Source organism: Callorhinchus milii, unplaced genomic scaffold (assembly GCF_018977255.1).
Source record: "Callorhinchus milii isolate IMCB2004 unplaced genomic scaffold, IMCB_Cmil_1.0 Scaffold3, whole genome shotgun sequence".
NCBI lineage: Eukaryota > Metazoa > Chordata > Chondrichthyes > Chimaeriformes > Callorhinchidae > Callorhinchus > Callorhinchus milii.
In genome coordinates this window covers 15,775,573-15,919,751 of record NW_024704744.1, presented here as the reverse complement: position 1 = coordinate 15,919,751, position 144,179 = coordinate 15,775,573, and the positions used below count along the sequence as shown (strand labels likewise).

The 144,179-nt window shown below is 40.9% G+C and overlaps 4 protein-coding genes across 6 annotated transcripts; 2 read left to right on the top strand and 2 right to left on the bottom strand.

Moving 5' to 3' along the window:
• Positions 1-41,099: 41,099 nt before the first annotated feature.
• kcnf1a (potassium voltage-gated channel, subfamily F, member 1a) lies at positions 41,100-43,214 on the bottom strand. The gene has a single exon (XM_007897110.2). It carries the CDS (start codon positions 42,911-42,913, stop codon positions 41,420-41,422), a length of 1,494 nt encoding a protein of 497 aa, XP_007895301.2. The 5' UTR covers positions 42,914-43,214; the 3' UTR covers positions 41,100-41,419.
• Positions 43,215-47,317: 4,103 nt separating this feature from the next.
• On the top strand, positions 47,318-64,277 carry LOC103180964 (protein disulfide-isomerase A6). The gene is made up of 13 exons (XM_007897112.2): positions 47,318-47,345; positions 48,336-48,474; positions 49,251-49,308; positions 49,497-49,623; positions 49,747-49,838; positions 54,507-54,628; positions 55,474-55,588; positions 58,918-59,055; positions 60,056-60,143; positions 60,250-60,322; positions 62,008-62,166; positions 63,122-63,215; positions 63,840-64,277. Exons 1-13 carry the CDS (start codon positions 47,318-47,320, stop codon positions 63,897-63,899), a joined length of 1,293 nt encoding a protein of 430 aa, XP_007895303.1. The 3' UTR covers positions 63,900-64,277.
• A 1,371-nt stretch (positions 64,278-65,648) lies between these two features.
• Positions 65,649-102,459, bottom strand: atp6v1c2 (ATPase H+ transporting V1 subunit C2). Of its 3 annotated transcripts, none has more exons than XM_007897086.1 (13): positions 102,146-102,249; positions 100,794-100,940; positions 100,373-100,440; positions 96,543-96,628; positions 91,308-91,402; positions 87,125-87,216; positions 85,661-85,759; positions 85,489-85,557; positions 79,921-80,013; positions 77,351-77,444; positions 72,790-72,887; positions 67,623-67,752; positions 65,649-66,024 (listed from the first exon to the last, which is right to left on the bottom strand). In XM_007897086.1, the coding sequence occupies exons 2-13, from the start codon at positions 100,920-100,922 to the stop codon at positions 65,929-65,931; spliced, it is 1,149 nt and encodes a 382-aa protein (XP_007895277.1). In that variant the 5' UTR covers positions 100,923-100,940; positions 102,146-102,249; the 3' UTR covers positions 65,649-65,928.
• A 193-nt stretch (positions 102,460-102,652) lies between these two features.
• On the top strand, positions 102,653-140,202 carry nol10 (nucleolar protein 10). Its single transcript, XM_007897090.2, has 21 exons — positions 102,653-102,974; positions 106,971-107,016; positions 107,700-107,798; positions 109,107-109,184; positions 109,794-109,831; positions 109,946-110,082; positions 111,762-111,827; positions 114,420-114,480; positions 115,393-115,478; positions 117,347-117,425; positions 118,877-119,026; positions 121,585-121,651; positions 124,506-124,558; positions 128,711-128,837; positions 129,249-129,328; positions 129,928-130,026; positions 131,204-131,293; positions 135,013-135,186; positions 135,988-136,217; positions 138,854-138,956; positions 139,771-140,202. The coding sequence occupies exons 1-21, from the start codon at positions 102,909-102,911 to the stop codon at positions 139,888-139,890; spliced, it is 2,049 nt and encodes a 682-aa protein (XP_007895281.1). The 5' UTR covers positions 102,653-102,908; the 3' UTR covers positions 139,891-140,202.
• Positions 140,203-144,179: the final 3,977 nt, after the last annotated feature.

Here is a 144,179-nt window from a genome sequence, read left to right as displayed (position 1 = left end):
GCCTTGAGATGGACTTGAAATAGGTGAGAGAAGGGGCAATGTGAAGGGAACTTCATCACAGAGTCCCTCCCCCTTCAAAACCTGCCTGAAAACTTTTCTCCTTGACCAGGCTTTCAGTCACCTTTCCCCTATCACTTACCCCCAGATTTGCTCCTGGTCAGTTGTATGAAGTACTTTGAGACATCCTCTTGTTGTGAAAGGAGCTACATAAATGTCAATTATTGTTGTCGTTCATGATGTGCCAATTATATCTCATCCCATTTTAACGCCCACTGTGCTGCTAAATGCACCTGTCAGTGTAATAATAATAATAATCCTTTTATTTACCTTTCACGTCAGGAGAACGTCACAAAATGCTTCATAGGATATACTGTAAAGTGATGTTATGTGTGTTTTGTGGGCAAGCACAGCAGCCAATTTGTGCACAGCAGTGTCCCACAAACAGCTATGAAGTAAATGACCAATTTTATTTCAGGTTTTGTTGGTCAGAATACTGGGCAAAACTCCTTTCTGTTTTTGAATAGTGCAAAAGGTGCAAAGTATGTGCAGTACAAAGTCTAAAGTAGCTGAAGCTGAACCTATTCCCTCTTGTTATATAAAAAACCTTCATACTTTGGCTCCAGATACCCAGATCTACACCGTCTTCAACTGCAGTGCTGTCAAATGGTTAATTCATCGTGATGTCAGAAGCAAACAAAGTGAATGTTAAAATAAATGCTTTGGTAAGTTCTAAACTCCTTGCACAATAGATTTTTAAAAGCTACACTGTTAACTTAATTTTAGCTCTGTTTACTAAACTCACAATCTGGCACTTATTGATCTCCATGAGGCTGCAAATTATTTTGAAGTTGTAGAGAGACAGAGAGACATCTTCCAATAAAAATGTAATTAACTTTGAAAAGAGATATTACTCTATTGAAACTCTACTTTTCAACTTCCAAATGATTAACCATTCTTTTATATGGTTTGAATTAGCTGTAATTATTCCTAGCAAAATGTCCTTGTGACAAATGAGGGACAGCACGAATCTAAAGACTCATTGATTTAATTCCACTCTACTTGCTGTGACACATTGATTTTGTGGTTTATTACAAATAGGTTAAGGAATCTTTGGCAAAGGAATGTCGGAATCGAGTTAGTCCTCTGTGGCAATCTCGGTAGGCTGGTACCTGAGCCAGGAGGGTCTGCAATATTCCAGGGCACTTCTAATGACAGCACAGCTAGCCTTGCTCATCAACAGAACTTGGAAGGGCAGGCCAGTCACTGAGGGTAGACTACGAATTATCCCACTCAGCTCCTGTTAACTCTGCAAGCCAAACCCCTAATGGGTAGGGTGGTCCTAGTTGGACAAGCAGTGGGAAAGCTTGCCAGACAACGATATGAATGGCAAGCTATGCAATTTTAGCTGGTTAGACACACTCAATGCACACTCTGGATCCCCAAACCTTGGCTCTTGGCAACCTGCGCCTAATACTTTCCGTAATTAGGTAAGCAGGATGCATCCCTCCAGAGAGAGAGTACAGATTCCATTCCAACAATCTATCTCTGTAATTCATAGACCTGAAATGTGAACTCATTTTTCTCTCTCCATGGATGCTGCCTGACATGCTGCGTGTTCCCAGCGACTTCTGTGTTTATACCAGTTTCCAGCATCTGCACTACTTTGCCTTTTATCCCTGAGATTTGCTTGTGTAGGTGGAATGCACGGAATTCTCAGTTTGGTTTGGATACCATGGTGATGGGTTTCTGCATGTATCAGACATCCGGCTGACCCCCCCTACACCCCAAATAATTAAGGAAGCTTTCTTTATGTGCTTCCGCAAGACTGCGTGCAGAGGGATGCAAAATGTGAATTATGAGTGTGCACAGGAATACATGATTACGCTTGATCCCAGGTCCATCTTGATGTTCTGTCCAGTTCCCTGTTAGACACCAATGTTTAACAGGGAAGTGAGTTGCAATTTCCTGCAACTAAATAGGGACATGGCAGAACCCATCGTCCTTGTCTCCTGCTAACATCCTCTCGCTTCTGACTCTGTCCTCTAAACCTCTCCGGCCTCTCTCTCATCAAACGAGTGCACAATCTTGGCACCCGGTCTGGAGCAACCGTCACTGTTGATAATTATCACATCACATGTCCCATTTTCCACCCCAAGTTGGTGACCCAGGAAACAACACTTTGAGCAAAGATGAGTCACTCAGTATCCTTATGACAACAACAACAAGATTTCATTTAGAGAGCGCCTTTCACGTCGGGAGGATGTCACAAGGCGCTGGACAGTTAGGTCGGGACCCGAGCAAGGGGGAAAATGGTCAGGGTGAGGTGAGGGGAGGGAAGCGAGGGAGCGAGGAGGGGTAGAGAGTCGAGAGGGGAGCTGAAGGCACGGTCGAAGAGAAAGGTCTTGAGACCAGCCTTGAAGGAGGAAAGGGAGGAGGCGGCGAAGGCACTGGGAGATGGAGTTCCAGAGCCTAGGGGCTGAGAGGCTGAAGGCCCGGCCACCGATGGTAAGGCGGTTAGGGCAGGGGATGTGGAGCAGACCGGAGCCAGAGGAATGGAGGGTACAAGCAGGTAAGTAGGGGGATAGTAGGTCGGAGAGGTAGGAGGGAGCAAGTCCGTGAATGGCCTTGTAGGTGAGGATTAGGATAATAATAATAATAATCCTTGCATTTGATATAGCGCTTTTCACGTCAGGAGGACGTCCCAAAGCGCTTCACAGAACACACTGTAAAGTGAATTGACTGTATATTTGTGGGCGAACGCGGCAGCCAATTGCGCACAGCAATGTCCCACAAACAGTCGTAGATTGAAAATGACCAATTTATTATTGTTTTTGGTTTTGGAGGGATTATTATTAGGCTCTGTGTGGAGTAAGGAAACTTGCCCAAGGTTTCGCCCTGACCTGCCTGGAATTGAACTCAGGTCTCTAGCTTGCAAAGCGAGTGCTCAACCACTGAGCTACAGGATCTTGAATTCGACCACCTATCAAGAGCAACCTGTAGATTCAGTATCTCTGCATAATGACTGAAGCATGGTCTCGGTACAAATAACCTCTTTCACCTTCTGTATTGCCTATTTATCACTTTTATCCTGCTCATGAATGTCGGCTCGAGGCCCTGTTTCAGTTGAGCAATATATTATCCGGACTAGTTTTTATTTATCCAACAGTCATGAAATGATGCTTTGTGCCAATAAAATAAGTGAAAAAGCCTTTGTAAAGCATAATCCATTGGCATAGGTCCCAGAGTACTGTTAAAGAACATAAGTCAGGCCAAAACAGATAATGTAGCTTCAAAAATAAAGAAGATTTATTTAAAAATACAAGCATCACTTTGTTGTTTAGGCTTTCAACATTGTTCCCAAACAGTTTCAGGGACATTGGAATAAAGGATAAAACCTTAGCAACTTAGCATTCCTTCAACATCAATAAAATTTCAATAAAATTGTTAAATTTAGTAATTTAGAAATGTATTTATTAAATTATGAAATGCAATAATCCACCAAAAAATATGATAATGCATTCTCACTTTTCTTTTCCATTTGTAATTGATTCTTCTATGCTCTTTGCTATGTGATAGCATCTTCTGAAACGTGTTTATCCTTTCATTCCTGAGACCCCAAATGGCTCAGAATGCTACAATTCAAACCGTGTTTTAAACTTTAAAATTGGAAAGTTTGGAAAACTGTCTTAAATCACTCTCATTTTGCAATCTGGTTTTCTTCAACTCTTTTTAGGCATTGAAATTCCCTGTGAAGAATTTCGAGACATTCCAATGTTATAAATGCTGCTGAAATACATGGAAACTAGCTTCCAAAATAAGACTGAATATAAGACTGTTTTCCAAAAATGAACACTACTTTAAATTTCAAGAAAATGCTAAGACCTTATTTAGGCCTCAGATTTATTTTTCTCGTCCCTTGTCTCCTCTGCTTCACCATCGCCGGCCATTCTTCCAGTCACTACGCTCCAAAACTTTGGAACTCCCTGTCACAAACTTTCTGCCTTGACCCTCTTTGCCCATCTTCAGATGGCATCTGAAGCTCTTCCTCTTCGACTATGCTTACAGTAATCTCCTCTTTCTCCCCAGTTTGGTATGAAGCTCCCCCATTGATAAGCTCTCCAAGAAGCTACCCAGATGAAAGGCGCTACATAACTTGTTTTTAGGTATTGTTTCCAATTTTAACAATGCACAATCTCTTTCTTGCCTTGCACTTCTAGCTTGTCTTCTATCTATTGACAAATCCCCTCACACATTGTGTTTTTATTATTTGTAATTCAACTTATCTGATGCACTTGTGGCAGGATTAGTTCTGAGGCATATCATGCGATCAATCGTTTAGTGGAGTCCTGTAGCTCAGTGGTTAGAGCGCTCGCCTTGCAAGCAAAACACCTGGGTTGAATTCCGGGCAGGGCGAAACCTTGGGCAAGTTTCCTTACTCCACACGCCTAATAATAATCCCTCCAAAACAAAAGAAACAATAATAAATTGATCATTTTCAATCCACGACTGTTTGTGGGTCGTTGATGAGCGCAATTGGCTGCCGCGTTTCACCCACAAATATACAGTCAACATCACTTAACAGCATATTCTGTGAAGCGCTTTGAGACATCTGGAAGACGTGAAAAGCGCTATATCAAATGCAAGGATTATTATTATAGTTTCTAAGTTGGTCTCTACCTGCTTGCAACAATTTTTAGTTACCACTTTATAATGATGGAAGCACGAGCATCGGAAAGTGTCGTACATAGTACAAGTAATTGTCTAAAATGTGAGCCAATTAAAGATCTATTTTGATCAGTTTTTTGTTCATGAAAACTCTGCAATTAGAAGAAATTCCACTGGAACGAATTTTCAATCAAGCATTAAACCATTTTCTTTTTGCAACTTTCAGGAGCGTGGTTAGAAGCCCCACAAGCAATTCTGTGAAAATAAACTTCATAAAGTCAGTGTGTTTTATAATGATTAGATTTACAAATGTTAGACTGCGTAATGTACAGTACATTTAACTGTGGGAGTTGTATTATCAAGATCCATTTGCAACTTTACAAACTTTGGGTTTACACTACATCTTTCCAGATTCCTTCAGGCATGTTTAACAGGAATTACAAATTAACCACATTGGAATCATTAGTTGCTGGAGGATGGGAGCTCTGCGGGAAACATGCTTCTGCATTTATTTTTTCATAGACGGTTCTCATCTCGATGTAAACAGCATGAATTTTCTGATAGAACACTCCTCACGTGGATAAATGTGGCTTTTTATAGAAGATGTTAATTTCACTGTATGACTAAGCTCATTAAATGCTGTAATATTTGACTGAAAGATAAGCATGCTGGCAAGTGTCTATGAATATGCTTTTCTTATTCATTGAGTAAGTGCACATAACCCCTGGACACCTTGCGTCAACAGCCACAGAAACTGCTTTAATACATCAGATGGTATGGTAAATATCAGATTTCCAACATCTCATTCAGTTCTTTAAAGGGCTATTCGTGGTTAACATTATTGAGTTACAGTATACGCCAGAATCAAACATATTAAAACCATGTTGTATTTTTAAAGAGAACATTAGCTAAAACATTGATGAATATCTTGCTTGTTTTCAAGTGTTTGCTAATGATTCAGTTAAAGCAGCATTTTACTGACCACATGAGTGTCAGTTAAATATTAAGCATCAAGCAGTTATCGGATCGTTTTGCCTATGTTTCTGTTTGTGCTTGCAAGGGGCAGGGAAGGAAGGAAAGGATATTTAAGAGGCAAATTCAAATAGTTCCTCATAGTAATAATAATCCTGCATTTGATAAAGCGCCTTATCACGTCTTCGAGACATCTCAAACCACTTCACAGAATATACTGTAAAATTAGCTGACTCTATTTTGTGAGCGAAAATATAGTTATGCATGGTCGTGGAAGAGTGATCCGGAGTGAACCCTGATTAGTTGAGATGCAATGTACATTGTACATTTCACATGTTGAGGTACAGATCAGCCATGATCTAATTAAATGGCAGAACAGGCTCGAAGGGCTGAACGGCCTCCTCCTGTTCCTATGTTCCTAACCTTTGCTATATTTTCCCTTCCCTAAACCAAAGCCTCTACAGCCAGTTTGTAGAGGTCGTGGTGTTATTCTGGTAAACTTACATTACGTTTAAGCACTGCAGTGGATTTCCAGTCTGATAAATCTTCAAGATATACACCATTTATACAGTGCAGCCTAAAAAATGAATGTATGAAGAGGAGTCAGATACCTGCCTTGGGGACAGGAATGGTGAGAGCCTCAGGCACTTGATCATCTTAAAGATCCTGTTTTCAATTCTCACACAAAACACTATGGAGTTTAATTTGAGATTTTTTTTAACACAGTTCCTTAATAAGAAATCAGAGTCATGCAAGAAGGGACTCCTTCGATAACAGAAGTACGTCACCGCTACCCATGGGAACTTTGCTCCAACAGGATCTATTTCTGGATACAATGAGTCACTGAATATTCTAGCGGGATTCCTTATTGTGAATTAGCTATCCCCCCCACCTCCTGCATAGGTTCACTGCTGTGTTTGACAGTAAGAACTGCACACTAGCTGTACCTGTTGCAGCTATGCTTGCAAACAAAGGATCCAATACGGAATATAGATTTCAGTGATACCACTCACAAACCATTTAATATGCCATAAACACTGTGTGTACACCTTAAGCAAAACTGCCATACATGTGTGATGAGCTTGTTTAGGTCATAGCTCATCCATGATAGGAGATTCTCCCCCCCCAAAATATGCCAATGACACTCAACCATGCAAGACCTTTCCGATGAAGTATAAATCATGTCTCTAAGTCAATCAGTTATTGAGTTCTTAATGGACCCACAGATACACAGACATTACGTCTTTATTAGTGTTGATGACTGTAGGTCACCATACACTGATGGGAACTCCTTTAGGTACATTTATATTTAAGTGAAATAAAGAACCTTAATCCACGTATTTCTGTTCTTTAACCTAATTTCCTGCTCTGTGTCCATTATATTTGTCAACTGCAGGGACATTTTCCTTGAAAATTACTGTATAAACACAAGTTGATCCTAACATTGTTTAAGCTTTAGACAAACACACATTTTTATTTTCTGCCATGACAAATTTTTTTGGATGATCTAAAAAGACACCATTTGAACACAAGAACGAAAGAGCATAAAAAGATAATTTGATTTCATAATGCACTGAAAAGAGATGTTTCTATGCTCCTCAGACCCTGAACAATTGATATATTTAATATACTATACATTCATGGAAGATTTACAAAGAATGTACAGCACGGAAACAGACCATTGGGCTCAACAAGTCTGTGCCGATGTTTATACTCCACCCTCACCTTCCTTCACGCCCAACTGTGCTTCACCATCTATTTCCAGCAGAGCACAATTATGTGGAGAGACTAGAGAGGATGGGATTATTTAGAGAGAACACAGTTCAAAGATAATTGGTAAAAGAACCAAAGGGGAGACGAGGAGAAATTTTGGTCAGATTAAACCAAACTGCAAGGGCTTTGTTTAAATTTCTCTTCTGATTTTATTAAATCATATTTAATATGATTGCCAAGAAATCCAGATTGTTACATTCTGGGTTTTTTTCACCACCAGGTGGATATCAGTAATTCTTCCTGCCGCACATTCAAAGTCACACAGCATTGCCTTAATTGGATTTTAGCTAAAAAATTGGCAAACAATTAAAACAGATATTTTTATTCTGGAACTTTAATTATCTCACCATTTATTATCTTCTTATAGTTGAAGATGCACAGTGGGGAAGAGCTGGAGAGCTACCAACAAAGATGTATAAATAAAGCAGTGACTATTCTGTTAGCTAGTGCTATGTGTGCTGCTATATTCAACATTATTCAAGTGTCAGAATTCAGTCTCGACTGCCATAGCGCCTGCCTGACCTACCTACAGTGATCCATTTTAATAATAATAATAATAATCCTTGCATTTGATATAGCGCTTTTCACGTCGGTAGGACATCCCAAAGCGCTTCACAGAAGACACTGTAAAGTGAATTGACTGTATATTTCTGGGCGAACGCGGCAGCCAATTGCGCACAGCAATGTCCCACAAACAGTCATGGGTTGAAAATGACCAATTTATTATTGGTTTTGGTTTTGGAGGGATTATTATTAGGCTCTGTGTGGAGTAAGGAAACTTGCCCAAGGTTTCGCCCTCTGCCTGGAATTGAACTCAGGTCTCTCACTTGCAAAGCGAGTGCTCTAACCACTGAGCTACAGGACTCCACATCGATCTCAGTAGTGTTTGTCTGAAGCTTGCTGAGTAGTCCGTTCTTTTGTATGGATTGAAATGTCTCGTCTGTGCTTTCAATACATAGTATATAAATTCAATGTGTGGTGTCGGATTTAATGTTTAGTGTTTGGATTCAATGTATAATTTGGATATTTTGATTCCGTGTATGGTCTTTGAATTCCATGCATGGTCAATTCATTCTTGGTGTTGTATTCACAACTGAACTATGATGGGACAAACAAAATAGCTTGAACATTTGGTGGAGGGCATATGAAAGTTTAACTTAACTTGCCAGTATGTGTAACATCAATGCTAAGAAAACATGCTCAGGAAGCATGAGTATTGTCCTGCTCAGCAAACTGCGGTGAAACTCAGCTTTCTCTCATTCTTTATGCCCAAGTTTACCTTTTGAAATACAGGAGGGATGTGCTCTCAGCCCTTGTTTAAATCATGATGAGAGCAGTGAGCATTACAAGAAATGTTGGTACTTATCTGAGATGGACATGTTCATAACGGAACATAAGATCTGCTGCAACAGAAAAAGCATCAGCATGAAATATCAGCTTTATATGACACTTCTCAAGCCTAAGGAATTCTCAATTAAACAATTTTAGCATTTGAAAGGACCCAAAAAATTGAAATTACCATTATTTAACACTTGGTAGTGAATTAGATAATGAGTCACACAATTTCAGACTCAGAGTGAGAGGTACAATTAGCACAGTGATATTCAGTTCACAAGTGTTGCATTTTACATAGAATTACATAAAACTTTCCAGCACAGAACCAGGCCATTCATCCCAACTAGTCTGTGTTGATGTTTGTACGGCATATGAGTTTCCAGACTTCCAAATCCCCTCCCCCTTCTCCCTCACGTATGTCTCAAATCCCCTCTCAATTGTCTCGTCTCTAGAGAAAAGCTCTAACCTGTCCAATCTTTTGTAACAGTTGTATCCACTCATCCCTGTAATAACTTTGTAAATCCACGCTACACTTTCTCCAATGCTACAATATCCTTCTTGTTCTCTGGCAACCAGAATTGTACACAATACTCAAAAGAAAACTGAGGTTTTATATAAATTTTAGATTTCCATAACCTTGCAAATCCTACCTGATATGCACCTTTGTAACTCAATAAATGCTGAATGCTGACAGTTACTGGAGAAACTTGTTCGATTAATGGCTGTATTTCTCTGAAGACAACAACAAAATTACATTTGTATAGCGCCTTTCACTTCGGGAAGAGCGTATCTGTTTTAGAATTTTATTTTTCTTGCTGAACTTAGGACGGGACAAATTTGCCCAGGGACACAATACTTCATCTGGGGACTGTGCCTGGAAATCAGGGACATAATGGTCACCCTAATGGTAGCAGAGGCATTCTTCAGAGGCTTAGGCTTGTCCTTTGTGCATTAAAGTCCCTGTAGATATTAATTTATTTAGCCCTTTTTTTTATAAGAATCAAATAAAGTAGAAATGCTCATGTGTAACAATCTCTAAAGAAAACCTGCAATGAGTGGTTCGGGTTCCAAAGCCACTTTGGGACTGATGCCATGACTGCTTTCTCACTGTGAGGTAGTTAATAATATCCTGAAATCTTATCACAAATACCAACTGACAAATTCATGTCTTCACAGACTGGAAGTGAAAATCCCAAAACATTTAAAGCATTTCTTTCCAATTTAAGGCCAATAGTTACAATATAAACCATGGTCATTTCAAACAAACTGGTGTTCCAACAACAATTTGCTCTTATTTAGTACATTTCACACAGGAAGAGTATCTCAAAGCACTTAACAAGTATGATTGAGAGCAGCAAAAAGGGAGAATTAAGCAGGCTGACAAAATATATAATCAAAGAACTGTGTTTTTATGAAGGTTTGGAAAACAGGGACAAGAAGGAACAAGGCACAGTGATTTCGGAAGAGAGCTCCAGAGGGCAATATTTGAATTATGCCAAAACATTAGCGTGTATAGGTTTAGTGTTACCACTTTGCTTTTATATTCTATGCCCCTATTTATAAGATCTATTTCGTTTAACAACTTTCTCAGCTTGCCCTGCCATTTTCAAATTTGAGGACCTACATGTGGAGGAGAAATTGTAGGGTTATGGGGAGAGTGTGGGGGAGTGGGATTCATTTGGACAGCTCTTTCAAAGAGCCCTCACAGGCATGATGGACCGAATGGCCTCTTTCTGTGCTGTATAATTCTATGATTCTATGATGTGTATGGCCACCAGCCTTCGATAAGGATCTCATAGAGAATTATATTGAACCATTATCATTGTGTCTTGTTACTTTGGAGCTAAGTTTTGCCAGACAATATAATGAAATCATTATTCACCCTCTACCATAATAAAAATAATACTGGCTCAGATTTGCTTTTTGGGCAGGTGAGTGTCTGACACATATGGAAACCCTTCAACATGCCGAGTCCTGCAGCTCAGTGGTTAGAGCACTCGCTTTGCAAGTGAGAGACCTGAGTTCAATTCCAGGCAGAGGGCGAAACCTTGGGCAAGTTTCCTTACTCCACACGCCTAACATAATCCCTCAAAAAAAAACAATAATAAATTGGTCATTTTCAATCCATGACTGTTTGTGGGACATTGCTGTGCGCAATTGACTGCCGCGTTCGCCCACAAATATACAGTCAATTCACTTTACAGTATATTCTGTGAAGCGCTTTGGGACGTCTAGAAGACGTGAAAAGCGCTATATCAAATGCAAGGATTATTATTATTATTAAGAAACAGATGCATCCCACCTTCATATGAAACTTCCAGAGATATGTATCGGAATTTTTGGGGGGTTTATTGAACTTCCAGAGAGATAGATTGTTGGAATGGATTGTGCACTTAGGGATGCAGCCTGCTTACCTAATTCCAGAAAGCATTAGGCATAGGTTTGCAAGAGCCAAGACTTGGGGATCCCAGAGTGTGCGTTGGGGTACTGCTGGAGTCTAACCAGCTAAAATTGTCTCATAAAAAGTGTTAACATCTCATTTTAGAAGTTCTTAGAACTCTCCTTACTTCTCAGGCTGAATATGATTGAGATTCTATTGATCTAATATCCTTTTATTTTTATTGACTGGTGATGATGAAGCTTCACTCATAATGGAAGCCATTTTGTCCATTTGGAAAGTGGTAATTCTGGAAAAATCTTCTGGAAAATCTAATTTGTTTGTTAGTGCTGTTTGTTATTTCTTTCTATTGTCCAAAATGGGAAATGTTGAGAAAATACAACTAAAAATAATCAGCGTTTTCACATGTTTATTTTCTTTAAATGTGAAAGCTACTTCTTCTCTTTTAAGCGCTCTGAGACTCCACCTGCATGAAGGGTGCTTTATAAATGTGAGTTGCTGTTGTTGATTTGCATTCTGTCTCCTGATTATCCTTAAGACACAATGTGTCTGATTCCTCAGGTGAATGTTAAAGATTCCACTCACTATTTAAAAAGACAAAGGAGTTTCTCATGGTATCTTGTCCAACAAACGTACAGGTAATCTGTCATTCACTTCATGACTGTTTGTATGCAAAACGATTGACGCATTTGGCTACAAATACAAAACGTCTTTACACGTGAGTTGAACTTCCTTAAACCAAAACAGTTGATAATTTAATCCATTAATAAAAGAGACTAAGCCAGAGGAAATGCTTAACTCCTGAAGAATACACGCTTGCTGACTGCCTTCCTTCACTTACTCATCCATTTTGATTGAACAAATATATTGCTGCACCATCAATCACATATTGAGACTCTTCATATTTTATGATGAAATCATGTTTCCATATCTTCAAATGATTAACCCTGGATATTTAGAACAGTTTACTTTCAACTGGTGAAATATTCAGTTCTACAACTTAGAGACAGACTATTAATTTCATGTCGTGGCAATATGATACAGTAGCTTACCAGAGCAAACAAGAAATGTAATGTATAATTTCACTTAAAAGCTACTTATTTTTCAAGACAGTAACCTTTGGTTTTTCATTCCAAGTGGAGAAAGCACCAAAGTTTGCAGCTAATGATAAGAAATTTATGACATATGAAACATTCTTTTTGTACAGCAAAGTGCAATATAGATTGACTCACTGATAGAATACCAAATATGAGCTCTAACATAGATGGAACGTATATTGGTGCATTAATGTGTCGTTTGGAATATAAATTATATGCTAAGTAACACTTACAGCAATTCAATGTAAACAGTCACCAAGTAGTCCTAACTCTGTCAGAATTTCATAATTAGATGTTAAGACCACTGATGAAGCAATGTTATATTTAATGTATCAAACCAAGAAGTAATTGAAACCTTTGCAGGAAGAAAAGATTATTATGGACAATTGTTATTGTAAATGTACCAACATATTGTGAAATAAAGAATAGGAAGAGAATCAGGGCAGGCAGCTGCAAACATTACAACTTCCCTATGAACATTGCTGTCATAAAGGTCTTGACAATATTTTGCCAACGTCTCTTCCAATTACTGAAATGTATTTCAAGTATGAAGAAGCCTTCCTATAATCTGTAACTCCTTTTTGCTCAATAATAATTAAGGTATTCTGAAACGATGACTTGGGGCCATATAATTAATACTCCCTGCCAGGACTTGTTAGATTAACAGCACAAACGGTTTAACTCAAGTTTAGTTACAAACGGGATCAATTGAAATCAAATGACCTTTGCACATAGGACTTACCATGACAGGAAAGGCTGTTTTGTGACAGGTCGTAAGTTATGAAATCAGAGAAACGCCTGCAGGGAAACAAATTATGGGGGAGGATTAAGGGATTCAAGCAGTATGAGCATCAAAGCATCCAACAGGCTGACAGAATTTCATTTAACCAAAATTTTAACTTCAAGGAGATCTTTCAGAGCAGGTGCTCGGTGAATTATTTGCCTTGTCTTTTTTTTAAAAAATTATCCCAGTTTTCTGTTAATTATATGATTCAAGGCAAAGATGTTAGGGTCAGCAAACCTAAGATGTTCTCACATTTTAATGGCAACTGGTATATTTCGACTGCTTAAATAATGTATGTTGGCTCCAAGTTGATGTGATTTTGGCTGACAGAAACAGGCTCCTACTTTCAGACAGCACTAAAAAAAAGATTGGTATATTGCTTTCTCATCTTGAAACATCTCATAGCACTTCACAAATGATAACTGCCAAGTGTGGTGACTATTTTTTTGTAGGCAGCAACAGAATTCCTTCAGAGAGGAATGTAATGACCATGTCTTGAGCCAGAAATGGAAAGAGAGTGGAGTCTAGTTTACAGCGTTTGCAAATCAGAAATCGCTACACAAATTGAGACATTTGTTTTCCAGCTGAATTTTGTGCAATTTGCTGACAAGTTTGTTTAAAAGTCGCAAAAACAAATGCCAGCAAAGGCTGATGCTTTGTTCAGATGTTTGTTAGATTTTCGAGGTTTTTCTTGGAAAAGAAGTAGTGTGAAACCAAAACGGTGCCTGTAAAGTCACAATCCTCTCCAACATTTTGCTTTTGGACAGTTCTCAGCTGAAAAAAATACCCAAAGAACCTGACAAAAGATTTGAAAGCTATCCCAACATAAAAACATCATTTGTGTTTGGCTGATAAGTGCTTTTGTGTTCTGACTCTTTTAAAATTTATGAAAGTGAGTTGTTTCAGCAAGTTAACTATTACCATTCTTTGTATTTCATTTAACAAACCTATGTCAGTGGGTAGCAAGGGTGAGAAATAAATGCAGATTTTGTAACTGACAACAACAACAATAACAAATTGACATTTATATAGGGGGTTTCAAGTCAGGAGGATGCGCTAAGTGAGGTATAACTAAAGGGTGGGAAGCAGAGTACAGTTGTTATGGGGAGAGCTAAGATAAGATAAGGGAAGCCTCGGGGCTTTGTGCTTGGATGCCTTCTGGTTTCTTGTCCACATTAAGAAGTTGTATTCAAAGACTCAGTGCAAGGTAGTTGCATTTGCGGACAACACCAAGTTGGGGGAAATACAGAATCAGAGAAGGAAAGGTCTTACAAAGAGAGGATGATATAAAATGATCTGGGATGATGACTGGCAAATAAAGTTCAGTACAGAAAAATGCAAGGTACTGCATAGAGGAAGTAAAATTAGAGTACACAACTTGAGTTTGACAGAGGTTATAGCCAAATATTTAATAAGGAAATGTCACTGGCTTAAAACAGCTGAATACGTCCATTTCACAGACATACATATACACACACATCATAGACTAAGAGGTACTGTCTTGTTGGATTACTCATTTTCTATGAGTATATTGGCACTGAATACTTGCTTATCACTCATGAAGAATGTATTGTTTAGCTAGAACAGAGTGACAAACGTTTTTTTTGCAGAAATTTGTATTTGTCTGTGCAGCATAAAGGGTTGAGCTTTAATAATGAACATAATAAAACAATCTGTTACCATCATTGCAATGGATGTGAACTTTCCATTTACAATTAAAACACACCATGAAAGCCTTTAAAACTCGATTATATCAAACATCTCTATCATTAGTGACCCTGGAAACATGATATTTCTATTTCCATTGGCAAGGTCAGATCTGGTCATAAGGAAGCATTGGGATTATTCTCATCCATCATTTCAGACAAAATTTTTTTTTCAAGTTTACTGACTGCTTGAAATGTAACATTTTCTATGTGGTTGCCTGATAAATGATTCATCTCCATATCCCTCTGAGGGCAAAGATTTTTTTTGTGCCTCTGAAATAAATAATTTTTTATCATATTAGTTTTCTAAAACATGTTTTTGATTATTGAGGACTGGAGTGTTAACAGAATGACAGAAACAGAGAGGAGAGCAAGCGGAGGACAACAAATAGTGGGGCATGGTGCAACTTGTTTCAAAAAAGGTTTAAAATCAATTCTTCTTCTTCTGCTCTTGGACAGAACATTGAAATAGGATTGAAATGGAAACTTTGTGTTTTCTGTCCCGCATTACATCGGTCAGGTATGCAATTATGATTTTCACAATAGCAGAACCCTGCTAATTCTGATCATTCTTACAAACACTACTCATTTACTTCTGTGTCCTTCAAGCCAAAAATGGAATCAAGGATCAAATAAATCTGCCTGTTTAGGAGAATGTTAAAGATCCCATGGCGCTGTTCAAAAAGAGAAGGGAGTTTCTCCTGGTGTCCTGGTCGACAAACCCCACTAAATAAAAAAATGTTTGGTCAGTCACTCCATGGCTGTTTGTGGGGCATTGCAACTGGCTGCTGCATTTCTCCAACACAATATACAAAATACCCAGTCAATCCACTTTACATCGTATATCTTGTGAAGCGCTTTAAGACGTCGCAACAATGTGAAAAGGCACTATATCAAATGCAAGGACTATTATTATTATTTTAAATTGATTGAATGGTTTATGATTTCCATAATCCTTTAGATTAAATTACAGGACAAATCTATACCAACCTATGCACCTGGAGTCAGATAATAAGCATCCAGAATAACTTTATATCTTTAAATATTAATAGAACCAGATTAATGTCTAAAATTATTAGGAAGTTCTTCAAAACGAAACAGTATAGTCCTGATCTTGACAATACTAAACGCAATCACCTACAAACATCTGTTCACCATCTTCATTTAAATCAAACTGTTGTCAGAAAATGGACAAGCAATCAGAGGAGGGAGGTAACCGTAAGCACTATCAAAAAAGGTCTTAAGGCAAGATTTGAAAGTGAGGAGGGAGGGGACAAGGCGGAGGGATTGAGGGAGAGAGCTCCAGAGTTTTAGGGCATAGTGGCTGAAAGCACGACGGCTGATGGTGGAGCGGAGGGGACGATGGATAGACAGGAGGCCGGAGCCAGCCAAGCGGAGGCAGTGAGTGGGGGAGTAAGGGGTTGAGCAAGTCAGATAGGTAGGGAGGTGCACGGGTATGAAGGGATTTATAAACAAGTGACGAGGATCTTGAAATCAATCCATTCAGTAATTGGGAGCTAGTGGAGCCTGGCAAGAACTGGTGTGATGCTACGTTCCTACAAGAATAACTGTTGGACTGAAAATTAATATTTCCCTTTTATTGCCTGGTCTTTGCCCTCCAATGGTGGGCAGGTTCTCAACCTTCTTGCCCAATAATTCTAAATATGTATTGGCTATGGAATGGTTCAGTTGATATCAAAGTGATTGTCTTCAGCGCTTTGAGACGTAATCCTGACGTGAAAGGCGCTATACAAATGTAATCTTGTTGTCGTTGTTGTTGTTCACAGTGCCATTTGTTTTATTCATATTTTGATATTATTAATAATATAATTATGAATAATGATCCTAATAATAATCTTCGCATTTGATAGAGCATCTTTTAAGTCTGGAGGATATCTCAAACCGCTTCCCTGGATTTACTGTACAGTGTAGTGACTGTGTATTTTGCAGGTGTTCAGTTTCCAAATGTCTGATCATCTTCATTAAATAAAAATAAATATTTCAGAAAGACTATGTCTTCACATTTAGTTGAAAAAGGATTTAGTCGATGGAAACACGGATATAAAGCTGTGCCATGGCAGTATCTATTTCTGGGTGGGAAAAATGAATGGAGGGAGTATGTTTTGTGGTAGGAGGATCATACTCTCACTCTTTTTTTTAATATATTCATTTTAAACTCCAAAACATCAGTAAACATTTTCCAGATTATTGTACCACTGGTAACATAAGTCCTTTTGCTGATTTCTTGCCATTACAATTGTATCTTTATGGGGACGTAACAGTATTTATTGGTCTCTACCTCATCTATTTGGTTCATTACAAAGAAAAATTGCTTGGTTACATCCATGAGTCACCAGCCCAGCACAATACCAAACAGCCCCAACTATGTCTGTGTAACCACAAGGCAACCTTTGCACTTGCTCTGGAACCCCATCCCAGAGTCCCTCCAATTTGCACCTTCCCTCCCCATCTCAAGATGTAACTCTTTGACCAGTCTTTTCGGTCATCTCTCCCCTGCCCCAACTTGGGTGTCCAGACGACAGTGTCAAACATTTTGAGACATCTTCCCATCGTGAAAGGCACTATATAAATGTAATTTGTATTGTATGGCAAAACAACATAGTATTACAGTTACACCCTGAAGTTCCATTGGATACATAAAAAAAACTTTATAGAATATACACTAAGTTGAAAATCTATTTTTCAGCAGGAGTTGCAAGAATTTGAAGTTCTGTTCATCAGTTTCATTTTTAGATACAAATCTTATCAAAGTTGCAGCAAGAAAAAAAAGAGGAACAAAAATAATATTTCCTTCTATCACCTGCTGCGATCTGTCAAATTGTGGCATCATATCAAATCACATCACTCAGAACTGCACACTAAAGCTGTTCATACTTTGCTTGCAGGCCCACATGATATGTGTTGTCAAGCAGGATTCTTAATTCACAGTAACTGAAGCTAGACTTTACACCACTGAAATGCTTGAATCAAAGCCAAGTGTCTGGCAATGGAGCTTGCATAGTGGCATATGCCCCTTTTGATTAAGGTTAAATTCATGAATAATATGGAACTAATGGGGAAAAGTTTCAATGAGTGTTACATGATTCACCATTAGCTATGTCAGACGTTAAATATCTTATCCCCATGAGTGTCTAGAGTTCCAAGCAAAACAAACAGCCACACATGACTGAAAATACTTGCACAAATCATTGCATAATTTCAGGTTAAGGAGCTGCCATTAAATGTTTTTTTTTTACAATTCAAAGGACCCATACAGTCTATTCTGTGAAGCGCTTTGAGACGTTGAAAAGACGTGAAAAGCACTATATCAAATGCAAGGATTATTATTATTATTATTATGTTATGGCATGTGTCAAGTTAATAATGAACATATCACTCCTGGGGAGGGAAGTGATAACCACTAACTTCTTTTAAACACATTTTCTGTCAATGTGATAATTAACTCTAGTGACTATATCATCTCTCTAATTTGTTATCTCATTTAGCTGTAATATTACAAAATTTATGTTTGACCATTAGGCATCCAACTAACATTGCAAGCAATAAGTAACTGCTCTATAATTACAATTTCAAGTAATCTTGTAACGTTATACAGCATATATAAAAATACTTCATGAAGCACTGATTAGAGCACTCACCTCGCAAGTGAGAGGACCTGGGTTCGATTCCTGTGGCAAAACCCTAAGCAAGTTTCCTCACTCCACAAACCTCTGTTTACCTAGCAGTAAGTAAGAACCAAAAAAAATGTGGTTACTCAATCCACAACTGTTTGTGAGTCACTGCTGTGTGCAATTGGCTGCCACGTTTCGCTCACAAAATATACATCCAATCCACTTTACTATATTCTGTGAAGTACTTTGAGACATCACAGCGAAGTGCTAAGGAGCTATATCAATGCAAGGATTATTATTTTTATAAAGTAAAATATTGAAGTAAACCATTTCTCAATTTATTTAAGAAATACTTTAAGCACTGTCAGCAGGTGCACCCTTCTCCAGGCAAGTTCCTCCCAGGGTCAAGAAACCTCCAAGTTCTATCACATCCATGGGAAGATTCCATTTATAGAGCGCCTTTCACTTCTGGAGGACGTCCCAAGGCATTTTACAGTTGGGTCAGGACCCGAGCAGGGGGGAAATGGTCAGGGTGAGGTGAGGGAAGGGAGGGAGCGAGGAGGGGGTAGAGACTCGAGAGGGGAGCTGAAGGCACGGTCAAAGAGAAAGGTCTTGAGACTGGCCTTGAAGGAGGAAAGGGAGGAGGCAAGGCAAAGGCACTGGGGGATAGAGTTCAAGAGCCTCGGGGCTGAGAGGCTGAAGGCCCGGCCACCGATGGTAGGGTGGTTGGGGCGGGGGATAATAATAATAATAATCCTTGCATTTGATATAGTGCTTTTCACGTCGGGAGGACGTCCCAAAGCGCTTCACAGAGCACACTGTAAATTGAATTGACTGTATATTTGTGGGCGAACGCGGCAGCCAATTGCGCACAGCAATGTCCCACAAACAGTCGGAGATTGAAAATGACCAATTTTTATTATTGTTTTTGGTTTTTGGAGGGATTATTATTAGGCGTATGGAGTAAGGAAACTTGCCCAAGGTTTCGCCCTGACCTGCCTGGAATTGGACTCAGGTCTCTCGCTTGCAAAGCGAGTGCTCTAACCACTGAGCTACAGGACTCCACAAGAGATCTGTGGAGCAGACCGGAGCCAGAGGAACGGAGGGTACGGGCAGGTAGGTAGGGGGATAGTAGGTCAGAGAGGTAGGAGGGAGCAAGGCCGTGAATGGCCTTGTAGGTGAGGATGAGGATCTTGAATTCGATCCTCTGGGAGATGGGGAGCCAGTGGAGGCGAGCAACTATGCCTTACATCACCTTTCCTCTCTCCCTGGTTTGCCGTCAAACTCTACCACTGTTAAGTGCTTCAAGACACTACCCGCGTAAAGGCCTCTACAGAAATGCAAGTTGTTGTTGCTGCAGAGCTGGCCCTATCAAGTTGGTCAGTTTCGTTACTTTAGCCTACAGAAGGCAAAGGTGCCTTATACAGTTTTCCTCCTCCATGTATTTGAATGTTTGCCTTCACCTGTACTATCGATTTTGGGGGTCGCAGCCCAATAGGGCACTGGGGGTGCCTCATGTGATGCATGTCTTCGCCATTTCTCCACTTCAATCTATGTCTTCCAGCAACATCTCCTCACAAGATCTGCAGTCTCCTCCTCCTCATGCTCCAACACCACACCAAAACTCTTATGGAAGACATCTGTGCGGTTTAAAGTTAAATGATATGGGGGAAAACTGAGTGGGACAACCTATACTGAGTGATAATGACAATGCAAACAGTCTGATACAATAAATGTAAAGTAACTTATCACATATCATCAGTAGGCTTATTATCAGCTTTACAAATAATACCTTTCAATCAACCTTTTACTTTCTCCATCACCAACACAATGTATGATATATACAGTTCCAAATAGTTACATATGGGCTTGACGTTTCAGGGACAAAATGCGATAATTTCTGATTTACAAGACTTACTGCCACAAATACTCGGACTCTTTACATGGGCTGGGCACAAATATCATATCACAAGAATTTTCTGTGTAACATTAATACAGTTTTCCCCACAATTCCCGAATTACAACAGACATTAGTAAGTCATTTTGCCCTTCCCCTAACTGTATGTCTAAAGAGTGAGTGGAGAGCAGTCAGGAGTGGAAAGGTGACACTTCCTTGCCCTTGCCCAGGGTCCTAACTTAAGGCATCTTGTAGAAATCTTTCAAAGCATTCAGTGGACTTACCAACTGAGCTACAGATAATATATGAATTGTTATCTGAATTGTTACAGATGAAAATGTTACGTCTAGCCATCTGAATAATCACAATTTGAAAAGACAAGAGAATTTGTCTCAGTTTCCTGCCCAACAACCACTCAAATAAAAATGGTTTGTGGAAAAGTGCTGTGTCCAATTTGGCTGCTGCACTTGCCCACGACATACACATCGTCACATCGCTAGAGATAATATTTGTTACCAACAACATCAACAACAACTTGCATTTATATAGCGCCCTTCACATCAGGTAGCGTCCCAGGGTGCTTGACAGTGGTGGAGTCTGACCCCAAGCCAGGGGGAGAGGAAGAGGTGAAGTGACTGTAAACACAATCAAAAAGGAAGTTCTTTAGGCAGGATTTGAATGTGGGGAGGGAGGGGATAAGTAGGAGGGATTGAGGGAGAGGTCCAGAGTATCGGGGCAGAGTGGCTGAATACACGGTCCCCGATGATGGAGCAGAGGGGACAAGGAACAAACAGGAGGCTGGAGCCAGCTGAGCAGAGGCAGCAGGTGGTGGAGTGGGAGCTAAGTAGATCGGATAGGTAGGGAGGTGCAAAGGCATGAAGGGATTTGATAACGAGTGAGAGGATCGTAAAATCGATTTGTTCGGTAATTGGGAGCAGTGGAGCCTAGCAAGGACTGGTGTGATGGGGATACGAGGTTTAGTGCGGGTGAGTATCTGGCTACAGAGTTTTGAATTAGTTGAATTTTGTGTACAATGGAGCTGGGGAGATCAGCAAAGGAGGCCATTGGAATAGTCTAGCTGGGAAGTGACAAAGGCGTGGACGAGGTTTTTCGCTGCTGTGGGTGTGAGGTATGGACAGAGGTGGGCAACATAATGGAGGCGGTCAGGGACAGAATGTGGGGTAGAAAGGAAGCTGGGGTTCAAACCTGATGCCTAGATTGTGCATAGGTTCGGAAAGTCTGAGGGAGACCCCAGGGAGGTTGAGGAGTTCGGACCCGTAGGACAGCTCGGGTCCGTAACTCTGTCTGTTCAGCGCCTTGGGATGTCCTCCCGATGTGAAAGGCGTTTTACAAATGTAATTTTGTTGTTGTTGTTGTTGCCATGGCTTAGCTTCGTCTGTGTTCTTTATTTTGTTCCCCCCGCCGCTTGGCTATGTGCGTGGTCTGTGACAGGATGCCACAGCACCACGGTCAGCCGGTGCAGACATCAGGTGTAACGACAGTAGGTGTTTATGAGCTCCTTCTTGAAGCGCACAGACATTGTTATTTTATTAGTATTGGGGAAGATAGATACAGATAGATTATTATAGCTGGAGCTCTGTTTCATAATACTCCAGCCACTCTAACCGTTGTGAGAGTAACACAGAATACCACTGAGCAGTGAAATGCCATAAGACCATTGTTTTCATTCTTACACAATGTAGACAGAGTTCCTGCAGGAGACCCATTTTACATTTTACTCATTGTTCAAGTACCATTTGCACTGCCATTTTTCCATTGAGTGCTTTCAACCCGAGAGCATTCATTTTGGATAACTGACATTTTTTTAAACCAAATAAGCTTAAGGGCAAATAATAAACCTGTAGTTCCGTCTGTTACATAGAGATGTACATTCCAAAAGGAATTAATTACAGACAAGGCATACATAGCTAGTGACACATTACATCAATTCATTAATTCCCCCTTGTGATGTCTATTCACAGAATATCTCAAATATATGTATACCACAAAACAGATTCTGCATTGTGTTTGATATGATGGGTGTCAGCACACACTATCCTGGAATAAATGCTAGTAAATGCCATCTATTCTTCTGTCTTTATTGAGCCTTCAAGGATGTATTTAGCATATCTCAGAAGCCATACCGAAAAAATTAATTTGCTGCATAATGCTGGAAAATGAAATGGATATCTTTCATTTTTAACGAGCTTTGATAGTTTTATCTGCAGAACCTTTTTGGCATTCTTGATACGATGTAGCTTGAAAGCAGCAGCAGACATCTATCTAATTAATCTAATTTACATTGTGAGGTAAGGAAGCGTTGTGACCTGATTTTTTATAAAAAATGAAAAGCACAGAAAAAATTGGAAAACCTGATGAATACCGATATTGATTAAAATCAGAAACTGGCAAATCTAATTCTTCTCAACGCAGCAATATAATTTAGACAATAAATCTGGTATAGAAAGTAATAAATTCATAAGAGCATAAGAGAGGTTTAGATTCAACGGCCTAAAAAGAAAGCCTTTTTAGGCCATTGAATCTTATCCTTCCAGAAAACCTACCCTACGTCCTCCCATGACAACATCAATCTCTTTCTAATTACATCCAGCATCTTGGGGTCATTTACCCTGGTAACCTGTTCTGTCAATAATTGCCTACTGAGTAGAGAAATACTTCCTGGTCTCTGTCCTGAGATTGCACTTTGCAACATTGAATCTGTGCCCTCTTGTTCTGCTGCCTTGGCATAATGTATTATGGAAATTCATCACATTCTTTTATCCATTTGACATTTGGATATTACACCCTGATATTAAGTACAAAGGATCACTACATTTAGTAATCAGAAAATGTTAAACTATAAATTTAGTGAATCTTGTAACGCAAAAAGCATCTTTAAAGACTTTTGCATCTATTTTTTGTACAGAAACTAGAAAACTGTATTCTGGAATTCAATTATTTATTTTGTCGTTTACTAAACTCAAAGATGATATTAATGTTCATTTACTAGGAAATTGTCCGTCACCAGTCCCTTCCCCGTAAAAAAAATGTTTGTGGTGATGGGTTTCTGCACGTGTGAGACACCCAACTGACTAAAAATGTTGCAGGATGTGTTTGTGAGTAGGTTTCTAATCTACTAGAAAGTCACTGGAAATCTGGAAGTTTTCATTGCCATTATTTAACTCAGGTTGCAGCTTCTGGGTTTTTCATATACTTCAACATATTTTCAGTACACTTGGCAATCATCTACTCTAAATACAGTATCTTGCATTGAAAGAAGCAATCTAACCTTGATGTGTGTAATTAAAAATAAGAATTTTATAGTCAATATCATTTGTGTTAAAATGTATTCCAGTCAAAAATGTTTTCAGTTTCAAGATTTTAAATTACCTGTTCATCTTTCATTAATTGCAATCAAATTCCATAAAGTTCTGTAGCTCAGTGGTTAGAGCACTCGCCTCACAAGCGAGAAACCTGGGTTCGATTCCCGGCAGGGCAAAACCTTGGGCAAATTTCCTTACTCCACACGCCTGATAATAATCCCTCAAGAAAAAAACCAAAAATAAATTGGTCACTTCAATCCACAACTGTTTGTGGGTCACTGCTGTGCGCAATTGGCTGCCGTGTTTCACCCACAAATATACAGTCAATTCACTTTACAGTATATTCTATGAAGCGCTTTGAAATGTCTAAAGGAAATTAAAAGCACTATATCAAATGCAAGGATTATTATTATTTACTAATATAAATGTTATTAGTCATTGATAAATAGCAGTACTATAATAATTCCATTGTACAGGTTGTCAGAATGAAATTAATTCCTTTTACTTAAAACTGAAGAGACAAAAATCACTAATTATTATTATCTGCAGCTCGTGTACTCTCACACACCAGGCGCCATGACCCCATCACTCCCACCCTCGCCCGACTCCACTGGCTCCCCATCCCCCAGAGGATCGAATTCAAGATCCTCGTCCTCACCTTTAAGGCCATCCATGGCCTTGCACCCTCCTACCTCTCTGACCTGCTGACTCCCTACCAGCCTGGCTGCTCCCCCCGTTCAGCGAGCTCCGGCCTGCTCCATGTCTCCCGTCCGACCCGCCGTACCATCTGTGGCCGGGCTTTCAGCCTCTCTGCCCCCACACTCTGGAACTCCATCCCACGGTCCCTTCGCCTCACTTCCTCCCTCGCCTCCTTCAAGGCCGGTCTCAAGACTCTTCTCTTCGACTGTGCCTTTGGTCTCCCTCCCACCTCTCCGCCTTCCTTCACTCCTACACCACACCTCCCCCATGCTCGAGCCCCGACATCTGACTGTTCAGCGCTTTGGGACGTCCTCCCGACGTAAATGTAATTTTGTTGTTGTTGTTGTTGTATCAATACAAATTTAATTTTAATTATAAAATTATAAAATTATAGAATTATAATTTGTAATTATGATTACAAATTAAAAACACATAAAAATCATGTGTTTATGTTGTGAAAAGTCACAATAAAATCAGCACCTAATGCAACTTGATTAGGGGATAAATGCAGCTATCATCATCGCTTAACAATGCTAATTGCTTAGTATTAATTATGTGGCCAATATGATTTTGGAAAACATTTTGAAGATTCCTATACAGAATTGTGGTGGATTACTGAGTTGCTTTAATTTTGTGCTTTCAGTTTATAATAATAATAATAATTCTTGAATGTAATACTGTGCCTTATCACGTTTTCGAAACGTCTCAAAGCGCTTCACAGAATATACTGTAAAATTAATTGACTGTATATTTTGTGGACGAAACACAGCAGCCAAATGAGTACAGCAGTGTCTCACAAACAATCGAGGATTGAAGTGACCAATTTATTTTTATTTATTATCCCCAAAAAAGCAATCCGCCAATCAACTAATAACCGAGCTCCTACTTACTACTAGATAAATGGAGGCATGAGGAGTAAGGAAACTTCCTCAACATTTTGCCTTACCAGGAATCAAGCCCAGCTCTCTTGTTTGCGAAGCGAGTGCTCTAACCACTCAGCTACAGGACTGATGATGCCCTATTATAATAATAGGATATCATCAGCATCCTAAATATCTTTCTCAAACAGGCAGCAACAGGCTGTTATAAAAACGCTCGCATATTAGCTGCCACAGCATAATCATTTCCATTATTTTACTAATCTTATTGATAGTTAATTTACATTTACATCCCTCCAGGGCCTCGTGTATATGCCACAGCCTGCAACCCTACTGTCTCTACAACCCATTCTCATAGCTCAGCTAACAATGGTCTGTTTCACTGCCCTGTCTGCCGCTTGGTGGATGAGTTTTCAGCCATTCTGCCCCTGCTCTCAGGAACTCTATCCTGGAAACCCAACGACTCACCTCCCTACTTTTAGCCTGCCTTAAGACTTCCCTCTTTGACCATGCTTTCCGTCATCTTTCCCCATCTTCTTCACTCCTCCACCCTCCCAATTTTTAAAATCAGCATATGACCGACATTTGATTAATATCTGCGAATGCTAGAAAGGCTGAAGTAAATGTGGAGTATTCCTAATGCTAAAATGGTTTAGATATTAGTAGAGCAGAAAGGAGATATTTTGACTAGGCTCCCCTAATGGCATATAAGATACAACAACAGCAACAACAACAAAATTACATTTGTAAAGCGCCTTTCACTTCAGGAGGACGTCTCAGAGCGTTGGACAGACAGAGTTATGCACCTGAGATGAGAGTCTTGGTGGGGGAGGGTGGAGGGCAGGGGGGGGGAAGCAGGGAGATCAAAAGCACAGTCGAAGAGGAGGGTCTCGAGGTGGGTCTTGAAGGTGGCAATGGAGGGGGCGAGACAGAGGGACTGTGAGATGGAGTTCCAGAGGGTGAGAGCAGAGTGGTGTAAGGCTCACCCGGCAATTGTGGGGCGAGCAATGCGGGGGACGTGAAGCAGGCTGGAGTACGCTAAGCGGATGGCGCGAACAGGATGGTAGGGGTTAGGAGGTCGGAGAGGTAGGGGGAGCAAGACTGTGGAGTGCTTTGAAGGTGAGGAGCAGGATCTTGAACTGTATCCTCTGTGTGATGGGTGGCCTACATGGTACAGATAAGTGGCCTACGTGGTACAGCGACACAAAAATTACGGCAGAGGATATCCTAAGGGAAAAGTATAGAAAATAAATTGCCCTCAGCCTGGGATGAGGAATCTAATCTCAGCCAAATCAGTAGTTGGGTTTGCTAAAGTTGGCCTCAACATACCTGATTGAATATGGGGAAAATCAGTCAAAGTTTCTTCACCTGACCCCTGCTGGAGACTGTAAGTACTTGGATTTTAGGTGAAGATTCCATCAAGCTTAATTGCGATGCCTTAAAATCAAAGAGTCTGCTTTATGGGTTCAGGCTTGAAGAATGGCTGTTGGGTATAAGAAGACTGATTGAAAATTTTCCAGCATGAACCACTAACCTCAAGATAAGAGAGGAGAACAATGTTGAAAAAATAGACATTTTAGCTTCATGACCCAAGCCATTTAACAAGCTCCACTGGTATGTAAGTGGTGAAGCACGATTTTGAGCTACGTTCTCCAATCTAATGTTTCGAGTCATGCCCCAGCCAACTACAAGGGCATTCTAAACTGAATTACTGAACCTTTGATGGCTTCAGATTATGATCTTTCAGGATCTTTTCACTGATCTATTTCATTTAAGAAATGTGAGAAAATATTTATTTAAATTGTTACAATTTGGATAACGTATTGCCTTTATTCCCAATTCTGTGCCTCCTTGATATCCTAAGGAAAAAGTATGGAAAATAAATTTACCCCCAATAGATAAAAAAATGTACCCTGTGTTTGTTAATATTTGTAATCTAAAAGTTACTTCACTGTCTGAAAGCTTGCAAACAAAATGTTGGTACTTCGTCTCACTTCAACTAGGAAAACATTGGACATTGATTTTGTTGCATTCTTTAACATTAACATTGAAATGTGCTCATGCTAATTTTCTGCCTCCATTAACATTTTACTCATTGTAGATTCATAAGAATATAGTGATTGCAACATGCCACAATGGCTTTTTAAAGATCCCAACCAAAGAATAGTCATAAAATTGATTGTGGGAATATTGTTCCGTGAAAATTGGCTGCCATGTTCATCTACAAATTATATAGTCACTACACGCTACAATAAAATTCTACTAAGTGCTTTGAGACATTTCAACGACATGAAAAGGCATTATTTAAAATCCAATGATAATTAGAAAATATTTTAAGGTTTAGAAGGTAAAATTATATCGTACTACCTTCAGAGTGACGAGTGTAAAGTATCGAATGTTGCTGTGATTCAGGAAGACGCTGGCGTAAAGCTTTGCAAATATCATAGAAATTACTGGGAACTTGCAGTTCCAACAATCATCTGTGATTTTACCTTCAAATGTTGCTATGGCAATAATAGTTGTAATTGTTTTAAGCCTTTACCAACCTCATGCTGCTTTGCCATCCTCATAATGTTTTTAAAGTCTCTGTTCCTTTTATGCAACACTTATGGTTTAAGTTGAGATTGATTTCTGACAAGCAGTGTAAAGATCAACAAATGTCTTGAAAATTATTCTTAATGCATTTTAGCTTAAATTGAGCATGGCTCATTTCATCTGTGTTCAATCTGATTAATGACTAAATCCAGTTTCTGTACAGAATTATTTCATTATTTTTAAACTGGATTTGGCCATCAGTTGATATCAGATGCAGTAGATATATAATTTTAAATGAGACCTGTACAAGAACAGGTGACACGGGAAAACATTTACAAACTGTGACTGAGATCAAAACGGGTGGTCAACTCCAACTGCAAGGAGATCCGGGACTTCCTTGTGACCAAAATCAAGGGGATTCATTCAGGCGCCATTGCCTTTCCAATTGCTACCCCCTACTCATCTCTCCCTCACACTCCGGCCCCTACCCATCCTTCCCTTCACACCTTCAAACCTGTCTCCTCCTCTTCTCTCACCACCATCATAATCCATATGAAACCCACCACATGCTCCCTTAACCCCATCCCTACCCTCCTCTTTACCTCCCAGCTCCATCTCCTTGCCACTCTATTTACATACATCATAAACCTCTCCTTGTCCACTGGCATCATTCCCACCCCCTTAAAGACATCCATCATTACATCTATCCTCAAAAAACTTTCCCTGGACCCATCCATGCTCTCAAATTACTGCCTCATCTCCAACCTTGTTTTCCTTTCCAACGAGTTGGTTCTTCCCAGCTTCACTCCTTCCACTCCTGCCACTCCCTCTACGAACCCTTCCAATGCTACCCAAAGGCAGAAACAGCCTTGGTCAAAGTGACAAATTACATTTTGTCAATCTGCGACCAGGGCTCTCTCTGTCTCTTCATCCTCCTTGACCTCTCTGCTGCCTTTCACACTGTTGATGACTCTGTCCTCCTCCACCACTTCTCCTCTCACCTCAATCTTCATGGTTCTGTCTTTGACTGGCTCAGACCCTAACTTTCACACTGCCTCCATTTTATCTCCACAAATGACTTCTCCTCCAGCTCCTGCACCGTCTTGTGTGGCGTTCCTCATGGCTCTGTCCTTGGTCACCTCCTCTTCAATATTTATATGCTCCCTCTTGGTGACATCATCCGCAGACATGGGGTCAAATTCCACATGTACGTAGATGACACCCAACTCTATCTCTCTGCTTCCATCCTTGACTCCAGGACCACTGCTGTGCTGACTGAATGTCTGATAGATATCAAGTCTTGGATGAGAGCTAACTTTCTCCAGTTGAATGTCAACAAGACTGAGGCTTTCCTGATTGGCTCCTGTCAGCGCCTCCACGCCTCAGGCACTGTCAGCATCACCATCCATGGTTGCACACTCCACCTCACCGAGCCAAAAATCCGTAACCTTGGTATCTTGTTGGACCCTCAATTGTCCTTTCTACCCCACATCCGTGCCATATCCCACTCTGCCTTCCACCACCTCTACAACATTGCCCAGCTCCACCATTGCCTTAGCTCTGAGGCCTCCGAAACCCTCATACACTCATTCATCACATCTACACTCGACTATGCCAACTCCCTGCTTGTCAGCCTTCTCAACTCTTCCTTCCACAAGCTGCAAATCATCCAGAACTCTGGAGCTCGTGTCTTCTCCCATACCAGGCTCTGTGACCCCCATCATCCCCACCCTCGCCCCGCTCACTGGCTCCCCATCCCCCAGAGGATAGAGTTCAAAATCTGCATCCTTGCCTTCAAGGCCTGCCAAGGTCTTGCTCCTTCCTACCTCTGTGTCCTGCGAACCCCATATTAACCTGTCCACTCCCTCTGCTCAGCAGGCTCTGGCGAGCTCCATTTCCACCACCTGGTCCACCCCACTATCGGCGCTAGGGCCTTCAACGTCTCTGCTCCATCCTTTGGAACTCCATCCCACATTTCCTTTGCCTTTCTCCCTCCCTTGCCTCCTTCAAAGCATGTCTCAAGACCCTCATATTCGACCGCACATTCAGTCACCTTTCTACCCCTATGCTCCCTGTACTCCACACCACCACCCCCAACCACTTGCTCAGATCAAAATTCCTAACTGTCCAGCATCTTGGGACATCCTCCCAAAGAGAAAGGCGCTTTACAAATGTAATTTGTTATTGTTGTTGTCATAGTTAATTCAGCTATGTAACAAAATGAATTGTTGATTTGAAATGAACAATGCCAATTACATTGCCAGAAAATATTAACAGACATGATGGACTATATTCACAGCCACTTCAATTGAAAGCTATTTTCTTTTTTCTTGTGGACAATAATAGTAATAATTTTACTATTTGTTTGTACAAATTCAGTTGCGAAATGCAGCACATTTTGAAATCTCTGTACAAAACTAAAATGGTAAAACTTGAAAAATCAGTTTTTCAGTACAGATCCTTCATGAGCATGTATCAGTACAAAAGATTAATAGTGTATATAATCTCTACTAATAAAGACCAAATGTTTATGTGTGTGTGTCTGCCAATAAGGCAATAACTGATTGACGTTGAGACATGATTTATACCTCATCAGAAAGGTCTTGCATGGGGTAGCGTCATGAGATACATCTACACTAATTCTCAAGAGATACATCTATACCAATAAAGATGAAATTTCTGACTGTGTGTATGTCAGTCCTCCCACAAGTGTCCTCCGGCAGAGGCCTCCCACTGAGTCCTCACAACAGGAGGCCTCCCGCTGAGTCTTCCCACTGAGTCCTCCCAACAGGAGTCCTCCCAAAAGGATATGTGTTGTAAATATGTGAACAACTAAAGAGTTCAACAGCAGATTTTCTTAATCTTAAGGGATAAGAAGTGAAGATCAAGCTTCAAGGACAAATGTAAATGAAACTGGTTTAAAGCGTAGCTGCAATGGGTACAGCTAGTATAATATATAACGTATTGACATAGCTCATCACAAACCAATGACATCACTGTGCAAGCACGCAGAAAACCAGTTGCCGGCTCTCTTGTTGTCCTAATCCATTGAAATCTGGAGAACGATGATGGAATTTGAAGTGTAATGCAATTTAAAGCATGATGTAAATTTTCAGGTAACCAAATGTCAGGGTCCACAGTACAATTGCGTTATAAATGAACCTGTGTTATAGCAAGGTGTGTTAGAAGAGGTTTGCCCTGTATTCTGTTTGCACTTATGTTTATCTGCTAGCCTAAAGTCAAGATGACAAGTGTGTAGCTTTGACCCGCCCTTTCAGTAGGCTTTCTTGATGGCACTAGCAACTCAACAATCATTCATTCGTCTCCAGTTCAATTTTCTTTCTGCAGTAATTCATTCATGCAAGTCATTCACTTCATGGCTTTTTATGGGACATTGCTGTGCATGAACTGCCTGCTAGTTTGCCCAAAAAACACCCCATCAATCCACTTTACAGTACATCGTTAAGCACTTTGAAAAGTTCTCTCGACCTGAAAATTGCTTCACCAAATGTATTATTACCCGAAACTTGCATCTACTCTCTTCCATGGACACTAGTGCTTAGCACCAAGGCACAATCTCCCATTTCTAATATTTGTATTATACATAAAGATATTTGTCGAGTTCAGTTGCTCTGCCATAAATATCATGTGATCACCATGCCAGAAATGTGAACATATTTTTGTTAAATATTCCTCCAATGCATATCCCACTCATTCAATGTAAAAATCTTCAAATGGGTTCCTGAGGATTTAAAGCAGTATTAACTAATTTTACACCAGATTCCAATGGCTAATAGAGTTGAACTCAGAAGTCAATGCATTGCAACCACCATTAGCTTCCATTAAACCAGGGGAGCCATCAAACAGATCAATCGATGTGAGATGAACTCTCATCGAGCTAGTTTGATCCCACTTAAAATAGAAAGAAAAATCAATCATGGTTCAGCAAATCAACATCTACATTTGCTCATCATTATTTCTTTTTCTGCAGTTATATTTCAGTTGTCCTTAATTTTTGCAGGATAGGTAAAATTGGGTAACAGCACTATCATAAATGTATCCACATTGTAGGTACAACAGTGTGATATTAGAACACAGTGGTTCTAACAGAATGATAATCACAGACTGACCCTGACCGAAAGTTAGTATTTGGAAGCTGGATAAGGTGATGTACATACACTGATGTACTTTACCATTGCTTGGCAGTTTGTACGTTGTTGTTAGTTAAATATATACACCAGCAGTAAGTGAACTAAACTGGGCCTCAGGACACATGGGTTAAAGAGAAAACAGTCAGTCGTAGTTCCTACTCAGAATCACTATCAACTGGAGGTTTGCATTTGTAAATATTGAGGGAGTTGATGACTGGGCTCAACAAATTATTTCCTTTTGTAATTAAATACTGTTTGCTTTCGATGGCAAGACTGACCCAATTATGAATGGTCAATTGGGATAAGTTCTAAAAGGTAATTGGAACCATTATTCCAGTAAGGAATCAACACCTTGTAAAAAGAGGATGTGAGCGAGTGATGGGAAGCAATAGCAAGAAGAAATATTATCGATGCTTTCCTCTCATAATGTTGCTTATATAATAATTGAAATGGACATTCATCACTTTATATTATATTAGTAAATTATAATAAAAGCACACATTAGAGAGGGATGCAACTGTGACATCCACATGAAGGAAATAATTTATGTACTGTAAATGGTCCACCCACAACAGTTAAAAGGATATTTGAAATATTACAATTGGATAAAAGAGTGATGTATGTGACACGATATTCCAGAAACTGAAACAAATCTACACTCTGGTGAACAAACAATATACTGAAGGCTTCGAACCTTCCTGTACAATAGGACTGAAAAACTAGCAATATTAAGATCAAGGGGAATGAATGTGAACAAGTCATTTGTATTGTCATAGAATACAATTCAAATTTATATGGTGCCTTTCACATCTCAAAACACTTGACAAAGCTGGGTGTGCACTCGAACTGCCGATGGGAATCAAGGCGGGTGGGGAGGGGAAAGATGACCGAAAGCATGGTCAAAGAGATATGTTTTTACTGTATATTAAATAACAATACGTGGTTTGATAAACAATGTAACATTCATTAGAATCAATTGAGTCATGATGAGATATTGCAAAATGTGGAATATTGGAGCCATCCTCTCTGCTGACAATTCAAAAATATATATTTTCTTAATTTTAGCACGTCGGTGCTTGACACTGCTTTTTTTTCAACTGCACATCACAGATTGTTTATGTACATTTGACAGTTCTGTGGGGCAGGAGCAAAATGTCTTGAGGCAAGTGGGACCTAGCTGGACTGGTGGTGATTATGTCCTTTAGCCTATGCTGTTTGAACTACATGGCAGGATGGTTTTACCTGAAGGGAGTAGAAACAGTAAATGCTCATAAACATGATAGAAATCACCCTTTTTCCTTCCAGTGAAGTTAGAGCCATTTTTTTCTAACTAGATAAAGAGTCATTATTTTCCCTGCCCTTCTCTAACTTAACACCCGCCAAAGCTGCTAACTGGATTAGTCTTTTACTGTGCTAATAAAATACCATCAATCACACGAAAAACCTTCCAAACAACCAAATCTAGCAAATTAATTTAATAAATGATTTTGTTATTGTCTCTTTAACAAATGTAATTTTAAAACAACTTGAAACAATTTTTGGCAGGATGTATATACAGTATGTATAGTATAGATTTTCACTTGAATTGTACTAAAGTATCAATCACAGATCTCTCACTTGTCACGCCTGATATTCATGCACTTTACTTTATGATGCTCTAAAACAGGCGTTCCCTAACTTTCTGGACACAAAACCCCATACGTTAGGCATCCTGACTGAGGAATCCCACACAATAAATCCATAAAAATCCACTGTCAGCCTCGTTGGTATATGGCATCTCATCATTGATGGTGCTGAGGAGCGATTCTTGGGAACGCGCCTTTCTCATCCCATCCTCAGAGTGTGTGGTTTCCAACTGTTTGTCCACAATGCTGCTGTCCACTCGTTGCCTTTGCACTTCCTGCACACCCGTTTTTTTCCTGGTAACTTGTCACTACCACTTAATTCATCATGCTGTTAATATCCCAGTTGTATTTAATTATGTATTTATATATCGTATTTGTCTACCTCCAGATAACTCGTCACTGAGCCCTTTTCCCTTTGAGTGTCGAATTATCAGGAATTTACTGTACTTATTCATCAGAACCCCCTTCCTGCTTAAATGCAGCAAAACGACCCAAAGAATGACTTGGTCTTTGGAAACCATATCAACCATGACATCTTCCAAAAGGCATTCAACTGACCTTTGGAACTGATTTTCAATCAATTGAATGACAATCCATTGGAAGATAGAAGAATTAAAAATAATAATGTTTTCAGCTTTAAGCATTAAAAAGTGGGGAAAACTTGAATAGTTATAATATATCACCTTTATTAAAATATTGCAATCCATAAACTAAAAATATAAAAAATACAGAGTTGGTCCAGGATGAAAGGTATCTGAATATGGCAGCAACCTAAGGGATAAATGCCTATGTAATATTCCAAATATAAATATAGTATTCTGTAGACATGGGGCATTAACAATCTGCTGTTTAATCATATTTGTCTATGCCTATAAATGTTTTCTTCTTCATATACAATTATTTGTAGCTTCATAATAGTACTTTGTGTTCACTTAAGTGGGTTCACATTGGAAGATGCAGGTCTAGACTGCAAGGCTTTCAAAAGATCCGGGTGTTTTTATTGTACAACTGCCAAGTTGGATCCACAGTGATTTGAGCCTCAAGACTTTCCAATCATACTCTATACTTCACTGCTAGATGGCATATACACCTCTAGGGTTAGGCTAACGAACATGGGGTTTGGACTGTTCATTGTTCAGTCACATGAAAAACACATTAATGGAACAAGAACCATTGTCAACATCTGTGACAAACTACTCTATGAAGGACGTTCCTGATTGTTTTCTTGAACACAAAAGTTACAATTACTGGTTGGCAATCTTCCTGTTGCTCATCTAGCTAGGACCACCATATCCATTTGTGCTCTGGCTTGCAGGGTTAACAGGAGCTGATTGGAAAGAATCTCTATCCTTATTGACTTGCCTGCCCTCCAAGTCCCGCTGAACAAGCCAGACTGGCCCACCATCAACAATGCCTTGGAGTGCCTCCAGGGAAGAATCTAAAGAATCTAAACTTTTGCTGACCATTACCATCTCCTCGTGCTGCCTCTACCCCTGATGAAGCACATGTTTGATGGCGGTTATATTGAAATGGGCAGCGAGAGAACACATGTCCTGTTGCGCCTCTAAAACCCTGTGGACGCTGGCTCAACCATTGCAGTTATGCTGCTACTTGGCTCAGGAATCAGACAACTGAGACTACCATAGAGGATTGACTTGATTCTGATATTCCATTGCCAGGCATGTATGTCATCTTGGAGCCAACTCAATCTGCATACCTCTCAGTCTCCAGAGGTTAGGCTTGTGTGTATAGGTGGACAATGGAAGCATGAAACAAGTGTTCTGTTGCTCCACCCTAACTCTAATTACTGACAATTACAGATATAAAGAAACTGCTGGTAATTACTCTAAAGGAATACATTTATCACTTGGATAATGTAATCCTCAGTCTTTTATGAAGATAATGTTTAATCTAGGTTTTAAAAATTCAGTGCACCCGTGTTTACTTCACACTATGACGCAGAAATCTTCTTGGAAAATATTGTTTTGTTCTTTCAAAAATGATAAGGATTTAACATTCACAATTAATGTATAATTCTGACTGACAAGTTGGACAAAAACATCAAGACAATGTCAATTGTACCCAACAGCTATTCTGAATAAATCCATGTATACAAATACAGTATACTGGAACCTAGATTATATGAATTCCAATTATCCAGCTTCTCAGTAAAACATATTGATTTGATCTACTTTTGCAGCCTTAGGCTGATTGATTCAGTAGAAGGTTGAGGGGAATATGCATTGTTGGAGGTGTTGTCATTCTGATGAGATGTTTGCACATAGACAAACCTAATGTCATTACAATACATAAACAATTGCGTCAAGAGGTCCAGGCATACGTGGATTTCATTTGACTCCGGCAACCTCTGGAGGTCCAAACACAATATAAAAGCTTTAAAATACTCGATAACAGGGCTTATGGACTCTGAAACTTCAGAGAAAGCAACAACAACAAAAAAAGGCATTTATATAGCACCTTTCACATCAGGAGGACGTCCCAAGACACTGGATAATGAAGGGTTTGCACCTGAGCTGGGGGTTGGAATCAAGAGGGGTGGAGGGCAAAGAGGGGGGCAGGGGTTGGATCACCAAAGGCCCGGCCAAAGAGGAGAGTCTTGAAATAGGCCTTGAAGGAGGCAAGTTGGGGTGGGCAGGGTGAGGAACTCCAGGATGGAGTTCCAGAGGGTGTGGCGAAAAAGGCTGAAAATCTTTCTTTTTTTCTTTCACAGCTTGTTCGTAGCAAGCAAAGCACTCCAGGGAGCATTTTAAAATAGTCTTTTTCACACATTGATAAGTAAGGCGTCCCTAATAATAATAATAATCCTTGCATTTGATATAGCGCTTTTCACCACCACCACCAACAACAAGATTCCATTTATAGAGCGCCTTTCATGTCAGGAGGACGTCCAAGGGTGCTGTACAGTTGGGTCAGGACCCGAGCATTGGGGGGAAATGGTCAGGGTGAGGGGAGGGAAGGGAGGGAGCGAGGAGGGGGTAGAGAGTCGAGAGGGGAGCTGAAGGCACGGTCAAAGAGAAAGGTCTTGAGACCGGCCTTGAAGGAGGAAAGGGAGGAGGCGGCGAAGGCACTGGGGGATAGAGTTCCAGAGCCTCGGGGCTGAGAGGCTGAAGGCCCGGCCACCGATGGTAGGGCGGTTGGGGCGGGGGATGTGGAGCAGACCGGAGCCAGAGGAACGGAGGGTACGGGCAGGTAGGTAGGGGGATAGTAGGTCGGAGAGGTAGGAGGGAGCAAGGCCGTGAATGGCCTTGTAGGTGAGGATGAGGATCTTGAAATTGATCCTCTGGGGGATGGGGAGCCAGTGGAGGCGAGCGAGGGTGGGAGTGATGTGGTCCCGAAGCCTGGTGCGGGACAGTACACGAGCTGCAGAGTTCTGAATGACCTGCAGCTTGTGGAGGGAGGTGGCGGGAAGGCCGGCGAGGAGAGAGTTCCCATAGTCCAGCCTTGAGGTGATAAAGGCGTGGACCAGAGTTTCAGCAGCGTGAGGGGTGAGGTAGTGCCGTAGTCTGGCGATGTTCCGGAGGTGATGGAAGGCGGTGCCAGTTGTGGCGCGGATATGAGGGAGAAAGGACAGCTCAGGGTCGAACAGAACCCGAGGTTCCTGACTGGCTTTGAGAGGTGGAGAGTGCAGCCTTGGATGCTGATGCTGTCAGCGCCTGAGGTGCGGAGGCGCTGACGTGAGCCAATCAGGAGGGCCTCAGTTTTTCGCACGTTGAGCTGAAGAAAGTTGTCTCTCGTCCAGGACTCGATGTCGGACAGGCAGCTGTCAGGACATCGGTGGTCGTGGAGTTGAGGGTAGAGGAGGAAAGGTAGAGTTGGGTGTCATCCGCATACATGTGGAAGTTAACCCCATGTCTGCGGATGATGTCACCAAGGGGGAGCATATAGAGGGTGAAGAGGAGGGGACCGAGGACAGAGCCTTGAGGGACACCGCACGAGACAGTGCGGGGGCTGGAGGAAAAACCATTCGTGGAAACAAAGTGAAGACGGTGGGAGAGGTACGACCTAAACCACTCAAGGACAGGGCCTTGAAGGTTGAGGTGGGAGGACAAGCGGTGGAGGAGGATAGCGTGGTCGACCGTATCGAATGCTGCCGATAGGTCGAGGAGGACGAGGAGGCAGAGGGAGCCCTGGTCACAGATGGTCAGGATGTCATTGGTGACCTTGACCAGGGCAGTTTCTGTGCTATGGGCAGCACGGAAACCCGACTGAAGGGGTTCGAATAATGAATGGGTGGAGAGGAAAGAGCGCAGCTGGGAGGCGACAACTCGTTCCAGGACCTTGGACAGGAAGGGGAGGTTGGAGATGGGCCGGTAGCTTGATAGCTGCGACGCATCAAGGGAGGGTTTTTTCAAGGTGGGAGTGATGGTGGCAGTTTTTAAGGGAATGGGAACAGAGCCAGAGGAGAGGGACAGGTTGACGATGTCTGTGATATGTGGGGCAAGGAGGTGGAGCTGGGAGATAAGGAGTGGAGTGGGGATGGGGTCAAGGGAGCAGGTGGTGGGTTTCAGGGATAGGATGAGTTTGGTGACAGAGGGTGGGGAAACGGGTACAAAAGTGTGTAGGGGAGGATGGGTAGGAGTCGGAGTGTGGGAGGGAGGGGGTGGGGGGTTGGTGGATGTTGGAGGGGAAGTGACCGCGGAGCGAATTCCCTTGATTTTGGATTCAAGGAAATCCAGCATCTCCTCGCAGTGAAGGTTGGAGGAGATGACCTGCGCGGGTGGCGGGGGGACGGAGGAGTCGGGATGTGGTAGAAAACAGTAGCCTGGGGTTGTTCTTCGCCTCCAGGATTATCCTGGAGTAGAAGGACGATTTGGCCGAGGCTAGAGTGGAGCGGTAGATTTTGAGGAGGTCCAGCCAGATTTGTCGGTGGACCGTTAGGCCAGATTTGACGCAGGTGCGTTCAGCGGCCCGCACCTGGCTCTTCAGTGAGCGGAGGTGGGTGGTGAACCAGGGGGAGGAGCGAGAGTAGGAGACAGTACGGGAGGTGATGGGGCAAGAGTATCGAGTGTGGAGGAGAGGGTGTTGTGGAGGAGGGTGAGAGCAGAAGAGGGGTCAGTGAGGGTTGAAGGCCAGAGGGAGAGGAGTTCAGAGGACTCCAAGGCAGCGGTTAGGGATTGTGGGGGTAACTTCTTCCAGGGCGGTAGAAGATGGTGGTGGGTCTGGTGGAGGTGGGGAGGGGGGTGGAGGTGGTGAAGGAGATGAAGTGGTGGTCGGAGACGGCCTTGTCGGTGATAGTGACATCCGAGACACTGAGGCCCCGGGTGATCACCAAGTCGAGTGGGTGGCCGTGACTGTGAGTGGGGGAGTTGATGTGGAGGGAGAGGTTGAGCGAGGAGAGCAGGGAAGAGAAATCTGAGGAGATGGAGCAGGAGGGGGTGAAGTGCAGGTTAAAGTCGCCCAGGATAGTGAGGCGATCAGAGCAGAGGCAGAGAGATGTAAGAAGTGTCGAAATATCGGAGATAAAGGTGGTAGAGGAGGAGGATTTGGAGCGAGAGGAAGGAGGGGTGGGAGAGGGTGAGGTGCTCAAAAGAGGGGAAAGAGCCAGAGGAGTAGGGGGATAGGGCAAGTGGTGTCCTTGAGATAAGGGCTACACCACCGCCACGGCGGTTGGGGCAAGGGATGTGGTGGGAGGTGTAGCCGGGTGGTGTGGCCTCCGTGAGGGGGAAGGTGTCGCCTGGGGTGAGCCAGGTTTCCGTTAAGGTCATGTCAACGCTCTCATCAAGGATGAGATCGTTGATGACCAGGGCCTTGTTACAGAGGGAGCGGACGTTTTGTTGTCCGATGTGGAGGGAGCGGTTGACAGAAGGGTGTGTGGGGAGGGAGGGGGTCCAGGTTGTGAGGCAGGGGTGGGGGAAATGGGGATGAGGGAGGAGAGGTTGGCTCCCCGGGTCTGTGTCCGGGGTGGCTGGCGAGTGTGGTGGGGAATGGGGCAGTCGGTGTGGCTGCTGCTGGACAGCCAACGCCGAGTGCCACGGTGAGCCCGGCGGAGGATTCCCAGGCTGGAGCAGAGGGAGGTTGTAGGAGGGTCAAGTGGGGATAGAAGGCGAGAGGGACGGAGAGGACAGAGCGGGAGAGATGCAGAGGGGGGAGGGTTTGGGGGTAGAGGAGGGAGGAGGGAGGGAGAGGGTGAGGGGGCTCGGGTCATAGCGGCAGCCATAGTGCGCGCGCGGGGACCGGGAGCGAGCGGTCAGGTGGATGGAAACATTATCCCACAGGCTGGGGCTGGGGCAGCCAACCCAACAGGACCATGGTGGGCCCTGATGTGAGCCCTGGGGGTGGGGGGGGCGCAGAGGTATTTTTGTGGGTTTTTTTTGCGAGCACACTTCTGAAAACTAAACTATGACGTCAGCGGTTCCCCCACTCCGCCCCCACCCGTTCCCTCCTCAGCCCCACAGCCCTGTGCTGCACTCCCTGCCGCCGCGACCTTAAATACCTGGGTAGGAAGGCCCAGGCTCCTCCCCGCGCTGTCCTGCCGCCGCTCCCCGTCTTCTCGACGTCTCAAAACGCTTCACAGAATACACTGTAAAGTGAATTGACTGTATATTTATGGGCGAACGCGGCAGCCAATTGCGCACAGCAGTGTCCCACAAACAGTCATGGATTGAAATGACCAATTTATTAATGTTTTTTTTTCTTGAGGGATTATTATTAAGTGTGTGGAGTAAGGAAACTTGCCCAAGATTTCGCCCTCTGCCTGGAATTGAACTCAGGTCTCTCACTTGCAAAGCGAGTGCTCTAACCACTGAGCTACAGGACTCCACGTCTCTACTTTATCTTTTAACCTTAATCAAGGAAATTGCAGGCTAGCAGTTTGTGTTAACTCGTTAAAACCCACCTTTCTAATTTATTTTATTGTACTTTACCCATTCACACCAATTAACAAAACAACATTTAACCCATTCATGCGTCATATGAAATCAATGATTTCTAGGATTTCTAAGCAATTAAAAAGAAAGAAGAAACAAAGTGCCCTATGATTGGGGCCATTTACCACATTTTTAAAAAAGAATGTTCTATATTGTCACCAGTAATATAAAGGGCGATTGTCAATTTTAACTAAAATTTAAAGTAAACAGACCTAACGTTGCTCTTATGGTAAGTACTGTCAGTGATATACGTTCAATTGGCATATGCATTATTTACACTAAATTATTTAGCACCATAGATATTATGCAAACAATATTCCATATATTAATGCAACCACTGTTCTTGAGATAGTTATATTGTGCTCACATATTAAAATGATAGTTTCTCCATTATTATTGATTGTGTTTCGATGGGAAAAAAATGTTTCGGAATCGTGTGTTCCGACAGAAATATATTTTTTACTTTCGTCATAGAAATTAAACCAATATAAATGGAATTTGTAGTTTTCCTTGTAATCCCCACCACTAAAATAGTGAACCTCCAAATACTTCAAACTACTGTTTAGATTGTTTTTCATTTGGGCAGTTCTGGTGCAGCCTTTCATGGTTGAGAGTCCCTCTCTGGGGGGGAAGGGGGGGTATTGTATTGTAACATGTGTACAGTACCTAAAACCTTCAATTCATTGAACTATCGTTCAATTAATCAACGTGCAGTGTATAAAGAAAAACTCCCAACAAGACATTTCCGAGCACTTCTGCTTTAATTGTCGGCATACACATAAGTTTTCTCTGTCCCGAAAAGCTCGAAAAGGGAAATCGAGTGGTGTCCCAAACGGTGAGTGAAGATTTACTGTCGCCACACGATATGTGCATTCATTCATATGTGTTGTTTTTACTATGTTTTTAGTATGAAGCATGCAGAGGGTCACCGTCCAGTTGCACCGGTCAGTACATGTTGAGAAATAAGACGAGCCGATTAACGTTCCTGCGGTGCATGTACAACAGGAGCTGAATTGCACGTATCCCCGGTGTGGAAATGCCAGAACCGCATTGCAATCGGATCTACTCGCAGCTCTGGGGTCTGTCACGATGCAGTCGGTCCTCTGGCAGCAGCGGAGTCCGGGCGTTGCAATGTGCGCCGTGTGAGGAGGCACCGGTGAGCGTCGGCGGCGTATCGCCGGTATCACCGTCGGGTTTGGCGATCGGGACGGAGCCCCCGACGTGGCCGCTGCACTCGGCGTTCAGCGCCATCAGCTCGAGCTCGTGTTTGGCCGCCGTCTCCAACACCCGCTGCTTGTTGTAGTACCTGACAAAGTTGTTGATGATGGGGTGGATGGGCAGCGCGATGGCGATGATGCCGCACAGAAAGCTGACGGCCGCGTTGAGCTTCCCCAGAGGGGTCTTCGGGTAGACGTCGCCGTAGCCCACGGTGGTCATGGTGATGATCGCCCACCAGAAGGACTGGGGGATGCTCTTGAAGAGCGTTTCGGGATGGCTCTGCTCCACGGTGAAGCCGACGGCCGAGAAGGCGAAAATACCGATGGCCAAGTACATCAGCAGGAGCCCCAACTCCTTGACGCTCCGCTTCAGGGCGTAGGTGAGGGTCTGCAGACCGCTGGAGTGCCGCGCCAGCTTGAACACCCTCGCTATCCGCATGACCCTGAGCGCCTGGGTGGCCTGCTGGACCGTGGTCAGCTCCAGCACCGAGGCCCCCACGGCGCTCAGCCCCAGGCCCAGGTAGAAGGGGAAGATGGCGAGCAGGTCGACGACGTTCATGAAGGCCGAGGCGAACCGGAGTTTGTTCGGGGCCGAGAGGAGCCGCAGGGCGTACTCCGCCGTGAACCAGCCGATGCAGGCGGTCTCGATGGAGCCCAGGGCCGGGTGCTCCACCGGGGCCCCGTCCCCGTCCCTCGCCTGCAGGTCGGGGACGGTGCTCAGGCACATCACCGCCGAGGAGAGCAGGACGAGCAGGAAGGACAGGACGGCGACGGCTCGGGCCGGGCACGAGGAGTCGGGCTCCTCCATCAGGTGCCACACGAACCGCTGGGCCCTGCCCCAGCGGCGCCCGGCGCCGTCCCCTCTGCCGTCCAGCAGGAGCCGCACGCGCCCGGCGATCTCCTCCAGCTCGTCCCGCTTCTCGCTCAGCAGACACCGGCAGCACTCGTCCAGGGCGTCCGCGTCGATCCTCCAGAAGTCCAGCTCGTCCCGGAAGCACACGGGGCACAGCCCCCGCTTCACGTGGATCCGCCCGCAGCGGTACGCCTCCATCAGGCACCTGAAGCAGTCGGGGTCGCGGTCGAAGTAGAACTCGCCCGCGGCCGCGTCGTAGTCGTCGCACAGGGAGGGGGCGGCCCCGGCCTCGGCCCCGCGGCCGCCGCGGCTCAGCAGCTCGGCCAGGCGGCTCCGCGGGAAGCGGCTCAGCAGCTCTCCGCACAGCACGTGGCGCACTCCGCCGACGTTCACCACCACCACCGCCGCCGCCGCCGCCTCCTCCTCTGGCGCCTCCCGGGCCCCCGGGACCCCGCGGTCCGGGTCGACGGGTCGTCCCCCCCTCATTGCCGGTGGCCGCTCGCTCTCGTTTTTTTTCGCACCGAATCAGCCGTTAAAGGGCACGACGCGTCCGGGACTGACTCCTTTTTTTTTTGGGGCGAACGTCCCAACTGCATCCACTTTCCGCGATGCCCTCGTTGTTAAGCGACGTACACACATATATATATGTGTGTGTATTGCAAACGTTAATAGCGCCGCATCGATCTTGGAAGGTGCTGTCAGATGTCTTTTTTGTTGGGACGGGGGACGGGGACAGGTTTGTTAAGTGAGAATCCAGAGGGAGAGGGGGAGAGGGAGAGGGGAGAGGAGGGAGAGGGGAGAGGGGGAGAGGGAGAGGGAGGGGGAGAGGGGGGTTTGGGATGAAAACTCACCAAATCCGCGGAGCGCCTGAAGTTGCAGTCAACTCTACTTTGCAAAGAGTGAGTGACGCCGAGTGCTGTCTGTGCACGAAAAAGAAAAGCGCGGCTCACGCTTCCCGCAACCGATTTGCGCGAAGCGTCCCTCACGGGGACCGGACGCTCGCGGCACCAGAACTTCCTCAGAAAAACCCGGCAATTTATAGAGAGCCGCCGCTTCTCTCCCTCCCCCTCTCCCTCCCCCTCCCTCTCCCTCTCTCTCTGTCTCCCCCTTGGAGTCGGTTCGATGCAACCGGAGTAGAGCAGCAGCGATCACCCGTGGCTGCACAGGCAAAGTGCACAGTCCCCCCGGAGAGCGCCAGCAAGTTGGGGGTCATGGAGGTGATATCTATCATCTGTTGGATGTACCCACACACGTCCCACACACACACACACACACACACAGGTTCTTCTTCACTTGCACAAGAGAGTATGCAAAAAAAACAGCCATACCAATCCGAAACTGGCAACACTCTCTGCTGGTGAAAAACTGCACAGCCATCTGTCCAATAAATAGGAGAGACAACCAGAAACTCTGGTACCCCCCCAAAAAAAAAATACCTTTTATAGTTCTCAAGGCCAAGTCATGAATTCTTGCTTACTGGTTTATTGCTATAAAGGGCAGTCTATAAATATTGCTGTTTTATGTATTTCGACCTACAGTAATATAATTCAAAATGCATCTTATTGAAGAGTACCGTCCACGATCGATTAAAATAACTATGGATAACCACGTTTTCTTATTATCTGTATAATATTTTGCAAGACGAGGGACAGCACTTTTGTCTCTTTGGCACTCGTGACCGTGGATATCAGAAGAAAAGAGTTGGTAAACAGCAAATGTGATGTAAAGTGTTCAAAATGTTGCCCACCAGCACATGCACACACCACATCGACACATCTTATACAGACATATTTCTAACACTTAATTGTGGGATATTTGAAAGTCTTCAAGAATACACGAGTTGATTGATTTAAACCTGAGGTTCTTTTGAAAACAGAATTTCTGGTGTTTATTGGAGAGGCTTAGATAAAAACTCTTCTTGATCTACATGCATTTGACATTTTTTTGATAAAGCGCTGTATCATGTCGTCGAGACGTCTCAAAGCGCTTCACAAAATATACTGTAAAGTGGATTGACTGTGTTTTGTGGCCGAAAAGCGGCAGCAGTGCCCACAAACATATGTTCAATGTAATTGATTTATACCTTGGTCAAGCATATTTTACTTAATTTGTGTTTTTAGCAAATTACAATTGGAGGGTGTTCAAATATATACCGCCCAGCAGATTCATCTCTAGTTAAAATGCAACGACTTCAGTCTGTCAGTTTCACTAACCATTGTCACATTTCAATTCAATTTAACATAGGTTAGCTTGCACCAGACTTGCAGCCAAATATTTCTGGATTTGAATCATTGTGTTCCATCAGTCCTTCATGCTCTTAGGCAAATAATATGTCTAAACATAACTCACTTGAGGAGGCAAACAAATCTTCCTGAAATTGAACTTGTTTTAAGAAGACAAGGGGCAGGTCCGCAATAATCCGAGACATTTGTTGATCAGCCTCTCTGATTCATGTAAAATTTACTGGTATAGCCATATGCCTTCAACCCTGCCAGCCAAACTCCTAAGAGTTATTGCAGTCTGAACTGGACGTGAACTGTGAAGCTTACCAATGCGTCACAATAAATAGTTACAAAAAGTCATAATAAGTTATGGGGAACATGCCTCACATAATTTGTACGTAAAGTTTTTGTAGTCTCATTCTATGTGTTGTAAACTAAGACGAATATCTAAAAAAATTATGGATTTCTGAATATTAGATATAACCCATGAACTCTTTGAAAGTTGACTTTGCCAAAATTGAATTGTTGTATGAAACATCACTTTATTAAATAAGGCTTAATTACATTTTGAATGGGTGCATTTTTTATATATAATACTATGCTCCCACTTAATCAGTCTCATTAAGATTTTTTTCAGTAAACACATCAGTAAATAATAATCATCCTTGCATTTGATAGAGAACCCGATCACATCACTGAAATTCTCAAAGGGCTTCACAGGATTTACTGTAACATGTTGGGACTATGTATTGGTGGGAGAACGTCAGTTGAATACTGGGGACCCAGGGATGGCGTAGCTGGTGCTAGTGGCGGCTTTTGGTCTGCAGGTAGATTATGAGGGCTGAACACCTCTAGACTTAGCTACCCGCCACCTAGATATTTTTTAAAAATTGGGAGCCATTTTCACGGGGGCGCTCGGACAGCAGGGACCCATGGACACCTGTGATTTTGTAGAGTTTGCCAGATGTTGGTTGCGTAGAATTTGGGAGAAGTCAGCGAATGTTCACACACATTACTCTTATTTTTCGGTATGAAGGGCTCTTCTTGGGATAGATAATTGGGACCACAATAATCATCCTACTGAAGTTATGTAAGTTTACAGGCGCAATTCCGGCTTGACTTTGCGGCAATGCTTCCTTTGGATTGGCATGAAGACTGGACTCAGAACTGACCCATAATCTGAAGCAACAAATTAGCTTTTAATTGTGATAAATAGTGGTATCTAACCTTTCTTTGAACCAGCAGGCATCCCCATCAATTCTGTCAATTAATCCTAATTCCACAGACCTGTAAAGTGACCATCAGTACCGGGATGAAGTAATGATAATAATAATAATAATCCTTGCATTTGATATAGCGCTTTTCACGTCGGGAGGACGTCCCAAAGCGCTTCACAGAACACACTGTAAAGTGAATTGACTGAATATTTGTGGGCGAACGCGGCAGCCAATTGCGCACAGCAATGTCCCACAAGCAGTCGTAGATTGAAAATGACCAATTTATTATTGTTTTTGGTTTTGGAGGGATTATTATTAGGCTCTGTGTGGAGTAAGGAAGCTTGCCCAAGGTTTCCCCTGCCTGGAATACAGCCATTAATCCAACAAGCTTCTCCAGAAGCATCAGGAATTGCAGTGAGTTCAGTGTTTTTACGCATATGTCCCCGGGTTTGTTTTTCAAAATAGGGTCGTGAGTTTTATGTCACTTCATGTCAGTTAAGTGCTCGAAGACTCCGCCCCGCCTGAAGGGTGTTATATAAATGCACGTTGTTGTAGTTGTCATTTCTCCTTCCAGTTTATATATGGTTGAGTGTCCTGGCTTGCGCCGGCGATTGGACCGGTTTGCCCTTGCGCCGGGGTTTGCCCGAAGTTAAAACGCAGTTTGTCGCCAAATCTCAAGTCAAATACGACGACGACAACTTGCACTTACGCAACGCCCTCCACCCAGGGTGGCGTCTCAGAGCGCAAAGAGGGGAGAGGTGGGTGGGGGGCAAGTTGGAGGGATTGAGGGAGAGCGTCCCAGAGTTTTGGGCTGTAGTGGCCCGAAAGCATGACCTCCGATGGCGGGGCGGAGGGTGCGAGGGACGGGCGGGGGGCCGGTGCCAGTCGAGGGGAGGCGCCGGGCGTTAGATCGGGGAGTGAGAGCCCAACACACCAGCCCAAAAGTGGCAGAGTAGCCAACTTTGGGTTTAGTGCTTTTGAAACGACGTAAGAAAAGGTCTCCAAAACAAAAGAAAAACAAACACCAAAAAAACACGGGTTGTGATTTTTTTTTAAAAAAAAATTTTTTTTTTTTTTTAAAAATTAATCTCAATCAATTGAAATGATTATAAAATTAAATTTGGGAATTTTAAATTGAAGGTAAAAAATTTTTAAAAAATCAGGCGCCCGCCCGCCCGCCCGCCCGAAAGCCGTTTCACGCGCGCAATGCAACAGAAACCCGCCCGATTGGGCGTGAACCCCACCCCCCCCAACCCGCCCGCCGCGCCCTCGCGCCGCCCTGGTCCGTTATTCTCTCGCTGTTTGTCCGGCGCTCATCGCGCGCTCGGACCGTTGCTCCCGCACTGCGCGTGCGCCAACCGCGGTTCGGGCTGATGATTAAAACGTGAATTTTGCCCAATCAGCGGCCGAGCGCGTGGAGGCGGGAGGAGGAGGGGGCGGGGCCTGAGAGCATGAGAGCTGCCGCCGCCGCCGCCGTAGGTGAGTGAGCGTCGCCTCAGCCTTTCGTCCGACCGACACAGTACGCGCTCTGCTCTCCGTTGAATATTTCTTGATCTGTTCCCTAAATGAGCTGCCGCCGCAGGTAATTGTCTCGCCCACAAACTCTTCCGGTCGAGACGCTTTCCAGTATATTCTGTGAGGCGCTCCGAGACGTCTCGAAGACGTGCTGAGGCGCTGCATCAAATGCAAGGATTGCTATTATTATTAATTATTATTATTATTATATTCGATCAAGAAAACACCGAAGACACACCGTGGCTCGAACGCGGACGTGTCCAGACTCGTGCCAAGGTTGCGGGGGGTGGGGGGTGGCGCTTCTTGACGGCCACCGCTGCTTCAGTCTGACCACGAACAGGGCTCGTACGGTCGTCTCTTTTTAAAGCTCATTTTTTTTTTCATTTAAATTCTTGCCTTCTCTGTGCCACCAGCGCCGGCTGAGCCTTTAGATTTTCCCGCTCGCCTCTGGATTCGCCCGCAAAATGCATCACGAATTCACTGCAGTACGTTCTGTTTTGACGTCTGACAGACGTGATAAGGCGCCATATCAAATGCAAGGATTATTTATTATTATTATTACACAATTTCCTCCGTCTCACTGCTGCAGCTCAACTATCACGTCTTTAAAGTGCCACCTTAAAACCTACCTTTATGATCACCTCCTTTTCCCCCAAACTATCTTCGTAAAGCACTCCTTAATGTGAAGGGCACTGTGTAGATAAATGTAAGGTGTTATCTGCGTAACTGAATTAACAGTAACCATTCCATAATTAGATGATAAACAGTTAACGGTCCATAAATAGATGATTCACACCTTGAAGAAGTTATTGTTTGAATTCAAATAGTTGACAGGGATAGCCAATTCTTGATTTCTGGTTTGCTCAAAAAAGAGATTTGCTGTAAGACTCGCAACCACATTTTAAATCTTAAATGTTTCAGTGCTTGATAACTATCTTTTGATTTGTGTTGAAGGTGCTGTAGCCTGCACATTCGTTTTGACTGTGAATGCATTGTATTCAGCAAGCGATGTAATAAAATTAACTTCAATAAATTTCAACGTTGAAGTGATTCAGAGTGACAACATGTGGCTGGTACTGTTCTACATTCCTTGGTAAGTTAAAGATCGTTGTATTAGTTCTGCAACTCAGTGGTTAGAGCACTTGCCTCGCAAGCGAGAGAACTGAGTTCGATTCCTAGCATAACAAAATGTGAGGCAAGTTTCCTTACTCCACACGCCTCTGTTTACCTCGCAGTAAGTAGAAACAAAAACAGAAGTCATTGGGAACACTCAGCAGGTCAGGCAGCATCTATGGAGAAAGGAAAGTGAGTCAACGTTTCGGGTCCACGACCCTTCGTCGGAACAGAACTGTTCAGAACTGCCTGATCTGCTGAGTGTTCCCAGCGACTTCTGTTTTTGTTTCAGATTTCCAGCATCTGCAGTATTTTGCAGTAAGTGGGAACCCAGTTGTTAGTCGATTGGCGGATCGCTTTTCCGGGGGTAATAATCCCTTCAAAAAAAAATAATAATAATAATAAACTGGTCAACCAATCCACAACTGTTTGTGGAGCGCAAATGGATGCACTTTACAGTATATTCTGTGAAGCGCTTTGAGATGTCTCGAAGACAAATGTTAAAGCGCTATATCAAATGCAAGGATTATTATTATTATTATAGTCCTTGTATTTTACTTTTGGCCATCCTTCACCCTCCCATCCTCTTCAGTAACTCCCATTCCCAGCTAGAAGTGTAAGACACATTGAGATGTCTTCCCGATGTAAAATATGCTACATAAATATATATTGCATTGGAATTAATTATCAGCAATTAAATACAAATGCCAAATGCAGTGTTTTGGTGCCTGTTAACTGGATATATGCATCTTATAGGAATGAACATTGTCAGCGCATGGTTCAGGAGTGGAAGAAAACAGCAACTGCTTTAAAAGTAAGTTAACTGCCATGTCAAGAAGTTTATAACAATTATTATGTTTTAATTCTCTTTACATAAATTGGAATACAGATCAACAAGAGATGAGAAAGTGCAATAAATTCTACTAAACATAAGAAATGCTTTATATTTACTTGTCATTATTAAATTCTTTTGGTGCTACAGCTGTATCCTTCTCTACACAGGGTATTGTTAAAGTTGGTACAATTGATGTGGATAAATATGGATCAATGAGATGCCAGTATGGAATTGAAAAAATTCCTGTCATCAAGATCTTTGCAGCAAACAAGAACATGCCAGAAGAATATAACGGTAAATTATTTTCTCATAATGCTTGAATTTTCATTCTTTTTCGTGTCTGCAGACATAAATTTGGTTCACTTTACATATAATAGCATAGTTTAAAATGACTAGTATACCCTTTGGTTTAATTAGGTAGAAAGACAAGTGAAGCCATTACAAGTGGAATCCTTAAATCCATACAGTTCTTAGTCAAGAAGAGACTGAAATGTGGATCCAGAAAAAAGGTAAAACCTTTCTTGAATTTACGTATTATCTTCAGAATGTGTTCACTTATTCCAGAATACTTTAATAATAATAATCCTTGCATCTGATATAGCGCTTTTCACGTCTTCTTGACGTCTCAAAGGGCTTCACAGAATATACTGTAAAGTGAATTAACTGTATATTTATGGGCGAAATGCGGCAGCCAATTGCGCACAGCGATGTCCCACAAACAGCCGTGGATTGAAATGACCAATTTATTAATGTTTTTTTTTCTTGAGGGATTATTATTAGGCGTGTGGAGTAAGGAAACTTGCCCAAGGTTTTGCCCTGCCAGGAATCAAACCCAAGTCTCATTTGCAAAGCGAGTGCTCTAACCACTGAGCTACAGGACTCCACATTGTGAACATTAATATAATAATAATAATAATTATTGACTGAATTAACATCGACTGAATCTTTCAATCTAATAAATAATAAGATGAAATTTAAACCATCATTTGTTGAAATTTTCAAATTCACTTCATATTGCTAAATAAATTACTTTTATCAGTACTCTGAAATAGTGTTCTTTAGCAATACATCACTGGTTACAGGAGAACTCCATTATAATGCGGTAATTGGGGTTCATAAAATCTCAACCAGACTTATGATGGGGGGGTGATCGCTGTCACCAATCACTTGATTTGTGACATTACTGAACATGCAAGCAGAAGGGTGTCTGGTTTCCTGTGCCCTAGCTAGCTTGTTGCATGCTTAAAAAAACGTCAACTTCCAGGTTGTCAGATCAACAGTGACTTCACTTCCTGCCCACTGCACATAGCATGTACATTGCACAGGAAGTGACGTTGGCAGTAATTTGATGATCTGCAAGTTTACCTTATTTTTGTGCATCCCAAACCAAATGTGGGTTGATAAAATAATCTATGCTAATAAAATGACAATGTCTGTCTGTCAGTGTGCACTTCAAGAAGGATCTCAATAACTGATTGATGGAGAGATATGATTTATACCTCACTGGAAAGGTCTGGTAACTGGGAGTGACATGGGTATATTTGTTTTCAGGTATCTCCTATCGTTCATGAGGTATTACCTAAATTGTATTACAGTTTTGCATTTTTCACTGCAATTACATCTGGTGGCCACTGAGTCAAAGTGGCACTGTGGCATCGTGCAGTTACACCTTGTGGCCACGCCGGCTGACCATGGCACTGTAGCATCTCGTGTCACAGAGCTCGCACGTAGCCAAGCAGCGTCGGCGGGAACAAAATAAAGAATACAGACAAAGCTAAGCCACGGCAACAACAAAAAAAAATTTTTAAAGCCCCTTTCATGTCAAGAGGACGTCCCAGTGATTATAAATTATACATTTATATTTATCATTGTAAAGATGCCGAAGCGAAAATCAAACCTTTTAAGAATAAGTCTGTCTGTCTGTGTGTCTCTACAGGCTTCAGATAATCCAGAACTCTGCAGCCCGTGTCCTCCCACACCAAACTCCGTGACCCCATCTCCCCCACTCTCGCCTGACTCCACTGGTTCCCTATCCTTCAGAGGATCCAGTTCAGTATCCTGGTCCTCACATACAAAGCCCTCCATGGCCTCACCCCACCCTATCTCTGCAACCTCCTAACCACCTACCAACCCGCCTGTTTCCTCCGCTCAGCCGGCTCTGGCCTGCTCCACGTCCCTGGACCCACCCGCCCCACCATTGGCGGGAGAGCCTTCAGCCACTCTGCCCTCAGCCTCTGGAATTCCATCCCCCAGTCACTCCGCCTCGCCCCCTCCTTAGCCTCCTTCAAGTCCCGCCTCAAGACCCTCGTCTTCAACCATGCTATCGGCCACCCCCCCTTCCCCTTCCCTCCCTTCTCCCCCCCAACCCCAGCTCGGGTGTGAAATGCTGTACTCTGTCAGCGCCTTGGGACGTCCTCCCGACGTGAAAGGCACTATACAAATGTAATCTTGTTGTTGTCAATCTACATTCCATATTGGATCCTTTGGTTGCAAGCGTAGCTGCAACGGTACAGCTAGTTGTATTATAAGTAAACCAGCATTATAAGAGAACACCTCATTCACTAGGTTCTACTGTATTACCTTATTTAACAATATGAAGTGAATTTGAATTAAGTATTGATTATTTCATTTCTACTTTGATTTTGCTACTGTATTTGAAAAAAATGCTACATGTTGGATGTACAAATTGAAGGGGTTGCCCCCCTATGATATTATACATAAAATTAGAATAGCAAAAATATACAAAGCCTATTCAGATCTCACATTTCATAAGATTGACGTAACACACATTACGTTTGCAATCTATAAGTGTAAGGGATCCCATTTGAGAAGCATATTTTGGGTTTTTTGATAAGTGAACTGAAGGTTGCTTGAGGTTGTTTTTTCTGGGAAAATGAAATTAATAAGTTAGTATAGCACGTTTCACCTCAGGAGGATGTCCCAAAGCACTTCAGAGGATATATTGGAGTGACTAGGTATATTTTGTAGGTGAATGCAGCAGCCAATTTGCACATAGCAATGTCCTACAAACAGACATGGAGTAAATGACCTTTTTTGGGAGTGCGGTGGAGGAATGTTGGCTCGGTTGTTTGTCATTTTACCACTGATCAATTCACATATTCACAATCTTAACACATCTATGCAAACATTCGCTAGTGGTGAGTGTTTCATTGTTGATGCTTTAATCCAAATTTACTGCCTTTTTTGTTATGGTGGTTAAAATAATACCATTAGAAACAAATCAACATTTTCATTTTTGAACTGACTATCTGGGGCATTTTTTAAAAATTCATTCTGGAAGCAACCATTACAACTCTTAAGTTGATTGCGATAAAATTGCTTCTCCTCAAAAGCTGGAATTATTGAAAAAATTGTTTCAATGATGAAATGTTCTCACTTGAAATTAATGAATTCCATTCGAAAGGTGTCTCTTTTCCACCAAAAGTTAATTCAACTCTTGACTATACAGGGTGTTGAAGACCCGGTATACAATATGGCACATGTCAGTTCGGGATTCTAGCAGTTAACTTTAAAGTAACGGTAAAGTCATACAGAGAATCAAGAGACTTTTTCCCAGTGAAGATTTGGAGATGGCTGGGGGAAACTTTGCTTGGTCTATTTTGGAATTCCGCATGTGATAACATACAAGTTTTTCTTTTATCATCAGACAAAATATATATTCTGTGTCTGAAAGCCCAGAAGTAAAGAGAATCAATTTCAGATATCAAGGTGGTTTGCTGACTATTTTATGATCAAATCCAATGTGCTCATTAGCCAGATGCATTTTTCAAACTTGTTTTTCTGCCTATCAACGATGGCCTTCATCTTTTGGCTATATGATCCAACAAAACTATAAATTGGTTGTTGTCATCTAGAATCATTCAGACATGTCAGCACCTCAACACAACTCAAAGATGTTTGCAAATATAATGGCAGCAACTGCAAAGATTTTCAAGTGGATCTTGTCTGAATTCTTGTGGAACTGCCGAGACGTAGTGAAATTACAGAATCTCCTTGATCATATTATTCACGATTTATAGCATGATTTCTACTTTGCCAGTGCCTGTGCACTTCCCTTACTCTGAAGTGCCAATACATGTGCTGGTTGCTCATAGTTGCAATAGCAATTTTAGTCCATTATGATAGGTTTCCAAGTCTTGGGGGCAAAATGCTACTAGGTGTGTGCCAGTTAAAGCTTCCCCACCCAGATGACAAGTTATGGCATATCCATATGATTGAAGAGAGTTGCAGGCCCACAGGCTCCTGTACCATTGGTGAAATGAAAGTGGCTACTGTAGCTTGGCTAATGTGAATGGGAAACTAAATAAGGAACTACATGCCCTGTTATTTTCGCCCTCTGATTGGCTCTGTCCCCAGCTACTTTTTGAACGCTCTCTTGAGTAACCAACACTACATGGAAAATGGTTGTATATTGCATCAGTGCATAAAAAAGTCTACATGCACCTCCTGCTCCAAACCTACAGCTAGTGGGATTTCACACAGATAATGTACATGTTTCACTTTTTCAAAATAACAATTCTAGTCTACTGATTCAATAGTGTAATTATCAGGATTGGTGAGTTGGGGATAACCAAGAAGATTTTGAAGTACCACCGTTCATGCATTTATGCCATAGTCAAAAAAAAAATCACTCAATCCACGACTGTTTGGTGGACACTACTGTGCGCAATTGTCTGCCGTGTTTCACCCATAAAATATAGTCAGTACACTTTACAGTATATTTTGTGAAGCACTTTGAGACGTCTCAATAGCATGATAAGGCACTATATCAAATGCAAGGATTATTATATTGTTGCTAATGTACTTCTTGCTGGTCTCCCCAGTTGCACCATTCTAAAGAACCAATGAATCCAATGCTCCGCTGCCTGCATCCTCACCAACAACAAATTCTGTACACTCATCAACCCAGTCCTCACCAGGCTGCCTTGGGACCCAATGGATCAACTTTAAGGTCACCTCCCCCTCCCCATTCTCCCTTGCTTAGTGCCGCAACCCATCCACTGAAAAGTACTCTTGAGACATTAAGGGAACTATATAAATACAAGTTTTTGTTGTAATAAAACTTATCAGACACTGCCCTGCGTGAAGGATGTTATATAAATGCAAGTTGTTGTTATCATTTGTATTTAACATTTTTAACTACCCTTATGATACAGTGTACAGGATCAGTCAACGATATGTTTGCATTGAACGATAATAACTTCGATGAGCATGTGGAATGCAGTGATGAAATATGGATGGTGGAGTTCTATGCACCCTGGTGTGAACACTGTAAAAGGTGAATGATAACAACCTTCCCAGTACTGTAGTCTTTCAAAAGTACTCGAGTCACATTGGAAGCTTGCCTAGTGATGTGGCAACGTGAATCAGTGCCTTACCGACTATTGATTGCCTGGAAATCTGACCTTCAAAGCTGTCTTTCTGAAATTTATACTTAACTTTAAACTTTTTTCTAACTTGCTTTCATCTCTAAAATGGAGGATTTGTTTGGTCAGCTGGGTGGTTGATACATGAGGAAACCCATCACCATGCTGAGGCGCTTCACAGAATATACTGTAAAGTGAATTGACAGTATTTTGTGGGCAAAATGCGGCAGCCAATTGTGCACAGCTATGATAGGTTTCCACAGGTGTTAGGCACCTGATTGACCAAAACAAAATTTCTAATTTGCTTTATCTCCAAAGTAGACAAGGGGAAGACGATAAGGAACAAGTTTTCAAGTTTAATCTTTAGTAAGATAAACAATACTATAAAAATTTACACTTATATACCACCTTTCACTCTGGGAGGGCATACCAAGGAGTTTAAGTTTACCAAGGAGTTTACCAAACTGGGATTGGGAGCCAAGGGGTGTAGGGAGGAGAAAGATGACTGAAGATCCATTTAAAGAGATAGGTGTTGAGACAGACCATGAAAGAGTTGAGGGCGCAAGTCAGAGACTCCAGGATGGAGTTCCAGAGAGTGGGTGCATGTAGGCTGACAACCCAAACACCGTGGTTGGGCAGTAAAAGGTTTACAGTGAAAGCTTTGTGTTTTTTAAGATAAGTACAATATTTTGTATCGTGCAATGGTGTGTTTTAGAATTGCTGATTATTAACATGAATGATTTATTCCTTTCTGCAGTCAAGAGCCAGAGTGGGAGAATGCAGTCAGTGAAGTAAAAAGGCGAACTAAGGGGAAGGTAAATCTTGCATCTGTGGATATTACAGAAAATAATGGGTTAGCCAGTCAATATGGGGTAAGTTCTTAGTGTTCTTAATTTGGCATAGATGAAAATAAGATCTGTTTTCTAATTTATTTTAATTTTCTATTGAAGTCATTGTTCTGCGAACTGGTTGTGAACTGTTCATCTATATGCAGAAGGCTACACAGAACTTATAAGCTAGTTAGCTGCAGTCCCAACTGATATCAGATAACTCGGTGGAGACTAGAAATTGCACTTTTGATCTCTTAAGGTTTAGGGATATATCAGGCAGTTCTTTGACTCCCTTTGTCCACATCCACTCCACTGCCCATGTCTGCGGTCACCCACTCGACCTGGTGATCACTAGGGGCCTCACCGTCTCAGACCTCACCATCATCAACAAAGCGATCTCAGACCATCACTTCATCTCCCTTAACTCCTCAATCCCTTTCCCCACCGCCACCCAACCCACCTCCATCTCCTACCACCCCTGGAAAAAATTGTCCCCATTCTCGGCTGCCCTGGAGTCATCTGAACTCCTTCTCCTCTGGGCATTCCCCCGCAAAGACCTATCCTCCTCGGTCACTCTTCTCCACAGCTCCCTCTCCTCCATAGCTCCCTCTCCTCCATTCTGGATTCTCTTGTTCCACTCTCCTCCCGAACAGTCTTCTATTCACATAAGTCACCATTGTACACCAGCCACCTCTGCTCGCTTAAAGCACAGGTGCATACAGCTGAGCGCACCTGGCTTAAATCAAACTTAATGGCAGATTTGGCTGGACCATATCAAATCCTACCGCTCCAGCCTCGCCTCTGCTAAATCATTGTTTTACTCCAAGACAATCTCGGAGACTAAGGACAACCCCAGCCTCCTCTCTTCCATCACGAACCGGCTCCTCTGCCCACCCTCTCATGCCTCGCCCAGCTCAATTCAAATGCCAACTCAAGGACATCCTCGAATCCAAAGTCGAGGGAATCCGCTCAGCTGCCTCTGCATCTGCTACCCCATCCCCATCTCCTCGTCCCACCCCGGCCGCTACCCATCCCTCCCTCCACACCTTTGAACCTGTCTCCCCTTCCTCTTTCAACACCACCATAACCTGAATGAAATCAACCACCTGCTCCCTCGACCCCATCCCTACCCCTTTTCTTACATCCCAGCTCCACCTTTTTGCCCCCCCTACTCACTGACATCATAAATCTCTCCCTGTCCTCTGGTACTATTCCCACCCCATTAAAAACCACCATCATGGCTTCTCCTCTCGCCCCCACACAGTCTCGTGTGGTGTTCCTCAGGGCTATGTCCTTGGTCCCCTCCTCTTCAATATCTATATGCTCCCTCTTGGTACATCATCCGCAGACATGGGATCAACTTCCACGTGTATGCGGATGACACCCAACTCTACCTCTCTCTACCCACCCTTGACTCCAGGACCACTGCTGTGCTGACAGAATGTCTGTCAGACATCAAGTCCTGGATGAGAGCTAATTTTCTTCAGTTGAACGCCAACAAGTCCGAGGCTCTCCTGATTGGCTCCTGTCAGCGCCTCCTCATCTCAGGCGCTGACAGCATCACCATCCGTGGTTGCACACCCCACCTTACTAAGCCAGTCCCGAACCTTGGTGTCTTGTTTGACCCTCAACTATCCTTTCTACCCCACATCTGTGTCATGACCCACTCTGCCTTCCACCACCTCTGCAACATCGCCCGGCTCCGCCACTGTCTCACACCACAGGCCGCCGAAACCTTCATACACGCCTTCATTACATCGAGGCTCGACTATGCAAATTCACTGCTTGTCGGCCTCCCCAACTCCTCCCTCCACAGGCTGCAGATCATCCAGAACTCTGCAGCCCATGTCCTCTCCTGCACCAGGCTCCGCGACCCTATCACCCCCATCCTCGCCCAACTCCACTGGCTTCCCATCACACAAAGGATACAGTTCAAGATCCTGGTCTTCACTTTCAAAGCCCTCCATGGTCCTGCTCCCCCCTACCTCTGCAACCTCCTAACCCCCTACCATCTTGCTTGCTCCCTCCGCTCAGCGGGCTCCAGCCTGCTTCAAGTCCCCCACCTCGCTCATCCCACTCCCGGCAGATGGGTGTTCTGCCACTCTGCCCCCACCCTCTGGAACTCCATCCCACAGTACCTCCGCCTCGGCCCCTCCCTTGCCACCTTCAAGACCCATCTCAAGACCCTCCTCTTTGACCGTACTTTCAATCTCCCTGCTTCCCCCACTGCCCTCCACCCTCCCCGACCCCAACCCCCAGCTCGGGTCCGTAACTCTGTTTGTCCAGAGCCTTGGGACATACTCCCGATGTGAAAGGTGCTATGCAAATGTGATTTTGTTGTTGTTGTTGTTGTGGTGGTGGTGGAACTCAACGCAGACCGTTTATGTAGGTATATCTAGGTATATCCAAGACCTAGGTATATCATTTATCAAATAAAGATTAGCTAATTTGGTCATAGCATATATATGCTCTAATCTTAAAAGCAGAAGTGCCAAGCAAAACCCAAAGTTTACTCAACTAATGAAGCGGACACTTTCTTGTTCATCAGATAGGAAGAACCTCTTGAAGCTGTCCTCAAAGTATTAACCTGGGGCAATGTGCATGTTATTATAAATATTAATGTCCCTATAAGGTAAGCGTTTTGATACTTCTGTGTTTGAGAAAAGCTTAGAATTATATTTTCCCATTATAAGCTCACACCGAAAAGATCAGTAAAGTTACAGCTTGTGAAAACTACGATATGCTCTGCAGCTGGTGAATTAATCAATGATGATAGAATCATCCATTTACTCTTTAAGTACCAGCTTCCATTATAAACTGGCATTTGTTTTAAACCAAGAAGGGGTTGGAGCTTTCTTATTGTTTCATGTGAATATTTCAGCATGTCATTTATTAGCAATTTCAATGCTACCTCCTCCAAATATCAAGCCATTACATTCAGAACAAATCATTTTATAAACAGTTGTTGGGAAAACTCACTTTTCCAGGCATAGAATGAATTTAAAGGACAATTGTGTTGCTAGGATTCTTTTCCTCCTGCATAAGTTGATTGGTAAAATCTTCTAGAATCTACATGAAGGTTAAACTATTTTTTCAATTTTTCTACAAATAATGTAACATTTTGCAGTAGTTAGTCAGTAAATTCTAATACTTATTTTTCTAACATTTAAAATGTACCCCCGTCCCCTGACGTGAAAGGCGCTCTATAAATGGAATTTTGCTGTTGTTGTTGTCCCCAAAGTCCTCACCACCCCATCCCAACTTTTGTTGTGTTCTTACTCTCATGTCTGGAATATTAAGAAATATTAATATCAAATCATTATTTTCATGTAATTCCGTAGTGCTGATATAATAATAATATTGATTCCCAGATTCAAGAAGTACCAATTATTAAGATATTCCAAAAGGATCAAGAACCTGTAGATTATGACAGTGAAAAATCTACATCGGACATAATTTCAAAAGCACTTGATCTTTATGCAAATATGGCACCACCTAAGTTGATAGAGGTAAGAAAAGGCTATGGCTTTACTATCTAAAACAAGTCTTCTAATTAAGTCTTTTTTGAGAGCTATTAATTGTAAATCTATATATTTTTGTTTCAATGATCAAAGACAATGGTCTATTTGCATTTAACTAAAGGAGAGTAACCAGAAATCTTCACAAATTTCTCCAAAATATGTTCTGAGTCAACAGTTTGCTGGGGATCTCGGCTGAGTTTCAATGGAGTTTCTAAAGAGGGAAGCAAAACCATGTTTGAGCTAATATTTGGATGCTATGATAACAGTTAAAGTTATCTTGTCTATGCTGTCAGCTTACTTGAAGCTCTTTGCCATGAAAGTCCAGTTACCCTGAAATAAATCTGTCACTTAACTGTACATGCAGACTAATGCCCATGCACACTGAGATATTCCCCTGGGGTTCTGCTCTGCATTTTTTAATGAAGTTGGCTGGATTGCTGGGTTGAATGTTCAAACGCTCCAGAGATAACCTGTAGAATGGAACATAGTATACATCAACAGCTTGGACAGCACTTTTCACAGAGGAAGAATGTTTCGAAGCTCTTCACACAGCTGACTAGGAACCTGAACTGGGAAGGGGAGCTGGAGAGGAGTGGAAAAGTTATTGAAATGCAAGTCATTGCTGCTGCTGCTATAGTAGTTGTTATAGGAACATAAAAATTTGTAAGGCGAAAGAAGACCAAGGTCCATCTAGTTTGCCTTCCACCATCCTGTCAGTCGCTTCACATGTCGTGTCATAATTTCCACAAGAACAACATGTCGCTTGACATGGTCAAAGAGATAGGTCTAAAGGGAGGGAGAGAGGGGGAAAAAGGTCAAGAAGGGAAAAAAGGTCGAAAAACTAGGCAGGTTGGTGCAGTTGATATCCATTAAAGGTAGTTTCAGTCTAATGCACTTTCGTTTCCTAAAAATTCTTATGTATTTCAGGAAATTCTACCAATATAAAATTGACCAGTACTTTTATGTATTTTTTTCACAATTTATTTAGCAAATCCTCAATGAAAATATCTTTAAAGCAACTTGTGAAGATCAACTATTATGTATTATTTCAGTGTTACCTGACATTCTTGACACAGGTATGTAATCTATATAAATTGTTGTAGTTATGAAATTAATATATTATCTGGATTGGATTTTAATTAATTTACATAATTTTTTTCAACACACATTTTGTGATGCCAGGGGCTAGTGGTAGAAATCGTTATTTAAACTTAATGATGAAAATGGCGGACAAGTACAAGAAGAACCAATGGGGGTGAGTGACATCCAACAGGATTTTGTCAATAAGGGAGTAAAATTAGTTTATAGTGACAATTAATACAGTGAATATCAATACAGTATAATGTTTGGGGTGGGCTAATCTCTAAATTCATTTATTGAATGTAATTGTTTATAATATTTTGGGATAACTTTTTTCTTAATATACCATTTTCTGCTGTTGTTCCTCACTGTACATGAATTCCTGGTTAGAATTATAACACTGTAGTACAGCTGAATGGCCCTCAACAATGTATTAATAGGCTCAAGTAATACCTACTCTGATTTTCTACTGTTCATGCCATTTATCAGCCCATTCAGCACAGTATCTAGGCTTCAACCAATAGGGGGCTCTTGTATTGTTATTTAAGGGCATGTTAATGGAGAATGTGTTGGGAGTGCGACTTGGAAATGAGGGATAAGAATGACATATGGTAGAAAGAATTAGAGAAATCGACATTGGAAAGTTAGTGTTTTACATCAGGATTAAAAAGGCTTGTAAATAATCCAGACTTTTTATCATTAATTCAGTTTTCTTGGATCTTGACTAGTCGGTTCTCATTGGGATGATTTCCACTTTAGTTTGCATAGTTCCTTGCGTTATCCCTCAATTGGACTAGATTTGTACCTTGGAGTGTTTTCCTTGTGCCTTGTTTCTTCAGGGCCTGTCAATGTTCATTATCAGTTGACAGATTACGTAACTTTCAGTATCAGAATTTCTAGTCATTTGTTTCTATTTAATAATGGGTTTCAAGAGTCTTCAAACTGTATTTCCTCTCACCACAAAACTGCTACAGTGGAGTGTTTCCTGTGTACATTTCTCTGGGAAGAATCTGCTGTGGATGAGTTATCTGTATCTCTGCCGAGCTACCTGTAATCTGTTTAGCTCCTTAAAATCACTGTTGAGCTTTAGAATTTATGTTGCTTGACCTTTTCAAATCTGTATCTTGAACCAAACTCCCCATTAATGTATCTATTGGACTTTACTATATTAGTACTCCACATGGACAAAAGTCTCAGGTGGTCAGAGTGAAACTCCAATTAGATTATATCCTTTTTGATTGACAGCTGTCTTGACAGCTTTTTCTTCTTGATTGATTTGTGCATTTAATTTTGGGGATATGACATTTCTAACTTGGAACTTATTATTATTAAAATGAACCCTCTTATACAGTTTGAATTGAGTTTTTAATAACCACCAATTTGAATGGAATTTTTCCTACAACTTTATGCTGCCTTGAAATAATGCAATGCAAGGATATGGAAATCAGTAAACTTCAGTTACCAAACAATGACATATCCAGCCATGTTTTCTAGTCTTCCCTAGATGCTGCATTTTTTTTAAATGTTGGAATAATGTTCATCCAAAAAGCCTATCCAGATGTATTATTGTGTTATTAATTGACATTTGTTATTTTTGGTAAGATGTTCTCTCCTGTTTTTTTACATCAGTGATCTTTCAGATCTCCTTAATTCTCCCTCCCCCAAATGCAGCATTTGGAATCCACTCCATTGATAATATCTCTCGCCTGGTCTGCTGAAATTATTAAATTAAATTATTACTGAAGTATGTTGAGTGCTCATATGGCTATTTAATGTAGAATGATGGTAGCATTAAAAGAGAAATGTTTTTCTTACTTTTGTATGACTGTACTATTACAAACTTGCTTTCTTTTGCTTTAGCTGGCTGTGGACAGAACCTGGAGCTCAGCCTGAGCTAGAACAATCTTTAGGAATTGGAGGCTTTGGGTACCCTGCCATGGCAGCTATGAATGCCAAAAAAACAAAATATGTACTTCTGAAAGATTCATTCAGTGACCAGGGAATTGATAATTTTCTTAGGTAAAATCTAGACGTATGTTTACAAGTATAAGAATTGTTTTAAACACCAGAGTGACTTCTTTATTATTTAGCCATTGTAGTAGTTTATAAAGACATCCATGGCTGGTTGACATGCTTTTCTATTTGCCAACAAACATTACAATACAATACACTAGAATACACATGAGAGCACCTTTCACATTACCAAGATGACCTCAGCCATAAAAAGAAGATTTTCCCAGCTGCTGGCTACATCTTGTTCTAAGACCCTCCTAATCTACATGCTCCAAATAGTTTCAGGGAATGTAAAGGGTAATTCAGCTTTAGTTCTTCCTTGGAAACCACATCAAGCTGTTTTTATAAATTCTGGGTTTCATAGAGGTGCCGTGCAAGTATTAGATAAAAGATAATTTTGACACGATTCAAGCTCAAACAGGTGATCTCCGAAAAGTTTTCCAGTATCATCCAGATAAACTGCTTTGACCTGCTTGTAAGGCCTCACAAACAACATGTGCTACGTAAACAAAGCCAGACTAATAATTCTTTTAAAACAAAGATAAACTAATCCAATACGATGAACAATAGCAAAGTAGTACGGTAAATATTTCACGTGCATGGAACATTGTGAGTTGATGCAGAGTTGAGACGCGTTATGCAAATGCAAGTTCAGAGTCCACATTTTAATCTTGCGGGACAGAAAAAAATTCTAAATAATCTCTGGTTACAAGTTTAGAAATTAATCTTTATATTTTATTTTGTTTTTAATTGCTTTTCCTGGGGGTAATAATCCCTTAAATATATATATTTTTAAAAATTAGCCACTCAATCCACGATTGTTTGTTGGGCACTGCTGTGCGCAATTGTCTGCCGCATTTCACCCACAAAAATATAGTCAATTCACTGAAGCACTTTGTGATGTCTCAAAGATGCAATAAGACACCATATCAAATGAAGGATTATTATTATTAATCTTTAGGAAACTTGCCATCGGACGCATTATTGCGACACCAATCAATGGAATTTTTCCCAAAATGAATACAGTGGAACTATGGGATGGTAAAGATGGAGAAGTAAGTAATTTCCCCTCAATTATAACTAAGTAAATAATTGTAGAATGGAATATTACTGGCATTGTTTGCAAGAGCTGTACTTTTATATTTTTGATGTAGTTAGAATAGTATATTCAAAAACCTACTATCATGAAGGATTTGTATTCTAAGATTTTAATTATACACATTATTTTCTTTGATTCAAACATTGCTGTCATTTTGATGACGAACAATACATTGAGAAAATACAATGAATGGCATCAGTTTGAAAAAAAATGAAGTAATTACCTTTTGGAGTAGCACAGCTTAGTTAGCTTCATACCCCCTCCCATCCCTACCATCAGTGGGTGAGCTTTCAGCCACTTTGCCCTTGCCCTCTGGCACTCTTCCGCAATCCATCTCTCCTTTTCCCTCTCTGCTTTGAAATCCCATCTAAAAACACATTTATTTGACTGTGCTTTTGACCACCTCCCCATTATATTCTATTCACTCCTCCTCCCATCTCCAGTTCACGCTCAGTCTTTCAACAGCACTTTGAGATATATTCTCCCTATGTGAAAGGGGCTATTTCTGCCAAGCAAGTTGTGTTGAATGCTAGTTCTAAAATTCTGAAGTTCTAAAATTCTGCTATTTTTGCCTTTAAAGTTGCCTGTAAAGGATGACCTCAGTGACGTAGATATGGATGACGCAGAACCAGATGACTGAAACACAATCTCTGTCCAAAGAGTTCAGCTATTGGGGGTATGAATACTAAAGTACACCTTGAACCTCTTTCATATCCACCATTTTCTTCCGGAGACTTTTTTTAAAAAAAGAGAGATGGATACATTTACAAATGGAGACTTATTAAAATGTATAATGCTTTGATAAAACACTGATAGGTATCATACGTGATATGACAGATTTTGTTGACCTTTCCCACAAAATAACAGCTACCTAACCATGATACTGTATGAAAAATGACATTAACATCTGAATTTTGTTATCAGTTCAGATCTTTTGTAATGTGCAGCAATTGTGCCCATATAAAAAGCAATAATATTAACAAAAGTTGTATTCTATACTGAAGTATTGTTGTAGCTGTAAGCATAGTTACGTGGAGTTGTTCAGTTTCAAGATGTGATAGCAATTTTGAAATGTTGCTCTCGATGTAAACTAGTCCTTTTGAAGTACATATATCTATTTGTAATGATGGAATACAAACTGTTTATTAATAAAGTATTTTATATGTGTATTGAGATACTCCATTCATTCATGAACATACTTCTACATAAAATGTGGTGGAATCAATGAGGACAAAAACATGTAATTTTCTTAACTCTACTGGACTAATTGTAAGTGGAAAGGAGGAAGCAGAGCCACTGCTATTGCTCTGAAATAAGACATTGAACAAAAAAATCCATTCAATCAATCAAGCACAGCTAATCCTCAGACATATACAATCAAACTAATCTCTATTAGTTTATTCTTTCTGATTCCCAAGCAAAAGCTCCAGAATACCCATCGTCCACACCTCTCCTATTCACATTGATCCTGATATCCTCCCCAAACCTCTCCCCCACCATAAAAGACATAACAGAAACTGCTGCTGACCATTCAATCCCAGGCTCTACATAACACTATAACCTTCACACTTATTCTGAACCAGATATTTATCCTGCTACAACAACTTGCATTTATATAGCAACCTTCACACGGGCAGCGTCTTGGAGCACTTAAAAGCGGTGTAGCTTGACACCGAGCTGGAAAGGGAGGAGAGGTGTCTGAAAGCACCGTCGAAGAGGAAAGTATTGAGTTATGATTTGAAAATGGGCAGAGGCCAAAATGGATTGAAGCAAGTAGCTTCATAGTATCTGAAAACATGGCCGCCAACTATGGAGAGGACAAGCGACTGCAGAAGCCCTGAGGCAGCTGAGCATAGTCGGCAGGTAGAGTAGTAGGGAGTGAGCAGGATGGAGATGTGGGGAGTTGCCAGGGCACAAAGAGATTTTAAAGTGAGTGAGGATCTTAAAATCTATCCATTCTGCAACAGGGAGTCAGTGAAGAGTGCAGCCTGGCAAGAACTGGGGTAATGGAGGTGCGGAGACTTGTATGGGTAAGGTCATGGGGGACAAGAGTTTTGAATCATTTTGACTTTGTTATTCATGGAGCTGGGAAGACCGGCAAGGAATGCAGTGTAAAAATCGAAGCGAAAGATGACGAAAGTATGAATGAGAGTTTCAACAGCGTTTGAAGATAAGGGCGAAGGCAAGCAATGTGTTGAACCAGTCCTGGTCAGGGTCCGGATGTGGGGTAGGAAGGATAACTGGGGATCAAACCTGACGCAGGGTAGTGTACAACACATTTTCTACACATTTCATAATCCATTATTTATTTTCCATCCCCATAAAATAGCTCACATTTTTCCCTAACTAAGCAAAACTTCATAGATATCAGAAATGACTAAGGACAGCATTAGCACAAGAGAAATACTTTATTTGTAATCCAATAAAATGTTTTATTATTTTAGTCTGGTATCAACAGATTTTTTAAATAAAAAATGGTTCTTTAAGAAAGGCTTTTAACTAGTACCATATTTCTAAAATACAGTATATAAATTCAGAAAAAACATTAAAATATTAGTTTGCTCCTAAAATTCACTGAATGACCCAAGGTCCCATTTACTTTCTAATATTACGAACATTGCATGAAAGTAACAAAGTGACAGCGATTCTTTAATATTTTAAGACAAGCTTTACTTAAAATCAAATAAGTTGATGTCAATCTTGAAGTAGACATAAGCATAGTAATCTTGTTGGCTAACATTCAGTCCAGGGATATCCATGTTGGCCTGCAGGAGATAGGAGATGTCATTGGTGCTTTATTAATTGCCCTAAACTTTTCAATAGAAATAATTGATTATAATAGATGAATTTTTCCTATAATACTTCTAATATACACTCTACTGCAACTAAAATATTGAATTATGTGGTGCCTGAGCACAAACATTCAAAATCAGTCATACCTTACATATTATGTAATATTGCACACTGCAATTTGTCAGGCAATTGTTGGTTCAATAAGAATAAGAATCCTTGCATTTGATAGGGCGCATTTCACACTGGGAGGATGTCTCAAAGCACTTCACAGGAATCATTGTAAAGTGTAGTGATTGTGTCTGTTTGGCTCAGTTAGAAGAACCTTCACACCTGAGTCAGAAGCCTATGGGTTCAAGCCCCACCGTGGGACTTTGAACTCAGACAGTCCATGCTGACACTGATGCAATGCTGGGGGTGCGGCTGCAACGTTGGAGATCCAATTCCTCTTGCCAGCAACCTGCCAGCAGATATCACTTCATTTTCTAAGGTGTTCTCCTACCATCTATTGGTTGTAACCCAGTACTACAGGAAGATTTTTGATTTCCAAAAGCAGAACCAAATTCAGGGAAGCATTGCAGAACCGAACCAGGTTATTCTTAGAGAATAGATACGAGAAGAAAGATTTTGATTTCTTTTAAGATGCTGAAAATATTGTATCGTATTGGGCAGTATTTAGTTAATGCAGCGTTCATCAAGTGGCTGGCCTCCATGTCAATCAGGAGATGAAAAGTCAAGATCACACAAGCAGGTACTCAGAGAGGTACAATGTTGGGCACAGCGATACAGGTACAGATGTTGTTACACATATTAGGATATCTTCCACCTAGATTTCAGGGCCTGAGATAAGGTGGAGTTTCACTTTGGGTTTGGATATTATGTGCGGTTTTGGTTTCAATCTTACTTCTTCGAATTGCAAGCACGCTAACTAATAATAATAATAATAATCCTTGCATTTGATATAGCGCTTTTCACGTCTTCCAGACGTCTCAAAGCGCTTCACAGAACACACTGTAAAGTGAATTGACTGTATATTTGTGGGCGAACGCGGCAGCCAATTGCGCACAGCAATGTCCCACAAACAGTCGTGGATTGAAAATGACCAATTTATTATTGTTTAGTTTTGGAGGGATTATTATTAGGTGTGTGGAGTAAGGAGGTGTGTGCCCAAGGTTTCGCCCTGACCTGCCTGGAATTGAACCCAGGTGTCTCGCTTGCAAGGCGTGTGCTCTAACCACTGAGCTACAGGACACTACTCTATGGGGCTCCTATGCAGTGAAATCTACATTAAAATTTTAAACAGGACTTTTTATTTATTTTCTTTCATTCTTTTAAAATGTTGTTTGAACTTAAAGTGAGGAACTCAATTTCTATGAACTTATTGTGTGGGGGTCCTTAGTCAGGATGGCTATTGTCACGGGGGCCTTGAACCCAGAAACTTTGGAACCCTGCTGAAGAGGTGGTGTCACAGTAACTGAAAGGGTAAGCGACATACATCTTATTGCTGGAAGAACTCACAATTTGAATTAAAATATCATAAAATGGACCCCAATTGATCATTTCACGCACTTACATCAACAGTGCTTGCTGCAGCAACTTCATCCAAGTGTTTGAAGAGTGCATTGAGCACATCCCGCAGTCGTTTGATGGTTCTCTTGCTTGGCTGCAACAGCATAGCCTGGAAGTTTACAGGGAGCCCATATCTGGAAAATGTTGCAAATTCATATATAATGGATTCATCAGTAATATCAGCAGGTAACAAATAAAACAAGCAAGGTGTTTAAATGTTTGCTTATGCCCCAAACCTGAACAGCTTGAGAATGTTATATAATAATAACCTTGATCGAATTCTAGCTTTTACCTCAATTTCAGCCATTTAAATAAAAAAACAAAATTCAACATTTGTATTCAAAATGCTTTCTCCAGGACCATTCAGTAATGGTTCAGAGGCAGGATGATGTGGAATCAAGAGATTGACATTTAACCTTAATTTATAGTCCTAAGATTGAAAAGGGTGTATGATCAGCTAGTTTGCGGCATTTTTTGTTTCAGTACATAGATATTCTCTGTTTTAAAAGCAAAGGAAATACAACAATAATTAGCCTTGCACTCGGTATAGTTTCTTGTCACGTCGCCAAAATCACATCCCAAAGCGCTTCACAGGATTTTACTATAGAGCGCAGTGACTGTGTATTTTGTGGGCGCATACAGCAAGCCAATTTGTGCACATCAGTGTCCCACAAACAGCCAAAAGTAAATGACTAATTTTGGGGATTGGCTCCTGATGGAAATGAACAACAGAATCACATTTTCCATGTTGTACGTCAAATTCAGTACTCTGATGGTTAAATAATCTCTACCGTTATAATGTGAGTGTAACAAAGAAATAATGCTTGCCAAGACATTGTTTATTTATTAAAGGTTATGAAAGATTACTCTTTATGCACCAAACGATGTAGTAACAAGATCAGAACTACTTGACACACTGCATATTCTAGAGAGCAATAAATAAAAGTACAAAGAACACTTAATGAAAGGGAAAAGCTTAGCGTGAGGTCTCCTATCAATTATGAATTGGGTGTGAATTTCATTCTGGTTCCTTTTTATTGAACATTTGGTACACTCTGTGGTTAAATGCATTTTGTGATGTGATAATTGATCTACAAGGAAATCGTTTTCTGCTCTGTGTGAAGCACTTTGAGGTGCCCTCCTGATGGGAAAGGTGCTGTATTAATGTAATTTTTTGTTGTTTTGTTGAAGTAATGTATACAGGGTGAATCAGAAGTGCTTACTCAATTACTAATTACATTTTTTTAAGACAACGTTCATATAGAGGAGCTGTCTTTCATCGCCTTCGTGAAAGTTTTTGTCACTGAGTTGATATGTGTAAACATCTACATGCAATTTCAACATCTCATACAGACCTATGACGAAGGACTTTTAATTCATCCTGTATAACAGCTCCCAGCTCAATCGCACCGTAAATTATAGGAATGACTCCTGTACAAAGATCTCAGGTAAGTAGAGCAATCATATGAATTCAAGTGTGTATCTTCTGTATCCATAGTCTTTGGCTCTCATAATTGATCTGAGTCATTTGCTGGCTTTTCTGAAATCACTTACCCTCCGAAAGATTGTCATAAGGAATAAGAAGGGCCTAGTTTCAAATCCTTACTCTGCAGATAGTTACCTGATTGTAGCAGGTATAGCAACAACAGCACCAAGATACATTTGTATAGTGCCTTTCACGTCAGGAGGACATCCCAAGGGTCTGTACAGCATTTCAGACCCGAGCCGGGGTTGGGGGGGAGAAGGGAGGGGAGGGGAAGGGGGGTGGCCGATGGCATGGTCAAAGAAGAGCGTCTTGAGGCGGGATTTGAAGGAGGCTAAGGAGGGGGCAAGGCGGAGTGACTGGGGGATGGAATTCCAGCCAGTCAGGAAACTAGGTGTCTTGTTCGACCCTCAACTGTCTTTTCTTCCCCACATCCAAGCCATGACCTGCTCTGCCTTCCCTCACTTCCGTAACATCGCCCGTCTCCACCACAACCTCATTCCTCAGGCCGCTGAAACTCTTGTTCATGGCTTCATCACCTCCAGGCTTGAATATGCAAACGCCCTGCTTGTCGACCTTCCCAACTCCTCCCTCCATAGGCTGCAGATAATCCAGAACTCTGCTGCCCGTGACCTCTCCCGCACCAAACTCCATGGCCCCATCTCCCCCACTCTCGCCCGACTCCATTGGCTCCCTATCCTTCAGAGGATCCAGTTCAAGATCCTGGTCCTCACCTACAAAGCCCTACATGGCCTCGACCCACCCTACCTCTGCTACCTCCTAGCCCCCTACCAACCCGCCCGTTCCCTCCGCTCAGCAGGCTCCGGCCTGCTCTACGTCCAATGACCCACGTCCCAGGACTACGTCCCAGGATTTATGCTCCTTATCACAATCCAATGTCACTCCTAAGCATATGGATGTCAGTTGAGGACAACAGCAACTTGCATTTATACAGCAGCCCTCACACAGGGTAGCATCCCAGAGCTCTTGACAGTGCCAGAGCACAATACCTAACTGGGGGGAGCGGGGAGGTGACCGTAGGCACGGTTGAAGAGGAAGGTCTTTAGGTGGAACCTGAAAATGGGGAAGGACAGAGTGAGGTGGAGGGATAGAAGAAGAGGGGTCCAGAGTTTCGGGGCGTGATTGCTGAAAGCATAACATGACCGGTCTTGGCTGTGATCTTCCCTTCCCCGTCCCATTCTATAATCTCACATATAAAACATTGCCACTTGGATAAAAACTGCAAAAATTCTAGCATCTGCAAACATACAATACGATCCAGATCACAGATTTCAGGAGAGAAACTGGAGGAATGTGGGGATGGGGTTGAGAAAAATGCTCAAAACTATTTTTTAATAAAAGAGAACTGGGACAACTTTGTTTGACCTGTGTTACCACTCCTTGCTACACCTTCTGGCAGATTCTCAGAATACAGCAATGTCACCTTCATTTTCCTTGCCAATATCATTTGGCACAGACCTTCACGGGAGGGGAATTTCCATTATATTTCACTAACTCTTGGGCAATTTGGTAATGCCTTCAGCTTCCACTATCCATTGCTGATATTACGTTATGCATTACTGAGACAATGCTGTGAAGAAATTGTTTATTCCCCACCATCCAAAATACCTTTTATGTGCTTCACATAAAAGCAGACTTTGATAAGAAAGAGCCTTATGTTGAAATACTTCAAAGCACCATACAGGCAGTTACTTAACAAGTGTAATGATTGTATTAGTTGGCCACCACAGCAGTCATTTGCACTAGCAAAGTCTTACAAACAACCATGAGATGAATGACAGTTAATCTGTAGCATCGTTGGCCAGGATGAGAGAAAATCCATTCTCTTTTCAAATAATGACATGGAATTCTTAATCTCTACTGTACAGGCAAATGGACCCTCGGTTTAATATCGAATTCAAAAGAATGTACATCCAACAATAGAGTGCACAATAATAATTTATAATCTTTGCATTTGCATGAAGACATTTCAGGATTTACAGTAGTGACTGTGTATTTGCAGGTGAACCACAAAGGCCATTTGCTCACATCAATGTCGCACAACCAGCCAAGAAGTGAATGACCAGTTTTATGTGGGGGATTGTTGACCAGGATGCCAGGAGAAACTCCCTTCTCTTTTTGAGCAGTCCTGTGGGATCTTTAATGTCTGCCTCAACAGAAGACACTACTCCCCATTACTGCACTAATTACTATACACTATTACTGGGGTGTCAAACTAGACGATAAATTCAACTCCCAATGTAGGTTTAACCCATAACAATCTGATTCAAAGTTACCAACTGAGCCAAATTAACAAACAACCCATATCGACTATGTAAGATCCAAATAGAAGATATACACTTGAATTCATACGGTTGCTGTATTTACCTCAGCAGTTTGACAAAGTAATTCCAGTTATTCCATGAACAATACAGATTGTGCTGCTCTCAGATTTTGGCTCCTGTACGATAAGCAAATTATTTTCAGAATCTATGTGCAGACATCAGCTCTCAATTGTAAAAAAAACTAGTTAATACTGCTTCCTTTTGGTTATGAAAGTAATTCTGGGGTCTAATTTGTAGTATTTCATCTACAGATACACAGTCACTAAAGTAAATCATGTGAAGCACTTTGATGGCATGATAAAATGCCATATCAAATTCAAGGATTATAATTGTTATTGTTTAACAGGATTCCTTAGTGAGAAATCCAAGTCATCAACTGTCACATTAACTGGAGGGAACTCCACTCTGACATGATCTATTTCCAGAGTAGAGTTTTCAAGAGTCAACAGGAATTTTAACAGGACTTTTTTGTTAAATACTGCAAATTAGACACAACATATGGATAACTCTTCAATAATTCAACAGAATCATAAAAAGAAGACAGGCTGGATTAGAAATCAAATCAAATGACTTCCCTCCATTTCCCTCAGTTTTTATTTTGGTCAAGCTTTCATTTGCTTTTTCTTGTTTTAAATGTTTTGGATAATTTATTAAATATAAGTAATGGCTGCAGATTTGATGGAACTATTGAGTTAGCATATGTAATAATAATCTTTGCATTTAATATAGCGTCTTATCACGTCGTTGAGACATCTCAATATTCACAGAATATAGTATAAAGGGAATTGACTGTGTATTTTGTGGGTGAAAAATCTAAGATAACTGAAGCATCTATTAACTTGATCTACTATTTGTAGTTCAGCTTCCTCATACTGTCAGTAACTTTCAGAAGCCATTGCCCCTTTTTCAAACAGTGGGTGGTATATAAACCGAAATACCCTGACAACTCTGAAGAACAAGAGTTCTGTAAACTTGTTAAAACTAGTTCAGTATTGAGACTCTTCATAAACAGCAATTATGAAGTGCCTTTGGGATGTGAAAGATGCTATTCAAATGTAATTTTGTTGTTGTAATCATGCGTTGAACAAGACAAATTCAGGGCAGGCTTAAACACTGATGAGTTTGTCTGCCAGTCTTGTCTTTCAGTCTTTGGCAAGACATCAATTCAATTACTTCTTGTTTCTCAGTTTATTTCAGAATGTTCAATATTCTTCATTTTCATCTTGTTGATGGATCTGAGTAAAATTGGTTTCAGGATATTTCTGTTTAGGATTCAGTCATTTATCAATACATGTATAAATGGAAGTCACCTCAATAATTAGAGCTAAGCAAATATTACATACCTTAAGACAGACTCAACAAAAACTCTTAAAGCCTTTATGTGAATCCAGGCAATGTATGCTTCACTGAAATTAACTTTCAGCCAACGCAGCAAAGGACCCTGGAAATAAAATCTAGAATTAAAAGATAAACCTCCAGAACTACTGAGTTAAGATGATAGAAACACTCTATAAATGTTGCAGTATATTGTTGCAGTTAAATGTTATTACGTTCAGACAGCTATTTTGGCCAAGGACAATTCCTAGATTACAGTAGAGGCCGCTTAATTCGGACGCTGGTTAACTTTGCATGCCGTTTATTTTGGACAAAATGCCAGGTCACCATGTGTTTCTATTGTAGGCCTATTTCAAATATTCTGGTTTATTTGGTCAGAAATCCAGTTAATTCGGGCAAAATGCCACGCTCATGATCCCTGCTGCATGGGGCTTTTTGATAATCAAATTCGCTTCCGCATTCTGTGAAGATTAACTCATCACTGCTTTTCTACCACACACAGTCCCACAGAGGTGCTCCCACCGAGGTTAGGTGCAATTTCTCTTGACCTATATGGTCCCCTAAGCAGTACAACCCAATAGTTCGTTTTCATTATTAACCATCCAGGAACACTGCATCGATGGCTTCACCATTCTTTCCTTGTCAGATAAGAAAAGTGGCAATAATCCAAAGATCCTAGCATGGCTAAACAAAGACAAAGGATCTTGGAGGTGAAATTCCATATATCCTGACTTCCACTAATGTCACTGATATAGTGCCAAGATTCTCAATCTTGCTAATGAGGATCCTGGTGGTAACAGCCTCAATGCAAGTCACTGAAAAGGCACCTTCAAATAAAAGCCACTCCACCCTGTTCAGTTAACTGAGTGAGTCAGTTGATAGCAGTAACAGTGATGAAATGCCAAATCATCTGAGGAATGCAGAATTTTTTGAAATTACAAAATCTTAGGGATTTGAGTGAATATGGAAATTCCAGGAAAAATAAAACATTCTAACTAATCACCAACAAGAACCTTAGAATAATAACAATCTCTTTGCAAGTAAAAATTATTTTGCAGAAAATAAAAAATAAAATTCCACCGTTTCCTTCAATGGGAAGTTAAAATTAGGTAGCATGATCATAATTCCCTCCAGTTTATTTTGCACTTTTCCTGCAAAGATTATCAAACCTACTTGGTCAGTTTCAACCAAATGGATCCTGACCCTCCTCGACAGGTTAACATTTAAATAGTGATGGAACTGGCTGACGTACGAAGGACAATATGTAAATGGTACAATAGCTACAAATCACACATCTCAGGTAAGCCCTGGTGCAACTGGAATAGTTTTCTTCAGAAATGGAGATAACAACAACAACAACGGGCTCTTATATAGTGCCCTCCACCCAGGGTAGCGTCTCAGAGTGCTTAGATAATAAGAGTCTAAACTGCAATGTTCACAGACTGGAGTTGGTTAATTTCTACTTCCTGTTTGTGAATATTGGATTGCAAAATTCATAGCACAATTTTTGACTGGTGAGTTGAGAATCCTAGGTGAGTAAAGTCTGAACAAAATGTTTCTGAACAAAACTCCAACTATTTTCCGCCACCATTTTGTTCAACGGGCAATTTTGGAATTCAACATATCCAGTTTGTAAATATTGTACTTTCGAGCCCAACATCTATGATTACAATGCAGAACAATGGATTAAAGGACTGTGTTCAAGTGTTTAAGTCCCTTGCTAGGATTTTGAGCGCACAGTCTAGGCTGACACTCCAGTACAGTGCTGGAGGATTGCTGTATTGTCCTTCAGATGAGACACTAAACCAAGGTCCCATCTGCCTATCCAAGTGGATGTTAAGCTGCCCATTGCATGATTCAAAAAGAGAAGTGAGTTTCTCCCAGTGCCCTGGCTAGCAATTCTCCAAACAAAATTGATCATCTTATCTTTAAATCCTACCTCAATCCTTACCGTTTCGACTGTGCCTCTGGTCCCCTCCCCCATCTGCCTTGGTCGGTGCCCAACCCCACCACTGTACAGGACTCTGAGATGTTACCCTACATGAAGGGTGCTGTATAAGTAAAGGTTGTTGTAGTTGTTGCCATGTACTTCGTGGCTGTTTGTGGAAGATTACTATGCACATGTTAGTTGCCACTATTGCCTACAAACAAATGGTCATTACACTTTATAGTAAATCCTGTAGCCTGCTTTGAGACAGTTTGATAAGACTCTACTACAGATGCAAGTATTATTTTTGTCATCGTATGATGAACACTTCTGTTTCACTAATGTAACCACAGCTTGAGGGTTTGATTTTCAATGTTTTCATTTCTGATAAATACTATGAACAGAGAATACTACTAAATGTTTATATTTCAGTTGATCTGTTTTCAGTTCTTGATTTCATCTTTCATAAATGCGAAGTGCCACTTCTAAAATATCTAGGAGGCAATAAATAAGGTTTAATGTCATTTCATGGTTTAGTTAGTGCAGTAGGATCATTGCACCATTACTATGGCATAGACAGTATTCTGGAAATATTATGAATGCACCAAGTACGAAACAACATGATACACGCTGGTGCATACAAATTAGAAGGCCATTAATATCAGTGCTGTATTTCAATGTGCTGTGACCCAGGAGACAGCTGGACAATAGAAAATTAATGAATAATTTGTGTGGTGTTACAATGGCATTCCATCATTTCCTTGGAGACACATAGGTTTAGTGGATAAATAAGATCACCTTGGATGACACATATCAATGCAAATACTGTGATATCCAGCCAAGGCCAAAGCCAAATCCATTGTTATTTAAAGGATGCTCTTTGGTATATAAATTGTAAGCTTATTTTTATTTACCCATTATGAAAAGCTCAATAGTCTTGTTTAATAATCAGCAGGAACCACATGCCTGGGATTGCATTATCAGCATTGAATCAAAACTGTGCGGCAGTCTCGTCTCTCTGGCAGGCTGTTTTGCAGTTCTTCAAAGCACTGCTGCCTGCAGACAAGTCCAGACTGGATCAAGGCAGGGATTCTTCCCACTTGGGCCATGTTAACCCTGCAAGGCAAAGCCCTAATCCATACAGTAATCATAGCTGGACAAGCAGCGAGACGCTTGCTAGATAGTGTTTGCAAAGGCAAGCTGTACAGTTTTTAATAATAATAACGATAATCCTTACATTTGGTACAACACCTTCTAGTTTTACAGGGGAACATCTCAAAGCACTTCACAGGATACATGTAAAGTGAAGTGACTGTTGCACACAGCAATCTCCCACAAAAAGCCAGGAAATGAGTGACCAATTATTTTATTTTGGGAGATTATTGGCCAGGACAGCGGGAGAAACTCCCTTCTAGTTTCAAATAATGCCAAATAGTAAATCACATGCAACTCATGCGTAAATCATATGTAAAATTATAACAATCCTTGCATTTGATATAGCGCCTATAAGGCGAGAACATCTCAAAGAACTTAACAAAGTGTCTGTGAAGTGTAGTAGATTTACAGATGTAAGCAAAGAAATGCTTTTTTTTAATTCTGTATTTAATAATAATCCTTCTATTTGATATAGCGCCTTATAATGTCTTCAAGAAGTCTCAAAGCACTTCACAGAATATATTTTAAAGTGAACTGACTGGATATCTTGTGAGCGAAATGCAATGTTCCACAAACAGTTGTGGATTGAGTAACCAATTTATTATTTTTTTAAAGCAATCCATCAATCGACCAACAGCCCAGTTCCTACTTTCTGCTAGGTAAACAGAGGAGTATGGAGTAAGGAAACTTGCCTAAGGTTTCGCCCTACCGGGAACTGAACTCGAGTCTCTTGCTTGCGAGAGGTGAGTGCTCTATGCCACTGAAATTAAGGGCGTGTCAGGAGTAATATGTTGTGGGCATAAATAATAGTCCAAAAATGATAGGAACAGGAAAATCACATAACCTTAGCTAAATATTACCCAAAAGCCGAAAAGTGTATTTGAAATGTGGAGCTCTTGGAGATTACAGATCTGATTTGTAACTCCAGTCACTATGATGTGCTCTATAATCAATGCTCATTATTATTGGGAGCCATTTGGTCTTTTTCCAAAAGTATCATGTAGATTCAAGAATGTTAGAATCCAACCCCTTAAAACAAATCTTGATATTGAACAAGATTGATTTAAAAGTTTTATTATATTTTTACTCCTTTTTTGATAACAGCCAAGTGAATGTCAGCACTCCCTTGGGGTTTCGAATTGCAATACTTACAAACCAGATTAGTTACATTCATTGTGATTTCTGGTTTGTGAGTGTTGGACTGAAAATGCGTGACTGGAGATTCACAAATCCCGAATCACCAAAGCCTGAAAAAAGAGTGGCAAACAAAACTAAAAGTAAATTGCTTTTATTTCCAGGTCAATAACATATTGCCACATTCGCCCACAAAACACATAGTTACTCCACTTTACAATACATCTTGTGAAGCGCTTTGGGACACTCCTGACTCAAAAGACATTATACCAAACACAAAGATTATTTGGATTATTATAATTTACCCCACAAGTGCACACACACTGATTTATTTGCAGAAATATGGTACTCACATACTGTTGCTTCTTGTCTGCACTTAATCTTGTCAATTCTTCCTTCTCAGCATCCAGTTTCTCCTCACTATAGTAAAATTCACGTACTATAAATCTGAAACAGAACATAATAATAAGAATAATTCTAGGGTATATAATAATATATGTATGATAACCTTCTGCAGTTGATCATATTTGTATTGTTTCGATACTGTAGCTGCTAAAGCAATAACAAGAACACAAGATTGATTTGGATGAAGAAGACCCATCTCGTCTCTCCAGAATACCCACACTACCGTTCTCCCATCATAGAATGAAGCTACTTTTCAAATGTGTCCAGTGTACTGGCCTCTAGACCAGCCTTCCTGGCAAATTATTCCAGTCATTAATTACCCTCTGGATAAAGAAAAACATACTAATATCTGTGCTGAAATTGTCCTTTGCATCTCTAAATCCATGTCCTTTTGTTCTACTGAATTGGTGCATCCTGAAATATTGTTCAGGGTTTACTTTCTCAATCCCATTAAATTTTATGCACCTCTTTTAAAGTCTCCTCTGAAACATCTTCTCTCAGGAATACAGAACCTTAGCTTTTCTAATTGCTGCTCATAACCTTCTGAAAAAAGAAAGCATCATGAAAAGGGATTTGGGCACTGTAAAGTTCAATGGTAATTTAACACTGGAAATCATCATTATTGCTCTCATATATATTGTCTCTAGTTCCTGGGCAGCTTCTACGTCATGCTAGAAAAGTATACAGTGCTCCAGGTTCGGCCTGACCAGAGCACTAATAGAGATAGATGTCAGCTTGGCTCGTTTAGTACCACTTTTTCACAACAACCAATTATGTTTGTATAGCGAATTTCATGTCAGGAGGACGTCCCAATGCGCTGGACTGTCAGAGATCCACACCTGACGTCCAAGAAAGAAGGTTGTGGGTTCACAATGGGACTTTAAACTCATAAAACCAGGCTGTAGTTAAATGCAGTGCTAGGGGGTGGGCGTGCTGCATTGTTAGAGATGGCGTCCTTCAGATGAGATGTAAACCCAAGGCCTCTTCTGCCTGTTCAAATGGATGTTAAAAATTCAATGGAGCTATTCAAAAAGAGAAGGGTATTTTTCCCGGTGTATTAACCAACAATCCTCAAATAAAATTGATCAGTCACTTCTTAGCTGTTAGTGGGACATTAATCTGTGCAAATGGGCTCCCAAGTTTGTCTACAAAATACAGTCACTACACTTTACAGTATAGTGATTTGAGATGTCCTTCCAACATGATGGCACTATGCCAAATGCAAGGATTATTATTTGAGAATGAATTCTAGGGATCAGAACTCCAGTGTTTTGGCAATACAGTCCAGGATCCTGTTTACTTTGTTTATTCTGTCTCTTCCAATGGCTTCTGTTCCTGCCCACACCAGCAGCATTACTCAGGCCCTCCTTTTCACCATTTATATACTCCCACTTAATGAAGTCATCCATTAGCACAAGTCCACTTTAACTTGTATTTTCAATCTGTCTGGTTCTAGCTTCAATTCCAAGTACTTTGAGACTTCCTCCCATGATTGATCGAGACAGGATAAACAATCCTGTCAAATTTGTCTTTCACAAGGGTCATTGACAAGATACAATGCACAAAATAATTTGCACTTAAATATGCCTCTCACGTACAACAAACGTCTCAAAAGATTTAAATAGCGAACGGAATTTGGAACAAGGAGAAAGCATTAGTTGAATAACTATTTTTTTTAGAAGGTTTTGAAACCTTAGCAAGAGGATATGATGCAAGAGGTTTCAGAACAGACTATTAGAGGGCAGCAGTACTGTATACTGACTACAGGATTGGCCATCAGTGGTGTTACGGAGGGAATCAGGAAAGAGCAAGAGAACAGAATCAGAATATTGGAAAGTACAGACAGGTGAACAGGTGTAGAAAAGATGAATAAGTAAGGAAATGCGAAACCAGGAAGCAATGTCAGGAGCTGTTGACCTAACGCAGTGCTGGGAGCTTGTTAAGGACATGGGTATGCTGAGCTTAGTCCTAGGACAAATGAAACTTGTGGAAGGTGGAACTATGTAAGATGGTAAGCAAAGGCTGAGACGTCTATTCCCAAGGTTGACAAGGGCAAAAAGGCGTGAAAAAGGATTTCAGAAGCGGGAAGTGCAAGCTGAATGAAGTGAGAACAATGAGGTGAAGACAACGAGGAAGATGATGATGAGCAGGCAACATTCCTGAAATCAAGGGAGGCTCAGCATTGGGCCAGGTTGAAGCGCAGCTGGAGGCTGAGCAGAGAGCCAAGGTTATGTACTGACTGAATAGGTCGACTCTGGAGGTGGACACTTAGTTTTGACATTTGTGTCACCGGTATCATGGATTGAATGGTACTGCCAGTGAAACAATAAGTAACGACATCACCCCAGTTAAACATGTCCTTGCTCAAACACATAACTCATTGACCCATCATTTTCTCGACTGGTACTATTCTCCGACATGTGGGGCAATATCATACATAAGAGAGAATCTATTCGAGTAGGAATAGTTAGAGCAGACAAATAATAGTACATTAAGATTGGCAAAGTTAAACTCTTACTTGTTTTCTCTGGCTTTGACTTTGAACTCATCCACAGCTTTCTTGAAAAGAGTCACCGTGAAGAGGGCTCCTTCTGCATCTTCAATGATCATTCTGTACATCAGAAAAGTTTGGACTTCAATTCAAAGCACCTCTCAGTGAAACACATAAATTTTTTTTAAAAAGAAGAATGATGAGGGAGGGGAACAGCCAAATTGAAAAATCCATTACCACACTTGATCTATACTTTATCTTCGTAGATGGAAACATAGCAAATATTGAACTGTGTTTTGAGCAGATCTTGTGCTGTAAGAGCCATTTTATCATCTTGGATAATTGTCTGATTTTGCAGTAATTTCATCTTTATAGCGAGAGAGCAGAGAATCTTAGTATTATATCATTATGTGGAGTTCTGTAGCTCAGTGGTTAGAGGACTCGTCTCGCAAGCGAGAGACCTGGATTCGATTCCCAGCAGTGTGAAACCTTGAGCAAGTTTCCTTACTCCACACACCTGATAATAATCCCTCAAGAAAAAAAATAATAAATCAGTCATATCAATCCACGACTGTTTGTGGGACACTGCTGTGTGCAATTGGTTACTGAGTTTCACCCATAAATATACAGTCAATTCATTTTACAGTCAGTGTGAAGTGCTTCGAGACATCTAGAAGACGTGAAAAGTGCTATATCAAATACAAGTATTATTATATTGCGACTGTTTGTGGGACACTGCTGTGCGCAATTGGCTGACGCATTTCATCCACAAAATATACAGTCAATTCACTTTACAGTACATTCTGTGAAGTGCCTTGAGACATCTCAATGATGTGATGAAGCGCTACATCATATTATTATTATTGCTCACTCCTCTCCTCTCCAATGTGAACTGCTCTACCTCCCACCTTTTGCAGGCACTCACTGTGATCAGTCCTCCACATGACTTTCTTGAGCTTGCCACTGCAAAGCATATGAGGGAGAGGGGAACAAAAGGTATGGGAAGGAGAAAGGAATGGATGGGGACTTGTGTGGAGTATAAACTGGTTGGGCCAAGTGGCCTGTTTCTGTGCTGTCCATTCTTTGTAAATCTTTGTAAGCTTCTAAGAACAGGCTCAGCTTTCAATCTTCCTGGGATCATTTCTGAGTATTTCCCCCAATGGCATTCCTGAGATTCTCAGTCATACAGAAAAATCATAGGGAGAAATCTATGTCCTTTTCAAGCACCGATAATTTACAGAGGGTTTAAATGTGCAAAATGTTTCAAATTAATTTTTCCACAGTACCTCACCAGTGACAGGAGCTTTAAATATTCTGCTGTTAACGTGAAAGACCATCACAGCTCAATTGCACTTGTGTTGCACATGAGTCATTCACACAAGTGGAAAAACTACAGGATGAATTTCAAACCATTAATTCAATTGAGCATTTTGATGACTGATAGCTTGACAACAAGCCTCAGTGATCTTACGAATGTTACCAAAATCATGAGATCATCATCTGGAAATCACCTTCTATGAACTTAGTATCAGACGTGTTACTTTCAGATAATAATCCTAGTATTTGATTTAGTACCATATTACATCCTAAAGAGGTAGAGTCTTTGTGAACATATAAATGGCAAACCTCTCCTTTTTTTGTTTGGTGAGAGCAAAGTGTCCTGTGCGATTGTTACCATAGTGATGCACTGAGGTAATGAATCCTTTCAACAAAACAAAAAAGATTTGCCAAACATCTTATGAAGATTAGCCGCATCTTCAGATCTAAAGTAGTTTCCGACAGCAAACAGAAACTGGCCATCATACCGTAGTATATGGCCTCACTGGTGACATACTTTGAGAAGAAGAATCCTTGCATTTTTTGATATTTTGACATAGGAATAGAAGAGGAAATATACATTAAATTGTAAAATTTTAAAAGACCAGTGCTAGAGACCCAGGGAATTGATGTATATAAATCTTTAAAGGTGAACCATAGAACTTTATGGCTCAAAAGAAGGCCATTCATGTCTGTGACGGCTCCCTCAAGAGCAATTCTTTCAGTCGCATTTATCTGTCCTTTCCACATTCTCCTCTTAGATTAAATTACCCCTGTATCTAACTCTTTTTAAGGTTATTTTTTGTAGGGGGAGCAAGCTAACAAAACTGTAAAAAAAATTATCAACAGGGGTTTAGAATTTAAAAACAATTTGGTAATTCTAATCCTGTAATAAATCAGTAATTCGGCTGCAGTTGGAACATCTGTCCAGTTTTCACAGGTTTTCCTTATGAAGAGTCTGGAGGAACTGGGGCTGTTTCCCAAATATAGAAAGAGGAGGCGCAATAGAGGTTTATCTTAACAAAATGAGGGGTTTGATAGTGTTAAAGAGGGAGAAATTATATCCAATGGTTAGTGAATTGATAACTAGAAAGCATAGATGGAAGATAATCACCAAAATAATTTGCACTGATATGACACGTTTCACATAGGAAATTCTCTCAAACCACTTTTCAGAGTTTGAGCAGTTGCCTGAGCTGGTGAAGAAGAGTGGGATACAATAGAAGAGTTTGAAGAAAGAGAGAAAGTAGGCTTTTAAGACAGGTTTGGAAGCAGAGAGGGAGGGAACAAGACAGAGGGATTTTTGGGAAAGATGTCCCAGAGGGTAGAAGCAAATAGGCTGAAAGCTCTCCTCTGAGGAATGGGTAAGATGATGCAAGAGAGAATTGAGGGAGCAGAGGAAATGTATGGGTTAGTAGGACCACAAGGGTTGGAGGGGTTTGCAGAGATTTGGTTGGGCAATACCTGTGTAAGAATGAGGCTCATAAAGTTAATTAATTGGAGGATAGGGAGGCAGTGAATTTTGGAGTCTGTCTGGGCGAGGGCTGGCGGAACGCTGTGTAGGTAAGAATACCAACCATGGATGATCTGCAGCATTTGGAGGGTAGAGCTGGAAAGGCCAGTGAGAAGGGCAATGGAGAAATCGAGTGTGGAGGTGACAAAGGCATGGATGAGGGTTTGGACTTTGTTGCGGGTGAGGTTGTCTTGATGGAGGCAAGTGGAATTGGTTATGGACTGGATGAAAGGCTTAAAGGGGAAGTAAACAAAATAATGAGATTGTGTACTGGCTCATTGAGCTGGAGTTAGTGGCCAGGGAAGTTCATATAGTCAGCACCTGCGGTGAGGAGGCTGGCAAGAGCTGAACAGAATTACCTCTGATTTTTTTAACATAAATTTGGAGAGAGTTCAAGCTCATCCAGGACTTAATATCTGACAGTCAGTCTGTCTTAACAGCAGTCTGTCCTGGAGTTGAAGCAGAAAGGTAGAATTGAGCAAAGGGAGAAATTACGAGAGATAGTTATACACAGAGAGCTTCCCTGCCTACAATGATTGAGGTAAAATCTATATTACCTTTTAAGGGGGAATTAGATAAATATCTGGAAAGGAGAAATACAAAAAGGCATGGAGAGTAGTCAGGAGAATGGGACTTCATGGATTGTGTTTTCAGAGAGCCTGCACCGGCCCAATGGGCTGAATGGCCTCCTGCACTTAAATATCTATGGTTCCATGAAATCTCTCCTACAATTCTTATTTAGAGTTGAGTTTCCCTATAAAATGAATGGTTTTCTCTGAGCAAGATGTCACTACATGATTGGAAATATAAATAAGTTGTTACTTTTAAATTTACATGGGTGTTTACGCTACTTTCAGAATTATATTGGGTCAGGCTCTATGACGCTATTCCCTCCATCCTCGCCCGGCTCCACTGGCTCCCCATACCCCAGAACATAGAGTTCAAAATCCTCATCTCCCCTTGTAGGACTCCATGACCCTGCTTCTTCCCATCTTTGTGACCTACTAACCCCATATAAACCTGTCCACTACCTCTGCTCAGTTGGCTCCATCCCACAATCCCTTCGCCTCTCCCCCTGCCTTGTCTCCTTCAAGGCACATCTCAAGACCTTCCTCTTTGACCACGCCTTTGGTCACCCTCCTACCTCTACCCGCCCAGGGTCCAAACCTCTGACTGTCCAGCGCATTGGGACGTTCTCCCGTCATGAAAGGGGCTATACAAATGTAATTTGTTGTTGTTTTGTGTCAAAGATAAAATTCTTACTGTTATAATTAACAAACTTTTGCAATCAATTGAAGTTGGTTTTAAATCAATTGAAATACTGGATGTACAGAACTTGTGGCTCCCTAAATCTTTGATTGCAGGCTGCTCACATTACAAGGTAATACCAGAATGCATCCTGTGTGTTTACCAAATAAAATCAAGCCAAGCACACAATCCATTACATTATGGAATAACCCCAACATTGAAGGATAAAAACTGCATTTGAAAAACTAGTGTGAATAAATTATTTTAAATGAACTAGAGTATGTACTGATCGATAATTAATATTGTGAGTGAGGATCAGAATCCAAATATTTGGTAGCATAACTGTAAATATTGTTTTGAAAGGCTAAAATATTTAAAAATATTAATATTAGAATCATGGATGAGACTACACATCTGGCTATTGTCGCTCCATGGGGCACATTTAATTTACTCATTACAGCGCTCACTTCTGTTTTGATTCGATTGGGATGTCAAAGATTAAACTAATCTCATTATAGGTGTATCTGATTCAATCTGCACTCTTTCAGTCCACAGAAACACATTTTAAAAACAGGTACTTATGTGTCCAATGGATGCTGGAACAGAGGCAGAGAAGAATAATATGCAGTAGGTTTGAAAACTAGTAGAAATATTAAAATGGACTAAAGTAGTAAAATCAAAATTTAAATAAAATAAATACTGAGTGAATTGGGAAAGTAAAATAGAAGGAAAAATGATTGACAAGATGAGGTAAAGCATTTAAAATCCTTTTGGATGTTTTTCAGTGGGTTCGGATTAAAATTGCAGTATTAAAGTTAATCTACTATATAAATAGAATTATGACCATAATCTAATGGTTCATAACAAGTTTCCTTTAATTGTTAACAAGTAAAAATCAGATGGTAGCGTCTGGAATTTTAATCGTCAATAACGTTTGGTCAGTAACCTGATCAAACTGTACTGTGCACACATTACTGGTTCAGAAAAGCATTGCACATCTGTTAAAATGTAACTGGATTTTTCCATTCCTCATAATGCATGCAAAGGAATGTTCACTGTTCAGAGCCCCAACAAGTTCTAAACTGTGTACATTGTAATGCAGCTCTTGAAGTTAATTATTTCTGCTGTTTAGTGCCAGGAGCAGACATAAAGAATTAAACTGTGGAATACAGTCTCAGAAATTGCTTGCTTCTAGGCCACCAGTAATGTTGCTCTTGGCAACAGTTAGTCTGGTGGAGATGCCCATCGGTTTATTGCTCGTCTGTATTGGGAGATGTCTAACCTCCATTTGGCAGCTTCCCGGATTAAAAACTTAGTGGGGGGAATTGAAGCTGCTTTCTACCAGGTTTGGTATGCAATAACAGTGCTTCTGCTCTACACTATGATGATCCGGTTTTCAATAACATCTTAATAAGCTTTATCAAGGCAATTTAACTGATAATTAATTTTATTTGAGCAAATAGTCATACTGAAACAACACTAAACATCTCTTAGTATGTGAATTTTTTTCCACTTACTTGGTTGATCGAGGAACCACCATGACAGAGAGGGATTCGTATGTCCTTTGCCAGTTATTATAATTTGACCTAAAGTATACCAGGAGTCACATAAATAATGGCTAGTTATAAAAATGTTCAACGACACAAGCTGAATCCAATTAAACCAATTTGCAGCATGCAGACAACTTACTTGGGAACAAAAGCCAGAAGAGTTGTGAGGTATTCTGAATCTAAGACAAAATCATCCTTATTTACAATGTCTGCTAAGGTGCGAGTCAAAAGACTTCCCCTGGAATAAATAAATCAATAGTTACATTTGCAGATGCAACAAAGTTAGGAGGAACTGTGAAATCAGAGGAGACAACAAAGACCTTACAAAGAGAGTTCAGCAGGATATGCACATGGACTGAGGACGGGTAAATGAAATTCAATATAAATAAATGCAAGGTATAGGAAATATTATTATAGGAAATAAGAATAGGATGCTCCTCAGCGCGTTCCTCAGGGCTCTGACCTTGGTCCCCTCCTCTTCAACATCTATATGCTCCCTCTTATCATCCGCAGGCATGAGGTCAACTTCCACATATATGCGGATGACACCCTTCCACCACTCTGCCCCCACCCTCTGGAACTTCATCTCGCATTCCAGCGCCTTGGGACGTCCTCCCAAAGTGAAAGGCGCTATACAAATGTAATTTTGTTGTTGTTGTTGATGCGCATGTGCCTTCCATGGATGGAATAGAACTTGTTGAAAGAAATCTAGGGTGTTAATTGACTCGTCACTCACCATGTCAAAACAGAGTGAGTCAGCAATAAGCAGAATCATATCTGTTGAGTTTACATCCACAGAAATCATACTCAAACTATAGTGCTGTAGTCAAGTCACACCTGGAGCTCTGATTGCCATAACATAAGGGGACTTGTGAGGCCTACAGGCAGTGCGGAGGTTTAGAACTACAGGAGCACAATTTCAGGATAGATACCAGGAAGTATTACCCAGAGGGTGATTAATACCTAGAACACGTTATTAGAAATGGTGGTTGAGGACAGGGCACTGGACCCATTTACGAAACAACTTGATGCTATGTTGGTAGGAAGGTAGTTTGGGCATTTTGGAAAGGTGAGATCAAATGGGCCAAAGGACCTTAATATTGAAACCTCCCTTATGATTTTGCATCTTTCACAGTCAATTTCAATACCATAATATATTGCTTCCAAGGCAGCTGGTTAGTTAAGCACCAGATTTAGCATCACAATGTCTTGGGTTTGTATCTGGTCGGTCCTCTCAACTCCATTTTATGGAGGTCAATAAAATATCCATTTTGAGGGGATGGAAATATCCAATCTATCAGTACAGTACTACCACCATCTGCACCCACCAGTTGAACTGGATCTGAAATCCCGAGTCCAAGATAGTGTTAATGACTGACTAGCATCATTGAGAATTGAAGGGGTAGCCATGTGGTGATATCTGGAAACCAAAGCCCTAGTTGGACATACTGTGAATCTTACTAATGCTTCATATTAACAAGCTGCACAGTTACCATTCATAGTGTACTGCATTCCAGTCAGACTCCACATGTTTACAATAACTATGTTTGGTAACTTTGCACCATACAAAGATCTATCAAGTTGTGGCTCTTGGTTTACATACACAGCTTTTCTCTCCAGATTTTGAAGGTTTCCTTTGATATTGTTGTATGTCACTGAACGAGACTTTAAATCAGCATCAATCTGTGAAATTTGCTGAAAATAAGAATGATATTAAACAGTTACTTTGTTTATAATTAGGGCACATTTTAAATGTCAGATTCTGAAATATGATCTCCAGAACATAAATAAGGAACAGAAAAATTTTAAAATATTTAGAAGTATCAGATTAGGAATTGTATTAGTGCCTACTACACTAATAATTATATTGAGTTGAGAATGCGTCAGAAAAACAGTAGCAAAAATGTCACCTTAATGCTGGGTAAATAAAATGACATAAAATATTACTGCAAATTAACACCAAATTAACATTAGAAATAATAGGTTCTAATTTGCAGTATGGTATGCTGACAGTTTGCTGAGGAACCAACCAGGGAACAGGCTATCCTAAATCTTGTATTGTGTAACGAAGCAAGGCTAATCAGCAATCTTGAAGTTAAGGCTCCTCAAGGGCAGAGTGACCATAATATGATGGAATTTAGTATTAAGTTTGAGAGTGATGTAGTCTGAAACAAAGGTCTTAAACTTAAATAAAGCCAACTTTGCAGGTATGAGGGACGATTGGCTAAAATAGACTGGGAAAGTAGATTAAAAGATATGACAGTAGACAAGCAATGGCAAACATTCAAAGATATATTAGATAATTCCCAGCGAACGCATATTCCCTCGAGAAATAAAAATTCCACGGGAAAAGTGGTTCAACCATGGCTAAATAGAGAAGTTAAGGAAAGTGTAAAATTAAAAGAATATTGCTAAAAAGTGCTGTAAACCTGAGGATTGGGAGGGCTTTAGAGATCAGCAAAGGATAACCAAGAAACTGATTAAGAAGAAGAAAATTGAATATGAGAGTAAACTAGCTAGAGATACAAAGACAGATTGTAAGAGCTTTTACAAGTATATAAAGAGGAAGAGATTAACAAAAGTAAATGAGGGTCCTTTACAGGCAGAGACAGGAGAAATTATAATGGGGAATAAAGAAATGGCAGAGTCACTTGCTTCTGTCTTCACATTGGAGGAGACTAAAAACTTACCAGAAATAAACAACAACAACTTGATTTATATAGCGCCCTCCACGCCGGACGGCGTCTTAGAGCGCTTTACAGTAACGGATGCCGGCACCGAGCCAAGGGAAGGGGGAGGAAGGTGACCAAAGGCGCGTTTGAAAAGAAAGGTCTTCAGCAGAGACTTGAAAATAGGAAGGGAGGGAGCGAGGCGAAGGGAGTGAGGAAGGGAGTTCCAGAATCTCAGGGCATAGTGGCTGAAGGCACAGCCGCCGAGGGTGGAGCGGAGGACTTGGGGGACGAGAAGGCCAGACCCGGAGGAACGAAGGCAACGGGTAATGTTTTGAGGAGAGAGGAGGTCAGAGAGGTAGGGGGGTGTAGAGGAATATTATAAATATTATAAAATAGTGGGGAACCAAGAGATTAATGTTAATAGGAACTTAAAGAAATTAATATCAGTAAAGTAATAGTACTAGAGAAATTGATGGGACTAAAAACTAATAAATCCCCTGGACCTGATAGCCTACATTCTAGGGTTTTAAAAGAGGTGGCTGCAGAAATAGTGGATGCATTGTTTTTGATTATCCAGAATTCCTTGATTCTGGAATGGTTCCCGTTGATTGAAAGATCGCAAACGTAACACCACTATATTTAAGAAGGATGGGAGAGAAAAAATGGGGAACTATAGATCAATTAGCCTGACATCGGTGGCAGGGAAAATTCTAGTCTATCATTAGTGACATCGTCGTGGGGCACTTAGAAAGTCATAAAATGATTAGGCAGTCAACACGGTTTTATGAAAGGCAAATCGTGTTTAACAAATCTTTTAGTTTTTTGAAGATGTAACTAGCAGGTTAGAAAAACAGTGGATATAGTGTACTTAGATTTTCAGAAGGCATTCGACAAGGTGCCACGTAAAAGGTTGTTACATAAGATTAGGGTGTATGGAATTAAGGGTAGTATATTAGCATGGATCGAAGAATGGTTTACAGGCAGAAAACAGAGAGTAGGGATAAACGGGTCCTTTTCAGATCGGCAGGTTGTGACTGGTGGGGTGCCGCAAGGATCAGCGCTTGGGCCTCAACTGTTTACAGTCTACATCAATGACTTAGATGAGGAAATGGAGCTTAATGAATCTAAATTTGTGGACGATACAAAGTTAGGTGGGAAAGTAAGCTGTGAGGAGGACACAAGGAGGAGGCAAAGAGTTATAGACAGGTTAACACTAGACAGTGTTAGTATTCAGAGGGATTTAGGTGTCCTTGTACACCAATCACAGAAAGTTAGTATGCAGGTAGAGCAAGCAACTAGGAAGGCTCATAGCATGTTTATTTCAAAGGGATTAGAGTACAAGAGTAGGTAAGTCTTGCTGCAATTGTACAGGGCTTTGGTGAGACCGCACCTGGAATATTGTGTGCAGTTTTGGTCTCCTTATCTAGGAAAGGATATACTCGCCTTAGAGGGGGTGCAATACAGGTTCACTAGGTTGGTTCCTGGGATAAGGGGGTTGACCTATAAGGAGAGGTTGAGTAGACTAGGCCTATATTCTCTAGAATATAGAAGAATTAGAGATGATCTTATAGAAACCTATAAGCTTCTTAAGGGTCTTGACAGAGTAGATAGTGTGAGACTGTTTCCCCTGGTTGGAGAATCTAAAACTAGGGGTCATATTCTCAGGATTAAAGGTCTGCCCTTTAGAACTGAGTTGAGAAAACATTTCTTCACTCAGAGGGCAGTGAATTTATGGAATTCTGTACCCCAGAAGGCTGTGGATGCTCAGTCATTGAACATATTCAAGACTGAGATCAACAGATTTTTAAAAACTAAAGGGATTAAGGGATATGGGGATAGGGCAGGTAAATGCAATTAGGTTAGAAGATCAGCCATGAACTTATTAAGGCTCGAGGGGCTGAATGGCCTAGTCTTGCTCCTATTTCTTATGTTATGTTCTTTTGTATTTTTTGTTTTGTTTCCTAAATAAGGAATTCAGTTGACTAGAACTTAACTCCCATTGTAATTTGCTTCTTGAATAACTAATTCAAACTGCATTTTGTTTTATTGAGAAACCAAGATGAAATGCCAATAATACATGAAAACTGTATTAGAATATATCCATGTTGAGCTCAGCTTTGCTCTACTGCATTGGATGCATGCTGCACCCAGTTTCCGACATTGGCCAACCGGCGTCCCACACTAACATAATGGCTGCCTTTTGGGTCAGCAACTTGCTGCTGAACTAATTTATTGTGCATTGCGAGCACACATCTGCAGGAAGACTCACTGATGTCACGCCCTGTGCCACATGTGCACAGGGAGTGAACTGACGTCACAAAATACATTATGTCAGCAGCATTTCTTGCACATTGCATTCATGCGCAGAATGCAGGAAGTGACAAGTGCTGCTTCCTGCACATGTACTCAATGAACAGGAAGTGACATCCGTAGCCATTCAGCCCTTGAGACATCCCTCCCAGCATGAAAGGCACTATACAAATCTCAATTGTATTGTATTTTATTAGATTGTGGCAGATTACTAATTCCATTTTGTAATTTATCCATATACTTTAGAAATTGGGAGTCATAAAAAATACAAACACAATAATAATGATCCTTGCATTTGATATAATAATAATAATAATATAATAATAATAATAATCCTTGCATTTGATATAGCGCTTTTCACGTCGGGAGGACGTCCCAAAGCGCTTCACAGAACACACTGTAAAGTGAATTGACTGTATATTTGTGGGCGAACGCGGCAGCCAATTGCGCACAGCAATGTCCCACAAACAGTCGTAGATTGAAAATGACCAATTTAATTATTGTTTTTTTTTTTGGAGGGATTATTATTAGGCTCTGTGTGGAGTAAGGAAACTTGCCCAAGGTTTCGCCCTGACCTGCCTGGAATTGAACTCAGGTCTCTCGCTTGCAAAGCGAGTGCTCTAACCACTGAGCTACAGGACTCCATATAGCGCTTTATCGCAACTTCAAGACATCTAAAGTACTTCACAGAATATACTGTAATGTGAATTGACTGTATATTTTATGGGACAATAAAGTACATTAGATGGTTTTATTATTTTTAATCACACAAGTTTCTAAATATCAATAAATATTGAATCTTACCTTGGTAATAACTTCCGTTATATTATGTAATGACTGCTTTATGGGGTATTTAGCCATGTCCCACTGAAAATATGTCAAATATCTTTGAAGATCAACTAAAATAAGAAAATAGAATTAGTGGTGTTATTGTTGCTCCATCATTCATGTTAAACAAAAAAATTCCACCACAGCGCTAGAAACAGACAGAACACCACACGATTAAATCAATGGAAAGATCTTAAATTATGGGTTAGGTTACTACTTATGGAAATATATTGATGACTGATTAGATAAATTAAGGACATCTTTACTGCAATTGAACATGGTTAGGTAATGGGCTATTATCCCAATATGTATTTTAGACCCTATTATTCTATATCTTACAATATATACTTAAAGCCAATGCTCAGAATAAGAACATTACCAAAGACAAATATCTCTCACAATGATATGCACAAAAAAGTTTTTCTCAAAAAAATACATTTTTATACTCTCCCCGATCAGACGCTCTGGCACTTGTAGGTAGTCTAAAACCTGCTTTAATTGTAGTGCAGGGAAGTGCAGGAGATATTTGCACTGAAGATTGCTCTCCTCTTCTGGGTGATGAAACTGTTCTCCACTACAAACAGTGTTTCTACCAGCAAGTGAATGAAACCACTTATGATTAAAGATATTTTCATATAGAGGTATGCAATATAAAGGTATAGAGGTACGGAAATAATCACCAGAACTTCCACTTAAAACCCTCAACCAGACCTGGCCATTGGTTCAAACTAAAAAGGGAGGTAGAAGAGAAGAATGGATTTTGAAACACATTTATAAGGAATTTTCCATTGTAGTTTAGTACTTTTTCCATGGTGTCACTTATCTGAAAATGTATTTGATTCCTCAGTTAGATTGGTGTTTTTTTTCACTCATAAGAATGGATCACATAAGTGCTCTCAATTACTTTTTAAAAGTTTCAGAATTGTAGAATTAAAACCCTTATAGGATAATAATCACAAAATGAATGGAAAATTTAGGGGTAAATATTTTGGTATGTTTGTACTTAATTCTAGCCCTGATTCCCCCATGCTTGACACAATGAAATGTCTAATTCTCCCTTCTTTTTTGGCTTTTCATGAATCTGCCTGTCTATCCATCAGAATCATGTCTGATACAATGATGAGGGACAAGAGAATTAATAAATGCATCGTCCAGTTTGTTTTGAAGAAATCTGTATTTCAGGTTTGCAGCACTAAAGTAGATGCAACACTACTCTTAAAACTCACAGGGAAAAGAGGAGTGACACATCCTTAAAATGTTACGACTCCATGAAAATCTCTAGCTTGGGCCATTGACCTACATTGCCACAAAATCTTTTCTTGCTTAAAATGTTCTCCATTTATGACGGTCAACCATAACAATATTTTATATAGATCTGCAGTATTGAAGATAATTTGTTCTGAAGGTTGAAGATTTTCTGGTCAAATGGACATCGTGACCAAGCTATGTGGTTCTTACTTTTCAATCCATCGTAACCTGATCACTGTATCCATATGTCCAGACTGTTGCTGTGAAAAAAATTCACATTTAAGTGCAAATATTCATAAAAATAGAGAAGTTCATAGTTCAACAACAACAACTTGCATTTGTATAGTGCCCCTCACCTAGGGTAGCAAACCAGATTTCAATGATCTTTACTAACCTTCCAGAAATCTTTGCATCAGTGGTATTGTAAATAGCAAGAAAGAAAGAACAAAATAGCTTCAATACCTTCACATTCATATTTTATAATATAATACAATAATAATAATCCTTGCATTTGATATAGCACTTTTTACGTCTTCTAGACATCTCAAAGTACTTCACAGAATATGCTGTGAAGTGAATTGACTGTATATTTGTGGGCGAAACGCGACAGCCAATTGCTCACAGCAATGTCCCACAAACAATCGTAGATTGAAAATGACCAATTTATTATTGTTTTGTTTTTGGAGGGATTATTATTAGGCGTGTGGAGTAAGGAAACTTGCCCAAGGTTTCGCCCTGCCTGGAATTGAACCCAGGTGTCTCGCTTGCAAGGTGAGTGCTCTAACCACTGAGCTACAAGATAAAAAGATATCAGACACAGTAGGACAGAATATTTTGTGCATTTTTGCTACATATTTCTGTCTGAGATGAGCACACATAGCTGAAGGCTTCATTGACTTTTATATGAGTAAGTTTAAACCCTTTACACTTTGACTTTTCATGAGCTGTACATGTATGCTGTAGAAAGATTATGTCAATATTAAATACTTGATCTGGCTTAGGAAATGCTACAAATAGTGACATTTTCACTACCATTTAATATTATAATGGGAGTTCCCTCTGTAATCATAATTGTAGCATAGTGGTTAGTGCGCTCGCCTCGCAAGTGAGAGGACCCGGATCGATTCCAGGTGGGGCAAAACCTTAGGTTTTCTTACTCTCACGCCTGTTTACCTAGCAGTAAGTAGGAACCCTTAGTCAAAGGACTAACAACTAGGGCACTTTCCTTGGGTAATAATCCCTCAAAAACAAATTTGATCAGTCAATCCACGACTGTTTGTGGGGCACTGCTGTTAACTATTCGCTGCCAGGTTTCGCCCACAAAATACGTAGCCAATCTATTTTACAATATATATATTATAGACTGCTTTGAGACATCTCAACAATATGACAAAGCCCTATATCAAATGCGCTACCCACCCCACCATAGGTGGATGGACTTTCAGGCTTTCTACCCCAATTTCTGGAACTCCATCCCGGAGTCCCTATGACTCGCCCCTTACCTCGCCTCATTCAAGATCTGCCTCAAGACATTTCTCAGTGTCTGTGCCTTCAGTCATCTTTCCCCCACGCCACCCTACCCCCTCACAACCACCCACTCCATCCCTGGCTTCCACTCCCAGCTTGGGTGCAAACCCTGGACTGTCCAACACCTTGGGACATCTTCCCGACGTGAAAGGTGCTATATAAATGTAAATTAGTTGTTCTTGAGTTATAAGGGTCACTGGATTTGCTGTCCTAATGTGTCTGGTATCCTTTTAGAATACTAAATACCCAGTGCACCTGAACGTGTTGCAATCCAAGTTATTCTTGAACCAGTTCCAGGTTTGAAAGTGTACTAAATAGGAATGCGAAATTCAGAGCTTAGCCAAAAACACATTAGTACGTAAGAAATGCTAGACGAAAAAAGATCAAGATCCATCTAGTTCGCCTTCCACCTTCCTGGCAGTCGCATGCACATATGTCCCAGATTACCAATGTACTGTATCTCATAATGTTATTTCCTAAAAGAAAAATATCTAATCTGTGTTTCAAAGAATAAACACTTCTGCTTCAACCGTCTCCCTAGTTCCACAGGTTTACTATTCGCTCACTGAAATACTGTTTGTGTAGGTTCGTTATGAATTTATCTCCATTCAAAGGCTCTGGTTTTGCTATTCTAGACTAGTTCAAACAGCCTGTCATGATCTATGTTATCTTGCCCCTTTAGAATCTTAAAGACAGCAATCATATCGCCTCACAATACTTTGCAGGGTTGTGAACATTGCAGGTTCACATTCCTGCAAAGTATTCTCAGTCTGCACAGAGACTAACTGTTATAAGAGCTTGAACAACAGCTGCTTACCTCTCTGGATACCAATAAAGGTGGATACCAAGCCACAGATACATGACATTGCTCATAAACTGACCATGGTTATTAATTTATTCAGCCAGTCCCAATGCAATTACAGGGGTAAATCAGACAGAGAGAATACACTGGGCAAGGAATTCAAGTGACCACAACAGAGAAGGAATGAGCTTTGGAGGTGACAGGTATGTTTCAATAGTATAAATGACATTTTGGAGCTAGCAAATATCAGAACACTAGACTGATTAGTGAATCTGAGATCCAAATGCATTTGGAAGGTTCTCACAAGCTACTTTTTTTTAGTAAAGATGGGATAGAACAGCCATGACTTAGTAATGCAATTTATTGATAAAGAAGGGTGGGAAGTCTTATTTATCATTTCTGCACATCAATAATAAAGACAGTAATGTCCTGCTGAGATAAAAACATTGTAATACAGGGGTCTAATAGGTGGCAATTCATAACAGGATTTCTAATGTTAGAATCCTGTTTGAACCCAGATGTGACTCACGCCACCCTCCTGAACTCTGCTGGATCCAATCTCATGTCCACTTCTGTGAAGTTGTATTTCTGTAAAGGAAGCCTCAGGCCCCCAGAGATCCTCTAAGTTGATAAAAGTCGATTGATGAAAGAAATAGAACATCTATTTGAAGTCTGAACTTAACAGGTAGTACTCCCACTAAAGATAATAGTTCAACAAACGTTGCCTAAAAAAACAGTCACTACACTTTACACTATAATCCTGCAAAGTGCTTTAAGATATCCCCCTGACGTGAAAGGAGCTATATCAAGTGTAAGGATTATTATGTTTCATCATTACTTTGATTTCCTGATCTTTTGCTGTTGTTGAATGTCAATCAGAATGTAGTTGACAGAATGCTCTGTCGCAACAGATTACATATTGAAGAGTGTGTAGGTGATAAAGTACCATGCGTTAGAGTAAAACCTAAAGCTATCGTTAGACAGATCCAATTGTTCTGAATTGTTTGAAAATACACCTTTCAGCTTTATTTAATCAGATGATTATACTTCAATCACTGTGTTTAGAAGCTAAGATTCTTCACTATAATAATCCTTGCATTTGATATATTGCATCAAGACATCTCAAAATATAAATACCAGAACTGAAACAGTTTCACAGGTTCTAATAAGACACGAATATTAACTCCAATGCCCTTTTATTGAGGAAGGTTATCTTTTGTGAAGTGTGCGTGAAAATTATTTCTACTATTTAGGGAATTTGTAAAGTGGGAGTATGTAAATCAGTGAGGGAGAAGGGAATAGAGGGGTATGAGCAAAGGGATTAGGAGGCGTGAAGGCTCACATGGAGTATAAACATTAGCATGAACTAGTTGGACCAAATGGCTTGTTTCTATATAATAATAATAATCCTTGTATTTAATATAGCGCTTTTCACATCTTCTAGACGTCTCAAAGAGCTTCACAGAATATGCTGTAAAGTGAATTGACAGTATAAAATATTATCGAGCATCATTGTTAGAGGCTAATTGAAAGATTATATTTTGAAATAATTAATAAAATTACGGTTTTGAAAGCTGCAACATGTGTAAATTTGGCTCTTAATGGGTGTCAGCTCAGAACATTTTATCGCTCACCTCCATTAGCTAATAGATTTTCTTGAGCTTTATCCTTGGTATCCTCCATAACATCTGCGGTGTACTGCGCCAGTTTCTTTACAATGCTTAAATCAAAAGACACACATTAACAAGCAATTCTTACATAGCTGGTCTTACAAAGGGCAAGAAGACATTTAAGCAGGGAAGAACAGATATCTGTAGCAAATTGCTTGCATAAATATTACATCAGAATAATTTAAAGCAAAGTGATCTGCTGTTCAATAACCTCTTCCTCTGCAGCATGAGCCAAGATGCTGCATATCCTGCAGCTTGGTGAAAACTAGCAAAACACGCTCAATGAGGCCACATTGATTTGAATAGGTGAAGCTTAAATTCAAATTGATCATGTAAAAGGAGACCAACTTTTTGTCAATAGAAGTACTATTGGCAGCTCTGAGCCAAACAGACCAGATGGTTCCTGCTTCAAATTCTGTTGTGCTCAGTAATAAACTCATAGCAGTACTAGTAAGGGGGGGGGGGGGGAGAAATCAATCAAGTTTCTCACCCTGTATCGCCATCCACATATTGACAATGGCCCTATAATAAAGTCAGCATCTTTTTCTTTTGCATGGGAAGCAGCAAGCCGGCAGGGAATTAATTGGCCAGTGGTGCACATGTGCAGTCAAGAGCATTATTGTGCATCACTATCGTGTGGGTCAAGATTGTATGGATCCCAAATATCACACGATAACAGGGTTCCATTGCATTTGATATAATATCGTGGAGTCCTGTAGCTCAGTGGTTGGAGCACCCGCCTTGCAAGTGAGATACCTGGGTTCAATTCGAGGCAGGTCAGGGCGAAACCTTGGACAAGTTTCCTTACTCCACACAGAGCCTAATAATAATCCCTTCAAAACAAAACAATAATAAATTGGTCATTTTTAATCCACGACCTTTTGTGGGACACTGCTGTGCGCAATTGGCTGCCGCGTTTCACCCATAAATATACAGTCAATTCACTTTACAGCATATTCTGTGAAGCGCTTTGAGACGTCTGGAAGACGTGAAAAGCGCTATATCAAATGCAAGGATTATTATTAGTAGTAGTAGTATCTAAATATCAAAATGTCTCAAACTACTTTACAGCTACTCGTTCATACCTTCATCACCTCCAGGCTCGACTATGCAAACGCCCTGATTGTCGGCCTTCCCAACTCCTCCCTCCACAGGCTGCAGATAATCCAGAGCTCTGCAGCCCGTGTCCTCTCCCGCACCAAACTCCGTGACCCCATCTCCCACATTCTTGCCCGACTCCATTGGCTCCCTATCCTTCAGAGGATCCAGTTCAAGATCCTGGTCCTCACATACAAAGCCCTCCATGGCCTCGCCCCACCCTACCTCTGCGACCTCCTAACCCCCTACCAACTCGCCCGTTCCCTCCGCTCAGCCGGTTCTGCCCTACTTCAAGTCCCCCGACCCACCCGTCCCACCATTGGTGGGAGAGCCACTCTGCCGCCAACCTCTGGAATTCCATCACTCTGCCTCGCCCCCTCCTTAGCCTCCTTGAAGTCCCACCTCAAGACCCTAAATACTGTAGTGTCACCAGACCTTTAACATCCAATTGAATAGCCAGTTTACTAGCACATTTAAAATAATGCACCTGCAACAACACAGTGCACTGTACTAGAGTCTAAGGATAGATTATGATCTTAAAGTCTTGAAGTTTGAACCCACAACCTTCTGATCCAAAGTAGAGAATGCTATCTTATCCAAGATGACACCGTGCTTGAAAAGGGAGATCACAGGATTTAGAGAGTGAGAAGGAGAATGGGATTAGATTAGGTGGTTCATGTAGAAAAAAATAACAGCACAGATTTGATGGGTCAAATAACCAGTTTCTGTACTGTTATATTCCATGATTCGTCTTATCTTTGATCTTAGGAATTGACTGCTGTTTAGAACCTGATAAAAACCCATGATCACAGGATGATGTTAACATACTGCTGGCTGTTATTCAGATGAGACGTAAAACTGAGGTCCCATGTTCCCTTTGCAGGTGCACGTTAAAGATCCCATTTGAAAAGGAAGGTGGTTTATTCCGATGTACTGGTCATTTTCAATATGTTAGAAATCAGATGTTTAGCTTTCTAATTGTTGTATTTCCTGTGGCCTTTTATCAAATGGTCTCTATAAAAAGCTAGTGTAACATAAACTGATAGAAATATGTAAACTGTATTCCCTCAGCCAAAAAAATAACGGCAAAAAGGAGATAGTTTGGTAGCACTCTCACCTCTGAGTCAGAACATTGTGGGTTCAAGCCCCAGGTTGGGACTTTGAACTCATACAGCTAGGCTGACACTCCAATGCAAGGTCATCCTTTAGATGAGACATTAAACCAAAGTCTCATCTGCCTTTCCAGATGGACATTAATCCCATAGTACTATTCTAAAAAAGAAGGGAGTTTCTCCTGTTGTCCTGGCCAACAATTCACAAGTAAAGTTTATCATCCCATCTATGGTTATTTGTCAGGTAAATTCACTGTCATGTTGCTACAAAATAGACTTCACAGAAAATGCTGCAAGCCACTGAGAGATGTCTGTCCAACATGAAAGGCACTGTATCAAATGCAATAATTCCCTCTCCGCCCCCCCACCCCATTTATTTTGGACATCTGATTCACAACATTTCAAAGCATTTTGTTTAACACAACTGAGATTCCTTGTCTAGGCATGTTTTTGGAGACAACAAAAACAACAACAAATGAGACTTGTATAGCGCCCTTCACATCGGAAAGACATCCCAGGGCGTTGGACAGTCAGGGGCTTTTGGACCCGAGCTGGGAGTTGAGGTCAGGAGGAGTAGGGGGCATTGTGGTGGGTGTGGGAAGGTCTTTAGACAGGACTTGAAGGAGGCAAGAGAGGAGATAGCGTTCCAGATGCTGAATGCCCGACCGACAATGGTGGGGCAGAAATTGCGGGGGACCAGAAGCAGGCCAGTGTCCGCCGAGCAGGGGAGGGGAGGGGACAGGCTGATATGGGGTAAGGATGTCAGAGAGGTAGGGGGGAGCAAGACCATTGAGGGTTTTGACTCAATTCTCTGAGGAATGGGGTGCCAGTGAAGCCGGGCAAGAATGGGGGCGATTGGTTCGCAGATCCTGGTGCGGGACAGGACACAAGCTGCAGAGTTCTGAATACTCTGCAGCTTGTGGAGGAAAGAGTTGGAAAGTCTAGCAAGTAGGTAGTTGGTGTAGCCAAGCTGGAACGTGATGAAAGTGTGGATCAGGATCTCGGTGGCCTGCGGTGAGAGGCAGTGGCAGAGGTGGGCAATGTTGCGGAGGTGGGGAAAGGCGGAACGGGTCACAGCACAAATTTGGGGTTTGAAGGATAGTTGAGGGTTGAAAAGAACACCGAGATTTCGTATTGGCTCTGTGAGGTGAAGAGTGCAGCCATAAATAGTGATAATGTCAGCAGCTGAGGTGAGGAGGCGCTGCCGGCAGCCAAGGAAGAAGGCCTCTGTCTTGCCAGCATCGAGCTGGAGGAAGTTGGCCAGGACTTGATGTCAGTCAGACAATTAGCCAGAATATCAAAGGGGTGGAGGCAGCAAGATTATAAAATCAGGTGATTTTTATGACCTGTTCTAAAAGTGCCCCCTTTTCATCCTTGGTGACTTTGTCTGTTGGATAGCCGGAGGGTTATATCTTTGTTTGACTATCAGATGAAACCAGTTTTTTGCAGTTCACTGCTGTTCTGCCAAAACGACCCAAAGCTGCATCACCTCAGTTGAGGGCCACCGAACAAACAGGCACAGAGCAGCAGTTACCGCAAGATTCAAATACACCTGTGTGTGTACAGTAATAACACGTGTATTACCCTTCAACAAACGTATCAAGTTTTCCCAGTTCATCCGAGAGCCCGACCAGTGAATCTAACGTCCCCACCTATGAGAAAATCGAGAGCATCACGTCTTTTGTTATTTATGGCAATGAACAAGGAAAAGCAGGAACAGGGCAACTACACAATAAAAAAAACTACTACAAATGCTGGGCGCTTTAATGGGCGCGTTATACTTCATAACCGAAAAAGATCTGACATTGGAAATCAGGGAATCTAATAGACTACAGGACAATACACAAAGGTTGGGGTTTTCCTCACCCAGCGTTTTGGCGAGCGCTGTGCATTCTCGACACAACATATAAAAGTTTAAAGCGAAAAAAGCTACAACTTGCACCTTAAAGACGCGGACCATTTCAGTTGTTACGACACCGAATTAGGGGTCGCGAACAGAGGTTACCTTCAGATCAGGGATTGAGAACTGAAAATTGTTGGATAAACTGGCTTTTTCAGTGACTGTGCTCATTCGCTCCCATATTTGCTGGTTACATTTGTCCACGGGGGCCGAAATTAACCAGAACTCGGTCATTTTCTGCTGTAGTTCCAACTGCGAAAAAGAGTTAGTTAGAGAGGAAGAGGTAACGACACCTCATGATAGACTCCCTGCCCCATGAGAAATAAACTATCTGCGCCAACACCAGATTGGAGACCTGTAGCTCAGTGGTTAGAGCACTCGCTTTACAAGTGAGAGACCTGAGTTCAATTCCAGGCAGAGGGCGAAACCTTGGGCAAGTTTCCTTACTCCACACAGAGCCTAATAATAATCCCTCCAAAAACCAAAACCAATAATAAATTGGTCATTTTCAATCTACGACTGTTTGTGGGACATTGCTGTGCGCAATTGGCTGCCGCGTTCCCCCACAAATATACAGTCAATTCACTTTACAGTGTGTTCTGTGAAGCGCTTTGGGACGTCCTCCCGACGTGAAAAGCGCTATATCAAATGCAAGGATTATTATTATTATTATTATTTATTGCTTTCATTTCAACTCGGAGCTCGCAGATCGCAGTGAAAGCTCGTAACGCAGCCAACGCTGAGATTCGACCTCGCAGGATCTTTTTCTCTGAACGCGGGATTCTTGAAATACAATACGCAAAACACGGATCCGACTGATCCATAATATCGCTGTCGGGAACCCGTGCCATCCGGTTGCGACGGGCGTCTTTTTTTCCCCCCCCCCCCAAAAAAAAATGGGGTTTTACTTGGGTTTATTTTGATAACACTTAGTTTCCTGCCGACGGCACCGCACGTACGGCAAATAACTCTTCAGGTGGGAGTGCGAGAAGAAGGAAAAAAAAATCTGCTAAAAAAAACGCACGACAGACAGAGCAGTGCCCAAAATTCATTCCATTGCATTTGACTCCTTCCGACTAAAAAAAAACCCCCCTTTAGCGATTAAGCCGCACTAATTCGAAGAAATGTCATTTCTTAAAAGTCACATTTTTTTTAAAAAAAAATTATTGGTGAAAATTAAAAATGGTCTTAAGAACTACGATAAAGCGGTTATTTCTCCCAAGTCACCGAATCACAGTCAAAGCTCTTTCACAACATCACAGGAGTGACATATATATATATATATACACATAGACAGTCAATTCACTTTACAGTGTCTTCTGTGAAGCGCTTTGGGGACGTCCTCCCGACGTGAGAAGCGCTCTCCATCAAACGCGAGGATTATTATTATTATTATTATTATTATGATCATTATTATGATGATCATCGTCACAGAAGTACAGTGCAAACCGTCTCACCTGTTACTTTTGCCGCAGTTTCCCGCTGACTCAGGGCCCCGATCGCTCGTCGGGATTACAAGAAAATAAAAACCGGAGCGAAAGGCGACGGAAACCCGCGTTACACTCCTATTTACCTCAGTGTCAGTGCACCTGTGGTGCGACAGTGGGGATGAGGGACAACTCCAGACCGACCGACCGACTGAGTGAGTGCTGTGTCGCCCCTTTTCTATCACCTCCTTCAGTGAACCACTGAGTGAGACGGAGACCACCGCCGTCGCTGCGCCTCTGAGGCGGTTACAGGTGAACGGCTGAGACCGCTCATTTCATTGAGTGCGCACAACCGGCTGCGCGGTGCGCACATGTGGGACTGTCGGCGGCCCCGCCCCCCCCACCTCATTTGCATATCACCGGCATCGGGATGCTCCGCCCCACGTGGTGGTCGGCCCCGCCCTCTCCTGGTCAGGCGACGTCGCCGGCGGTATATTTACGTAACGACGCTTCATCCGGTTTCCGCATTTACATAATAGAACTTCCGGTTTGTTTGAGTCTGACCCCCTCCTCCCCGCCGCCGCCGCCGCCCCGAGTTCGCACGAGGCGCCGCCGTTGCTAAGCGCTCGAGCCACCGGGGCCCGTGAGTGAGGAGGATTTTTAACGGGAGGCAAAGTTTTTATTCCCCCCCATCTCTCTCTCTCTGTGACTCCCCCTTCCTTCACCTCCTTAACGGTAACAATCCCCTCTTTAAAAGTCAAAGATGCGGACGGACTTATAAACTGAAAGTAAAATGCAGGTTTACAGCGTCAACGACGTGAAGGTTTACAACCTGAGCTGCGGCAAATCACTGCCTGAGGTGAGTGAGGGAGGGTGGGAGTGAGGGAGGGAGTGAGTGAGGGAGTGAGGGAGGGAGGGAGGAGAGTGGGAGTGAGTAAGGGAGGGAGGGAGTGGGAGTGAGGGAGGGAGGGAGTGAGTGAGTGGGAGTGAGTAGGGGAGGGAGGGAGTGGGAGGGAGGGAGGGAGTGAGTGGGAGTGAGTGAGTGGGAGTGAGGGAGTGAGTGAGTGTGGGAGTGAGGGAGGGAGTAAGGGAGGGAGGGAGTGAGTGAGTGAGTGGGAGGGAGGGTCGATCTGCTGATCTGAGCCACGTGTTATGAAACTTTTCTTTAAATACTCTATAAATAAAGAGACAGACATACTTACATAGGGCGGGTTTTGTGCTGCGCGGTGACTGCGGCCTATTCCACCCCTCTTTCGGTGCACCAATTGGCCTATTACCCCTCATCTTCCCCCCCCCCCCACCACCGAATCCAACCCTCAGCTCTCACCATGGCTCGGGCGAACAGCGATATCAATGGGAAGCTCTGTGGTTATAGCCGGTTAGACACCAGCGGTCACCCCCAACGCGCTCTCTGGGCTGCCCAAGCCTTGGCTCGTGCCAACCTGCGCCTAATACTTTCCGGAATTTGGTAACCAGGATGCCGTCCCTCCAGGGAGAGAGTGGCCGTTCCGTTCCAGCCATCTGCCTCTGGGATTGCCATGTGTAGGCGGGATGTATGGCATTCTCAGTTTGGTTTGGATACGCTTAAGCAAAGTGATGGGTCAGACACCTGGATGACCAAAACAAAAGCTCAGGGCTCTCCAGTGCCTTGAAACGTCCTCTTGATGTAAAAGGCTCTATATAAATAAAATCTGTTGAATGTCACAATCGAGTTGCATTTTCACTGCTGATATTTAAAAAATGAAACTGAATAACGGGTGCAATTCAATGAGGTACTGTATTCAGTTCTTCCTTGAAATTGTCATGATGAACTTCAGGTCACATCTGACCTTTTGTAATTTTCCTCCCTTTTTTGGGGTGTTTGTGTAACCGTGTTTAAAGAATTCCAAACCAGTCTGAAAGTTCCACGTATCTACAATAACAACAATCCTTGCATTTGATATAGCGCTTTTCACATCTTCTGGACGTCTCAAAGCGCTTCACAGAATATACTGTAAAGTGAATTGACTGTATATTTGTGGGCGAAACGGGGCAGCCAATTGCGCACAGCAATGTCCCACAAACAGTCGTGGATTGAAAATGAACAATTTATTTTTGTTTTTGGAGGGATTATTATTAGCCGTGTGGAGTAAGGAAACTTGCCCAGGGTTTCGCCCTGCCTGGAATTGAACCCAGGTATCTCCCTTGCAAGACGAGTGCTCTAACCACTGAGCTACAGGACTTATGCCACATGCACATCAAAATTTCTGTATCTGGAATGGAATGCAAATTCTCTCTGGAGGGAATGCAGATAGATTACTGAATTAATATTAGGTGCAGGTTAGCAAAAGCAAAGGTTTGCCAAGCCTACTATGTGCATTGGGGATACTGCTGGAGGTAACCAGCAAAAAATTCATAACTCGCTATTGAAAGCACTGTCTGGCAAGATTCCGCTGCTCGTCCAGCCAGGACCACACTACTTCTTTAGGGCTTTGGCTCGCAGAGTTAGCAGGAGCTAGGTGGGCAAAATCTTTGTAATGGAAGTTGCCATTTAGTGAGCCTTTTTGCTGCCTAATGCGCATAAACATTTGTGCAAGTACTCAAAAGAACCTTAAGCTCCAATGAGGTACCATGCATAATTTTTTTAAAAATTGATAATGTCTTGATAGCTGTAATCAAGTGATTAAGCCAATGGCTTCTGAGACTCTTGATGAGATGACAACCTCCAAAAGAACTTTTAGCCACATGGGGTTCCATATTTCCATATGCATCTTCAATGAATGCATGGTTTCCTGAAGACCACCATGAGTGTACACAATTTTCACTAATGCGTCTCCTCAAATCCTGTCACCATCTCCTCACCTGGCTCTAACCTCCTCAAGTTCATTCTCTCTCTCTCTCTCTTCCTCACTAACTCACCAAACCAGTGTGTAACTTTGGTGACTGCTTTCTCTCTCCCTCATGCAGGCTCTGACCAAGACATTTTCTCCAGTTCCTACACCAATGCCTGTCTCTGCCCCTCACTCTAAATACCACCAAATCCTTATTCACTCCTTCATCACTTTCCAGCTAAATTTTTCTAACTCGCTCCTTGGCCTCCCCATCACCACCATACATAAACCTCAAATCAGCCCAAACCTTGGGCTCTGCATTCTCATCGGTTTACAAACGTTCCAGAGAGCACCCTAAATAATGACAGGTGTTCAGGCTTGGATACACGTGAGTTTTATAGAGTTGAAGGAAAAAAATAAGTGTTTGGCATGAAAGAGGATACTGACATTGTTGAAGCCTTCGGCAACAGATATGGACTTTCCATTTGAAATCAGAGGCTCAATAGAGGAAGGAGGAATACAAATTAAATATCAGTTAAATTACAGAAAGGCACAAGAGTAGGTGAAGAATTATGGTTGGGGGAGGGAGTGTGTCCTGTTCTATTTGACAAATTCTGATCGATTGTCTGTCGGAAATCGAGTTGATCAAGTCCTGGATAAGCTCTAACTTTCTCCAATTGAATGTCGACAAGACTGAGGTTCTCCTGCTTGGCTTCCATCAGCACCTTCTCACCACAGGCGTTGACAACATCAAAACTACTTGCATGCACACTCCACCTCACAAAATCTGTCCGGAACCTCAGTGTCATGTTCGACTCTCAACTGTCCTTTAAACCTTGCATGCTCTAACTTGTTCAGCTTTTCCTCCACCTCTAAAACATTGCTTGCGTCTGCCACTATCTTTCCCCTTGGGCTACCGAGACCCAATCCATGCACTCATCCAGGCCAAGTTAAGCTCTCTCTGCTCGTCCACCGATCTGCCACTATCCTTCACAAGCTGCAGATTATCTAGGACTCTGCAACTCGTATCTTTTCCCTACTGGGTTCTGAAAGCCTATCACCGCCCCCTCCCCCACCATTCCTGATATCAGGCTGGCTCAGATGGTAGCACTTGTGCCACATTGTCATACTTCAGATGAGTCGTTAAAACCAAGGCCCCATCTGCCTATTCTGGTGGATGTGGATGATCCCATGGCACTATTCAAAGATAAGCGCGTTCCTCCTGATTCCGTGGCCAACTTTCCCCAAATAAAGTTGATCATTCACGGTCATGGGACATCGCTACGTGCAAATTGGTTGTTGTGTTTATCCACAGAACATATACTTTACAATATATCTTGTGAAGTGCATTGGGACATCCTCCTGATGTGAAAGACTCTGTACCAGATGATGGATTATTATTATCATGCCAAGCTCCGTATCCCCCAGCGGATCAAGTTCATGATTCCTGTCTTAACCTTTAAATCCCTCCATAGTCCTGCCCCACCCATCTCCGAGATCTCCTCAAATCCAACCGACCCAGCCATTGCCTCCACTGAGCAGGTGCCTTTATGTCACCTGCCCCATCGTTGGCAGTTGGGCATTCAGCATATCCGTCCCTACTTTTTTGAATTCCCATCCTTTGACTTACCCTTCCCATACCTCCTTCAAGGTCCACCTGAAGACTTTCCCCTTTGACTGCGGTTTTAGATATTTTTCCTCTAGTTGCCCCCATATCCAGCTTGGGTGCAAACCTTGAACCCTCCAGCATCTTGTCGTGTCTTTCTGACTTGAAAGGCACTGAATAAATGTAAATTTGGGTTGTATTGTAGTATAGTGCGCTCCCAAAAATATTTTGCTTTGATTGCCATTACATTAAAAGATAGCAAAGTTTAAAGATTTTGATGCAACTTTAATTCTAGTATTCAAGAATTTTGTTTCTGTTGCAGTTTTAATACCTGAATTATTAAATTATTCTGGTCACATCACTTACAAAATTATAGTGAAATTATTACTGAAGTTCCATGAATACATGTCCACTAATTTTAAGTCTTTATTAATTTCAGTGGCTTTCAGATAGAAAAAAGAGAGCTTTGCTGAAGAAGGATGGCGGTGAGTACATTTATATTTGTCTTTTTATTGATAACACTTTGATATATGATTATGCGGAGCCTCAGGATTTCTCCATAAAACAGAAGTATAAATAGAATACTAGACAATCTGTATCTCTATCAAAATTATAAATAGAATACTAGACAGTCTGTATCGCTATCAAAATTATCCAAAGACAGAATTTCAGTCATCAGTAGCTGGATTTACTCACACTACCTGGACTTTTCAAATGTACTTTTATGAGCTCCACCATCCTAACCCCAGCTCTGCCAGTGCTTTGAGACGTCTCAAAGATGTGAAAAGCGTTATATCAAATGCAAGGATTATTATTATAAATCAAGGCACTGGGTAGTTGGACTTGCGATTACTTTTACCCACATGGTTTATATGAATCAGATCATGAGATGATGCACTGTTAGTTAGGCTGCGCAACTACAATATAGTAGCTGTGTTCTGGTGCAGAATCCAATTGGAGCAATTTGAAAATTTACATTTTAACAAAAAAAATGTTTAAGCAAAAGACAATATGCATTGTTTTTTTATATGCCTTCCTTGCAAAAGTGCTATTGAAAGTTTTAACAAAGTAGCTAGAAGAGAATTAATGTTAAGTTATAATAAATATCTTTGTTTTTTGGAAAGGGGAAATGCATTGGTGATTCTGAATGAATTATTTTTGTTTCTAGATATCCGTCGGAGAATTGAGCTTATCCAGGACTTTAACATGCCTACAATTTGTAGCACCATCAAGGTTTCAAGGGATGGCCAGTATATCATGGCAACTGGTAAACATTTTCAATCTGGATATGAAAACAAAATAAATATACGAAACACTGCATATTATAGGTGAAAAACACTGTGATAGAAATGTACACATCCAAGTCATGTGTACACTCATTTAATTAACTGGGAGACGAATGGAGCATTGAATATCTCCCACTAAATTAAAGTAAGCTAAACAAAAAGTAGTTGAGACACTTTTTTAAAAAAAACTGCTTATTATTTAAGGAGGACTGTTAAGGATTGGTTGTTCAAAACATAGATGGTGTCTAACCTTTAAGTTGGAATTCCACCACTTGGTGGCGCAAATCACCACAATGAGTTAGAAAACTACTGCTTTCATCTTAGTGAACTATTTTCATTAATAATGGTCTGGATTCTTTTAAAAAAACCTTATATTAAAATGTGCTGTTCCTTGCCTTCATGTATGTAATTTAAAAAAATAGAAATGGGACAGTACTAGGAAGATTCATTACCAGTCCAGTGCACAGCAATATCTTATGATCAACACTTTTTTTCACTGAGTATTTTTTATTAATTTATTGAGTAACAATTCTTGGCATGCAGTAGGATTTACCAATTAGTATCTGCTTTGCATTTGATTTAATTGCATATACAAACCAGGACATAGTTGTTAATCAGCCTGGTTCAGTTGGTAGTGCACTCGCCTCAAAGTCAGAGGTTGTGGGTTCAAAAACCATTTGAGGTCTCTGAGTTCCTAGTTTAGGTTGACATTCCAGTGCACTGTCTGGGGAGTGCCATTGCTGGAGGTGCCGTTCTTCTGTTAAACTGAGGACCTGCCTACCTGTTAAGATAGATTTAAAGATCCATAGCATGATTCAAAAAGAGAAGGGAGTGTTTTTTCCAGTATCATGGCCAACAATCCCCAAATACAATTGGTCGATCATTTCATGGCTGTTTGTAGACATTGGTAGGTGCAAATTGGCTGCTGTGTTCACTCATCAAATAAAGTAATTCTACTTTACGGTATTTAAAAACAGAAGTTGCTGGGAACATTCAGCAGGTCAGGCAACATTTATGGAGAGAGGAAAGGGAGTTAACGTTTCAGGTCGATGACCTTTCGTCAGAGAAGAATATACTGTGAAGTGGCAAAAGGAAATTTTTTGCCACTTTACAGTATATCTTGCTTTGAGATATCTTCCTGACATGAAAGGCACTTTAACAAATGTAAGGATTATTATTATTGAAAATGCTTCCTTTTGTGTAATATTACAACTTGTTGAGTCTAGAGTGTTCAGTATTGCACCGTTTCTCTCTGATTTGCTTGTAATGCAACCTGATCATCTTTGTAGGCACATACAAGCCACGGATCCGATGTTTCGATACATACCAGTTATCGATGAAGTTTGAACGATGTCTAGATTCAGAAGGTTGGGAGAACTATTCTATTATTTAAAAAAAGTTTACCGTTTAAACAAAACTGCAATATGAGGATGACTGTAAGCTAATATTTGAAGAAAATGAATGCATGTTTGTTTAATTTATAATGTGTTGCTTAATCGTATGCATAGTACCTGGTAAAAACAGGGTTTCCCTCATTCATTTTCAGTTTATTTTGATTTGTATAAAGAAACTGACACATTTGGTGAGCTTTAAAGATCTTCACATATTCTAAACATGCAAAGTATCAGTACGGTATTTAGGATTGTTTTGAAGTAGATATACTGAAAATTATTGCAGGAGTGATTTGTCAAATAAGCTTCCTGTAAAATCTGAAAGCTAATGGTCAACATATTTAGTTTCAACAGTTGATATATTGGCACTAAACATCTCATTTGTTGTAAATGTAGTGAAAGTAAATATTTGACGTTTCAGTACTGCAAACAAATGTATAAAACTGCTTTTTAAAATATTAACGGTTGAGTACGGCTTGCTCTCCAAATGCATTTTGCTTATATTACATGTTTTAATTATTACTGGAATGTCTGAGTAAGAAGTTTTAAACAATGATAATTTGTAACATGTCCTTTTTTTCACAGTTGTAAATTTTGAAATTTTGTCAGATGATTATTCAAAGGTATTTGAGTTTATTTTGTTTCCTTACTTTGCAATTTATATTTTTAGTTCAAAGCATTTTTTTTCATTGTTACCAAAACCTGCTTTTGGCTAATCAATCATTTCTTCTTTTTAGATTGTTTTCTTACAGTGTGATCGTTATGTAGAGTTTCACTCACAACATGGTCGCTATTATAGGACGCGAATCCCAAAGTTTGGCCGAGACTTTTCATATCATTATCCCTCATGTGACCTCTTTTTTGTCGGAGCAAGGTATGAAAGCACTTTTATGTTTGTGTATTTTTAGTTATGCTTATGAGACTGATTAGCGAATTTTGAAAAAGCAAATAGTCTGATATATACATAAAGCCTGCTGACAGCGCTTTTGACTTTGTAACCAGAAGGTAAGTCAGAAGGTTGTGGGTTGAAGCCCCATCTCAGGACTTTGAACTCACAGGAGTGCTGCAGTATGCTACATTTTTGCAGATGAGGGATCAAACCGAGTTTCTGTTCGCCTGCTCAGGTGGATGTTAAAAATCTCAAGACACAACTGAAAAGAGGAAAGAGTCTCTCATGGTGTCCTGGTTAACAATCCTCCAAATAAAATTGGTCTTTCATTTCATGGCTGTTGTATGGGCATTGCTGTGTGCAAATTGGCTGCTGCATTTGCCTACAATACAGTCACTAAACTTCACAGTAAAATTCTATGAAGCACTTTGAGACAGCTCAATTGTGTGATAAGGTACTATGCCACGCAAAGATTATCATATATAAAGCATGAAGAAACCATCTTTAGTAACAATTCAGAAATAAATTTTCTCAGTTGCAAATTAGCTTTTCTGGAGTGTAGACTGTAACGGGAGCAAGTCCATGTCCAATTGTTGCAATATTCAATAGGAAATTGAATGTTTTGAATTTCCGATTAAACTGCTATTGACATTTAAATAAAAGGCATTTTGAATTCCCACGTTTGATGATGGGATATGTAAACTGCTGCAGATGAAATTGAAAATTTCCCCATTAATTGTTTTTTTGGCACTTTGTCCTCAGTCATTAGAATGTCACATTGGAGGTGATTCTGCAGGCATACTAGTCTGCACTCCTTAATTTTATAAAATTATCGGACAGTGCTAAGGGGAATTGTAATAGCTTTATAAACAAAAAGGATAGCTCAGATTGGCTTGAGCCACTTAGATGCAAAGGTGGCAAATTGGTGATCAAAAAGGAGTGGGTGGCGGAGCTATTTGCTGAGTACTTTGCCTCAGTTTTCACTGAGGAGAGGAGTGCTCCCATGGTAGAATTAAAGATCTGGAATATGGAACAGCTACTCGGGATAAGAGGTCGCGCGGCCCTGATGGGCTGCATCCCCGAATGTTGAGGGACACCAAGGAGGAGATAGTCAATGCCCTGTCACTCATATTTCAAATGTCCTTAAAGACTGGTAGGGTTAGAGAGTGGCAGAGGTGGTGCCACTGTTCAAGCAGAGTGCTAAAGTTAAGCTGATGAATTACAAGTCAGTTAGATTTGTTGGTTGTCGGAGGCAATAATAAGGGACCCACGTTAGTGATTACTTAGATAGGCATGAGTTAATTAGGAACTGTCAGCCCGGATTTATAAAGGGCAGATTGTGCTTAACCAGTTTAATTGAGTTATTTGAAGTAGTAACAGAAAGTATAGATAAAGGCATGTATGTTGTGTATTTGGATTTCCAGTAGGCCTTTGATAAGGTGCCATATGGAAGATTGAAATAGCCAAGTAAATTGAGTGTGTTTTGTGGGTGAAATGCAAAATTAAAAATTAAATATCTAGAGTAAATAATTGGAGTGTGGGTCACTGGAGACGAGGAGAAGCTAAGTCTGTATCCTGGAGGTTCTAAGAACAAAGCTGTACCAAACATTTTTGCAAAAAAGATACTGTGTAAAATCCATACTTTTATGTTGGTCTGCCTGCAGCTCTCAAGTGTATAGGTTGAACCTGGAGCAGGGACGATTCCTAAATTCCCTACAGACTGATGCTTCGTAAGTAACATTACTTTTTTATGAGCTATGACCTGTGGTTGTTTAGACTGTTCTTTTTCTGTATCTTAATAGTTCTCGTGGGTAAATGTGTGTGCAATAATGATGTGCTTTGATATTGCGCAAAAGACTGATACATTGATTAAACGCAGGCCAGCAAGATGAAGGAGAAGCTTGTAAGTTCTAGAAAGGCTCAATTGTCTTGTTTTATGCCTTTTGTTCCTACTTTTGTCCTGATTGATGGAATGTGATTCCACAGCTGCTGGTACCTCACCCCAGCAGCGCTTATTCATGTCAAGCATTGTCTGTGGGAACATTGCCCTCTGAGCTCAATCCTGTTCTAAACCATAATATACACACACTCACACTTTCACCAGAGGTCACTGAGCAGCAACAGGAACTCCAGCTTTTCCATTTCTAGCCGATGGGTCACTGAGGTAATTTATAGCATGCTAGATGTTATCCCGGCTGAGGTCAGTTAACTCAGCATAAACTGGATTTCAAACCTGCAACCTTTTGGTCTGTATGGTCTGGTACTGCACCAGTTGGTTCCTTTATCCAACATGCTATTGGTAGACTAATTTTGTGCTAGTTTTATGGTATTAAGGTTATCATATGTCAAAGAAAAACAACTTATTATCTTTAAAATATTTTATTGATAGAAATCAAGGGTAAGACTGGATGTGGCCATCAATTCAGTAGATCTTAATTTTTTAACATATTCTGTGATTCATTGCTTTCTTTCTTGTTTCTTTAAACATTGATTTAATTTTACTGTTAATTTAATTTACAATTGAAAGAACAAACTCATTATTTCCTTTTCAAAAAAGCCTAAAATTATTATGTTTTGCAGATAATTTGCATTTTAAATTAAAAATATATCAGAAACCATGGTCTTATATATGAATTATAATTTGATATATTCATTAAAAAATTATGGAAGCAGTTATCAAAAATAATGTCCATTATATGTGCTAAACCTAGGTAAATGTAATTCTCAAACTTAGAATTTTTTTTAAATAACCTTTATGTATCAACATTGCTACTGCTTGGAGGATTTCCTCATTCTGACACTTATTAATCTCTCTTACATCAGTTAATTATATGTTTAACTTGAGCTGTTTTAGCCCTGTGTGTGGTTTTGTGGTTTTCTTCAAGGTCTCTGCCAATGTCACTTTGAGGTCAGTAAGACAAGACTCCTAGACTGAGAAGTAAATGTATTCTGCTAGGCACTTTGTGGTAAAATGGCATAGTTGAAAGTTAAACTTAAACTATGACATTTGATTTTGATGGGCCAGTGTGTTGTAACACTGTACCACCACCGCTGACTTGCTCCTCAATCTGGGTGTAAGTTTAATTCCTTCATGTTATTAACTCCCAAGTTAACAAATTTCCATGATGCCAATTGACCTAACTGAATGTTTAAAAACAATAATCTTTTTCACGATGCCTTTCAATAATGAACAAATCACAGAAGTTGCTCCCAAATGACTTGTATTGGTAAAGCCACTGCCCAGTCTGAAATGGCATGAAGACCAGGCTCCAGATTTTACCCAATTCTGTGCTACATTAACTGATTACAAGAAATATGGGATGAGGAAGATCCTTCCAGAATATCAACTTCAGTCTTCCCATTACAAATCAAATTTTCTTAAAACTGTAGTGTCATCCTTGGCAGCAGTTGCTACAATTGACCTTAGGAGCTTGAATTGTGAGGGGAAATTCATCAGTTTTTCTGTTTCTATCATTGTGCCACAGTCCCTAACATTTGTTGAGTAGGACAAGTTTGGGCTCAGAGTGCATATCTAACAGTTGAAAAGCCCAGCAACTTATACTACAGAATGAACAACTGAAGAATGGCCAGATAGGTAATCGTCTGAAATAATAATAATTAATATATATGAAATAATATCCAGCACAAAAAATAAGATCTACTGAATTGAAGGCCACATTGAATTTTACCAGCATACGTTTGAGGCAAGGAAACTAGGGAGGGGGAATGTAGAAAATGTCAACAAAAAAAAGTTGATTGCACCATTTTTGATAGTCTAAAACAAGTCCAGATTACTTTTCTTTATACTTAGCGATGGTAGGGTTACTTGTGGAAATTAAATGTTTTTAGGTGTTCTTCTTAGCAGTGACCAGTGTTTGATTTAAACTATTACTGTTGGAAAAAGATAAACAGAAAAAGTTTTAAAGTGGCTGGGTCAGATTGGAAGACCAAGCAAGAGGGGTGGGAGCGAGATGTGTACTTAGGTTGAAATATTAAGGGACAACTTGTCAAAATTGCAATTTAATTTTAAATGGGCTACATACTCAGAGAACCTGTGTTAACATACCCATGTTATTGTAGTGTCAGGAGAGTAAGAAGAAAGCTGCAAATTCTGAAACGTTAATGTCTTTAATTTTGGCAAAACTGGTTGGCTGGGACCAAATACACTCTGTACAAATGCCACTGATTTAAATCTGATTGCACAAAGGGGCAATTGTTTGCAGGTATGTACTTCTGATTTTGATGTGTATATATAATGATCTTTAACGTGCCTGGATAGTGTACAAAATGTGCATACTGTTAACTGTTTGTCTTTCTTTTAGGGAGAATAATGTGTGTGATATTAATCGTGCACACTACCTGTTTGCTACTGGCACAGCTGAGGTAATGCAAAACACTGTAATAATGTCTGGCAAGGACCTAATGCTATGTACAGTGCCAATACTTAACCACTGAAACAATAGTGCAAAGAGAAATCGTAACCCGGTCATACTGTACTGGGGTATCACGATTGATTGACAGCTGAGACGCTTTTGAATGGATGGAGTACCTATCCATTCACGAGTGGTTCCAGGCTGTCAATTACCTGAGGTCCCCTTCCCGTCCAATGGGAGGGAGGAAGCTCCACCTCTGCTGGGTAGGATAGTACCAGACTGTAATTTGCTGCCAAACAAAGTAAATATATTTTACTGAATTCTGTTGAGTATTTTAACTTTCACTGGTTAGTTAACATTGCTTCAAGTGAAACAACATTATTACATATTAATATACAGCATTGGCGCCTCTGCTGGTGGGAATGGTATTCCCAAATAAAGAGAAATGAATGATTGTACCTTGGATGGGTAAGATCTTCATGTTGAACTCCTCTAACAGGGTGAAAGCACTGACAGAATCCAGCTGTTCATGAATGACTATGATAATTTGGAGAGCCATAGAGATGGGATTAGCTGAGAAGATACTTCCCTTCAAAAGATCCAATTATGTCTGATCTTTACAGGGTCTATAATAATAATATAAAATAATAATCCTTGCATTAGATATAGTGCCTTATCACGTCTTCGAGACATTTCAAAGTGCTTCACAGAATATACCGTAAAGTGAATTGGCTATGGTTTGTGGGCGAAACACATTTTTGTAATTTTTAAATTGGGGTAGCATTTATACTGGAAAAAATGGGGGAAAAAAATTCAAATATTTTTCTTTGAAACTCTTTTCTGGAGCTTTATTTCAGGCAAGATGTATCTTCCTGGTGATCTTTTTGTTTGTAATACATTGTCCACGTTTTTTTTATTTTAGGGTAAAGTAGAATGTTGGGATCCACGAACAAGAAATCGAGTAGGAATGCTTGACTGTGCTTTAAACAGTGTGACAAGTGATACAGAGTAAGCAATGTGAATAGATGTTGATTACATTTTAATGTTTCATTTTGGTGTCCTCTCTCTGATTCCTCGCTGCCTTTGAGAGATGTATGCTTTGCTCCACTTACTGTTTACCTATAATAACAAGTTTGAGACCATTAACTTAATGTTTGGAGGATTGTAAACGTGAGCCAAAGTCCCAGGCACATGGTGTGCTACTTTGGATCAGTAACTTTATTTTTTCCTATTTGATTCCTTTTATAAAATAGCACATGAAGTTCTGTGGGTGACTAGACTCTCCAGTATCTCACCCAAATAATCATTATTCATGTGTGACCTTAGATAATGAGCGTTGGCAGGCTATTCACCTTTGGGGAGGCACCACAGAAGCCTGCATGCATTCCTGCGATCAGGTGCCAGACACCTGGCTGTTTCTCCCCTTCCCCCCTCATTAACTTAGGGGATGGAGGCCAATTGTATTCCTCCACAACCGGCCCAGCTAACGCTGGAGACCGGGGCTTTGGTCTGTATAACCTTGTGCTGCACTGAGTGGTGCCATTTCCTTTTACGCCACCAGGGGAGTCTGCTGACTAAATTTGGACCAACAGCTCTCTGTGGAATTGGTTCCTAAATATTTAAAACAGAAAAATAACTTGATGAGAATTGTTTTATTCTAGGGATAAATAAAAAGCAAATTAAATGTATCTGTGGCAACCCAAATTTCTTAAAATTGTGCATTTAATGATGGTAGATTCCTCCATTGTCAGTTTCCCAGCAGCTGTTATTTCATCTATTTGCCTGGTCACAACTAATAAAGGTTTATTTTCCAGTTTTTATTTCCTAAGTAGGCTTTTCAGCCTTTTTTTAATTCAGTCTATGAATTGGGGCTTAAAGCTTTTTTTAAATATAATATTATTAAAATTCTGTATTTTTTGGTTCGTCAATTGGGTGTCTGGCGCATGTGGAAACCTACCACATTAATAATTATTAATTAATTTTCACCCACAAAATACACAGTAAATCCGCTGAACAATATGTTCTGTGAAGCGCTTTGAGACGTATCAATGACATGAAAAGGCACTATATCAAATGCAAGGATTATTATTACTGGACGGGGTGTCAGACTACACCAGATACTGGAGTCTCATTTTTTGTGAGAATCACAATGGGTTTGTAACTAATGAATCCTGTAGGTATTAGAGACCAATGTCCTAGAATTTTACTCAAGGGGTCGATTGGCAACAATCTCTTTTTACCACAATTCACAGATATCTGAACTAAGATCAGCAACAAAAAAGAATACCCTCAACACACCTGCAGGGTTCACTCTTTACAAAGTGAATTTGACTGGGCACTTTTAATGTCTCCTGAAAGAGATGCAAAAAATAAACACTAGCAAAAATTCTAGGGGTTTGATCGGTTGTATTATTCTGACAAAATTTTATTCAGTGGATCTACCCGGGTGAACCATAAGCTGATACTTAAGCACCAAATACTAGTGCCGTGTTGCAGAGTGATTAATTAACATAGTGCTTGCATTGAGCAGGTTTCAAGTCGGGAGGACATCTCAAAGTGCTTCACAGGATTACTGAAAAACGTGTAGTGGCTGCATTTGTATGCGAACATGGCAGCCGATATACGCAAACCAATATTTCACAAATAGATATGAAATCAATAACCAGTATTATGTGGGGGGTGGGGTGTTGTTGGATACAACTTTGGAAGGAACTCCCTTCTCTGAATAAGTTATGGTGGTTCAGAACTGAATCAGCAAAAGCCCTTGCTACATCAGCCTATGTAGAGATGCAGGGAGAAATGTAATCTTTAAAAGCAGATAATCACATATAATAATATGTTGCTGCTTGCTAATTGTTAATTTTTTTTATTTGCAGGGTTGATGGTTTACCCTCGATTTCTGCTTTAAAATTTAAAGGAGCATTGCATATGGCTGTTGGCACAACAACAGGCCAGGTGAGTGTTGGGAACATCTCACAAAGCCATACTGTGCTGAGTTTACAATACAACACAATTTACCTTTGCCGTTCATGTCAGAAAGATGTCTCAAAGTGCCCAGTTGGGGGTGGAAGGCAAGGGAGATGGGGAGGGGGAAAAGGTACTCAAGTTCAAAAAGATATGTTTTGGGACGTTCCTTGAAGGAAGGGAGCAAGTTGGAAGGATTCCGGGATGAAATTCCAGAGAGCAGGAGCAGAAAGGTCACCCACTGATGGATAGGGTGGATACATGAAGCAGGCCAGTACTTGCTGAGCAAAGGGAGTGGTCAGGTCATTATTAAATAAACAAGAGTTTAGTTCAAGGACATTATAGGTCAACAGCAAATTACATTTGTATTGCACCTTTTACGTTGGGAAGACATTCCAAGGTGCTGAAAGTCATCATCTTTATAGCAATGGTCCAGTGTCTCAGCCGTGGTAATAGCAAAGCAGGTGGGGAAATGGTTGGCTTCCAGATTTTTGGTTGCTGTTGATGTCATTTTCTGCGCTCCCGTTGCTTCATTTACAAAATGACATTAGGGGTGCTTCCTACACATAGAGTGCAGCTTGATATGCTCTTCCTGCTCACAGTGCACACGTGCTCAGGAAGTGAAATCAGCGATGACCTAACAACCTGAAGTCAAGTTGTTGCTTAATGTGTAGGAAGCCAGCTGATCAGCACTGGAAGCCAGATTAACCGTGTCTACAAGACGCCAGATTTACAATGGGGAGGAGGGGATCAAAATGGGTTCTCCCTGTATACTAATAGTTTCCCTGTATACTAACAGTCTTTCAAGTGACATGATTGTTTCAAGCACTATTTCTCCTTCCCCTTCTGCTTTCCCTGACTTTTATATAAATTTAGGTTTTTATTTTATGTGAAAATTATATAGTAATTATATAATTATAGTATACCCACTTGTGCTCTCTCTCTCACTGAGAACAAGTATTAAAAATAAAGTTTATGCAAAATAGTTGACTAATGATTTTCATGGATGAGCTTAAAAAGTCTTCAATAATACTGGGTAGAGAATGGATTTTGTGTTTCTTTGTTTCTTTCTTCTTTGTGAGCTAAAAATAATTCTAAACTGAAATGTTAAATAGCTATTGTAACACAAATTCAAAAAATTAAATCTTGAGTTTTTTTTTAAAAAGTGATACATTTCTAAAACCACTGTATGCAAAAAGTGTTCCCCAGAGGGTTGTAAGGAAATTCAGCCCCAAACAATCATTACAGCTGTGCATTCTGTACTTCTGATGATTATCGTGTTTACCACTTGATAATTATTGATTCACATACCACTAATCTCCCCCGTAGTCTTGATTCTAATATCAACAATAATTCAATTAAATGATGTGTTTACCTGCTCTGCCTGTTGCATTATTATGGTATATTAACTAAGACTTTTGTGTTTTTATGTTTCATACCAGGTTTTATTATATGATCTTCGTTCAAGTCGACCATTAATCGTCAAAGATCATCACTATGGCCTGCCCATCAAATCCATTGAATTCCAGGAGCAGATGGACTTGGTGATTTCAGCAGATTCCAGGATCGTAAAAATGTGGAATAAAGATACAGTAGGTGATTCACTGTTCTGAACAAAGTACACAAGCAATCAGTGTAAAGATAGACAAGACTTAGTTGTAGCTAAGCTCTTTCATTTTTACATGTCTGATTCTATACACAAAATGGAGCAGTGCACAGGATATCACTTAGGTTGGCAACCTAATAACCCAGAGATCAGCCAGAGAGTGGGACCGCTACACACAGGCACAGTGAATGGAATCCACACTTGAAACAAATCCACCCGGCTGGACAGTATTGTTCATTTTGTGATATAAAGTTGGGCTTCCCTCTATCCAGCTGCTGAAAGACAATCCATGATGACCATATCTTCATTATTGAGATGTGCAAAATTAGGTGATTAAATTACTGTTGAGATTGAAATGCTGCAGGCAGTTTTCAGTGGTTGCATTAGCAGACATAAAAGTTTCTGAACAGAAGTAGGCCATTCATCTTTTAGTGTCTGTTTTTCCAAAATAGTCTTTTTTATTAATGCCGCTATCCATTTTTTTTCTCTCCATGCCGCTTATTCCTTTTTTACTGTTCAGATACTGATAGCCACAACAGAGTAGATTAAAAAAGACTCCAATAATTTGAAAATTGTTTATGGGAGCACAACTCAAGATTATGTGTTGAAGAATTAGCAGTGAGGTTTATCCAATTTATTTTGAACAATTCTATTAATCCAGCTTCAATTCTCCTTGTGGCAAATTCTAAACCATAACAATCTGCTGAGTAAAGAAATTCTTTTTAACCTCATTGCTAATTCTTCTGCTAATGATCTTGAGTCCATGTCCCCTGTCAATATTTTTTTAATTAGTGGCGATCATTTTTTTCTTAGCTATCCTGTCATATCCTTCAGCATCTTTGTTCAAAAATAGGGGATCTAGAGGCCAGTTAGACTTGGGTTGGGGGTTGGAAAAATCTTGGGAGTCCAACAACCACTTGCACTTATATAATGCCCTCCACGCAGGGTAGCATTGCAGAGTGCTTAAAAGTCAATTATAAAGGAAAAATGGATAAACATGTAGAGTTCAAGAAATTTATCAGAGACCATTGGTATTGATTCATAAAGGGCAAATCATGTTTGACAAATGTAATTGAATTTTTGAGGCGACAACTGAGAGCATTAATCAGTGAAATGCATTTAAACGTCAAAGACTTTTGAAAGTTCTTATATAAAGTCCTGCATGAGAGATTAATATCAAAACTAAGAGTCTGATATTAAAGACATAGTAGTGTAGCTAGCATATAATTGAGTTTACGAGTAAGATTGCACATCTGTAACCATGTGCACTATGTATTATGTTTTTTTTAAGCAAAGTTCACATTTTTTTAGAACATTGGCATGTACAGTGGATCCTGATTGTAATGTTGGTTCACATATAGTGCAAATGGAGTAGGAACCCCATTCACTGGGCATGTGTGATGCATTTAGATCATGCATAAGGGAGGGGACAGTGGAGAAGATAGGTTTGATAACATCAGTAGCAGAAGGATTATTCTTTGGAGTGCTGATACTTCCACCTCCTAACACTTGCAACATCCAGCTGTCATCCATGATTCATTTCCTTGGACATCTGGACAAAATACCAAACAATGTTTCATTAGGAAGTCTGTCTGTTCCAAATAAGGGGAATCTTTCCTGCTTGAACTGAGGGAACAGAAAGTAGAATCCGTTTAGCAGAAGACTGTTTTTTGGGGATGTGGAAAAGTAGAAACCATTATCGTTCTAATAGCCTCCAGAACCTCAGTACCTTTGTATTAACATTATAATGTTCCTAAATGCCCCTAAGGAGCCAGATAACATTTTTAACATCTGGTATAGATTAGGAACAAGAAACCCATCAAGCTGTTGTTCTGAATAGGGCTAGACAAATTTGTTTGAACAGCATTTTCTTTTAGGAATGAAGGATTGTTCAGTTAATGCTTCATTTTTATCATTAACCATTTAAGTTTTTTTTTGTCCAGCCAGGTGTCTGACACTTGTGGAAACCCATCACCACGCATAAGGGTGTCCAAACTAGACAGAGAGTTCCATGCATCCCACCTATACATGAAAATTCCTGTAGACTTCATTGACTGGTCTGCCTCTCTAAGTCCTATCGATGAGCCACGACTTGTCAGCAGTGCCCTAGAGTTCTGTGGATCTGTCTCGCTCATACTGAGATCGCCACAGAGCATTAGCCTGATTCCGACATTCCATTGCCAAGCACATCATCTTGGAGCCATTTACTTTCTCCCCCTCACTTGGTATATGGCAAGTACCAGGAACTCCCTGGGAGGCTTCCTGGTGAATAGTACAGCTCAGTATGAAATGTGTTTGAGCATTGCCACCATCTACCTGCCCACTGCTCAGATATGCATCACTACCCATGGAGCAATGGTTCCACCAGTTGGAGTTAAATAAGGTTAAAACAAAATAAGGATAGAATTGAAGGGCAAAAAAGATACAGCAGGGAAAGGGACAGGGGGGGAAATGTTAAACTCTTAATTATTTAGTACATAATGTCTAAAAGTTAAATATCTTTAATATTGTTGGCATGCATCAGTCACAAGATGTTTTTTTTAGGGAAAAGTATTTACCTCTATTGAACCAGAAGATGAAATCAATAGCCTTTGCCTGTATCCTGATTCCGGTAAGTACAGAATCAATTTGCGCATGACGAATACCGTTAAAGCTTTTTTTTCATTTGATTCATGATCAGAACAAAGGTTCAGGAGAAGAAAGTCATTCAGCCCATATAATCTCATTCTTCCATAATGAGAACAGTACCATTTTCCATTACAGCACCAATCTCTAATTGATTCCAGTCCTCTGGCCTCAACCAACTTTCCTGGTAGTACATCTTGCTGTTGGGACGTCCTCCCGACGTGAAAGACGCTCTATGAATGGAATCTTGTTGTTGTTGATTTGTGTGTATATGTGTATATATTATATAGTTTTGGGGGGGAAAAATACTTGTTTCTGTCCTAAACTTATCCTTCCTCAACTTGAACCTATGACCTCTCTCATTCTGCTGCTTTGGCAATCTGAGGTTTCCAAATATTTTATGCTCCAACGTCAGTAAATTCTGTCTGCCAAGACTGAGAGCTAATTGGCAGTGTATTCAGATGTTAATTAACTCTTAACATAAAAACCCATTGATTTCATTCCTGTGTACCAATGGCTATGTTTTATAGCCACAAATGTTCATTTCCAAGGAAAATGTGTTGCATGTGTGCATTTTGTTTTATTTTATAAAGTACACTTTTACTTTATGAAGTAGAGGTCTTCCCATCCCGGAGGCCACATAAGAATGAATGTTCAAAGTTTAGATAAGGATAAATTTGTCTTTTGTTACTGATTAGTCATAAACATTTTTTTCCTACAATGAGCTTACTGACTCCACTTGTTGTTCTTACATTTTTATTCTCTTTTGAATACTGAAGGGATTGCATTAAAGAGACTATACAAATTTGTTGTTGTATAATAATAAATTCTATTTAATCCTTTGATAGTATGTGCAGACACCCCTGATTAACCAGGGCAATCTGTTGCTTGACAGTAGAAAGGACTGGTCTAATGTAGTGAGTTATATAAGCTATCGATTGTACTTCATAAGAAACACTACAGTGCTGTCGAGCAACAAACCAGAAATTCAGTAGTTTACCATTACTGTTTTAACATAAATATAGAACAACAACTTGCATTTGTATAGCACCCTTCATGTTGGGTAGCGTCTCAGAGCATTCTTCATGCACTCAAACTGAATTAGTTTTAGAGTTGCTCAGAATATATCTAAATACATTTACCAAACATAAAAATGATGATTGGAAACTTGCTTGGATACATCTTTGGAATGCAGAATGGTACGACAGTCCAGAACACAACATTTTCAGCTCACGTTTTGTTTCAATAGTAAATATAAAGTTATTGATTTTTACTCCCAATTAAACCGAGGCAAAATGCATTCATTTGAAAACATTTGCCCCTCGTGGAAATGTACATTTGGTTTGGTGATTTAGTAAGTAAGAGTTAAGTCTTTGAGAAAGCTCCCTATGGCTCACTGAGGTATTATTACCTAAAACTAATTACCTATGTTTCAACAAAAGCAGCACTACAGAGCAATACACTCTTTAATCAGTGCTAGGTCTGCAGAATACAGGAAACTGAAAGCAGTTGGCACATGATTTATAATAGTAGAACTTGATTCAAACTACAAAACTATTATCATCAGCAAGAAATGTATGTATGTGCAGCCAACTTTCTAACCAGCTAAGTTTATACTCAGCTGATCTCAGTCAAGACGATAATTTTGGCTCTTAAGGTGAATTGTAGCATCCATCTTAAAGAAGGGGCAACCATTGAATTTAATAATTCTCAGTGGATATATTTTTTTCCACAAAAATGTTTTTAGATTCCAGTACCTGAATGAGAGTAAGGCAAAAGCAATTAAATAAAAATTCAACCTTCAGTTGCTTTCAGACTTCAAATTGCTGAACAAGTAAATTGATTCATGTTACGTTGTAGTCAAAATAATGACCTGTTTATTTTACTGAAAGATTTCTGTTTCATAAAATAATGAAACAAATTGCCAACATCAAATTTAAAATTGTAAGCATGCCGTTTACTTGCTCCACATATCAAAGGTCATTGCATCTAAATAGGGCCCCAATTATCAAGTGTTTCCATTTATGAGGGTAATTAATGCCTGAAACAGGTTACCAGGAAGCTTGGTTGAGGCCAGGATTCAATGCTATAATAAGAGGGTAGGGTGTCTATTCTAGAAAGATTAGATCAACTGGGCCAAAAGGCTTTATTCATCTGAATTTATGCTATCTGTGTGTATTTTTATTATGTAGAACTGGGTTTAATTTGGTGGCATTCAGAAGTAGGCATGAAAATGCTTTTTAGCTTATAAAAATATAATTAAAGCTGAGAGAGTTTTAAACAAAAAAAATCAAAATTTGGAATGTTTTAATGGGGGAGAAAAATACAGCTTTTTCCATGGAATTGGTGAGTCAGAATGCTATTTTGAAAGAAATTTGTAATGGCTGAGTTCCACTGTGAAGGAAAGGGGCCGGGGTGGAGAGAATCTTTTTTACCTTGCCACAGAAACCCACCTTTCTGGTTCATGGAAGAACCTGCAGGGGAATTTGTCTGAACTACCCTACAAAAAGTACAACACCACATTTCATTTATATAGCGTAGTGGTGTCCAACAAAATATCATACAAATAACAAAAATACCATAATCCAGAACTATTCAATCAAGAAAGATTTATTTTGTTCGCCAACCAAAGAGGTTTTAAGTCGAAAGGACATCCCAAGGCACTGCAGAGTATTGCAGATTTGGGAGATGGGTGGTATGGAAATACCAAATGCACAAGTGCATAAGCTTATTTGTTTTAGCTGTAGAAAAACAGGCTGATTTGTGTATCCATTAAAAATTTGATTTGTGTGTAATAGCTTGCTTTAATATTTCATGTTGTATTCCTACTTTTTCTCCAGGAATGTTTTTCCTGGCTAATGAATCACCCAAAATGACCACATTCTACATTCCAGTAAGTATAAAGGCTGGTAATTAATTTTAGTAGTTTCAGATAGGCACTTGCATTATTTTAGAGTGCAACAAATGGTTTAGAACATTGTCTTCAAATTACTTACTTTGAATATGCTTCATTACTATCACTAGAATAGAGAACTAAATTCACAACAAGTTAATCAGCCTCTTTCTCTTTTAATAAAATTGCTTGTTTTGATTCTAATTTCAACAGTAGACTTTCTCCAGCTAATCAATTGTTTTTAGCTTGCTTTGTCTAAATACATGGTCTCAACTGAGTCACATAGAACTGGTTCTCAGGTAACATGAGGCTGCTTTGCCAGACTGAGTTCAAGACCTAACCAATAACGTAGAAATTACTACTTATGTGGCAAAGTGCAAGGTGATTGATATTAAAACTAAAAATGCTAGAAAGTAATATCTCAGAATACAGTATATAGTTTGGGACACGACACGTCAAGCGACTGCCAGGATGGTGGAAGACGAACTAGGCGAACCGAACCTTTGAAACTCTCTTCCCCTCCTCTCTCATCATCACCGTAACTCGTATGAAACCCACCAACCACTCCCTCGACCCCATCCCTATCCTTACCTCCCAGCTCCACCTCCTTGCCCCTCTACTCACTGACATCGTCAACCTCTCCCTGACCTCTGATACTGTTCCCGGCCCATTAAAAACCGCTGTCATCATTCCTATTCTTTTTTTTAAAAAAAACCTCCCTGGACCCTTCCCTACTCCCTAACTACTGCCCCATCTCCAAGCTCCCCTTCCTCTCCAAGGTCCTGGGACGAGTTGTTGCTTCTTAGCTTCGCTCCTTCCTCTCCCGCCGCTCCCTTCTCGAACCCCTCCAATCGGATTTTGGTGCCGCCCACAGCACAGAAACCGCCCTGGTCAAAGTGACAAATGGCATTCTGTCCTCATCCACCGCCTCTCCTCTCACCTCAACCTCCTCGGCACTGTCCTTGACTGGTTCAGATTGTATCTCTCGCACCACCTGTACTTCATCTCCTCAAACAGCTTCTCCTCTAGCCCCCGGACCGTCACGTGCAGCATTCCTCTGGGCTCTGTCCTTGGTCCCCTCCTCTTCAATATCTATATGCTCCCTCTTGGTGACATCATCCGCAGACATGGGGTCAACTTTCACGTGTATGCTGATGACACCCAACTCTACCTCTCTGCCTCCACTCTTGACTCCAGGACCACTGCTGTGCTGACAGAATGTCTGTCAGACATCAAGTCCTGGATGAGAGCTAATTTTCTTCAGCTGAACGTCAACAAGACGGAGGCCCTCCTGATTGGCTCCTGTCAGCGCCTCCTCACCTCAGGCGCTGACAGCATCACCATCTGTGGTTGCAAACCCCACCTTGCTAAGCCAGTCCCGAACCTTGGGGTCTTGTTTGACCCTCGACTATCCTTTCTATCCCAGATCTGCGTCATAACCCGATCTGCCTTCCCCCACCTCCGCAACATCGCCCGGCTCCGACACTGTCTCACACCCCAGGCTGCTGAAACCCTCGTATTTGCTTTCATTACATCGAGGCTCGACTATGCAAACTCACTGCTTGTCGGCCTCCCCAACTCCTCCCTCCACAGGCTGCAGCTCATCCAGAACTCTGCAGCCCGTGTCCTCTCCTGCATTAGGCTCTACAACCCTATCACCCCATCCTTGCCCAACTCTACTGGCTTCCCATCATACAGAGGATACAGTTCAAGATCCTGGTCCTCACCTTCAAAGCCCTCCATGGTGTTGCTCCCCCCAACCTCTCCAATCTCCTAACCCACTATCACCCCGTTCGCTCCCTCCGCTCAGCGGGCTCCAGCCTGCTTCACATCCCCCGCCTTGCTCGCCCCACTGTCAGCAGGCGGGCCTTCCGCCGCGCTGCACCCACCCTCTGGAACTCCATCCCGCAGTCCCTCCGTCTCGCCCCCTCCCTCGTCACCTTCAAGACCCTCCTCTTCGACCATGCTTTCGATCTCCCTGCTTCTCCCTCTGCTCTCCACCCGCCCCGACCCCCAGCTTGTGACCATAACTCTGTCTGTCCAGCACCTTGGGACGTCCTCCTGGAGTGAAAGGCACTATACACATGTAATTTTGTTGTTGTTGTTTTGGTGGACCTTAGTCTTTCACCTAGCAAATTCTTATGTTCTTTTAAGAGTGTTGAGTTAGACTACATTCTTGATGAAGAAACACTTAGCTGGTTAATGAACAAAGGCATCTAGGTGTTCAGGTTCATAAATCTTTAAAACGTAGCCCACAGGTGCAGAAGGTAATCAAAAAGGCTATTGCAATGTTATTTATCAAATATCATTCAGTCCCCCAGAGTGCAGTGGAAGCAGAGACAATTGAAGAATTTCAAAAGCTTCATATACAGGGGTATCGGGGTATGGAGGTGAAATTGAGTTGCGGATTGGCTCTAATCCCGGAAAGTGGTGGGACAGTCTCGATGGGCCGAATGGCTTACTCCTGTTCCTATGTTGTACTAAAACAGTATGTGCTATTGTACATACAGTACTTGCAGAAGTGCAATTGCTTGAAAGTTGCAACTTGATTTTTCTGGCTACCAAGCTTTCCCCTGATTTCCTGGGAAAGTATTGACAGGCCAGCAATTACAAAATATCCTTGCTGGAGCACACTGAGAGATCAACATCTCCCAGCCAGAGAATGTGTGGCAAGTGTTTACCAAGGCGGTGGTAATGATGCCTCATTAATGGAAATGGTCCCTCATTTATCCTCTGTGTGATGGGAAGCCAGTGGAGTTGGGCAATGATAGAGGTGATGGGGTCGCGGAGCCTAGTGCGGGAGAGGACATGGGCTACAGAGTTCTGGATGATCTGCAGCCTGTGGAGGGAGGAGTTGGGGAGGCCGACAAGCAGTGAGTTTGCATAGTCGAGCCTCGGTGTAATGAAGGCGTGTATGAGGGTTTCAGCAGCCTGCGGTGTGAGGCAGTGGCGGAGCCGGGTGATGTTGCAGAGTTGGGGGAAGGCAGGGTTTTAAGAAAGTACAGTGGAAGCCATTTAAGGCTGACACGTTGGGGCCAGCCGTTTTGTCCAGCTTGAGCGGCGTCTGGGTTTAACCAAAGTGCTTCCCGCCCAGCAAAGCGGCAGCGGCATATCCTCCCTCCATTTGCCGTTCCCATTTGATAGGAAGGGAACCAATGAGTGGCGGCTCTGAGGTGATTGACAGCCTGGAGGACCCTTTCCATTCATAATTGACTCCAGGCTTGTCAATTGTGAGTTGACTTTTTCCCCGCATTCCCCACTTTGTTTCTTCTCCATTCCTCTGCCCCTCACTGATTGACAGCCCAGAGCCACTTGTGATTGACTGGAGTCCAATGTCAATCCATCAAAATTTGACTCCTCCCATCCCAGAGCCGCTCATGGCTGAATGGAGCTGCGTGAGACAGAGTGAGTGTCCCCAGCGGTGACCAGCATGGAATTTTGTTTTGCCCGAATTAGCCAACATATTTAAAAAANGCTGAAAATACAAAGTAAATCAGGGCTGGGCGTTTTATCCAATTTACTTGACGTCCGGTTTAAGCGGTTTCCATTGTACTTTTAAAGCTCTTTACTTACTACCCTTCTGGTTGATACCATTCAAAGAGAGGAGATTGGCATATTCTTAGACAGTAATTCACATATCAAAGTGGAAGGTCATTGTGGTTCAGTGAGAGTGTTTTTTTGAGTAAGTTACTGTAGGAGAGCCCCATTATAAGTCTCTAGTTGAGATCTGTAAAATGCAAACCCATCTTGTAATGAGCATGATCAGCAATGCTTCTGCATTCCGATGTCACTGACTGATCGCATAATGATAACATCTCCATCGGTACAGATTTGCACACTGAATCACAATGCTTGCTTCAAAAGTTATTGCACTTGTTGCTTTATTGCTCTTAAAAGCAATGGTGAGTTTTAAAACATAACATTGTGATTTGAAATGAACCAGCTGTCTGTCTGCACATTTTACAATACAAATTTACACTTGTTTGACACCTTTCACACTGGGAGAAATGTTTTTGCTAAGTATGCCCTAATTGCCCTATAACTACAGCAGCATTTAACTGACACCCACTGTATTATCTTTTTATCTGTTTTGCTAGGAGAAAATGTTTATTGTAGGAGGAAGCTTACTATAGTTTTTAAATTAAATCATAGGCTTTGGGCCCTGCTCCTCGCTGGTGTTCATTCTTGGATAATTTAACAGAAGAACTGGAAGAAAATCCAGAGACCACAGTCTTTGATGATTATAAGTTTGTCACGAGAAAGGATTTAGAAAATCTGGGTAAGTATTTAAGGCTTGATTTTTAGATTTGAGACTTAGTTCATTTATGAAGCCAGTTACATAAAGGGCCAAGTTTGTTTTTATATAAAATGGCAGATTCCATTTGATCTATGGTAAGTTAGCTTCTCAAGTAAGAACAATTAGATTCAATGGCTCTCGGATAACCCAGGCAGGAGAAATCAGATTATTTTCCCAAACTTTTCAATTCTCTTTGGTAAACCTTGTTATAAATTCTATTGTACAGCACAATTACACCAGAAAACAATACTTCCCAGCCCAGGCATATTCTCTCTTTGATGCATTTATCGTTTCCCCTCAGGCATATTTTCTCATTGATGCATTTATCGTTTCCCCTCACTATGCTGCACAATAATTTTGTGATTTCCTATGATCTGTGTCTTTTTACTACAGGTCTTGCTCATCTTATTGGCTCTTCACTGCTTCGAGCCTATATGCATGGATTCTTTATGGATATTCAACTGTATCACAAGGTTTGTACGTTTATTTGAAACAAGCTATTTTGATGCCCAGAATGATGTTAGAATTCAACAGCCTATATTTATACAGTGGCATTCATGTAAAAGAATATCTCAAATACTTAGCAATGACGGGAGTGCATACTGAGTAAGAAGTGGAATGAATTTAGATGTGCTGAAGGGATGTTTTTAAGATTTTTTTAAAAAGCGGGAGAGAGGTACTATGGGAAAGTGATGGTTGAGAAGGGAAGTAAGACACCGGCAGCCAATTTGTCAAGAGTGGAGAGTGCAGGCTGTGATGTAGTGCTGGAAAAGAATATGGGATAAGGAATGTACAGAATTGAGATTTCAATCTTTCTAATTTACAAAAATTCCATGCCCATATTTCCATGGACAACAATAACTTGTATTTATGTAGCGCCTTTGAAGCTGGGTTTTGTGACGGAGCTAGAAATGCCAAAAAATGTTGGCCTGCCTAGATCCCAAGATGAATAAAACAATCTTGGAAGAACTCATCAATATCTAATACCTTGGGTTGTTTTTCTGCTCCTTAATTAGTTTTATTTTCTTGACTACAGATGGTCACTAATCATTGTTTGTTGTGAAATTGAAAGGTAAAAGCCATGGCAAATCCATTTGCCTATGAAGAGTACCGAAGAGACAAGATCAGGCAAAAGATAGAGGAGACACGTGCTCAAAGAGTCCAAGTGAAGGTAAGACTGAGGACATTGTTAAGTGTTAAGAGGACATTTTTTTCTACAAGAATAAATAGATTTTAGTAAAACAGACAATTAATATTCTGTGAAAAGTAAATTGATTTAGTTTGTTCAGTAAGAAATGTGTGCGTCTGTGATACTGAGTAAATTTTGTTGATTTATAGAAAGTTAAAATTAGCACCAATTTACAGTTTAATGCTGTTTTGTGAAGTTTTATTATTTTTTAAAGACTATAACCCTCAAATAATTTAGTTGCTAAAGAATTGTTTCACACTGAACCTAGTGGTTTACTCTTGTGAAACACTGTAAACCTGCTTTACAAAAGAGTTATACACTTTTATAGATGATTACTGGGCTGGATTAATTTGATTTCACATTCTGCTCTTGATTTCCCAAATATAATAATAATAATCCTTGCATTTGATATAGCGCTTTTCACGTCGGGAGGACGTCCCAAAGCGCTTCACAGAACAAACTGGGCGAACGCGGCAGCCAATTGCGCACAGCAATGTCCCACAAACAGTCGTAGTTTGAAAATGACCAATTTAATTATTGTTTTTGGTTTTGGAGGGATTATTATTAGGCTCTGTGTGGAGTAAGGAAACTTGCCCAAGGTTTCGCTCTGCCTGGAATTGAACCCAGGTCTCTTGCTTGCAAAGCGAGTGCTCTAACCACTGAACTACAGGATTTTAAAAAAAATTCTGATTCTATTTGACAAGAAACCCAAATGGAGTTTACAAGTGAGTCAATTCTCCTTAGTCCAGAATCAAATGGCCACTGATACAACTTGAATAAAGCATTGTTTTATTATGGCTGTAAACTCATGACCATGTGAGTAAAATGTGAATTATAATGGTTTGGCCATGATTTAGGGAAGAGATCTTTACCAAGACCACTTGTATAATCCATGACAGAAAGCAACAGTGACTTCTGTTGGTCAGTGTAAAACATAAGGACTTCATTCTTGTCCAGTTGGTAGACACTGCTTAATATCTAATTGAGACATAAGGATTAATAAAGTGTAAACTCAATCTTTAATGTGTGCTGAATTAGATATTAATTAACAAATGCATGTCTGGCAGGCAATTAGTAAGATTAGTATTGGTCAAGGGAAGAGGCAGATAGATAGTTTTTTTTATATATCAATAACATTCATTCAAAATTCTATCAACAGAAACTTCCAAAAGTAAACAAAGAGCTGGCAATGAAGTTTATTGAAGAGGAGGAGGCAGAAGACCAATTACTGCGAAAAAAGAAGGGCAAGGTAGGTCATTAAGTAATTAATATATTGTGAACTTTTGTTAATTTATATTGATCTATTTTCTTGTGCAACTACTATATTAAAAATTATGAGAAGTCTCAGTACCTGATGTCGCAGTGAGAAGTATGATGCTGATTAAAATGATGCGTAATCTGAATGTGTGAATAATATAGAAACTGGTAATTTGTAGTTGTGCATTTTGGTACTTTACTTCCACATAAGTGATCTCATTGAACATGTAGCCAAGAAATCCAATTCATAGCAGAGACCTAAAGATAAAATATATTCTTTAAATTCTGTCCCTCTTAAAACATTTTATTTTGCAATAGTAGAGGCTATTATTCACACTAACTGACCAGTCGCATGGTGAGGATAATCAGTGGCATGCAAAATACAAATTGGCTACAATTCTGAGAAGATTTCTTCTATCAGTAATTATTCAGTCACTATAGTACCCCACTGTGCCAACCTTCTCTCCCACTCCCCCATCACAGCATTTGCTACTCTTGTGTTTCAAACTTTCTCTTTTTGTCCTCCGTCTTCTCTTCCCATCTCATCTCTTTCTCTCTTCCCCTCCCAGTCTTTGTCTTTCTCTCTGGCACTCTTACTCTTTCTTCACCTCTGTATCTCTACTCCTCAATTTCTCTTTCCTCTTGTCTTTCTTTCCCTCTTCCACCTTCTCCCTGCCTCTTCCCCTTTTTCTTTTTTTTCTCTTTCCGCTTGTCACTTTCTCTCTTTCCCCCCCCCCCCCCCCCCCGCAGTATCTTTTTTCAGAAGCCTCAACTCCACGACCACCGATGTCCTGACAGTCTGCCTGTCTGACATCGAGTCCTGGACGAGAGACAACTTTCTTCAGCTCAACGTGCGCAAAACTGAGGCCCTCCTGATTGGCTCACGTCAGCGCCTCCGCACCTCAGGCGCTGACAGCATCAGCATCCAAGGCTGCACTCTCCACCTCTCAGAGCCAGTCAGGAACCTCAGGGTTCTGTTCGACCCTGAGCTGTCCTTTCTTCCCCACATCTGCGCCACAACTGGCACCGTCATCCACCACTTCCGGAACATCGCCAGACTACGGCACTACCTCACCCCTCACGCTGCTGAAACACTGGTCCACGCCTTTATCACCTCAAGGCTGGACTATGGGAACTCTCTCCTCGCCGGCCTTCCCGGCACCTCCCTCCACAAGCTGCAGGTCATTCAGAACTCTGCAGCTCGTGTACTGTCCCGCACCAGGCTTCGGACCACATCACTCCCACCCTCGCTCGCCTCCACTGGCTCCCCATCCCCAGAGGATCGAATTCAAGATCCTCATCCTCACCTACATTCACGGCCTTGCACTCTCCGACCTAGTATCCCCCTGCCCGTACCCTCCGTTCCTCTGGCTCCGGTCTGCTCCACATGCCCCGCCCTAACCGCCTTACCATCGGTGGCCGGGCTTTCAGCCTCTCAGCCCCTAGGCTCTGGAACTCCATCCCCCAGTGCCTTCGCCGCCTCCTCCCTTTCCTCCTTCAAGGCCGGTCTCAAGACCTTTCTCTTCAACCGTGCCTTCAGCTCCCCTCTCGACTCTCTACCCCCTCCTCGCTCCCTCCCCTCACCCTGACCATCTCCCCCCTGCTCGGGTCCCGACCCAACTGTCCAGCGCCTTGGGACGTCCTCCCGACGTGAAAGGCGCTCTATAAATGCAATCTTGTTTTTTATTTCTAAGTCTCCCTGTTTCTACCCCACATTATATCTGCCTCACACTGTTATTGAGCAAGTATTGTGGGTTTAGCAATCTCACACACAACTCCATTCTTCTCTCTCTCTTCCCCGTCCCCCCCGCCCCCAGAATCATGCAGCCCCAAGTACACTTCAGCCTACATACATGGATAGCTGGTGGGCATTGAAATGGCATTTTTACTGAACTATTTGTTTTTGCTCTTTTCCCTTCTACAAACTGTCGTGCACCGGAAATCACCTGGTTTGACGTCAACAATGTTCTTAAATAGATTATTTTACTTGTGTGAACTTGTGGTCTTTCATTGTTAGTGTGTAAGCAGAAACTGCGCTGTAGTAAACTGGCACTCTGAAGGTCAAGTTTTCCCTTACATTTTTGGTTTTGCCCTGCTTTTTAATTTCATGCCTCTGATGTTACATGGAAAACATCTGCTTTTTATATTTCTTGTTAGGCGAATGAAGTACTTTTGTACATTTCTGACACTAGTTCAAACCATCTAGTTCAATAATCAACAAATATTTGTAAGAAAAAGTTGAACAATGATTTGTGTGCTTACAGTAAGATGTAAAAGAGACGAGATAAGCACTGCTAAAGATTGAGAAATTGTTTAGTTGTTACGATCATCTGCTGAGTCATCCTTTTGATGTCAAAGATACTCTCCCATATCAATCGTTATGCAAGATTGGTAAATTTATGTTCATTGTCCACGTCAGTCTAGGTGATTATTCTTTTTTAGTTGACCTGCATTAATCTGAATGAGTCCTTTTTCATTCTCACCTGATAATAAATCACTAATTGATTTGTGCTAGTTTAAATATAGGAGTTACTGTTTGAAGCGCTTAAAAATCATTAATGTTTGTATCTGTAAACACTTATACACACACATTTGTGCATGATTTGGAATATTGCAGCATGAATGGTGCCTCACCCTTACTTTTAATGATGCCTCAAACCTGGTTTGGAATGCAAAGTGAGTTATGCAGGGAACCCTATATGAATCACACTAACCTTCTAGATAATCTCGGATCAGACCTATGTTCTTATAGGACATTGTGATATAAATCTGGATCTGTGGAGTTGCATTGTACATTCCAAGGCATTTTTTTCAGCTTCACCGCTTTGTATGCTGCTAATTTCCTGGTTAATGCTTTTCAATTCTACAATCCTGCGCTTGAAAATATTTTGTCTAAACCCCCCCCACCCCTCCTAGAACTCCTAGTTTTTGAACCCTCCATTCATGTGAACAATTTGATTCAATCAACTATTAATCCTTTTAATAATTCTGAAAGCTTTGATTGGGTCGCCTCAGTTTTCTTTTTTCAGCAAGACCAAGTCTAACCTCTAATTTAGATTCCCAAGGCCTGGTATTTTTCTATGTCTTAGACTACATACACTCAAAAGCAAAGATATCCTTGATGGCTATGTCAATTGCATGCAGTAGTAGTAGTGTGGATGTGTGGAGAAGTTGACTTTAAGCAAACAAGTTTAAAAGTTATGTTGATGTGCTCTTGGACCCCAGTATCTTGTTAGCCTGTTTTACTGCAGCCACACACTGGTCTGTTATTTTCCAGTGATATCCCCCAAATCACCACTAAGAAGAAGAAGCACTTGTATTCATTTCCCAATAATCCCTAAACCTTTCTAGATTAATTGTAATCATAACTGTTTCAGTTAACCAATTCTATTTTAAATGCTATATATCTTAACACAATATAACACTAACTTCAAGTTTGTCTCCATGACTGCCCCAAATAATCTTGATATTAACTTCTGTGAAGGGTCGAAAGGATCACCTCTTGGTAAGGGAAATGAAAATCACAGAAGTGAGTGAACTTTCAAAAGTCTTTGAACAACAGTTCAAGAGAGGTATTGACTGAGGACAGTGTTGGTGGTTGGAGAAGGGGAGGGGGACGATGCTAAAGAACAGTGGAAAAGGGTCCAACTTGTTTGTAAAAAGTGATGTTTGTAAATGCCATGACGAAGTATAAATCATGTTGTTTGCCAGAATCTACCCAACATTCTCCGAGATGAGCGGTTCAAGGTCATGTTTGAAAACCCAGACTTCCAAGTGGATGAAGCCAGTGAGGAATTCCGGCTCATAAATCCAATCGTGTCCAAAGCCTCAGAAAAGAGGAAGAAGAAATTAAAGCAGTTACAGGAGGACCCAGAGGCTGAACAGGTAACTTCTTGTAATAACAGTCATGTTTTTAGCTATAAAGCTTCTAAACAAACAGTAAAAGTAAGATTATGTGTGTAGATGTTTAATCTGTAGCTTCAATAATATTTAGAATTTGAAAATTATATTGCGATCTTCAGTATGATACTGGGAGCTGATTTTGCATGGTGGTACAAAATGAATGGCCTGTTTCTGTGCTGTACATTCTGTGTAAATTTCTCTATGTAAGCATGAAATGCACCGCATTCCTTGGTTGCAAGACTAATTGCTTACTGCCTCCAATGGAGCCTGCTTTTGTGGTATAAAATTCTCATCAATCTAATACAGCAATTCAAGCTGGTGTTAGCTCCTATGCAAAATGCCCTTTGAGGCATCCTGCACGGTCCAAATGTATAATAATCGTGTGGAATATGTTGCCGGTAAGGGTTTGCATATCATTAAACATAGGTTGCTGCTGGTTTTGAATGATGAAGTGATTTATTTTGTTTATGTAAAATATACCCAGTTTCTCATTCCCTTATTCCTTTTTTAGGTTGCATTTTTCCTTCTAGGTTCTTTTAATTAAATGGCATCATTGTGAGCATGGGACTGTGCTGCAAAAATTAAGCCAGTCATTGGAATAAATATTTTTATTCTCCTTTCTTCCACTACCAATTGTCCAATCTCTCTTTGGAACTGTAGAATGATTCACATACAGTTTGAATATACTGCTCTATCTATAATATATATGTTATATATAATGTTTTTTTTATAATTTGTATCTAAGTATGTCTGTCTAATGCTGCAATAATGATTGGTGTTCAGGAGGAGCTAGAAGGAAAACCCAGTGATGAGGAGAGCTCTGATGATGATCGAGGCTGGGTTGAAGAGGTACAAAGACAGCATAAACTCTTACGCCACGAACAAAAACTGAAGCGCCAGGAGCGAAGTGAGCTTGACAAACAAACTCGTTTGCAACCTAAATTCTTTGAGATCAAAGCCGGAGAAGAATTCAGAAGCTTTAAAGACACGGTTCAAAAACAGAAGCTGCTGAAGTGAGTGTTGCCTTTTTTTTTAAACTTTCTGATAATAAATGTACAAAAAATTATTTTAATTACAGTATTAATATATAACAAATATTTTTCTTTCTTGATTGAACAGTCACCTGTGACGAGACCTTTTCTGCCACATGATTCTGCTGAGCGTTTAGCAGTGTGGGACCTTTAAGACTTTTTTTGTTCCCATTGGCCACAATTTAATAATAATAGTAATCCTTGCATTTGATATAGGGCCTTATGTCATTGAAACGTCTCAAAGCGCTTCACAGAATATACTGTAAAGTGGATTGACTGTGTATTTTGTGGGTGAAACGTGGCAGCCAATTGCACAGAGAGGGGGTCCCACACGCAGTCGTGGATTGAGTGTCCAATAGTTTTTTTTGAGAAATGATTACCCCTGGAAAGCAATCCACCAATCGACTAACAACCAGGTTCCTACATAAATATTTAAATGTAAATTTAAACACATTTAAGTATCGTCTTTGTGGAGGCAGAGGGCATGGCTGATGTACTAAACGAGTACTTTGCATCTGTCTTCACAACGGAAACGGATGCCCCAAATGCCACAGTATTGGATGACAGGGTAGAGGACATAGATCAGATTACTATAGACAGAGAGGAAGTTCTGAAAAGATTGACTGGGCTCAAAATTGATAAGTCACCAGGACCAGATGGGTTTCACCCAAGGTTGCTGTGGGAGATACGGGTTCAAATAGCGGAGGCTTTGGCCATTATATTTTAGTCGTCATTGGACACAGGAGTGGTGCCAAGAGACTGTAGAGTGGCTAATGTTACCCCACTCTACAAAAAGGGGCAGAAAGACAAACCCGGAAATTACAGGCCAGTCAGCCTAACTTCGATACTAGGAAAGCTACTGGAGACCATAATCTGGGACAGAATAAATCTCTACTTAGAGGAACATGAGGTCATTAGAGACAGCCAACATGGATTTGTTAAAGGCAAATCTTGCCTAACAAATCTAATAGGATATTTTGAAGAGGTGACTGCGAGGGTTGATGAGGGAAATGCGGTGGACATTATTTACATGGATTTTAAAAAGGCTTTTGACACAGTACCGCATAAGAGGTTAATACAAAAGCTGGAGGCCCACGGTATTAAGGGGACAGTAGCCGTTTGGATTAGGAACTGGCTGAGTGACAGAATGCAGAGGGTGGTGGTTAATGGGTGTTTCTCGCAATGGAAGGAGGTGTGCAGCGGTGTCCCCCAGGGATCGGTATTGGGACCACTGCTCTTTCTAATATATATTAATGATCTGGACTTGGGCATAGGGAGCACTATTTAATAGAAGATTGTGACGGACTACAGGCAGACATACACAGAATGGCGGAATGGGCTGACATGTGGCAGATGGATTTCAATGTAGATAAGTGCGAGGTGATACACTTAGGTAGGAAAAATGATAGGAGGCAATATAGACTTGGTAGCTCAATCTTAAGGGGGGTGAACGTACAGAGAGATCTGGGCATTCAAGTAAGCGATTCATTGAAGGTGGCAGAGCAGGTAGATAGGGCAGTAAAAAGGGCATTTGGTGTACGGAGCTTCATTAGTAGGGACATAGAGTATAAGAGTAGGGAAGTTATGCTTAATCTGTACAAAACACTGGTTAGGCCTCAGCTGGAGTACTGAGTCCAGTTCTGGGCACCTTACCTCAGGAAGGATATTAAGGCACTGGAAAGGGTGCAGAGGAGATTCATGAGAATGTTACCAGGAATGGGGAACCTTAGCTATGAGGACAGGCTGGAAAAGTTAGGACTTTTCCCATTAGAGCAGAGAAGGTTACGCGGGGACCTGATAGAGGTCTTCAAGATCATGAAAGGTTTCGACAGACTAGATAGGGAAAAGCTGTTTCCGCTGGTAGATGTGTCTGTGACTCGTGGTCAGTCTTAAGATATCTACCAAAAGAAGCAGAGGGGAGATTAGAAGAAATGTTTTCACTCAGCGAGTTGTTCGAATTTGGAATGATCTGCCCAAAAGGGTAGTGAAGTCCGATTCGATAACAGCTTTTAAGAGAGAACTGGAAAGGTATCTGGAGAAGACAGGTTTGCAGGATTATGGGGAGAAAGCTGGTGAGTGGGGTTAATAAAAGTCAGTTGCTCTGTCAAAGAGCCGGCACAGACTCGATGGGCCGAATGGCCTCCTTCTGTGCCGTAACATTCTATGATTCTATATATTTAAATATCAAATAGCTTTGCTCTTGTACCATTACTTGCATTAATTACATTTCAGATCCATTTCAATGTATTTCATAGAATCATAGAGAACAGAAGGAGTCCATTCGGACCATTGCGTCTGTGCCAGCTCTTTGAAAAGAGCTTCCAATTCAATCCCTCTCCCCGCTCTCCCCATATCCCTGCAAACTCAGACATGCTCAAGAGTCACCATCTCTCACTGTAGAGTTATAATGTGATTTTAAAAAGCAGTATGTGGTATTTGTTGCCTTCTGAAGAAGGGGATAAAGAAAGTGAATACTATTTAAATATTCTATGATCATTATCCAACGTAACATTTTACTGGTGAACGTTATGCTGGCATAGAATTATAACTTTCCTGCGACTTGCAGAAGTCCACAGAATTCTTCAAATTTCTAATCACCTTATTGTTAAACTACACAGGACAACATTTGAAGATCGCTTGAAACATGAGGAAAAGGCTGGAACTCTCCATCTTGCTAACACCAGTATAGGCAGCAAGCAGTTGACATTCACTCTTAAAAAGGTGAGCTAATGTATTTGTTTGGGTAAAAAAAATTAGATAAGATAATTCTGTCACCTTGTTGGTAAAGTTAACAATTCACTAAGAAGGGGAAGCATTTGTATGATTTACCATATAATTCCACATTTCCTAATACTCGTAAGTTCATGACATGAAACTGGGTCAAGTTTGACACTAATTGAAAGTCATTTGGGGTGTAGGGGTACCGGGTAAAAGTTGATTGGATTTTACTTTGCTTCTGGTCCATTCTACACCTGACCTTAAAAGTGCTTGATTATGGTGCAATGTACTACTACAATAAAAATTTGCATTTGTATAGTCAGTAGCATCTGAGAGTGCTTACCAGAGATGTGGTTTGCTGCTGAGCTGGAAAGGGGGGATTGGTGACCAAAGGCACAGTGGCTGAAATGTACCAAAACTGAAGGGGGGTGGAGTAAGAGATGTTCTCTTCTCAAGACAGATCATTTATTTTGAGCAATAAAATGACCAAAAATAAATGTGCTTTAAAGAAACTGCCAACTCCCTGAGAACCGAATGTAACTTAAGTATATCAAAAGTAACAGCAACTGTTGCATGGCTCTGAAAAACTTAAATTAACTTTAAATTAAGAGACCTCGTTACAGGGTTTGGCTGTGTTTAGTACATTTTTACATTAAAAAATTATACTTCCGGATTGGTGACATGTCACAAGACTGGTCTGGATGAAGAAGGCTCTTTGGCCTATCTGATCTCATCCCTTCAGAACACCCGTCCCCTCAACTATTTTCTAGTAATTTTAATACTTCATTATGTAATGTCATGCCTCTTATTTGTTCAGTCTGAGCAACAAAAGCAGCAACAACAGGCTGAGAAGCTGCATCGCGAAGAGAGAAAAAAGCTTAGACGTTCTGCAGGACACCTTCAAGGCAATTCAACAAAAAGAAAATCATTTCACTGAAGCAAAGAAGGTCCCTGAGAATTTATTTGTCTCGTGGAATAATACAATACTGAATAATGCGGAAGCTGGTGACCTGAGCAGTTCCGAGTGAGTAAACGCACAATCAGCCAAAATAAAGCCCATAATAAGTCTGCAGCCATTTTGGAAACTGTTCCACCTGCTGCTGCAGATTAAGACAACTTTGAAGTACTGAGGAATGTGAGATATTGAGAATGATTTGTAATTTTGTCGCTCTCTACTGTACATGTACAGTAATATATTGCATTATCATTTTCAGTATCATGCTTTTTTAATAAATGTTTTATAACAGTGTTCAACTGGGTCTTTATCTTTCTAATCTACTTAAGTGGCATTTTCTTCCATCCACCAACATGCAGCAACTTGTAAAGAACCTGATCTCTTCAATGAAACCAGGAAATAAGTGGGCTTGTATGCTGTTGATATGACATGGCCATTACACAATGGGAACAATGGTCTTTCTGCTGTAGCAGGTATTTTAAAGTGATTTTTGTTTCCCATTACATTTTTAAGAGGGTGTGGCATCTTTTGATGATTGATGAATGTTGGCTATGGAATTCAGCATTTGCCAAATGAAAATATTGCACAGAATTCTTAAGCATTACTGTCAAAACAAGTGCCTGGCTAATACTTTCTGGAATTAGTCATAATTGTCTACAAATCCCTTCGCCCTGGAACGTCCCTACCGCTGGCCTGCTTTACCCTTATCCTTAAGTATTTTGGTCTTAGACAAAAGTCAGTATCTGTGTACAGGTATTACACCACCTATTATCAGATCACTTCTTAAACATCATTTACAAAAGAGAATCATACATATTTGTGCATCCTTGGGAAAGTTGGGCCTAGAGAAATAGTTGAGAAAGCTTAAATTATTGCACTGTACTTATTGCACAAGTGTAGATTTGTCAGACTCTGACAATATTGGGAGATGTTGATCTCCAAGTTTGCTGCAACGTCGTCCGGCTCTGCCACTGTCTCACACCGCAGGCCGCCAAAACCCTCATACATGCCTTCAGTACATCGAGACTCGACTATGCAAACTCACTGCTTGTCGGCCTCCCCAACTCCTCCCTCCACAGGCTGCAGATCATCCAGAACTCTGCAGCCCGTGTCCTCTACCGCACTAGGCTCCGTGACCCTATCACCCCCATCCTTTCCCACTCCACTGGCTTCCCATCACAGAGGATACAGTTCAAGATCCTGGTCCTCACCTTCAAAACCCTCCAAGGTCTTGCTCCCTCCTACCTCTCCGACCTCCTAACCCCCGACCACCCTGTTGGCTCCCTCCGCTAAGCGGGCTCCATCCTGCTTCACGTCCCCCGCCTTGCTCGCCCCACTATCGGCAGGAGGGCCTTCCGCCACTCTGCACCCACCCTCTGAAACTCCATCCCACAGTCCCTCCATCTCGCCACCTTCAAGACCCACCTCAAGACCCTCCTCTTCAACCGTGCTTTCGAACTCCTTGCTTCCCCACCCTACCTCAGCTCGGGTCCGTAACTCAATCTGTCCAGCGCCTTGGGACGTCCTTCCGACATGAAAGACGCTATGCAAATGTAATTTTGTTGTTGTTCTTTAGGAAGACATTTTTAAGAACACTTGCTTTGAATCGAGAACAGCTTCTCTGCCTCATTGATGTTCATATAGACACAGTCTATATGTGGTAAAAACACAATTTCACCATAGGGCGCCATTCAGTCCATGCCTAGAGTTTGATACTAATCTTTTATCTGGTACACTACCTTGCTAAAAGCTTTCTGCAAGTCGGTATATACTTTTGCATTCTGTCATTCATGCTTTTTTTCTTAAAAAAAATTAATTAGATTAGTGAGACACGATCTATCTTTCATGAATCCTTGCTGATTGTTCCTGATCACATTAGTCAGATCGTAAGATAAAACTGGGATTTTATCTGATATTCTCCTTCCCCAATCCAGGGATACTGCGTAATTATAGTGTCGTCAGCAAGTCACTATGAGTCACGTCTGAATCAGATCAGCTAACAGAGATAAGTAACTTCCTGACTATTTAGCTCAATACTATATAAACCTGTAGCAGATTTTAAATTATCTATGTCAAAAATCCACTGATTGGACCGATCAAATTAAAATACCAAAAGTACTGGAAGCAAGTTACCATTTTTAAAATCAATCAAAGCCACTCACTCTAGTGATTTAGTGGTACTGAGCTACACAAAATACAGAGGTTCCAGGTTCAGTTGCTGATATGTGCCAGAAAGAACTTGTGGCCTCAATCAATGTTCACTTAAAATAAATGGTGAGGTTCAGAGGCCTGAAATTATTCATTGTGAGAGCAGTGATTTAACCTTGTTTTAGGTAGATAATGTTTTAAAATTAAGATTACAAGTTAAAATTAAAAGTTTTTTCTTGCCTGGAATAATTTTTTTGGCATCCTGATAACAAAATAACGTTTATGCATTTTGAATCTAAAATTGCCTAGACGAGGAAAAACTATTTTCCAGATATTATTTGGTGGGGGGAGGGAGGAGAGGTTAGTCCAAAACTTAAGACACAAAATGTCAGCATTTTTTGTGTATAACATATTAATCACCTCACAAAATAGCGGACTTTCTCGAATTCTGTTACATTTAGCTAACAATTTCAGAAGTGTCTGTCTTTCATAGACTTTGGGGACAAAGTGTATAAAAACACAGCAGTATTTCATCCAGAAAAGAGGATTATCTCCCGAGGCTTTTTTTTGTCCTTGGCTGCCTTGTTTCCTGATAGCAAAAGAGAAGCCAGACACAATGAGGGAACAGATAGAGCATGAAATGTTGGAATATGTATTCTTCATTGTACAAAACAAAACCATTGGCAGTGTTGCTTACATCAGGAAAATCAAAATCCCAGACACCCGAATAAACCTTGAATCCTGCTACTGTTCAAACTTTCTGCACGGAGTGCTGCTATGGGAAGCCTGCTCAGCAAAGTAAATGGGATTAAAACATATAAGGCTGCTCATTTGAAAGCATATGCCTGAATACTTGGCCCAAAATTCAACTAACAAATTTTACAGTTTTAAGGTCCTCCAATGTGTCAAACTACCAATCTTACCAGTCATAAACTACATGCAAACAACTTCTGCGCCACTTATTTTTGGTTATAAGTCTGATTTGATTTTATGACTGCTGTATTATCTTTTGAAGATTTGCTATATTCATTCTTTGAAAAGAATGAGTTTCTCCTGGGGTCCTGGTCAAAAATCCTCCAGCTAATAAATTGGTCCAACTAATACAAAACCACCACTGATCGAATCCTCACCAACACCAAACTTCACATTACCCCAATCGTCTTCAGGCTCCGAACAGATCAATTTCAACGTCCTAAGCCCCATGTATAAATCCTTTCATACCCTAGCACCTCCTCTTATCTTTCTAATCTGCTCTGACCCCACTCCTGCTCATTCACTGCACATTCATTGTATAACAAGGTCCTGCTAATGCGTTACCCACCCCCTCCAACCCTTCAGTCCCTAACCTCTGGAACTCACCACAGAGTGCCTCTTTCCCTCCCCCTTGCCTCCTCTATCGTCAAACCACTCATTAAAACCTACCTATTTCACTGCTCTTATGGGCACTTCCCTCTCTTCCCTGCTTGGCATCCAAGCCTGCCATTGTGAAGCTCTAAATTGTTGTGCTAGAGCAGGACATTACATAAATGCAAGTTGTTATTTATTAGCATATATTATTCCTGCATCTAAAATGCCATGAGTTGCTGATCCTGCACATAACAAACTAGTGTGTTGTAAATTATATTTAAAAAATCCATATTACATATTTTTCAATTGTGGCTAAACTTTAATGTTTTTACCAAAATTACAATAACTCCGTACAATATATTGTTTTCTATCCCTGAGCCTTGAATGTGTGCTAAATGGTTAACATGAAAAAACAGGAGGGTCTATAATATATAATCTATAGGAAAGTAGGTGCATTTTATAAGATGGGAATAGCACCTATAAACCACATATGTAGCTAGGTTTGTGCTTTCAATTAGGTACCCAATAAAACAATACAAAACATTCAAATGATTAGTATAATAAGAATCGAGCTTTTTTCCTGATGCAATCAATGCGTACATTTGGGTATACTAATGCAGGCAGAAACCAAGGTTCCAGTTCTCTTCCTATCTCTTGACTTAACAAATAATTTCTGAGTGACCAATAAATTAGAACAAAAATAAGAAATATCTCTCAACAAGGTTTGAAAGCTTAATTTGATTACTTTCTCGCTGCATGTTCCAGTGTGAAAATGA

Excerpts from the sequence above, each read along its gene's own strand:
- kcnf1a (XM_007897110.2), bottom strand. The coding sequence starts at position 42,913 with ATGAGGGGGGGACGACCCGTCGACCCGGACCGCGGGGTCCCGGGGGCC.
- LOC103180964 (XM_007897112.2), top strand. The coding sequence starts at position 47,318 with ATGAGAGCTGCCGCCGCCGCCGCCGTAG. Across the intron at positions 55,589-58,917 it reads GGTTAGCCAGTCAATATGGG|ATTCAAGAAGTACCAATTAT; the intron begins GTAAGTTCTTAG and ends ATTGATTCCCAG. Across the intron at positions 60,323-62,007 it reads TACAAGAAGAACCAATGGGG|CTGGCTGTGGACAGAACCTG; the intron begins GTGAGTGACATC and ends CTTTTGCTTTAG.
- atp6v1c2 (XM_007897086.1), bottom strand. The coding sequence starts at position 100,922 with ATGACCGAGTTCTGGTTAATTTCGGCCCCCGTGGACAAATGTAACCAG. Across the intron at positions 91,403-96,542 it reads AAATCTATTAGCTAATGGAG|TTGATCTTCAAAGATATTTG; the intron begins GTGAGCGATAAA and ends TTCTTATTTTAG. Across the intron at positions 77,445-79,920 it reads GTCAAAGCCAGAGAAAACAA|ATTTATAGTACGTGAATTTT; the intron begins GTAAGAGTTTAA and ends GTTCTGTTTCAG.
- nol10 (XM_007897090.2), top strand. The coding sequence starts at position 102,909 with ATGCAGGTTTACAGCGTCAACGACGTGAAGGTTTACAACCTGAGCTGC. Across the intron at positions 102,975-106,970 it reads GCGGCAAATCACTGCCTGAG|TGGCTTTCAGATAGAAAAAA; the intron begins GTGAGTGAGGGA and ends TATTAATTTCAG. Across the intron at positions 114,481-115,392 it reads TTGCTACTGGCACAGCTGAG|GGTAAAGTAGAATGTTGGGA; the intron begins GTAATGCAAAAC and ends TTTTTATTTTAG.